The sequence below is a fragment of the Spermophilus citellus genome, assembly GCF_964194105.1.
Source record: "Spermophilus citellus genome assembly, chromosome: 2".
NCBI lineage: Eukaryota > Metazoa > Chordata > Mammalia > Rodentia > Sciuridae > Spermophilus > Spermophilus citellus.
In genome coordinates this window covers 1,115,220-1,232,344 of record NC_138183.1, presented here as the reverse complement: position 1 = coordinate 1,232,344, position 117,125 = coordinate 1,115,220, and the positions used below count along the sequence as shown (strand labels likewise).

Here is a 117,125-nt window from a genome sequence, read left to right as displayed (position 1 = left end):
GAGTGCTGGGCAAAGGGAGGGGAAGCAACTCTGCTAAGGACAGCTTGCAAAGGAGTGGCCACTGTTCCACAGTCTCAGTCTAACCTCAAAGAAACACCAGGCAAACTCAGATGGAGGGACCTTCTGCAGGATAACTAGCCTGTGAGCTTCAAGGACATTGAGGTCATGGAACATTAAGAAAGACAATGGTGCTGGGGATGCAGCTCAGTGGTAGAGTGTGTGCTTAGTATGAATCAGGATTTGACACCTGGCACCACAGATAAACAGACTTAGATTCAGGAGACACTGTTAAATAAAAATTACAGGAGGCCATTGTTTTGGACTGGGGTCTTGCACTGGGCTGCAACAGGCCAGAGGTCCACACATGCCACCAGATGGAAACTAAGCTGTTTATATGACCTTCCAGGAAATCAAATTTTTTACACAATTTTCCCAAATAGGCCATTTTTCTTCTGCATGATAACGAAGTTCCCTGTTTTTATCCTTAATCCCCCCCCAAAAAAGTGACCTGAAATAACCCTAAATTAACTAACCGGTTATTTTTCTATTGTTCTATTCCCTGTCCCCACCTATAAGGAAAGCAGCTTTGAAACAAGCAACCCACACTGTCTGTGTTTCTGCTTTCTTCAGCCTTTCTCTGTCTATAAAACCAACTCACCAAACACTTGTTCAGTTGTCTGGTCCTATATTGCAAACGAAGCCAGCTAGGACGGACTTTCAGCTAAATTTGTTGTAATGTGCCTTTTTAAAATACATTTATTTTGTTTATTTATTTTTATATGGTGCTGAGGGTTGAACCCAGGACCTTGCACATGCTAGGTGAGTGTCTACCGCTGAGCCACAACCCCAGTCCCAGTAATGCGCCTCTTGACGATGCTTTGCAAAGCGGAGCTAGGGTGGGAACCTCAGCATTCAGGAGCAAGCACAAATGGCGACCACCGGCCTCACTGCGGGGCACGCCCACCAGCACACCTAGGAAGGAAAGACTTCTGTACTGGGGACAGACGGAACCGGGCCTCAGACACGTTAGTAAGCACTCCACCTCGGAGCTACACCCCCGATCCTTTTCAAATTTCATTTTGCACAGGATCTGGCTAAATTATTGCCCAAGCTGGCCTGGCACTCGCCATCCTCCCGTCTAAAGCCTCCCTGTAGCTGGCTAAAAATTTAAACCTACAATACCAAGTGCGGGTGAGGACGCGGGGCAGCGGAGGGGCTGCAGGACGTTGCAGCCTGGGGGAGGATTTCGGGCAGCTACCTGTGAAGTCGAACAAACCTTCATGATCCAGCCAGCAAAGTCCTCCCGGGTCAGCCATCGGAAATGAAAACGTGTTAAGTTCACTGCACCCCCGTCCTAACTACTCCTAACGCTAATCGATCCAAACACCCTCCAAAAAGTGAGATGTGCGTGTCTTGGGCCACGCACCAGTACTCAGAAAGGACTGACTCATGTGCACGTCGCCGAGACCCCGAGGCTGAGCGCTGCCATTCCACAACGCGGGGTCCAGAGACTGCAGTGCTGCCAGGGGCTGGGCGGGCGACTGCGGTAGGAGATGCTCAGTACCAGGAAGCGGCGGGGGCCGCACAGCCGCGTCTGCAAACAGCTTGCGCGTAAAAACGGAGACTTTGACCGAATGTGGAGCAATTCTTTAACACCAGGGGAAACGCGCAAGCGCTGCCCACCGCCTGGGCGGGTCCTCTGCGCGGCACCTGTCCACCACACCCCACCCTGTGCTCTCTCGCCGGTGGTCGGGCCGGCCAGACCGCGGACCAGCCGGCAGGGCGGCCGGGGAGCCAGAGGCCGGAGGCAGGGCGTGTGCCGCCCCCGCCCCCGCCCCCCTTCGCGCGCCCCTCCGTCCCCTCCCCCGCGCTTCCCGCCCCTCCCCACCTCCTTCCCCAGCGCGCCCTCTCCACGCGCGCCCCTTCCCCGGCCCGGCCCCCGCGCGCCCCCTCCGCGCGCGCTCCGCCCCTGCCTCCTCCCGCCCGCGTCCCGCCCCCGCCCAGCCTCCCTCTGGCGCGCGCCGCGGTCGGCCGTCAGGAAGGCGCGCACCCTCGCCTTTAACGCGGGCCGGGGGCGCGCGGCCCGAATGGCGAGCGAGCGGCGGCCGTGGCGGGCCGGGCCGGGCCGGGGCTGAGGCCGAGCCGAGCCGCGGGGCTGCGCAGCCCCGGCCGGCGCCCATCATGAGGCGGCTGCGGCGCCTGACGCACCTGGTGCTCCTCTGCCCCTTCTCCAAGGGCCTGCAGGTAAGCGGCCGGCCTGGCCGCGGGAGCGCGGCGTCCAGCCTCGTGGGCCGCGCGCGGGGACGGCGGGGACCGGGCTGGGGGAGGGGCTTGGCGAGGACGGGCAGAGGAGGGGCGCGGGGAGAGGGGCAGGGGCGCCGCGGGTGCTCCCCAGGCCTAGGGCCGCGAGTCCTTCCCTTTTTTCACCACTTAAAAAATACGATTTGTTTTTCTCTGTAGCAGACTTGGATACATAGGGACGCCCCAGAAAGGACGTCCCTATTCCCGCTAGGCCAGGGCCCGGGTCCTGACCCCCTGTGACCTTGGACAAGTCACCATTCCCTCCAGAGCCCGGCTCCTGTGTTCAGGAGAGGCCCAGGCTGCTGGGCATTCCGCTGCTGGGACCCTCTCCCCTTCTGCTTTGGGAAGATCTGGGTCAGGTCCTGTCCATCTCAAATCATCTGGGCCCCGCTTCTGGCCACCAGCCCCCATCCCACCTCTAGTTCCCCAGCGCCTGGGTCAGGAATCGTCCCTGGTGAGACCTTACATATCTTCTGCTTCCAGGGCAGCTCTGGGTCAGGGCTGGGGGGCCTTGCCAGGTTTTGCCCTTGGCCCTATTGCCTTAGGAGTGTGGTGGGGGCTGAGCAGTCTAAGGACTGTCTGCTAAGCCAGGAGGTGGGGTGTGCACTGCCCCATCCTGAGGGACCGGGTCGGCTCCCAGGGTCAAGAGAGGGCTTTGGTCAAAGCTGGGTTGGTCTGGCTCAAGGGGAGAACCCTGATCTGACCCCATCCTGCCATTCCATAGTTGGACATGCACAGAGCCTCAGTTTCCCCTCCTGTGGAACACCCCTCTGGGTTGGTGGTGAGGAGCCGCTGGCACATGATTTAGACTTGCCAGGCTGGGGTCATTGTGCTGTTACTGTCCCTGCAGTGACCCTTTCTACTCTCCAAGTGGCCCCACAAGGAGCTGGACCTTCCTGCCCCTGCAAAGCTCTGGCCCAGTTCTGCAGGGTGGGGGTGTCCTTCATACTCAAGCTTGCCCCTCCCCAACCCCAGGAGCCTGGGTGGGCTGGGGAGCAGCTGCTTGGGGTTCATGGAGGAGTGAGACCTTCTCTGCACCTGGGATTTGCAGGAGGTTCAGGATGACCCTGGGAAGGAGCCCACATAGGAACTAGCTAGGTGAGGATGGCCCCTGGAGGGACCCTCTGAGCAAAGGCCTGGAGCCCTGGTGGAGTTGGGCTAGGGTGGGGTGGGCTTGGTGGGCAGGCTGTTGGTACTCTGTCAGTTTGTCCAACTTGGGTCTGCCCTTGCGTTTTGCACTGGCCAGGGCCTATCCCCCTCTGACTGTTCCCCTAGGGCCCAGCCCATTTAGAGACCGCTGTATTCAGCCCTGCTGGGACTGATTACCCAGCCGGAAGTCCTCCGACCTTGTCCAGCGTCAGCAGCACACACACATACACACACCGTTTCTCTGCTTTCCTGTTTTCTGTTATGGACAGACCTGACGGAAACAGACACAGGGCCTGAGTAGAACAGGCTGCCGAGGCCCAACCTGGTTAAGGACCAGCTGAGTGGCATCTGCTCTGCCCAGGCCCCAGGCCCTGCTGCTTTCCACTGACTACTGAGGCTCTGCATGCTCAGCGGCCCCAGGGTCTGTCTGCTGCAGGTCCTTCAGTGTGTGGATGCCAGGGAAGGAGGGGCGCCCACCTCCCCTGGAAGAACCATAGAAACCATCCAGCTGCCCTGCTGGGCCCTGTTCTCAGAGGATCTGGTGGCCCTGGATCATGGGCCAGCCTGGAGCTAACCAGAGGGCCTTGGCGGCCAGGGGAGGTGCTCTGTGCCAGCAGGGGCCTCCTTAGAGGTGGCTGATCTCTAAGCCTGGCCCTCCTGCCCTCCTTGCCTGGGCCAGGCTCTATGGCTGATCCCTTGCATGGGACAAGCTGCCTGGTAATCCAGCATCCCCCACAAGGGCTATGATTTGCCAGGTTGGCAGGGGTTGGGGGCAAGGGAGGTGACATCCAGCTGTCCCAGGTTGTCACCCTTGGAAATCTTGCTTGAGCCTGGTGGGAGCCAGTGCCCAAGAACCCTGACGAGGAGCTCTGGGCCCCCCATACCCTGTGCTCGGACCTGTCAGTTGGGGAATCATAGTTCCCAGGCCCACCCTGAGGGATCAGGGCTGCCTCCCTGCTTTTTAAAATCTGTGGTAAATACCCATGGCATGAAGTGTGCCACCTCGACCGTTTCCAAGAGAGCACTGTTCACCTTGCAGCAGGCCTCAGACCTCCCTGCTTGAGGCCGAGGGGTCCCATGTGACAGGCCACTCATTGCTTGTCCATCGTCCTTTCTGGACACGTGGGCTGTTGTGCTGAGTCTGTGACCTCCCAGGTGCGGCTGGGTCATGTCCTGGGGTCCCGTCCTCCAGTCCCAGTTCTCCCGCTGGCCCTGACTTTCCCCAGTGTGCCCTGAGGTGGGTGAACAACCCCTGCCCGGCAGGGGCAGTCACCAGACCACCGTGTGGAGGTGAAAATGTCATGAGATGAGAGAAGACAGGAGGGGGTTTCTAAGAGGTCTCTTTATTCAGCAAAAACTGATTTACTGCCCACAAGGGGCCCCAGCTGAAGACCCTGGTGTGCCCAACATGGGGGTTGCTGAGGGAGCAGCTGGGAACACCTGGTGGGGGCGCTGATCGGTGGTTCCTGAAGCTGCAGGGTGGGTATGGGCCTGGGTGATGGGTCTGGAGGCCAGGAAAGGGCTGAAAGGGTCCAGACTTTCCAGTTTGGGCCCCTGCAGGGCCTGGGTGGGGCACTTCCTCACTCTGCCTCCCTGCAGGGCCGGCTGCCAGGCCTCAGGGTCAAGTATGTCTTGCTGGTCTGGCTGGGCATCTTCGCGGGCAGCTGGATGGTGTACCTGCACTACTCGTCCTACTCCGAGCTCTGCCGCGGCCACGTCTGCCAGGTGGTGATCGTAAGTGTCAGCCAGGCGGGGACCTCACTGTTGGCCAGGGCGTGGGCCACTTGGAGACCTGGCAGGAGGCTGTTATCTGAGGCAGGCTCTGCTGGGGGCCAGAGGAGGGAGTGGGGAGATGTCATTAGGCTGCCACAGGTAGGTCTGGTGACCAGAGCAGTCAGCCAGGATGGACTGAGGGGTGGGCATCTTAGCAGGGAGCGGGCTGCAGGTGAGCTACATGCACAGGAGCGTGAGCAGGATGAGCCAGCATGTCTGCACACCTCTGGTGCATGGTTGGCAAGGGGAGATGTCCCCAAGGCGGAGCCTTGCTTCTCTGAAGCCTGTCCCAATGTGGCCACCTTGCCACACCTTCCAGGGAGGCTGTCTCCCTCCATGACGCCTCCAACCCAGGTGAAGTACAGGGGAGGTACCTGAGACCTGAGAGCCCCAACCCAACCTGGTGCTAGGTTGCCAGCAGGCTCTTCCCTGACCCTAATCTAACCCGGTTGTTGTGTGCTGAGGGCAGAGCGGCCTCTGGGTCTGTAGCTCTGTGGGGTTCTGGACTTGCACTAGTGCTGATGGGGGCCGTCAGGCCAGACCCCTGGGAAGGGCCTGCCCACGGGGTGGTGGAATGGGGGCGTCTGGCATCCCCGTTCCCTCTCCCCCGCTGGTTAGGAGCTGTCACTTCATGCTGCCACAGGGGCAGGCTCACAGGACTGAACCCGCTGCTCTGGGTCGGCCCAGCTCTTCTCCTCCACCCTTGGACTGCTGCCTTCAGCCCCTCCCTCCTGCCCTCCCTCCAGCCTGGCTCCAGCAAGCCCCGGGCTCCATGGCAACCAGTGATGTACATCCAGGAATTCACCCCACACTGCAACAGCCAGCACCCGCCCTGGGCTTTGAGGAGCTGCTAGGTCTGTCCAGCCTGGGGGTGGGGCCTCCCTGGGCCACTGGCTACCGCAGGGCCTGGCAAGGGCCCAGGCCAGCAGGAAAGACAGGGTGGGGAGTCATGGTGGGGCTCCAGGGTGCTGTTTTCTGGGCTGATAGTGGCCTGTGGCTCTGAGGATGACCATCAGTTGGAGCAGAGAGGGGCTGAGCGTGTCCCCCCCAGACAGGGTTGCCATGGAGTAGCATGAGCCTTGCTCTGTGCTGCACCTGGGGCAGGACAGTGAAGCCAGGTCCTCACGCATCAGCCCACAGGGAGGGCTCCTAGGATGGAAAGAGACCTGGACCAGGAGGAAATGGACAGCTGCTTCTGATGCTGGGAGCCTCACCTGGTTCTTCCAGGAATGGGTTGATAACGGTTTGAAGTGTCAGGGCCAGGCAAAGTGGTCACACCTGTCATCCCAGCAATTGAGGAGGCTGGGGCAGGAGGATTGCAAGTTTGAGGCCAGCCTCAGCAACTTAGCAAGAGCCTGTCTCAAAATAACTAACAGAAAATTAAAAAGGGCTGGGGTGAGGGCTGGGGTTGTGGCTTGGTGGTAGAGCGCTCACTTAGCATGTGTGGGGCCCTGGGTTCGATCCTCAGCACCACATAAAAATGAATAAAGGTATAAAAATATTTTTAAAGCGGGATGGGGTGTAGCTCAGTGGTATTCCCCAGCATGAATAGTTACCTAGTTTTTTTTTCTTTTTTTTTTTTAAAGAGAGAGAGAATTTTAATATTTATTTTTTAGTTTTTGGCAGACACAACATCTTTGTTTGTATGTGGTGCTGAGGATCGAACCCGGGCCGCACGCACGCCAGGCGAGCGCGCTACCGCTTGAGCCACATCCCCAGCCCCAATAGTTACCTAGTTTTAAGGAGTTAAAGGAAGCAGCAGCAAAGTCTGAGGTGAGGGAGGATGTCGGGCTGTCTGGCATCTTGGAGTGGGCTGCTGGGCCTGAAGATCTAGATGTCCAGTGTCTAGCAGCAGCGTCACTATTTCCCTGTCACGGGAATCAGGACAGTGGGGACTAGACAGGTCAGAGGGTGACTGCTCGCAGCAGAAGGCCCACTGCAGCAGCCTGCGCGTGCCCTGGGACTTGTGCTGCCTCTGGGAGGAACTGGCAGGTTTCAAACTGCAGTGTGTGCAAGGCCCTGTCAGCCGGCGGGTGCCAGCCCACCATGTGGCCAGGGACCCGTGCAGGCCAGTAGGCGAGCAGAGCCTGGGCTCAGAGTGGGCAGGGGAGCAGGTGGTGGAGGACCTACTCTGAGAACAGCACTTTGGCTTAAGAGGGGACACAGGAATCCTGGGGCAGACTGGCAGTTGTGATGAGGTCCCTCCCTGCCGTGGACCCCTGCAGGAGTGGGCATGGCTGGGCCTTGGGCCCATGGGGAGTCAGTGAGGGTGGGGGCTACCACCCTCCCTGCACCCCAGGCCACACCTGGCACCTTCCTCCTCAGTGTGACCAGTACCACAAGGGCATCATCTCGGGCTCCATCTGCCGGGACCTGTGTGAGCTGCACAAGGTGGAGTGGAGGACCTGTCTGTCCTCGGCCCCAGGCCAGCAGGTGCTCCTATGGGAAGGCTGGGTGGGCTGAGCCACCCCCGTGGCAGTGGGAGGGGCCTCTGCATGGAAGTTGCTGTGGCCTCATCCAGGTGTACAGCGGACTCTGGCAGGACAAGGAGGTGACCATCAAGTGTGGCATTGAGGAGGCCCTCAACTCCAATGCCAGGTCTGAGGCGGCCCCCCGGCGGGAGCTGGTGCTGTTTGACAAGCCCACCCGGGGCACCTCCATCAAGGAGTTCCGAGAGATGACCCTCAGCTTCCTCAAGGTCAGTGGGCTCTCCTGGTGGCCACTGGGCCGCATGCTGTGGCATCCACACCTGCCATGTCTGCAAAGCCTGGAGAGGCCTAAGTGGACCCTGTGGCAGACCCCATTCCCCACCCCTGGGCAGGAGGCAGGCTGGAGAAGGGGCCTTTCCAGTGCAAGTGGTAAGGGCTCAGGAAGTGGAGGACAGCGTGTCCTGTGTGGCAGGAGCAGGTCAGGTGTGAAGTGACTCCATTCAGCACAGCGCCCACTGCTACAAGGGGCAGCCCTGAGGGACCTCCCCCCACAGACTCATATGGGCAGCCCGCCTGTCAGGTGCCACTGCATCCCCCGGTCAGAGGACCAGCCAGAGCCTGCGTTCTGCCAGCCTGCATGAGTCCTGCATGAGGCTGTGGTCCCAACCCCAGCTCTGGGTGATGTGGTCTCCCTTCCTTTTGGTCCCCAATGCCAGGCGAACCTGGGAGACCTGCCGTCCCTGCCAGCCCTAGTGGGCCAGGTCCTCCTCATGGCTGATTTCAACAAAGACAGCAGGGTGTCCCTGGCGGAGGCCAAATCCGTGTGGGCCCTGCTGCAGCGCAACGAGTTCCTGCTGCTGCTGTCCCTGCAGGAGAAGGAGCACGCCTCGCGCCTGCTGGGCTGCTGTGGGGACCTCTACCTCACTGAGGGTGCCCCCCGCGGCTCCTGGCCGGCTGCACTGCCGCCCCTATTGCGCCCACTGCTGCCCCCTGCGCTACACAGGGCCCTGCAGCAGTGGTTCGGGCCTGCGTGGCCCTGGCGTGCCAAGATCGCCATCGGCCTGCTCGAGTTTGTGGAAGACCTCTTCCACGGCTCCTACGGGACCTTCTACATGTGTGAGACCACGCTGGCCAACGTTGGCCACACTGCCACCTACGACTTCAAGATGGCCGACCTGCAGCAAGTGGCGCCTGAGGCCGCTGTTCGCCGCTTCCTGCAGGGCCGCCACTGCGAGCAGAGTGCCGACTGCACCTACGGGCGCGACTGCAGGGCCCCCTGCGACCGGCTCATGAGGCAGTGCAAGGGCGACCTCATCCAGCCCAACCTGGCCAAGGTGTGCGAGCTGCTGCGGGACTACCTGCTGCCTGGCGCGCCAGCTGACCTCCGGGAGGAGCTGGGCAAGCAGCTACGCACCTGCACCACACTGAGCGGGCTGGCCAGTCAGGTGGAGGCCCACCACTCACTGGTGCTCAGCCACCTCAAGACCCTGCTCTGGAAGAAGATCTCCAACACCAAGTACTCCTGACGCTGAGGCCTGGCCACTGCCCCCGGCCCTCCGCAGCACCTTGCACCCAGGCCACAGCTCCTGGAGCTGGCAGCACTTAGCTCTCCAGGGGTCCCAGCAGGAAGCACTCCTGGATGCCCCACTGCAAAACTGTCCCCCCCTCCCCCAGGGTTCTGGGCTCTCTGGGTCCCAGAAACCCAGACAGAACATCTCTGCTCCAGCAGTAAAGGCCAGAGCTGAGGAGCACAGGAGGGCCTTGGCCTGAGGTCCAGGAGGCTTTCTGCTCTGAATAAACGGCTCTTATGTGATGCCTGGCTGTGTGGAGTCAGGCTCCCACCAGTGCTACTCAGGGGAGGACTGGGGAGCCAGTTCCCCAGGCTGACCCCCACTCCCCAGTGGTGGTGGGAGCAGCCCTTGAATCAAAGTGTCTGTTCTAGAGCTCTTGCTGAACCTGCCTCAACACTCCTAGGGCATGGCCACAGGCCTATAAGCAAACCCAGGGTTTGCCTGCTAGGCAATACCACCAGCCCCAGGTCACCTTTGGTTCTAGCACTAGTTGGCAGCCTGAGAAGGGTGTTCAGTGAGGAAGGAGGTAGGGGAAGTAGGCACTAGGCAGGGGCAATGTTGACAAGAACCTTAATTCCCACCCCTGGCAGCCACAGTAGTCCAGGAATTTAAAAACTTCAGAATGACAGAGGTTGTTGTCTATGCCTTGAACCAGGTCCCCATTACCAGGTGTGCTCAGCAACTGTCACAGGGATCTGCACAGGAAGGGTCCTAGCAGGGACCCATACCCTTTCCCCAAGGGGTCCCTGCTCAGACAAAGACTCCTCAAGCAAAGCACATGAAGCAAATCTTTTAATGCACTTTAACACTTTTGGCTTAAAACTTCAGTTATTGTTCCAGGTGAAATTCTGAAACTTCAGCCATAAGTCCTTATGTTCTTGGTGTTAACACTTGAACCTCGCTCTGTGAGCAGAAGTTAACTAGTCCCAGCAAGTCCCCAGGAAAGAGGAGATGGGCGATGGCACTACACAGGCCAAGCCAGGCCACGTCCTTCTTGGCCTCTCTGGATCTGAAAAATGAAATGGTGGGGGTCAGACCAGGTTTGCCAGGGAATCCAGTCTTGAGTCTGTCTGAAATTTATATACTCTACCACTGTGCCACACCCCAGCCCTCTTTATTATTTTGGGACAGGGTCTCACTAAGTTGCCAGAGTAGCCTGGAACTGTGATCTTCTAGCCTCAACATGGATTGAGGACACAGCAGTTCCCACTAGTTCTGTGGTTCTTGGTCCTTTCCAAGGAAGGAAGCCAGGAAGATCCTTCCCTTCCTCATCCCACTGTGCCAGAAGTCAGATTCCCTAATCCTCATACCCTGCCCCACTTTACAAGTGAAGAAACTAAAAACCAAAATCCAGGGGCTGGGGGTGTAGCTCAGTGGTAGAGTGCTGGTCTAGCACACAAGGCTTGGCGTCGTTCCTCAGCACTGCAAAAACCACCAAGTTTAGCATCCTGTTCAGGGTTCTCGGCAACAACCAGACCAGTGTGCAGTGGCTGCTGCCAGGGCCTATGATGCCACCCTTTGGGGCAAACCAGGTACCCAGCGCCACCTAACTGCAGTTCTAAGAAATGTCAGGCTATAAACCATTCTTAGTGCTCACTGGTTTCTGAACACTGAGCGTAGAAATAGCCACTTGCTCTTTGCCCTGATGTCATAGGTACAGCAGAATGGCCCCACCTGTGGTGCTGGCAGGTCCAGGACAGCACCTTCAGGGCAGCTTCTCACACCTCCAGAGGGGCCAGCCTGTCCTTCCTCTTACCTCAAAGGGGCTGCAGAAACTGGCTGGTTGTCCTGGCCAGTGATCACACCAACGAGTAGGTTCAGTCACCTTCCTTCCTGCATTGAGTAACAAAACGTAAGAGGACAGCACTCCCCCAGCCGAGGGGATGGCTGCAGTTGGTACTGAACCCTGTGTGGATTGTCCCTGAACACTTGGCTGGGAGACTCACCTCTGCACATTATCATCTACTTGGGAGCCATTAAGTACAACTTAAGGGCCACTTCAACACTACACTGCCACAGTGACAGTTCAGACATTCCATCAAGCTACTATGACTGACAGATGTAGATGGCATACAGACTAGAGGTGCTGGGCAAGGACAAGTCATGCCTAGGGCAGGTGACTAGGCTTTAGCCTGTTCCTCAGTGGAAAGCAGTTTAAACTTGAAGAATCGGTTACTCCTGGGGACTTGGTATTCAAGCTGTGGTTGACCAGAGGTAATGGGAAACTCTTGCATAAAGCTGGCTACTTCACTTATCACTGTTGACCAAGCCAAACGTCAGGAGCCCTCCCTGTCCCTGACAAGATGGTTAGTGAGGACTGGCTATCTACCAAGTGCTGCACTTAATTCTTCCTATAACTAGCCTACCCCCCACAGCCAAAGATCACTCGCACCCAACTTGACTCTCTTCAGAGCTGCAGGAACCTGGAGACTTCTGCACCTACACACCACCCTCTCCCAGGGCCCTCAGATCCCAAGTGCACAAAACAGGAGCAGGGGAGAGGGTAGCCCAGCCCGGCTCTGGGATTCAAAGCTGCTCCCTCACGTGTGTGACAGATTGCTGGCCCATGAAGCCATCTGCCAGGTTTCAACCTGCACCTGTTTCCACAGGAGTCTCTGTACAAGCCAGTGAATCAAGGAGATGGCAGAGGTGGTCCCAAGTACCAACACTCTGGTGGCCCTAAAACCATCCCAAGCACCTCAGACTGTTAGGTGTTGTTATTCCACCACTCTAGAAATTTTGTGGTAGGCAGCACTCATTTCCAAGGACCTTGAGAAGGTCGCCACATTTTACGGCTTTCAAGAACTGATCTAATGGACAGCCCCTGGCAGGATGGGCCAGCTCTACCTCCTGCTGTGGAGGGCTGGCCTCACACTCAGGCTGCAAGAGGCCGTGTCCAGTGTCAGGCTATTAATCATTCAAACGTTCACGGGTGAGAACACTGAGCGTAGACATAGCCTCTCTTCTCTCCGCCACCTACTGACGCAAGTGCGACACAGCAGCCACACTGCAACGCCTCTAGGGGCGGTGCTCCCAGCGTCCCCTCCCTTAGGAGGGCCACATCTAACAGACGACGCTTGCAGGGAACCTAAGTCAACTTACCCAAGGTCCTGCATCTCCTTGCGGGCGCTCAGCTTCGGGCGGGCAAACTCCCTAAGTCAAAAAAGGCCGCGCGTTAAACGGGTCTTGGCGAGGCCAGGACGGGCTGCGCAGGGGCTCGCGGCCGCACCCGGTCCCCAAACAGAAAGGAGAGCGGTAGGGTAAGGCTCCGGGCCACCAGGGCGTCCTGCGGACCCGTCCTCCCGCTTCCCCGGAGTAGGAGCTGAGCTCTAGCACATCGGCGCCGCAGGGGCCGGGCAGCACTGGCCGCCACCCGCCAGCCTCGCCGCGCGGGATCGCGCGGAACCCCGCCCCGCCCCGACGGCCTTGGCTCGCTGCAGGCTGGTTACGCCGAGAACCTGGGTTTGGGCAGTGTCCTTGCCTTCGGAGCTTGGCGGGGCCTACGCGGGCGCACAGCAGCGGCCCTCTGGTGTCCCTTCGCCTAGAGAGGAGACAGGGGTCCCATACCTGGCACCGAGACGGCCGCGCCTGGGAGGCCCCGCTGGCGCTCGGCACGGTGTGCCACCGCGCCCGCGTCGGGAACGCCCAGGCATCCCGGCCACGCCACAGCCATCTGGCCGCCCCACCGCCCGCCGCAGAGAGGACGAGTGGGCCCGCACCGCGTCCTTTATACCGGGACCTACGGCGGCCCGCGAGGGACATCCCCAGCCGGCGCCGCAGCGCCCTCTAGCGTCGCGCCGCGCCTCGCTCCCGGTAGTACCGCTCCCGCCTCCCGCCTCCCGCCTCCCGCCTCCCAGCCCTGGGCAAGGCCTGGCGCTGGTGTTCCCGGATCCCAGGCCGTGCGGAGGCTTCCTACGGAAAACTCTGCTCGTGTCCACTTGTGACGGGGGTCCACTCGACTGCAGTGGCCTTTTTTTTTTCGTACTAGGGATTCAACCCAGGGGCACTTTACCCTGGAGCCACATCCAGGGCCTCTCTGAGTTGCTTCAGGCCTCCCAAAGTGGCCGAGGCTGGTCCTGAACGGGCCATCCTTCTGCTCAGCCTTCTGAGCTGCTGGGATTACAGGCGTCCGTCGCGCGCCCAGCCTGCAGGGCTTATTTTAAAACCGACATTTTTTCCTCTTTTGTTTTCTTGTCCCCCTCCAGCGCTCCCTCACAGCCTGGGAAATAAGACTGACATGCTCCACGCCCCAGGCCACTCTCTGTCCTTCACTGACCACAAGAATAAAGAAACGCCAGCCTGGGAACCGGGCAGGGCTCTCTCAGGACCCCTGATGGACAGTAATTCATTTCTCCTGATAAAATGTGGATCCCAGCCCTAGCCTTCCTCTCTTTAAAGCTCCACCCTTCCCTTGCAGGGACAATCACAGCCATTGGGACAGGGGTCCCACCGGTGAGTCCTCTGCTGGTAAATCAATAAAACCCTTTCCTTGAAACCTTATCCTCGTGGCTGGATTGGCAGGGGGACGGGGCCTGAGCTTTCGGGTCAGGCTGGGATCACACTGGGATTCTCCGGTGCTCTCTGACTGGCCAGCCTGCCAGGGACACGGTGTTGGCAGTTGGCTTTCTGCTTCTCGTGGAGGCTGCTGAGGCAGTGGGGAAGGCCCCACTGTGAGTTCATCAGTCTCTGAGCGCTGGGGCCAGGTACCAGGCTCTTTGTGCCTCTGGCAGGTGTGCTGGCCTGCCACCAGCCCCTGCTGCTCTAGGGGCAGAGCCAGGAGCCAAGCGGTACATTCAGATCCACTCCACTAGGGGCTCATCCTTCTGTGTCGGACACTCGTATGCATCCGCTGCCTAATGAGTGCTGAGGCTGGTGAGACCTGAGTGCACCTTGGTGAGCACCCCTGTGCCCTGGTGGGGCAGGCCTGCCAAGCTTTCTGTCTGTTCCAAATCATGAATCTTCACAGTCATGGGGGGAAGGAGGTGCCCCATGTCCACTGCTCAGAGGGGAATGGAGGCCCCAGGGTTAAGAAGGGTGCCCTGGTCACGTGGTTGGCAGTGTTGAAGCTGAGATGGGGATGAGGGCTCTGGAGCAGGGACCATCAGGTGAGGACACCAAGAACAAAGGTGCCAAGCTGGGCCACTCACTCCATCCATCATCATGAACTGGCCCGCCACCAGGCTGAAGGGAGTGCCAGAGTGAGGCTTCCCACTCGGCCCAGGGCGGAGAAGACCATCGGGGCTCTGATGCCAGAGGTGGCATGGGAGCGGAAAGGCACTACAGCCAGTCAAAGTCACAGGTGGCAAAACTCTTACAACAGGACCCACCTGTGCATGCACCTCTTCAAAGACAGCTGGTGCTCAGGGTGTGCCTCGCAGGAGAGCCCAAGAGGTAGGGACAGGCCTCACTGGTGCTCCAGCCAATGACAAGCCTTGAGGTGCTGCAGCCTGTCCCCAGCTGCCTCTGCAGAACCCTAAAGGAGGGTTCTTGTCTCTACAGGTTTGCAGTGTGGCTTTTGACAAACAGAGAGGGCCTAGAGAAGAGTCACAGGAGACCCACAGTTTTTAAGGAAATTGTATTGGCAGATATATCACCAGCTGGGACCAGGAGCACAGAGCCATGGAGGACATCCCTTGAGGCTGAATAAGAGCTGCTCATGCCGTTCACTGGATCTTGGAACGCACCAGCGGCTCCCTTGGGGCCCCCAGCATCCCTCCTTTCCACAGGGCACCCACAGTGACTGGCCCAGGCCTGCCCCACGTTGGAGGTTGGGTACATGCTGTGGATGGAGGTGTTATAGCCTGGATCGTGGCTTCCAAAAGCACATGCTCAGCCCTCACACCAGCACCTCAGAATGTGACTGAAGACAGGGACTTTACAGAGTTCATGAAGGTAAAAAGGAGGTCCTCAGGGTGGGCTCTGATCCAGTGTGACAGGTCCCTATAAGAGGAGATCAAGCCAGGCACCGTGGCCACGCCTGTCATCCCAGTGACTTGGGAGGCTGAGGCAGGAGGACCACAAGTTTGAGGCCACCTTCAGCAACTTAGCCAGACCTTATCTCAAAAAAGCAAGGGTGTTCTAGGGTGCTGAAACAGGGCACTGACCCTCTGTCACCAGGAAGCCTGAATAACCCCCTGGCTTCACTTACTCTCAGTGAACTTAGAGGTCACTGACTTGGAGGCCACTGGCTGGGCAGTGCTTTATTAGGCCCCACTGGCTTTGCTGTGCAGGTTAGGATGATGGCAGTGGCCTAGGGGACTCTTCAGTCAGTGAAAACACTGACTCTTCACTTGGGCCCACAAGTGGCATCCCTGACTCCAAATTGTGTCTGTCCCCATTGGCTTAACCTTGGGGCAAAGTCCACTCAGATCTACACGTAGGCAGGTTGGTTATCTGAGAAGTGTCTGTCCAAGACCATAACATGGCGTGGGTCTCTCCCCTTAAGGCCAAAGACTCCAGCCCATGAGAGTGGGAAGAGGAGATGCCCCTGGGGGTCTGCACCTGTTTCCAGGAGAGATATGACCGTCCCTCCCCTCTCCCAGCCCGTCACGCGTGAGCTCAGCCACTCATGGACCAAGTGTCTGTGTCTTTCCATGGAGGCAGAACTTCCTGAGTAACAGTGAGTTCACGTGCTACCCCACTTCCATCCGCGGCAGTTCTCTGAGTGCTCATGAGCCCGGCAGTTGCGGGTTCTTTTACTCTAACCATAACCGCTCATCTCTGTAATACTCAAGTCACACTTACACATGGCGGGATTTCTAAGTTGCAGAAAGGCTGAGCAAGGATAAGGTGGCCACAGGGTTTCTGGAGGTGGCACTGAGTGAGGGCAGAGGGCAGGTGCAGAGTAGGCTGAAGAGCTTGTTCAGGGTGCAGAGCTGCCGGAGCACAGGACTGACTCTAGGCCAGGGTCCTGAAGGCAGATGCTTTCAAAGCCAGGGAGATGGAGCTGAGCTGGGGGACAGGGACAGGGAGCTGGAGATTTTCCAGTTAATGTCGTGGCGTATTCAGACTGGCTGGCTGATGATGGGTTGGTGCGTGCCACCCTACCCAGTCTCAGGGTGCACCTCGTTCAGTGGGTCTTGGGCGAGGGGGTTGCTGTGTTTGGTCTGGTGTGTTTGATGAGCGCAGGGGCCTGGTTTTTCTTTAGCGTGGTGGTGGGCAGACGGTGGCTGTTGACTTGAAAAAAGGTGGAGTCATTCTACCTCCACACTTAACTCAAAATGGAGCTGCTCTTGGAAAACTAGTGCTGTATAAAGTGGAGTCCTGGGAGGCCAGGCGCAGCTGTGCTGTGGAGCGCGAGTCCCTGGGAGCAGGGTGCAGCCTGCCCTCCATACTTCATTCCTGTCCTGCGCCCATCCCTCTCCCTCATGGCCCCTGCCCATGTCTGTAGCCCCTCCAGCCCCTGGAGTTGAAAACTGATTTGGGAGCAGAGCTCCCTCTTCTCCACGCTCTGTCCACTGGATAAAGCCCTTCTTCCTTCCCCACACTCACCTTTCAGACAGTTTCTTCCCGTGGGATGAGCCCCAGACTCCTCAGTGGCACGCCACCCAAATCTAATAAGCTCACGCAGAGGGGTGTGTTTCTACAGACGTGTGGGTGTGACTCTCCACCCCAAAGTAAGTTGGGACCCAACGCCCACGCTGTTTCCTAAGTGGGAAGCGCACTGAGGCAGCTCCCTCTCCACGCAAGGCGGGTGGGAACACACGCCGCTCCCAGCTCAGCCCCCATCTCCCACTCAGTGCACATGGGCCAGCCCCCACCCTGTGCCCTTTGGGGCCAGAACAAGGCCCTTACAAGGCCTCGAGGGGCTGCAGGTTCTGGCCGTCAATGCCAGCTCCCTGTGGCCACTGTCCCCCCTGCATCTGTGCCCCCGCTGCCCTCCACTGACCTCCTGGAGAGGCCATCCCCCCACTCAGGTCAGTGGTGCTCCCTGGCCCGCCCTCCACCCACCGTCCCCTGGCCCAGCAAGTGTCCCTTCCCCGCCCCACCCTCCCTGAGGGCTATTGCTCACACTTGCCGCTCCTGGAGTGATTCTCAGGGTGTGCAGCGGCACGCTCAGGTGATGGCGGGACTGACAGCTGCCTCTCTGGACAGGCCATCAGCTCTACAGCTGTTGTGCTCCCAGCCCTGTGCCTGGGCCTAGTCCAGTGCCTGGCCCGAGGCCCAGGAGGGGCTTGGGACACTGCTGGATCGCCAGCGGCTTCCTGAGAGGATGTCAGCAGTCAAGGAACCCAGCCATGGCACAGAGAAGGCAGGCGACGAGGCTTCCCAGGACCAGTCTGCGCTCTATTGCACAGCAGACGGGCACCAGCACCATGCCCAGGACACAGGCACAGGCCCCACTTGTCACCTCCCTCCCAGGTGGCATGTGACCCCCTCTCCTGCAGTCACTCTGCAGTCAGAGCTGGGTTCCACACTGCTGCAGTCTGGGGTCACCTATCAACAAACCACTGAACCTGAAGAACTCTCATTTCATCCGGAACAACATGCCCAGGGCCTGGGAGAACCACAGTCGAAGGCAACAAGCAGGGTGGCCGGCTCTCAGGGCAGGAGGGTGTGTGCGCAGGACGCTGTGGGGGAGGGAAGAGGCTGAGAGAGGGCTGCTGGGGGACATTCCTGCCCCGGTCAGCTCATGGGCCCAGTGGACCAGTGTCCCCTGGGGTGGCAGGGCCGAGAGCGGAGCCCAGAGGACCTCACCATCTTTGGGGAGGATGGTGGCCTCCTCGGTGAGCTTCAGGACGGCACAGGTGTCCAGGAATTCCCTCAGACTCAGGAAGCTGGAGATGTTCTGTCTTCCTGTGGCCAGGGGGAGTCACAGAGCAGGGGCCGTCGCTGTCCTATGTCTGCACCTGGACCCTGCCCCACCCCGTCAGTCTGCCCTGTCCCCTGTTTTCAAGGCAGGAGAGCTGGGGCTGGGGTCACCACTGGAGGTGGGCTCTTGGGGAGTCCCTTCTGCCTCGGGATCCTGACACGCCCACCTGAATGTGGCCACCGAGACAGGACCCCTCCCCCGTCTCCAACGCCGCCTGCTCAGTGCCCACGCTGTGTCTGGTAGTGGGTTCAGGCCTATTACCCCAGCTTCAGCCACCTCCACACCCCCACCCAGTACAGACCCTGCCTCACCCCCGCCCCATCACACCCAGTCACCCCACCCTGCCCCTCTCTCCCCAGGCCTTGTAACCTGCACCCACCCCAAATCCCAGCACCGTCCTGGGAGGCCTCTGCTTCCCTGTGAGGGTCTCCCACTCACCCCCACTGCAGCCACTTCCAGGCCCTGCACACCATGGTCTCCTTCACTGCCCGGGCTCCTACCACCCACCCTGACCAAACGCCCTCCTTGCCAGCTGCTCACCTGCCAGCCTCCCCTCCCAAGTCTTGCCTCCTGTCAGCTGGCACCGCCAGCCATGAGCAGCCCTCGCCCTCCACTACCCTCTGCTCTGACTCCCGGGTGCAGCCCACGGCCCTAGGGGCTCCAGCAGGGCCCCACGTACCAAAGAGCATCACGTTCTTGTAGTTGCGCTCGGCACGCCCCAGGCGGAGGTACACCAGGCCGTAGCTGTAGTCAGTGGACAGCACGTGGAAGCCCTTCACCCCCTTCACTGCGAGAGAAGCCCAAGGCCCACTGATACGGTCCATACCGCCCACAGCTGGACATCTGGCCTGCCGTCTGGCCCGGGACCCTGCCTCCCAGGCCAGGCTGCCCAGAGGAATGCAGTGAGCTCTGGACCCAAGCCCTCTGACTGCCCCGTCTCCCAGGTATCCTACCGAAGCCTCTGACAGCCCTGTCCTGGGGTCCTGCCTGCCCTGCCCACCATACACTCTGGGCACAGGGCCGCTGCCGGGACCTGGCCCAGTTTCCCGCGCCCCTGTGTCCTACGAACAGGTATTCCTGAACACCGGCTTCTTCTTGTCTTTCCTCAGGATCAGCTCCTGGGACTGGCAGCCCTGGGACCTGAGGTCAAGAAGGTGCAGGCTCAGGGCCAGGGCCCTTCCTGCCTCTGGTTGCCACGCCCCCCAAGGTCATCTGGTCTGGTCCCACCACCCTGCCCACTCACCTGCTGAAGGCGACGACCACCCTCAGGTGGCCTCCTCGGTGCACCTTCACCACAGACGCCCCCAGCTTCCTCTTGTCTGGGGCCGGCACGAAGCCCTGGGCATTAGTGGCCACCGCAAGAATGTACCAGAACCCTGAGAACTGGGGGGGCCAGTATTGGAGCTGCCACCTGGCACTGCCCCCACCCCAGGCTCCCAGCCAGAGAACTGACTGGACAAACCACCCTTTCCGAGAGCTTCACAGGGCCTGCTCCTCTCAGCAGGCACAGCTCCGGGCTGGCCAGTCAGGGTCAGGTGGCACAGGGCCAGGCTGCGGGCACTGGCAGCTCAGAGCTTCCCCTGCCCACCTCAGAGGTGGGCTTCTTCCTGCCGTGGTGTCCTGGGGCCCTGGGCCACTCAGCCCCTCCCCTGCATCCTGGCCAGAGGTCTCCCTGTTACAGATCCCTGTGGCCCACCCGCTGCCCCGGGGTCCAACCAGGGATGCTGTAGCTCCCACCAGAGCCTCCCACCCAGCTGGTCTCCTCTCTCCAGCACATGCCCTCCAGCACCCCCCAGGGTCTCCCTGCTGCCTTGCCCTCAGGCCCCTTGGCCAAGATCCTCTTGGGACCCTGGGGCGGAGGGCTGCAGTGGGAGAGGTCAGGTGGGCCTGGCAGGAGCCTGTGCCCTGCTCTGCTGCTGCCCCTGCCCACTGTGTCCTGGCATGGGCACCAGTAGACAGTGACTCACCTTGCCCCAGTTGAGGGCGTTGGACTCCTTAGGGAAATTTTTCTGGGGCTGGGACCCCACATCCAGGGTCAGCGCCACCAGCAGCACTAGCACCAGCCCAGGCCTCATCCTCACTTGCCCTCAGCCCGAGAGCCTGGTCACTGCATGTAAATGTCCCTGACTGCCACGCCCCACCATGGGCATCTGACCACCCCAGCACCTTGAGCCAGGCGGGCAGGACAAGGGTGGGAGGTGGGCAGCTGTGGCTTTGGGCTCTGCCCCTCCTCCTGTCACAGGGCCTGCCCAGCACTGGGCCCTCACATAGCCAAGTCGACTGCTATGGACACCGCTGTTCTGGGAGGTCCCCAGAGAAGATGCCATCACGTTCCCACAGGCTACACCAAGGTCCCTTATGCCTTCACCATATGGCCTGGGGCTGCCACAGGTTCCCTGGGTACCTCTACAGCCCTGGACCATCTGGCCTGGCATGGGGCACCCTGGTCCTCTCATCCTGGACCCCCAGGTGTGAAGCAAAGGGCCAGGGCCTCATGGACTGTGCCTGGGACAGGTGTGCACTCTGGATGTGACACGGTGGCCTCTAGGAACACGATTTGGAAGCCACGTTTTTGAGGTCACAGTGCTTGAGCAGGTACTGTCGGGCAGGCTGGGAGGGACACACACACCCATGAGTGCATGTGCTGGAAGCAGGTGCACACATGTAGGCAGGTACACGTGTGTGTGCACACACATGTGCATGTCCAGCCTTAAGAGTTGAGGTCCCCCGTGTGCACTCACCTCATCTCAGTGTGAGTGATGTTCAGCCTCACCTGTTCAGCCCAGCTGTCCCCACACCCTGAACCCAGGAGGCCCTCAGGCTCAGGCCCTCCTGGTCACTGGCCCCTGACCCAGCAGCAGCCAGAGCACAGGAAGCCAAGCTCAGAGCCCCTCAGTTCCTCCTGCCCTGCTGCAGTCCTGGGGACGTCAGCACCCACCTCCAAGTCACACCCTGCCTGCTTTGCGTCCGGCAGACCAACCCAGAAGCTGTGTCCCAGGGAACTCTGCTGAGCAACACTGCAGCATCAAGTCCTCTTGACCAGAGCCAAGTGTGGCCTCTCGTGGTGCCCCACCTTCCTGGGTTGATCTGTCCAATTCCTCCACCTGCCAGGCGTGGACGCTGTCTGGCCCAGTCAGACGCACTAGGGGAGTTTGCTTGTGGAATCCTTTATTTGCTGGGGCGAGAGCCTTGGGCAGCAGCCAGCCCACACTACCACCTGGCTGCCGAGAGGACAGAGGTGCGTGCTCCACAGGAACACGTGGGCACTGCCACTTACTGGAAACAGGATGAGCACTGGGCCCAGCTGGCCAGCGGTGGGCCACCCTCAGCCTCCTCCCTGCAGCAGAGTCATGGCCAGCAGGCTTGGGTGACAGTTCTCCCAGCCCCAGGAGGCTACAGCCCCCCCAGCTGGTGGCTCACCTGGAGGATCCTGCGTGCACAGGTGACTGGAAGGTAAGGCGGGGCCAGCTGTGAGGAGACCCCCAGTGCCTGGCCCTGTCCCCAACCATCCCGCAGGCCTGACTGGGTGGGAACTCCAGGAAGTCCCCGACGGGCAGAAAGCAGGACGTGGCCCCCAGTGTGATCTGTGGGCATCGGGCCTGCCTGACCTCCCCTGGCCACTTGAGGACACTCACAGTCCTTCTGCAGCTGGGCCTGCTGCTGGGATAGGAAGCCCAGGCTCCTGCTCCATTTGGTGAAGAGCCGCAGGGCCTCCTGGCTGGCCATCTCCATCCGGCCTGGGGGACAGGGACAGCCCCTGGGCCTCGGGGAGGGCCAGCTGTAGGATGCCCCAGCACAGAGGCCTCGGGCAGAGGGGTTGACTCCTGTGCCCCCCACTCAGGCGCCACTCACTGTACAGCTCCAGCGTGTTGAAGGCCTCCTCCTCGACCTCCATCTGGGTCAGGACAATGGCGTAGTCTCTGAAGTTGGTGCCCAGCACCCGGTACTGCAGCACACCCAGGGCTAGGAGGCAAATGGGCCCCCAGGTGGGCACAGGCCCCTGTGCCAACAGGGCAGCCATGGGGACAGAGGGCAGATTGAGGGCAAGACCCAGCAGACCACAGGAGAAGTCCACAGGCTGGTGCCAGCAGGAAGTGGCCAAAATGACGTACTGATGCACAGCTGGGCAGCTGAGGGTCTTGCCCAGTGCATCCTCAGGAGCCTGAGGAGAACCTGGGCCGCCCCATCTGGCCTGTTTCGAGGGAGGTGGCCAGCCACTGTGCAGGCACCCGGCTCTCTGCACCCAGGGAGGAGCCCCAGGGTCCTGGGCTGAGATGCCCCACAGGTGTCGGGCATGAGGGGCAGGGAATGTGAGGGCCACATGCTTTGTCTTGGGGTGAGAGTCTTCTCACCCCGAGGACTGGCACCAAGTTCCCAACCAAGGCAGGTCCTTCAGCTGCCCGTGAAGAGCTGTACCAAGACCTCTGGAGCCATCCTGCCAGCCCCGGCCCTGCCCACTGGCCTGCTGTCCTCCAGCGGGCTCCAGGCAAGCACTGCCCGATGAGGGCCCTGCAGCATCCTACTCACCGGGATTCTCAAACACCCATCGGGAGCTCTGCCTGAACAGCTCCATTGCATTCTGGGTGCACCCCTCCAGCCTAGAAAGGAAAGACCCGTGGGAAGAGACAGGCTCTCCTTGTTCCTGCTTGGTCAGCCGGCCGGGAGGCCGAAGAGACGGGTCTCCCTGATGCCCCAGTTGCCAGGAAACCCTGCTGTGAGGAGACAGGCTATCAGGTAAGTGCCAGCCACTCCCTGTCACCTGCCCCGAGACCCAGGTCCACATGGAGCAAGCAAGGGCACCCGCCGGGTCGGTCTGTGGTAGGGGCAGAGACTTGACGTGGAACAGTGCCAGTCCCCAGAGGAGCAGACCACGCAGGGCCGCAAGCCACTGCTCAGGTCCACTGGGAACAAAAAGAAAACCCCAGAGGGAAGACACAGCAAGTTCTAGACCTTGAGATAATGAGGCAACCAAAGCTGAATGACTAAAACATCAGGGTTTGGGCCACTCAATAGATGAAAGGAACAGGATAGGAAGTTCAGAAATAAAGCAAGACACACAGGGGCGGATGCCTGTGACCAGCGTCGCGCCTCCTGTGAGACCAGAGAGTGGGAAGGGGCTCCCCAGGAGGACATGGCCCCCAGGGCCCTCGGGGGGAGATAAAACCTTCCTCAACAGCGTGGACATGAGCCACTGGGGAGCGGTATGCAGCTGATGTTTACCACGCTCCCTCATATTTAAGGATCCCTACAAACAGTAAGAAACACCCGAGAGGAGCATGTGCAAGGCATCTGAACAAATGGATCCCTGGAAGCAGGAGGAGCTTGCTGACGAGGGCTGGCGAGCCCACGGCTCCCACGTCAGGAAAAGGCACACTGAAGCCAACACAAGGCCCGTTTTGGCCCACAGATGGCAAAGAACTCTGAGAAAGTAAAAGGCTGAGTCGGGTATCCGTGCAGGGAGCCTGCTGTCCCCAGCATCGCCACTCAGGGACACAGAGCAACTCCATGTCCAGAGGAAGCGGCCTGTGGGAGCTGTGGGTGGAGGCTCGTGTGCGGAGGGCCTGCAGGGGCCTGCGTGGGGCCGGTGCAGTGCGCTGCCCACTTACCCATGCCGGGTGGACAGCACCTTCAGGTTGTTTTCTGGGGTGAGAGTCACCATGACGCCTTCTACGTACTTTGTGTTCTTCTCCACCATGAAGCCCTTCTCGTGGGAGGCCACAGCAAGGAGGTACCAGGGCCCAAGAAGCTGCATGAGGGGCAGTCAGCTGAGAGGCCCTGGTTCTCCTTCCCCAGGGGTGTCCAGCCCTGCCTAGCCCCACCACTCATGCCTGCCTAGGCTGGCTCTGGGGACCCAGAAGCTGTGTGACCTCAGAGGAGGGTCCTGGGCCCTAGGACAGACCTGCTGTTGGAGAGGGCTGGTACCTGCTTGGGGTTCAGTCTTCCCAGCCACACCAGCTGGGTGCTGGGCATGAAGACCAACACCAGCAGAGCGCCCAGCTGCAGCACCCTCATCCTCTCCAGGCCCAAGCACACCACTCACCATGGGAGGATGTGCTGCCCTCCTGCTGGGAAGCTCTTATATGGCTCTGAGTGCCAGGATGTGGGTGGCCACTGACCACGGGGCACCATCCTGGCCACTATTCTTGCAAAGTAGCAACATTACCCAAAGGGTGGCAGGGTGGCCTGTGTGCCCACCCTGGACCTGCAGCATGGCCGAGAGGGCGCAGGGGTGTGTGCAGGGCCTGCTCTAGGCCACTGCAGAGCCTGCTCTCCTGCCTCCTTCTCCACAGAGGTTTCCAGGATGAGCCTCCTAAACCTTCCCAGGATCTGCACTCTCCTGGGGTGAGTCTGGGCAGACTCAGATGCTGCTCTGCAGGGCCAGACCTGATGGGGCTGAGGTCAAGTTCAAGGGCAGTGCAGACTGGTCAAGAACAAGTAGTTCTTCTAGAAACCACAGGTTTGGATATCTTCTGTTTCCATCATAAAAAATACAAGAATTCCTAAAAGTCTTTTTAAAAGTGCTCCTACCTGCTTCTGACCGTGGGCCCTCTGCTCAGCCAGCCGTGGCCTCCCCCAACCCAGCCCTCTGGACCCCCGCCAGCCCTACCTGTTCCCTTCACCCCACCACCTGGGCCTGTTCTCTACAGCCAGCTCCCACCCTGCCACCTCTCCTCCCAAGACCCTGTCTGCATGTCCCCAAGGTCCTCAAGAGCTGCCTGCCACCTGGGCTTCCCACCGCTGCATCACTGTGCCATCAGAGCCTCCTGTCCTGCAGCTGTGGGCAGAAGCACTTGCAGAGTCTGAATGCACAGCCCAGGGCAGGTGGCTGGGAGCCCTTCAGCCACCCAAGGCCTTAACCTTGCTCACCCTGGGATCGTCATCCATTCACTCATCAGGGAGAGTTACTGAGCCTTCTGAACAGCAGCAAGACCATGGGTGCCGAGGGCCCATCCCAGAGCAAACCGAAGCTCTGGTCCACCTTCCTATGAGATGGCAAAACCAGACCCAGATGTAGAATGAGCCCAACCGATGCCTGGGGAAGGGTCAGCTCTCCTCCCCTCCTTCAGGAAATCCAATTAACCAAGCTCCCTGCGTTTGGGATTGCAAACAACATCTCCAGGAGTCTCACAGCTTCCCTTGTGTGTGTGTGTGTGTGTGTGTGTGTGCTGCTAGGGATTGAACCAGGGCCACCAGAGTGTATGCAAGGCCGGCACTCTACCAACTGAGCTGTGTCCCCAGCCCTCTGCTTCCCTTTTGAAATGTAAACACCCCTGTGCAGGCTTTCAAGGCTAGAGATTGAACAATGTCTGTGAAAAGAGACTTTCTTTTTAATATTTACTTTTTAGTTGTAGTTGGACTCTATACCTGTATTTTATTTATTTATTTTCATGTGGTACTGAGGGTCGAACCTAGTGCCTTGCACGTGCTAGGTGAGCGCTCTACCATTGAGCCACAACCCCAGCTCCTGAAAAGAGCCTTTCTTTGCATCTGTTTCTGTAAGCATGCTTGATGTTGTATATAACACTCTTCTATAAGCATGGCTTGAAGGTCTGCACTTTGCCTTCTGCCATGTAGATTAGGAATAAAAAAAAAAAAAATACCAAAGATAGGACAGGTCTAAGATGACGCCAAATGATCTATAAATGTGAGAAACTGTGGATCAGGGCTCAGTATTTGGAGTTTGTTCTCTGAGCCCTCTTGAGTGAAGCTTGCCGCCTCTCCGCAAGGAGAGGTCTGTTTCCTGCAACGCCTGCTCATTCTGGCCCTGAGCCAGGCTCCGGAAGCTGGCTTCCCGCAGATGCCACGCGACTGGAGTCCAGAAGGAAGTCAGAGCTACTGTGGGCGATCTGTGAGGGCCTGGGGGCAGTGGGACCCTCCAGCCAGAGCAGTGCTGGAGGCCACAGCCAGGGGCTGCACTGCAAAGCAGAGGGTGGTCTTGGCCTCTGAAGATATCCGTGTGGGGAGGGGTGCGGCATATGGCCAGCAGATGGCCACCAGGCCAGGCTCGTAGGCAGAGAGGTGTGGGAGGCTGGTTCTCAGAAAGCCACCAGACAGTGCCCCTGGGCGCACTGCAGTGGAAGACCCGAGGGAGAAGCCAGACTAGGGACTCAGCTTGTCCACCAGGGGGTTGGCCACTCCCTGCCTTTGGCATGACGCCCAGGCTGAGTCCCAGGCTAGAGGGCTGGAAAGCCTCAGGTGGGAGGGGACAGGGCTACCTGCTCCCCAGGGGCTGCTGCCTATTGAACCTCCACACACAGAAAAGACCACCAACTCCAATTTTAAACCGAATCACAGCAAGCTTGCATTGTGCACACAGAGAGCTGGCCAGCGACTCCCCCACCCTGACCTGGGCCAGAGGTCAGCGCCCCTCAGGGAGGAAAGGTTTCTAGAGCACAAAAAGCCACAAAAGGGGGTGTCTTGAGAGCCTACAGCTAACGGGGTTCTGGCAGACGTAATGCAAGGGCAGATGGCACATTAATGGTTTGCATGGCTTGATATTTCAAGGCAGGGAGTCAATTCAGATCCCAACATCAGAATTCCTGAGGAGCCGCTGAGGTGTCAGAGAGGGTTGTTATCTGGTCGGGGGAGCCAGGCAGGGGTGAGTTCAGAGCAGGAATCTCAGGAATTTACAGTAAAGCAGAAATGAGCTTTTCATGACCTTGTGACAAGGTGGCTCCCAGTCTTTTTTTTTTTTAATTTTTTAATATTTATTTTATTTTATTTTTATTTTTTTAGTTTTCGGCAGACACAACATCTTTGTTGGTATGTGGTGCTGAGGATCGAACCCGGGCCGCACGCCTGCCAGGCGAGCATGCTTCCGCTTGAGCCATATCCCCAGCCCCGGCTCCCAGTCTTAAGATGGGATTAGGCTGGGCTCCTCACTCCCCAGGGGCTGGAGGTGGGTTCCTAGGGCCAGGCACCCGTGGGCTTGGCAGGGCCATGTTTGGCTGTCTCCAAGAGGTCCACAGTCGGAGGCAGGGACAAGAGGTAGGGAGCTGCAGTTAGCAGTCAAGGCCTGGCCAGGGTGGGCCCACTGGCCTGTGGGCTACTGATGGTCTCCTGGACTGTCACAGAAGCACCTCCTTGGCTAGTGACTTGGGTGACAGTCACCCAAGGTGGTCTCCTGGCCTGTCTGTCAAGCCTGTGGTCGGACCATGGCCCAGTTGTGCTAGGGCAGTGGGGACCAGTTGTTGAGAGACACAAAAAGATACCTAGAGACAGTGTGCAAGGCATACAGTTTATAAAACGTGTTTTGGGGAGGTCCAGGAGCCAAGAGCTGGACAAACAGCACCTCCCCTCCATCCCTTATGGAGCCTTGTCCAGGGTCAGACCAGGGCACAGGGCACAAGTGCTCTCACCTCTGCACCATGCCCCTGGCTCCGCACAGCTAGTGCAAGGAGGGACACAGGTCAGCCACAGGGCAGTGGTATCATGAGCTGGCTTAGTTCCTGTGACCAGAATCCCAAGGAACAGCTGTGCCAGGTGCACACAAGAAAGCACTTACCAGGGTGACACCAGGCTGCCGAGGTGCACCAGACGAGGGACAGAGAGCCAGTGTCCTTCACGGTGGGATTTATCTGGACAGAATGTCCAGGCCATTCCAACTTGGCTAGGTCCTTGGGAACAGAAAGGGTCTTTCAGGGACACAGTGTTACACTGTCCTTTCAGGACAGGATGCCATGCCCTGTGGCCACAGCCCTGTGAGCAGCCTCTGCCACCCTCTGGCTCTCACAAGTCCAACCTGCTCTTCCCCCACACTGTGCCCTCCTCAGAGGGTCCTGCCCAGCAGCGCCTCTTTCCCTGAGGTCTGGGGTCTGTAAGGCTCTGGGCTTCGTAATCCCAACCCTTCCTCTGCCCTCCCAGATGGGGGTGGGGGCCGCTGGCCTGTTTCTTCCTTCCACCTTGGTTTCCTGTTTCCAGGGTGCCTTGCAGGGTGCCCCTTCAGGTCCTCTTCAGAGGCACGGGGGAGCAGCCGGGGCAGGTGGAGAGCTGATGCCCAGGTGACCTTTTTGTCCTGGGGGCTCCTCATACACCAATTTTCTAACAAGATGCTAAGTTCAATTTCTCTTTTCTGAACACACCTAAGTGGTCTCCGCCTCCGACAGAAGACCAAGGGGCACAGACTCAGTCGTGATCTCTGCATCCTGACATTAGACCAATCAGCAGAGACTGGGACTCGGGGAAGGGCCAGCTCACCCCACTGCGGGAATGCACCAAGGTTGCTAGGACTGGGATGGTGCTAGGCTTCCCGCCACCTGGCCCATCCTCACTGTCGTGGCCAGCACGTTGTCCTGCGTGCTACAAAATCACTGTGCCTAGAGGACGCTATGAGAGGGGGTGGAGAAGGCTGTCCAGGCCCACCGAGAGAGAGGGAGAGCCACTGCTGTCTGTCCGGTGGTGGACACTGCCAGGTGGAGTATGGGAAGACAGGCGTCCAGACCCAGAGCTGCTCGTCAGGCCCTGGAGGACCCAGGTACTGGAGGACACATTATAGAGACGGTCCCTAGACAAAATGCTGCAGGTGCCACAGGCACCAGGAAGATGGGAGATCCTCCCTTGCTCTCCACAGCCCATTCGTCCTCCCAAAGACGGCACCGGCTGGTCCAATGGGCCCCGACAGGAGCTGCTGCCAGACCTTCCTCAGCCGGGGTAGCAGCCTGCCGTTCTCCCTGGGATGCGCAGTTGCCTCACCGCACCTCTGGCAGGCAGGCTCCCGCAGTGGGAGGCCGAGAAGAGCCGGGCCAGCAGGAGCAGGGACACCACTTCTGCCTGTTGCCTCACACCTGCAGGTGGCTCCTGGAGGTGGACCTCAGACTGCTGCCCAGGCAGCTGCTGTCGGCTTGCAGTTCTGACCCACGATGGAAAAGCCTTGGGAGGCGGGGAAGCAGGCGCATCTGTGTTCACCGGCTTCCACGGGAGGACATTGATGCGTCCCCATGACCCCGCAGGTGAAGTGAATAGGATTCCAGCCCTGCATGGACCTGCCACTGTGCTGCCACCACCTCTAGGACCAGAAGCATCTCAGACTCTGAGCCGGGGTTAGGGTGGCTCCTGACCTGTCACCCCCAGGTGCCTCATGGAAGAGAAAGATGTAGAGGGCGGAGAGATCATCTTTGGAAGTCCATCTCTGTTGAGAGCCACAACCAAGTCAAGATGGCGCCTGGCATTTTGCCAGAAGGAGTGGTTGAGGGGTAGCGCCAGCGAGCCATTAAGATGATGATAATTAAGTTAAGCTGTGTATAATTATTAAGATAATGACTGATTGCTGTAACTGGATGATGCTAAATTGAAACAAGCTGTGTATTCAGTTGTGTATATAAACCTCTGCTGTCCGGCAATAAGGCAGCTCCTGCTACCTTATTGCTACCTTAAGTGCCCGCTACTTTTGAGTTCTCACAAAGTTCCCATTGAGTTCCCGTTTAGTTCGCGTGGGTTCTGGAATAAAGTTCGTTCCTGCTTGAATCTACAAGTGGCTTGTGACCTCCCGGTTATTTGTGCCCAGCCCAGACTGCAGCACATCTCTCCAAATCACCATCCTCTTCTTCAAATTAACCCTTTGAGTTGTCCCTTTAAAATACACATTCCATCTGAAACATCCCAGGAACGGCCCTTGGCCTAGAGAGGAGAGCTACACAGGAGCAGCTGGACACGGGGAGCAGCACAGATCAGCAAGAGGCCACCAGGCCAGATGGTCACTGAAGCTGGGTCTCTCCACAATCACCTAAAACTCAAGTCACCCTAAAGGAAGGACAAGGCAACTACGTGAATCAGGGAATACCCTAGAAACTTCACATTACCTGTAGAAAAAGGACGAGCAGAGGCGGCTCTAGGCACTCTGTCAGATTCCGTGGAGCACGGGGGAGGGGGGACACCAAAGCCCACGGGAAGAGAGAACAGTCAAGGAACGCAAGACTCATCTAAGGTGACCACAGGAAGAGGAATCCCACTCCGCAGGAAAGTCCTGCCCGAGAGCCTGGGACCAAAGGCAGGAGCCCCAGAAAAGCCCTGTGCACTGCAGATTGGAAGCATGAGGAGGCACAGGTCCCGCAAGGCCAGGAGGACTGGACTCCAGGGCCCCACGTGGCCACCATGTTGCGGATGGGAGACCGAATCCCCAGAATTCAGGTGTGGAGTCCCGGGGGATGGTGTGAGCGGGGGTTAGGGTTAGACAAGGTCACGCTGAGGAGCCCTGTGGGATTGGAATGCTGGTGAGAAGAGGGTTGGGGCAGGAAGGCAGCCCCCATGGGAGACAAGCTGGCCAGGACTTTGATCACGGACCCCCCAGCATCCGGGACTGAGAGAATGAAATCTCTGTGGTTCAAACTGCCCACAATGGCAGCCCACGCAGATGGGACAGTCACTCGGCTGTCCATTAGAGGAAGCAGACCTCGGCATTGTACTGGGTGCATTGGGGCAGCACTCAGACCTCCAGACGTCTGCCCCACTGTGAAGCCAACAGACAAGGTGGCTGCGCTCGCACTGAGCTACTCTAGGAAGTGACAAAATAAAGCGGAAAACACATTGGCCAATGTCCACACACACACAAAGAAGAAAGTTGTAACAGCACCTCAAATTGAACCAAAGGTGCCAAGACAAACACTAAGGGTGGTAAAAGGACATCTTAAGTGAGGAAATTTTTAAAACTAGGGGAAGAAACGAACAAGAAATAGAAAGAGAAACTGAGATGACTTCACTCACTTTATTTTAGTTGAATATGAACACATTACCCTTGTTTGACTAATTTATTTATTTTAAGTGGTGCTGAGGATGGAACCCAGTGCCTCACACATGCTAGGTGAGTGCTCTACCACTGAGCCCCAGCCCCAGCCCTTTCAACCATTCTTTAACCTGCTTCTTTTGTATCTGGTAACTCTCGGGTGGGACCTGGTTGACAGTACGTTGTTGTAGAGGCCCTGCTTTCTGTAACCGTCTGCATGGTGTGGACTCTTGTTTTACACTGAGCTGTGTTCTCCCCAAAATGCACGAGTTGAAGTCCTAGCCCTCTGTGTCACTGTATTTGAGAGAGGGCCTTAGGAGACACTAGGGGTTGGGTGACATCAAGGGAGGGGCTAATTGAATAGGGCTGGTGTCCCTGTAGGAGGAACAGGGAGACTGCGGAAGGGCTCCCACACACGTGCAGGTGAAGACACGGTGACAAGCTACTGTCTACGTGCCAAGAAGAGCTCTCGCAGCACCTTGAGCTTGGACACCCCGCCTCCAGAGCTGCAAGACAATGAACCTCTGTGGTGGGAGCCCGCAGTCTGCAGTACCCTTTAGGCAGCCGGAGCAGAGAGTACCGTGTTCCAGCAGAGAGCCCAAGTACAGGCTAAGCTCCTTGAACCTGTCCTTTGGGGGACAGATCCCAGGAAACTCACTTGCATCAAAATGCCCCTCATGTGTCCAAATGTGAGCCCTAAATGTCTCCTCTGGGTCATCTGGGACCTGGTTTGGGATTTAAGGCCATCTACAATGTGGGCCTGTGGTGTCTAGCCAGAACCTAGCCCACTAAACCTAACTTCCTATGAGATTTTGAGCTGGGGCTGTAGCTCAGCGGTAGAGCACTTGCAGTATGTGTGAGGCCCTGGGTTCAATCCTCAGCACCACATAAAAATAAATAAAATAAAGGTATTGTGTCCAACTACAACTAAAAAATATTTTTTTTAAAAAATCCTATAAGATTTTAAATTCTGAAAATTGCTTTGAAAGTTAGGCTAAAGCCAGATTCATCGAGGTTTCTCTACTGTGATGGGGCTGCCCATCCCCAACCCCAGCCCAGCACCTCTTGACTGCAGCTTCCACCCTCCTGCCTGCCCCACCCGAGGCAGCTGCTCTCTGGAAAGCTTGGGTTGTCTTGCCCCACATATGAGGGGCCAACTAGCCCCTAAAGGCCTGTCTCAGAACCACCCATCTTCCCTGCCTGTTCTGCTCTCCAGCCCCAGCACCCGCATGTGGGCAGGCAGCGATTGGCCAGTGGTGGGGTGAGAAAGGCTGTGCAGGTGAAGTCAGGGTGGTGGGAAGACCAGGCAGAGGGCGGAGGAGGAGCCACATCCAGGGGGGCCTTGGACACAACCACTGTGGGGTTTGAGTTCTGGACAATAGGGAGCCATGGACAAACACACAGAGGAGTGTGGACAGGTCTCATTTTATTTGTGAGTCCTGCTGAGATTACACCAGGACCCCTGTTCACCGGGCCCCAGCCTGGGGCTGCATCCAGCTCTCCAGGCAGGACAGACTCTTCCAGGGGGAGGAGGATGCTTTGGGCCCACTGCCCTCGTAGCCTGAAAATGGCAGGGCTGGGCGGGTCCCTTGGGGGCAAGAGCCCAGGGCTGCTGTTCCCACGTGAGGCACACACTTGGCAGAGCAGGTGGGTCTCCAGCTGCTCCACCTGTCACACCCAGCCCCAGTCCCAGGAAAGACACTGGGCCGTGGGTTTGCCAGTGGGTTTATTTTGAAAGCTGGTGCAGGTGGCCCCTGGGATGGGGCTCAGCCGCAGGACCGGGGCAGGAGCTCCTCTAAATCAGCTCCTGCACACAGAAGGGGGTGCTCAGGGCTCTGGGCCACTTCCAGGGTCCCGAGGAGGGGTGGGCCAGGGCTGGGGATCCGGTCCCCCAATTGCCTGGCTTTGGCAAAAATCCAGTCCCTGAGCCTCAGTGCCTCTAGCCACAGGTGGGGTAGTAGTGCTGACCACTGGGGACTGGGCTGAGACAAGGTGGGACGCACAGGTGGTGGGTCAGTGCAGAGCCAGAGACAGGGCGCCACAAGTGGGTGCTTACAGTGCCCATGCCCCACCCACACCCGGGCAGGGCCTGAAGGGGCAGAGCCACTGGCAGTCCTGCACAGCTATGATGGACAAACAGAGGAGATGGGACCACCCTCCTCTCTTCCCCCATCTCTCTCTCTGCCCCAAACCCCTAGGGCCCCACTTGGCAGCTTGGGGTCACCACCATGTAGGTGGCAGCTCTCTCCAAACCATAAAATGGACACATCTCTGGAGGCCCCATCAGTGCTGGGTGTCCTGCTCAGAGGGTGAACGGCCCTCTCCTGCCCCCGGAACTAGCACCAGGCGGCTCCCATCGGGGCTCCGCTGAGTCGGGGCTAGGGTCTTCAGTGCAGACCGAGGGCTGTGAGCTCACCTCCTTCAGGAGCTTGGCACACCTCCCTGTGAGACAGGGCAGTGTGAGGTGCAGGCAGGAGGCTGGTGGGCCGCCCCCAGGGGCTCAGCCCAGCGTCAGCCCCGAGGGACCTGGACTCACTGTGCCGCGACACCAGGTAAAGGCCCGTGTCTGCTGTCAGCTCCCGGAACCTCCAGAACCCAGGCTCATCCTCCCTGTCGAGGCTGCGAGCTGTGGGGCCAGGGGATCTGGGCAGGCAGTCCCGGGGAGGGGGGGGCAGACCCCCCACCTGGGCAGGGCTTACTGAGGTACTTGAACACGTGGAACTCCTTGCCCTGCCACTGCAGGGACACTCTCAGGATGGCGTAGTGCTCGTAGTCTGTGTCCAGCACGTGGATCTCCCTGTGACCTGCAGGGCTCAGCAGGGTTGGGCAGCCTGAGGGGGTGACCTGGGAAGCCAGGCCTGCAGGGCCTAACTTCATCCTGTTCCTGACCAGCACTGGGACCCTCCCGCGATGCCCTGGGAGGCGGAAGCAGGCCCTGCAGGGTGACCCAGGGTGCTTAAGGGGAAGGAGGGCCTGCGCCCAAGGAGCCTGGGAACAGGCCCACGGAGCAGCAAGGCCAGGAGTTGCTGGGCGTGGGCAGGACGCTGCGACCCCGGGGCAGGGCAGGACGCTGCTTACCAGGGAAGGCAAACTTCCCCACGTCTCTTCCTGAGCCCACCACTTTCTCTGTCGCGCAGCTTCCCGAGCTGGAAGGCAGCAGGCACCCCTCAGCCCCAGCCGCCTGCGCAGCCTCCCCTCACCCCAGCGCTCCTGGCCCCCAGCGGGATGTGCTGCAGGAAGGGCTCCCGCAGAGTCCCCGGTCCTGAGCCCTCCAGCCGCGCCCACCTCTAAGCCCACTTTCTTTTCTTATCACCTGGTGGGGCTTCATCAAACCCCATACTTATATTTGGGGAAAATGCCAATCTGGGAGTCTGGGGGTCAGCTTTCTCCGGAGCTAGAGTCCCGGCAGGGGCACAGGGAGGGAGGGCAGGAACACCCTGTGAGGGTCCTGCAGCCACCAGCCACCAGCCACACGCCCCATGCCGTCCCCTCAGCAGGGTGCCCTGGCCACGTCTGCGCAGGGTCCCAGCCTCTCACTTGTTATACGCAGCCTTCACCGTCATGTTCCGGCCACTCAAGGTGATGAACAAGCCCTCTACCTTCATCCCAGCATCCAGGGCCATATTGAACTCCGAGGCCAAACCAACTTCCCGCCAGAACCCTGAAATCTGGAGAGAAGAGCTGCAGCCGCCCTGGCTCTCAGAGGCCCAGCTGAGACTCCATCCCTGGACTCCAGGGTGCATTTCAGAGGCCGCAGGCACAGAGCTGGTGGCCAGAGACTCAGAGGCAAGACAGCAAGATGTCTCAGACCTGCTAGAGTCATCTAGACCACTAGAGTCATCCTTCTCAGAGGTCCCTTCAGACCATCAGGCGGTGATGCCCCTCCCACCTGGCCTTCTGGAGCAGCCGCAGGGCCAGCTTGAGGTGCCCCAAGAGAGCTGGCCTCTGCTGCCTCCAGGCCTGGTGTGTAGGGAGATGAGCAGGCCCTGGCTGCCCGCAAGGACTGGAGAGCAGAGGAGCATGTAGGACGCAGGCCCAAGTGGCTGGGCCTCTCACCAGGCTGGCCCAGCAGAAGAGACCCAGCCCTGCCGCCTCGCTGCGAGAGGGCCTTCCTGCCACCAACACGCACCCAGAGCCCGAGGTGCCATCTGAAACTCGGAAAACGGCTGATGTTACAGCAGTAAAGGACTTGTCTCCCTGACGTCTGTCCTTCTGAATATCCCCATGTGTCTGGCCTGCAGGAGGAGGACCAGGACAGAAGCCCACAAGCTGCCCACCCAGGAGAGGGCCTCCTCTGGCCCCACCGTCACAGTGCAGAGGGCAGGGGCAGAGAGGGAACTCTGTCAACCTGGGGGGCAGTCGGGGGCCACCTGGGACCCCAACCCTGAAAAACCTTGAGGACCAGCCAGCCTGGCTGAGGATGGCAGGCACCTGCTGTCACAGGGGGCCCTCCGGAGGCCTCTGGAGAGGAAAGGCTGCAGAGCTCAGAGCCCCCACCAGGGCCCTTAGCTGTCTGCCCTCCTGGGACACTGACCAGGGCGGGTCCTGGGGGCCCTCAGGTAGCTGTGCCAGCACCAACCAGGCGTGAGGGGCCTGCGGTGGCTGAACACTCTCTGGCCCCTCTCTGCCCAGCTCCCCACTATCCCCCGCTGTCTGTCTGCAAGCCAGGAAGGAAAAGGCACCTTCTGCAGGTCTAGGTCCACCAAGGTGGACGCCACCCGCATCCACACCAGGAGCACGCTCAGGGTGGTGCCTGGCCGCCTGGCCGCCATCGCAGGCTCTGTCTCAGTACCTCTCTCTCACAGGGCCTGGGCTTATATTTGGAGAGTGGGCCAGAGTGAGCAGCCACCTGGAGGATGTCATGGGCAAGTGTGGCTGCCAGCTGCCCCAGACTCCTGGCGGTCAGCACAGTGCCATCTGGTCCCGCTGACGCCCACACCAGGGAGGGGTTGGCCAGCAGCCAGTCTTGCCTGCCACCTTCCTGCCAGGACGTTGGTGGGTGTGGGGGGCTCTGAGGGCCTGACAGGAGGAGCAGGCCCCACCCACACCCAGGGGGCTCAGCCCACCCACCTCTGGGGACGCTGGGGTTTGTGGGTCTGGGGATAACAGAAGAAGCATGAAGGCCTAGGCCCTGGCTCAGCCCAGCCTGTGGCCTTCTGCAGCCAGTGGGTGAAACGCGAGGGTCCAGCCAGCCCAGCCCCAGGCATCAGCTCTTCCCCAGCATGCCCGCGCCCCACATCCCCACACCCACCAGTAACATACCTGTGCCAGACCAGGATGAGCAGACAGAAATGCAGGGCACCACACCGTGCCCCTTTAACCTGGGCAGGGGCAATGGACTCTCAGGGGGAGGACTGGTGCCTCTGGACACCGACCCCTGGTCCCTGCCTCCTGCATCGGTTCGCCTCCGTTTCCCGCCGTCAGGGACCACAGGAGAGGTGGCGCTCTCCTCCAGTGACGCCCTGCACCCCTGCACCCCCACCCTGGCCCTCTGCCTCCTCCTGACTGTGTCCAGCAAACCACCATCTAAGTCCTGGCACTTACCAGGAAAGAGTCTCTCAGGCCAGAGATTTTTTTAAGGCAACTTTTATCTTCAAAACAGCTTTATTTGTGACACATGTTTATAAAGAAAACCCCCTCACCCTCTGGAAAGAAATTAAAAAATAACAAAAGCCTCCTTCTACCTTTTGGTTCCCGCCTCTCCTGCTCCCTCCCAATGAAAGGGGAGGCGAGACCAAGGTGGCCAAGGAGCACCCTGGCCATGCAGCCCTTCCCCTACTGAGCCTGGGGAGGTGACAGACTCCGGGGCCAGGGCTCCAGCTCCCAGAGCCCCTCTCAGCAGAGGGCAGAGGGGCCTGAAAAGCTCAGCTCAAGAGGAGTCCTGGCCACTGAGACACACTCAGCAGGGGACCTGGCTGCTGTGGATACTGGCAGGTGCAGGGGAACAAGTTAGGACAGGGTGAGCAGAGCTGGCTAGCTCACTGGAGCCCAAGAGGGACACCCAAAGAGCGGGGACTGCAGCGGGGAGGCTGAAGATGGCTGACCCAGCCACAGGCTGGCTAGCCAGGGTTCCCAGGGTGGCTGCAGAGGGGCTGGGCAGGGGTGCCCCATTCTCCCTGTGAGTGCTGCCTTAGCCAGGAAGAACAGGAAGGGCGGCCGAGGTGGAGCCCCTGGCCCTCTGGGTGAGCAGGAGCAGGATGGGGCTGATGGCCCCGGGGCTGATTGCTTCCGTTCCCGCTATTTGAGCGCCATTGGCAATGGTGAGCATCGGACCAGAACCTTCAGCTCCTTCCTGCTCCCCACGCTCAGGCCTTCAAGTGTGAGAGCTGGGGCCTCAGGAGAACCAGGCAGGGGTGCGGCAAGGACAGTGGCAGTGATGGACCCTGGGAAGGGCATCCCCGGACCCCACCTCTCGTCACAGGCAATGCAGAGGGCATGTCCTGCAGCTCCGCCCCATGGGTTTGAACCTAACCTGGCCACTTGTCAGCTGTGTGACCTTGGATACCTTGCCCGGCCTCTCTGGGTGTGCCTGGATGTCTTGATCTGAGAAACAAGGATGGAATGGGGTGGGTACATGTGTCCAGGGGCCCTGTTATGGAGCAAGCAGGCCAGCTAGCCAGCTGAGATCCGGGAGTGTGCTGTTGTGCTGCTCATGGCACTGACCCATTTCTGGGGCTCTCAGAGGTTTGGGCCAGGTGCTCCCGATCACGACGGTCAGCAGTGAAACCCAAACAAGCCCAACTTCACGGTCTGCCGCCACGCCCACCCAGCTCCTGCTGCTGCCTGTGCCGTGCCGCAGCACAGCCCACGGCCAGGGCCTGTGGTCACAGGGTGCCTCATCATCCCGTAGGCCCATGAACCGCAGGGCCGGGCAGAGGTGCCCCATTCTCCCTGTGAGTGCTGCCTTCCCACCTCCTCCCCGCCTTGGGCCGCCAGCAGAGCAGGGCTGGAGATGGCCTCCTGTGCCCTCCCCAGGATTCTCCAAAGAGTGAGGAGCCAAGAGGCTGCAGGATCTGTTTATTGGGTGGGAAGAGGCCCCGGATCAGGGGAGGCAGGGAGGGAGGATGAGGGACAGCTCTGGGTGGCCCGAGGGCAGTGGGCTCACTCCACGTCCACGCCTGGGGAGGTGAGGTTTGCTGCAGTGGACTCGCCCTGTGAGGAAAGGCACAGCTGATCCTTCTCCCCCACACAAGGGGGCACTGCCCCCCAGGCCAACACCCACAGGGCAAGGCACAGCTGATCCTGCCCCAAGCCTTCTGCCAACACAGAAGCGCACATCCCATCACCCCTCACTATCCTGGAGGCCGCAGGCTAGAGGTCCCCCGGGCACCACCGCTGCCTCTCAGTGCCTGGGGCCTGGCCCTGGACGAAGGGGCCAAGGAGACATGTGTTCCCAAAGCCACCAGACAGTGACAGGCGACTCTGTGTTCAAGATGTCCAGCCCCAACGTCCCCAGCCCCAGGAGAGAAGCCACGAGCCCACCTGGAGCTCACCAGAGAAGAGTCAAGACACAGGAAATGGTGACAGCAGATGAGGACAAAATCAGGCTGTGGAGCTGGAAAACGCCCTCCGTGGATCCCCCACTCCAAGCCCCCCAGGTCCCCACCTGCTGCCCTAGGCTATCACATCCCACCCACTACTTATGGCTTTAGGTGGGTGCCCAGTCCTTCAGGAGCTTGAGCCAGGTGTGGCCATTTTCTGGCACCTGGTCTGAGGAGGCCTCCCCAACACCCCTCCTGCATCAGAGCCCCAGGTTCCCGGGACCCAGCCCTGCAGTGGGCAGGGAACGAGAGGTGTCAGGTCTGCCCTCAGAGAGAGGACAAAGACTCAGGCCATCCCAGGGGGGGATGCAGGGAGCCCAGGGACTGTGGTGGGTAAGCAGTGTCCCCCAAAACTCCACCGCCTCCTGGAACCTCCACAAGGGGTCTTATCTGGGAACAGGTCTTTGAAGATAGCATTAGTTAAGGATCTGGAGATCATCCTGAAGATAGGGTGGGCCCTAAATCCAACAATGTCCTCATAAGAAGGGGGCAGCCAGGTGCAGTGGCTCAAGCCTGTAATCCCAGCAGCTCAGGAGGCTGAGGCAAGAGGATCACAAATTCAAGGCCAGCCTCAGCAACTTAGCAAGGTCCTATGCAACTTAAAAATATCCTGTCTCGGGGGTGGGGATGTGGCTTAAGCAGTAGCGCACTCTCCTGGCATGCATGCGGCCCGGGGTTCGATCCTCAGCACCAATACAAACAAAGATGTTGTGTCCACCGAGAACTAAAAAATAAATATTAAAATTCTCTCTCTCTCTTTAAAATACAAAGTAATATTTCAAAAAAAAAAAATCCTGCCTCAAAATAAAAAGGGCTAGGGAGTGATTCAGGGATTAAGTGCCCCTGGATTCAAATCCCAGTGTTGGAGGGGGAAAAAAAAAAGGAGGAGGAGAAGCAAGTGGAAGAGGAATAAGAGGAGGAAGAAGAAGGAAGAGGAGAAGGAAATCTCAACCAGCGATGCCCAGAATTACAGGAGCCGCAGGAAGGGGCAGCAGGTGGGCAGGCTCCCCTCAAGCCTCCAGAGGGCCCACCCCACAGACACCTTGACTCTGGCCTCCAGGACTGGAGCTCGTCCTGTTTAAGCCGCCACGTGGGTGCTGTCTCGGCAGCCCCCGCAGTCAGGACAGGCTCCCTGAGGGGACCCTGAGGCCTGAGGCCCAGGACTCCCCAGGCAGAAGTGGGTGAGGATCTACACAGCAGGTCTCAGGGGTGAGAGGAAGTGAGGACCAGGGGCAGCCCGTGGAGGGCCTGGAGAACTCACCCTGTCCCCTGCCTGGGCAGGGCTGGGGTGGGACTCCGGGGTCGCCAACGTGCTCCCCTGAGGTGGGGAGCAAGCATCTGCAGGAGCAAGCAGTCCAAGAGGTAGAGACAGGAAGGCTGCCCTCCCTCCACATCCTACCTGGCCCCCAGCCCCCCGACAGGGGGCCAGAAGACCCTCCCTACCTCTCCTTGCTCCTGCTGGGGGAGGAAGGGGCTATGGGGCAGGAGGGGCTGGAAGGGCTGCCACACAGCGTAGCAGAGAAGACCACCTGCTGCCCACCCCAGGGCTCAGGGCTGGGCACTGGGGTGAGGCTTGGCCAGGTACCTGACTTGGGCAGCATGACCATCATGTCATCCTGGAGCCCCACTGTGGGGTAGAAGTCCTGGAAGGCCTTCAGAGCCTGGGGGCTGGCATCCTGAGCCCGACCTGGGGCACGGAGGGGTAGCTGTGAGCCCAGCAGCTCCCAGGGCCGTGGCAGGCGAGACCTGACTCACTCCACTTCTTTGAGAGCGGACAGCAAGGCTGCCACCCTAGGTGGGGCCGGGAGGCTGACCAGGGAAGGTGGGTCCTCACCCTGGAGAGGGGCACATGTTGTGTCTGCCCTCGGGGACCTCTCCAGCCAGCCCCCTCCCCATCCTAAGTGCTGTTGGTCCCCCCGCCCCCTGGTCCTTGCCGGGTCCAGGCTGTGATTAGTGGGGGGCTGAAGCAGAAGGGGTGGGCCTGGGTCAGGGTGGGTGGGGCTGGCCCTGGGCTGGCCTGAAAGGGCAGGTGGGAGGGGGCTCACTGTAGAGCTGCACCATGGTGCTGAGAGCCCCCTCCAGCTCCTTGTAGATGTAGACCACCGCAAAGGAGCCATAGTCCGTGTCCGCCACACGCACATCCAGGTAGCCCAAGGCTGTGGAGAAGGTGCACATGGCCTTAGAAGCAGGGCAGGGCTGGGCAACAACTCCCCCTGACCAGCCCACCCTGCTGCCCTAAGACCCAGCGGGTATCCTGGCCAAGCCCCACCCCAGCCGTCCTGAAGGGGGCGTGGCAGGGGGCCTCAGTGCAAAGACAATCTGCGTCACCCCTGGGGAGCAATCCCAGTGCCCCCAGGACATACCTGGAACTCTGAAGTGGCCCTCGGAGCCCATCTTCAGGAACGTGGCATCCACCTGGGCACAGCCGTCAGCCCTGGGTGCATAGATGGTCACTACCTCCCAGGCACCCTTGGTCCTCCCTAGCCTAGCCCACCCCAGGCAGCTCACCGTGGGAATTCCATGTGGACGTTGAGACAGCCCCCCTTGGTGGCATTGATGTCCCTGGTGGACATCAGCAGATGATCCTTCTTGCCCAAGAACACCTTGCAGTCAGACACCATGGAGACAACATACCAGAGGCCCGAGAACTGCAGGACAGCTCAGTGACCAGCAGGCCTGACAGCAGCAGCCGTACTGCCTTGCCCAGGGAGCAGGGAGACAAATGAAAAGCCAGAGAAGCAGGGACCTGCCTGAAGGTGGACAAGAGCTCTTGCTGCCCCCTTATGAGATGGGCCTGCAAAGGCCCTCAGCCCAGGGTTGTTTCTGGATTAGAGGGAAAGTAGGTCTGAAGCATGCCCTAGGCAGACCCACAACTGGCCCCGCCACGGCAGCTTCTATTCTCTCTGGTGATGTTTCCAGGGGGATCAGCCCCCACCCCACCCAGGCACACCCAGAGGAGACCCAATACCCTTTTGGCATCAAAGTCAGGTTGAACCAGGACCTCGGCCAGAGTTGCGGACACCCAGAGCAGCAGAACCCAGCTCAGCAGGACCAGCCTCATCCTCAGGCCTGACCTCCAGCCCTGGCCCCCAGTCTCCAAGCCCCAGAAACCCTGGCTTTATACCCTAGCCCAGCCCTGGGCTCAGGAAGGGGCAGATGGGGAGTGAGCGGAAGGCTCTATGAAATGCCAGCCCCCTTTGTCCATTGTTGGGCACAATCACTTGGCTGTCCCCTCGGCCCCAGGGTCACTTCCTGCAGGGCTCCAGACATCCAGGCTCTCGCCTGACGCACCAGCTGAGGATTTGTCTCCAAGCCTGCCAGGCACGTCACTATCCCATGGCCCACCATAGCTGGCCACCCAGCCATGGCAGAGCTATCATGGCTTCCAGCCTCACACCCAAGCACCTCTGTCCACCCCCAGCCTGACTGGGAGTTTGGGGGGCTGCTGGGAAGCATGAGGCCTGGGTCTGCTGGGGCCAGCAGGCCCCCATCCAGGGTTCCGGGCACCCAGCAGACCTTTCTCCCTCTCATCCCCAACTCAGTGCTTAGTCACCACTGGCCAGGCCTCTAGAGACCTCATCCAGGGGTAGCCTTTGCCAGCACAGTGGTGAGAGACATCTGGGCGCCCCCTTGCACCCCACAGCTGGGCTTCCTGAAAGCATGCCTGAGATAGGAGGAGGGATTAGGGTGGATTACGTATCCACAGCTGCCTTATCAGCAGTTTCATAAGTGTCCAGGTGGAAGGACGCCTGGGAGGTGCTAGGGCTGGTGGAGGTGGAGCTGAGGAAGGCCTCTCCAGCTGACCTCTGTGTCGACACAGAGCACCAGGGACCCCAGGCCAGGAGCAGCGCATGGCCTTGGTACACCCCACTTGGATTCTCAAGTCAAAGACCACTCTGGAGGCCGGGTCAGAGAAAGACCCTCAGGCAGGTGCAGCATGACTGCTGTTCTGCACACCATGGAGTCACTCAGGGCAGGCGCAGCCTGAGAGCTTCTGTCCTGTCCACCATGGAGTCACTCAGGGCAGGCACAGCCTGAGAGCTGCTGTTCTGCGCACCATGGAGTCACTCAGGGCAGGCGCAGCCTGAGAGCTTCTGTCCTGTCCAACATGGAGTCACTAGGGCAGGCACAGCCTGAGAACTGCTGTTCTGCACACCATGGAGTCACTCAGGGCAGGCACAGCCTGAGAGCTGCTGTTCTGCACACCATGGAGTCACTCAGGGCAGGCGCAGCCTGAGAGCTTCTGTCCTGTCCACCATGGAGTCACTCAGGGCAGGCACAGCCTGAGAGCTTCTGTCCTGTCCAACATGGAGTCACTAGGGCAGGCGCAGCATGAGAACTGCTGTTCTGCACACCATGGAGTCACTCAGGGCAGGCGCAGCCTGAGAGCTTCTGTCCTGTCCACCATGGAGTCACTCAGGGCAGGCACAGCCTGAGAGCTGCTGTTCTGCGCACCATGGAGTCACTCAGGGCAGGCGCAGCCTGAGAGCTTCTGTCCTGTCCAACATGGAGTCACTCAGGGCAAGCACAGCCTGAGAGCTGCTGTTCTACACACCATGGAGTCACCAGGGCAGGCGCAGCCTGAGGACTGCTGCTCTGTACACCATGGAGTCACTCAGGGCAGGTGTAGCCTGAGAGCTGCTGTATGCACACCATGGAGTCACTCAGGGCAGGCACAGCCTGAGAGCTGCTGTTCTGCACACCATGGAGTCACCCAGGGCAGGCGCAGCCTGAGAGCTTCTGTCCTGTCCACCATGGAGTCACTCAGGGCAGGCACAGCCTGAGAGCTGCTGTTCTGCGCACCATGGAGTCACTCAGGGCAGGTGTAGCCTGAGAGCTGCTGTTCTACACACCATGGAGTCACCAGGGCAGGCGCAGCCTGAGGACTGCTGCTCTGTACACCATGGAGTCACTCAGGGCAGGTGTAGCCTGAGAGCTGCTGTTCTGCACACCATGGAGTCACCAGGGCAGGCGCAGCCTGAGGACTGCTGCTCTGTACACCATGGAGTCACTCAGGGCAGGTGTAGCCTGAGAGCTGCTGTTCTGCACACCATGGAGTCACCAGGGCAGGCGCAGCCTGAGGACTGCTGCTCTGTACACCATGGAGTCACTCAGGGCAGGTGTAGCCTGAGAGCTGCTGTATGCACACCATGGAGTCACTTAGGGCAGGTGCAGCCTGAGGACCGCCGTCCTACATACCATGGAGTCATTAGGGCAGGCACAGCCTGAGAGCTGCTGTTCTGCACACCATGGAGTCACCCAGGGCAGGCGCAGCCTGAGGACAGCTGTTCTGTACACCATGGAGTCACTCAGGGCAGGCGCAGCCTGAGGATAGCTGTTGTACATACCATGGAGTCACTCAGGGCAGGTGCAGCCTGAGGACAGCTGTTGTACACTCCATGGAGTCACTCAGGGCAGGCACTGAGAGCTGCTGTCCTGTCCACCATGGAGTCACTCAGGGCAGGGAACAGCCTGAGGACTGCTGTCCTGCCCACCATGGAGTCACTCAGGGCAGGCTGACCCTGAGACAACTTCCAGAGCCCATGTGGGAGGGAGGTATGGCCCCTGGAGCATGTAGACTGAGAGGGACCTGGCATAGGGGACCTTCCACACCCAGCCCCCCCAGTCCCAGCACAGCCACACCCCCAAAGGCCCCCTCCTGGGCCAAGTCTGAGGGCTTGATTGTGAAAGGCAAGGAGGGGGCACCCATATAGGGGTCCAGGGAAGTCCAGGGGCTCAGCCATGGACAGCCTCCACTGACCAGCTGTCCCAGAGGAGAGAACCTCAGGAAAAGGGCAGAGAGGAGGGGTGGGGGACAGGTGCAGGGTGAGGACAGGCTCCGCAGAGAGGAGGGAGATGAATGCAGGGGCAGAAGGAGCAGTGCTGTGCCCAGGAGCCCAGGAGCCCTGCTCCCAGCTGCCTGGGAATGGCAGGGCTGGGCGCACCAAGGTGGAGCCCCAGGCTGACCTACAGCCAGAGGGGTGGGCCCCTTCAGGCATCCCTAAAGGGATCCACCTCAGAAGCCACGAGATCCCTCACCCCCAAATCCCTCTCCCCATTCCACCTCTTCTGAAGAAGTCTGGGAGGGCTTCTCCTGACTTCACCTGTAAAAGGGAAAGTGGCAGTAGCCACCCTCGCCACCCACCCTCCCTCACCGTGGGCCTGCTGGGGTGGGCCTCACCCTGCAGAGAGGCCAGCCCCTCCCACGCAGTGTCCCATGTCTGCTTCCACTTTTTGGCTGGACACAGGGTTCACTGGACCAAGGTATGTCAGGGAGGCCTTGGGGTCAGGCAGGGATGGGGCCCAGAACCAACCCCTCGTGCTTCAGGGTGCCCAGTTAGGGAGATGGGGCTGCAGGAAAATGGAGAGACCGGGGCTCTGTTCCACCCAGTTCTGGGCCCAGCGATATAACCTGCCTTCAAGGAGCCAGTATGTAAGAACTGCCCCTTCCTACAGGAGAGCCAGGAGCCAAGCCCCCACTGGCAGCCAGAGGTGAGCTGGTGATCAAGGCCATCCTAGAAGGTAGTTGGTGGGGCAGCTCAAGGTGGAGAGGGAGCCTTGAGCCCAGACAAGGGAGGGAAAGCCCTGGAGCCCCCTCTGATCCGGGTTGGGTTCCTCAGATGCGACCCTGGGAAGCCTGCAGCTTCCTGGCCAACCATGCCCAGTCCTCAGAGCGATGGAGGACTCAGCCCAGAAAGGGAAGGGCAGGGCCTCTGGCTCTGGTGGCCAGGCTGCCATCCTCTCTCTCTAGTGGGAAAGGTCCCAAGGAGGGTGCAGCCTCACTGGGGAGTCTCCCTGACCTGAGACTCCCACAAAGCCTTGAGCTTGGTTATCCTGCATTTGTGGGCTGTGGGGAGCCCTGTACAGGTGAACCCACAAAAAGAACAGCAGAAAGAACCAGAGCCCAAGGAAACCCTGAAGGGGGAACTCACCCGCACCCATCAGCCCAATCTAGGGACTCTGAGCTGTCCTGGGGAGGCCCAAAGCCCTCCTGATCAGCAACTTGACGTGTCCTGACTCTGATAGAAGCTGTCAGGTTGTGCTGGGGTCTGCAGCAGAGGGGCTGGCATCAGCCATGCCAGGGGGACTGCGGGGTGTCAGGGAGGGTAAGCATCTGTGGAAGGGGTGCTGAAGAGGAGAAAAACACCCATGTCTCCTCCAGTGGGAGAAGCTGGGGTCACGCTCTGCCAGAGATGGGAAAGGCCTCCAGCCCCCACCTCCTGGCCCCACCTGATGACCAGCTGGGGGGTGGGGCCAGGTCCACATGGACCACTCCCTGGACTAGACTTCAAGGTACCTGGCCCCCCTACTTGACTCCTGTCCCTGGAGCATACCCTGGGTACAGGCAACTCCGGCTGTCTGCCCTGCAGCACCAGGGCTCCCTTGGCTGCAAGGAAGTGGTGGCTCAGTCTGCCTCCCATGGCCGCTGACTACAGTCTGCAACGTGGATTGGCTGTGAGTAGGGAGCCCAGACATGTGGGTCCCCAGAGGTCCACTCACGGCAGCAGCCCTCAGGATGGCCGAAGGTGGGAAAACTGTGAGATGGTGGTCTGGCCAGCACCTCCCCACAGAAGAACCCTGAGTGTCACACTCCTCACAACTGAAACCCTCAGGGTCACTCCAGGGAAACTGGGCTGCACGAAATACCACACACGAGACAGAGACACCTTTTTTCTTTGGTGTCCTGTGATGGTTCTTCTGACCTTAAGGGTCTGCAGAAGGAGAGAGAGAAAGAGAGACCAAGAGAGAGGAGTGCATGCTGAGTCTTTTTATTGGGGAGAAGCCATTCAACTGAGGCAAGGGGTCAGGTGTCAGGGGGCTCAGTCTAGCTCTGGGATGTCTGCTGTCAGCAGGTTGACTGACAAGTAGGAGGCCACGCCCAAAGGCAGAGCAAGAGAAGGGGACACACAAAGGGTGTTTCCATGGAACATTCCATTCCAAACAGGACAAAGGGGTAGTATCAGAAAGAAACAGGTGGGTGTAGCTCAATCCATGAGGTGACACACCTACGTCTGAAGACCCGTCCTCAACCTGCGGGACGGGGGCAATGCCCAGGTCACTACAAGATGTAGTGATGGTCAGAGCCTTTCCACTCTGGGACGGAGAATGAGAATCATTCAGACTGGCTGCCCACACCTGAGCATTCCTGGAGCAGAACCTTGACCTCTGTCTGGGGAGGGGGCGGGTGGTAGAACCCTTGGGGTCATGATCTATGCATCAAAACCTCGTCACACTGGGGTCACTGGAGCCTGTGGAGCGTCTCTGCACTCCCCTGCACCACCGGCCTCCTCCTCTCCCCAGCCCCTTCTAGTTAGGGAGAAAGGAGCAGGGCCTGGACTTCTGCCCTTGAGTCCTTGCTCCCAGGGCCCCAGACTCATACCCACAAGCTGTCCTGCCACCCCACAGGTTTTCCATCAAGGAGTGAAGGCTCTGTAGATTTCTTCCAGAACTGGGAATCCTACAAAGAGGCTTTGGCAACCAGGCACCAAGTTCTGGGGGTGCTCATGACAGGGGGTAAGACAGTGGCCCTGGGCCAGAACCAGGCTTCCCCCCAGATGGGGCCACCCACCAGGCCCTGCCTGCACCAGGCCTGGGCCTCGGCACTTCCCTTCCCTCTGTCCACCCATGCTGCCAGGAACTAAGAGCTCCAAATCGACCTGTGGGATTTCCAGGTGGAGCCTCCCAAGCCGAGTATAGCTGATTCCAGTGTCCAGAGAACTGAAGTCCAAGCTGATCTGTGGACGGATCCCAGAGAAAACTGGAGGACACCCACCCCAGCTGGCCCTGGAGAGCTGACAGTTATGGGTCTTTCCAGGAGACTCCCTGTTGAGTCACAAGGACATTCCCTTCACAAGCCCCAACCAGGACAAGGACATGAACAGTCTGAAGAATTGTGTCTCTGTGTCCAAGGGGGCCTGATGGTACCACAGTGGCCACCATGCAACCTGAACAGGTGCAGCCTGCCTGGCTGCCCAGGGAGCTTTATACTAAGGGCATTGACTGGTTGACTGGCCCAGGACATGGTTGCTCCTACCAGGCTGCTGAGAGGAAGATCTGGGCAGCCTAGGCTGCAGGAGAATGGGTGGCTGGCCCAGCACTACCACCCCTGCAGCCATGCCCAGCCAGGGGGCGGTGACGAAAGGGGTCACGTCACACATGGAGGGAGAACACACTGAGGGAAGAAGAAGCCCCGTGCTCCGCTGGCACGCTGTCTGTGCTGTACCCCCTCCCGTCCCTTCACTCCCTCCTGAGCACTGTCCAGCACATGACCGAGTATGCAGGGACCACTCCATCCATGACCTTAACAAGGGTCAGACAACCAAAGCATGGGACCTGAACACCCCCAGAGGCCCTGCCAGGGCTTGGGCCAAGGAGGCATGTGGCAGGCAGAGGGAAGGCCCCAGGCATCCCTGCTGGCCTCAAAGCCTAGGCCCAGAGAGCCACCAAGACTACCTGACCTCTGGGCCACTTCCCAGAGCACCAGGAGGAGAGAGGGAGCAGGCAGCTGGAGCTTCCAGGACCCACTTCCAGGAGCAGACCCATGGCTGGGGGTGGGCCAAGATCAGCCCTCACTACAGCCCTGCACACACCCTGGCCAAGAGGCACAGCAAGGTCTCCGAGGTAGAGCTCCCCTCCAACAGCCTCTTTACCACGGCCGCTCTTCCACCACCCTGGTCCCTGAGGCCGCAGAGCAGAGGGGCCACCACTGGCCTCAGAATGCCAAGGGGGCAGGCAGGCAGATGGGAACCCTGCAAGGATGAGGGGCCAGACAGTGGCCCTGCTGACAGGCAGCAGAGCAGATGGCCACAGCAGGCATCAGGGCCTCACCCAGAAGGAGAACAGAGGCCTTGGGCAGACCCTCCCCCATTAAATCTGGGGAAACCCAGGCTCAGGGGTCTGAGGCTTGGGGAGATCCATACCCCCCTCACTCTCAGGAGACCAGCCCACCCAGAAGCTTTCCCAGCCCCAGAAAGGTGCATGGGGCGGGGACTGAGGTGCAGCCCTGAGCTCTGGGGCAGGAGGTTACAGCCCCTTGGCCTAGGCCAGTAACTGGGAGCAGCTTAGAACATTGGAAGTCACTTCTCTTCTGGCTGGGGACGGACATCTGCCCTGGAGCTGTGTGGTTCTCAGCAGCAGCGGGAGCTAGGGAGTGAGAGAAGACTGCAGACCTGGGGTGTGTAAGTGGCACTGAGGCCAGAAAGAGATAGAGGGAGTCTAGGTGGACTCTGGATGTGGTCCATGCTCTTCTAGGACAATGGGGCATTGCCCAGCCCCCACCCCCAAGCCCTGGGAAGGAGCAGGTGCAAGAACCACGGGCCATATTGCTGTGCACCCTGCAGCTCCTGTGCCCCAAGGTCTGAGCCCTCGCCAGCACTGCTGGGTTTGCAGGTGTGTTTCACGTTTAGGATCAACTGCATTGCTCTTGGTGTCACATGGAACATGCATCACTTTCACTAAGAAGCGACCATCAGTCTTTTAAATTTATCATTATTTTTTATTATTATTTGGTACTGGGGATTAAACCCAGGGGCACTCTAACACTGAGCTACACCCCCAGCCCTTTTAATTATTTGAGAGAGGATCTTGCTAAGTTGCTGAGGTTCTCACTAAATTGCTGAGGCTGGCCCTGAACTTATGACCTCCTGCCTCAGGCTCCCAGGTCACTGGGATTACAAGTGTGGGCTACCTTGCTGGGCTCAAAAGAAAGCATCTTTAACTACAAGGAATTTTTTTAATATATATATTTTTAGTTGTAGGGCTGCACTTATGGCTCAATTGGTAGATTGCTTGCCTTGCGTGCACAAAGCCCTGGGTTCAATCCCCAGCACCACACACAAAATACATTTATGTATATTTTTTTAGTTGTAGATGGACACGATAGCTTTATTTAATTTACTTGTTTTTATGTGGTGCTGAGGATCAAACCTAGGGCTTCACAAATGTGAGGCAAGCACTCTATCACTAAGCCACAACCCCAGCCTTACAAGAAATTTTAAAAGGGAGAAATAGTCTATCAAAGTGAGGCACTAAGCTCAGATCCCACCTCCAATCCTTAGAAATAACTAGGTCCTGCAAGAAATCAAACACGTGCTCAAAAGTGGCCAAGGCAATGAAAACCTTTACCTCTGCCAGAAAGGAGTACTCCTGGGACCTGGTTAGCAAGCCCACTTGCACCAGTCTGCGGATTTAAATCCCTAACGCAGCTCTACCTTTCGCCCTGATTGGAGAACTCAGGGGTACAATCTACATGATTGGCTAATTTTTAAATTGGGGTGGGAAAGACTCCAATTAAAATGGCTACAATTTGATCCAAATAAGGCTGAATACTATATTTTGAAAATGGAGCACCAGACCTTCTATTTCTCATAAATCAAAGCTATTGGTTTTTGTTTTGTTTTGTTTTGAACCCAGGGGCTGTGTACCACTGAGCTACATCCTGAGCCCCTTTTATTTTATTTTTTATTTTTTTATTGAGAAAGGGACCTGCTGTCTGGTAGATCATTTTCTCTGGTGTGTTCTGGGAAGCTCTGGGAAGGGTAGCATCGCTCGAGTGGGCTATTCAATCCCCATCCTAGATGGGCCAGCTACATGCGTTCCCTGCAAGCTTGAGCCCGAGTTTGCCCCTGAATGTTCTGGGCTCTGATAAGCTGCTTAGGTTATCGCCCCAAGCCCTGAAAGATCAAACATGCTGCTAAGCCATAGAAACTAGCCCCAATCCTGAGGCACATTCTTTAAACCCTCATATACAGAGCAGATGGGCACAAAGGGAAGATTGTATGAGGACTGAGGAGAAGGCACCATCTACAAGCCAAGGAGAGAGGCCTCAGAAGACCAGAACTGAAAGCACCACATCTCTGTGGCTGTGCCATGGATGCCAAGCAGGATCTGTGCCCAGGTTTTCTGTGGCCTTCAGCATGTGTGCTCCTCCCACCCCATCCTACCCAGGGCCCAGTTCTTCTATGGCTGCTTCTAAACCTTCCTCCTCCTTCTGCAGAGTCCTGAGGACACATCCACTCCCCAAGCCAACCCTCTTGCTTTTGGCATCTCCACTCCCCACTGTTTGGACTTTAGCAACTGGCTCATGCTCCCACCAACCCTCAGGACCAACAGTGGCTGGTGCATGCCTACCTTCTCAGCCTGTAGGTCATACCTCTCCTCTGCTCAGGTCCAGCCTCCTGCCCTGGCCACCTCACCTCACCTCATCTCACCTGCTGGCTTTCAAATCACTGCTTTTCTGTCCTCACTCCAGCAACATGCTATCCTACGGGGTGCCTCCAAGCTCCTGACCCTTGACTATATGCCCCCTTGTCTTCCCTCCTCCCTTTAGCTTGTTGGAAGGCACCAGAACCAACTTACTAAGCTTCAAACCCAGGCATACTCTCCTAGCAAATTCTAGACAGCTCCACCCAAACCCATCCAGTCCACACTGTCTGAGCCCAACAGGAGAAAACCACCTGGCTGCACCACCCAACTGGACTTCACAGCAAGCCAGACCAACCTGTCACCGAAGAAGAGAGATCTCCAGGATAGGATCCCGAAGAGTTCTTGGGAGAAAGGGGCACTCAACTCAGGGCCAGCTGAGACCTTGGCAGACATGATAGAGAAGAGCTGCAGCACATCAGTACAGGACAGTCTTCCTGAGGAAAGCAGGAGCTCACACTCAGGGAGGACGTGGCCATCTCCAGTGAGAGACGTGATCGGGAGGTTCCTCGCTCTTCTTCAGAGGAAACTCGGTGAGAGGTGGGTATGGGAAGGTGTGTGGAGATGATCTCAGTCTTGTCCCCTACAGATTTCTTAAAATGTCATAGCTCTCTTTACTTAAATCTATTTATTGGTGGGCTAATTGACAATATACACAGTAAATTTTATAAGTGGGTGAGTTCACAGTAACTTTTCCAGAAATTTTGGGGGTGAAGGTCTGGGAGAGACACTGGCTTGGAGAGGGACAGGTCTGGAAGTCTGCAATTGCATTTCCCTATCCCTCCTTCTACATCTCTTCTACCTGTTTTAAACTTTTCTCCTGTCCTTCCTCCAGCGTATTTGCCCTGAAACTCATCATCCACCCTCCTCCGCTCCATTTCCTGTCTCCGCATTCTGCATCCCCTCCAGCCTCCCGGACAAGGCCTGTGGGTCCTCCCTCTTCTCACACTATCTATTGCTCCCCCACTGCTGGGTGACACTTTTGGGGACTCTGAGAGCCTCCTGAGGGGTGCCCGAAGCCTGGGCCTTCCAACGCTCCTGGGTCGGAGGCCAGTAAGGGTCAGCCAGACTCTGAGGGCAGGGGCTCCAAGTCCCCCAGTGGGACCCCAGGTTCAGAACAGAATTGGCACCAAGAATGGGCTTAAGCAGTATTGTAGAAAGTACTTTGCTAAATAATTATTCCAAATTATAATTTGGAATTATAATCATATAATTATATGATTATAATTCCAAATCATACTCGTGGTTGCTTTTAAGAACTCCAACCCTTGAGTGGAGCTCTGAAGCACGACCCCAGCTTGATTAACAGGAACCACGACCTTCACTCCCGCCCCTGAAGCAAGTGGCTGCGCCTGCGCAGGCGGCGCTTTGGGGCCCCACCCGCCCCACCCGCCCCTGTTCCCGCCCCTGTTCCCGCCCCCATCCCCGCCTCTCTTCGCCGTCTTCTGCAGGCGGGCGCTTCCTACCAGGCCACCATGGTGACCCTTGGCCTGTCCCGCGTCGACGACGCCGTGGCCGCCAAACACCCGGTGAGAAGACCGGCCTACAACGCGGCCCCGGGCCTCAGCAGCTGACCTAAGCGGGACGGGGGGCTGGCTGGGAGCCCCGGCAGGAAGGAGGGGCGAAGGGGCACGCTCCTGCCTGGGCCTGGGGCGTCCCTGGTGGGCTTAAGGGGAGGTGGGACGTGTTCAGTCCCCAGCGTCTTACCCCTCCACGACCAGGGCCTGCCCAGAGGAGGGACTGGAGGGACGGTGAGAGAAGAGGGAGGGAGGACTGAGCCTCGAACTCCCTTCCGTCTCCCAGGGACTCGGGGAATATGCTGCGTGCCAGTCAAACGCCTTCATGAAGGGCGTGTTCACCTTTGTCACAGGTAGGCTGGGTCCAGGTGTCCTGTGGTGTCAAAAAAACGCACTCTCTTGTCCCACCCTGACTCTCCAGCAGGTGGCGCCAAGCCGCCTGCAGCAGGTGCACTGGGGCACCCAGCCTACTGGCTGATTGGTGGACCCTGGCTCTTGGCAGGAACCGGCATGACCTTCGGCCTGCAGATGTTCATTCAGAGAAAGTTCCCGTACCCGATGCAGTGGAGCGTGCTGATGGCTGTGGGTGGGTATCCCAGAGTATGTACCTGAAATGCCCCTGAATAGCACAGGTGACTATGTCTTAAGCAAGGATGGGTTTCTGCTGAGAATATGGTTCCAGCACCCCTGCCTCTGGCTGGGCCTCCAGTTTGCATAGAAGCCCTGTCCAAATTCACCCACCATGTCTGTCCAGACATACCCCGTGCTCACCTTCCCTTCTGAAAATGCAAAGGCTAAGGCCCCGCAGCCCACCACCCTCCTGCTTCCTGCTCCCCAGTTGCAGGCTCTGTGGCAAGCTATGGGGTGACAAGAGTGGAGTCTCAGAAATGCAGCAACCTCTGGCTCTTCCTGGAGACAGGACAACTTCCCAGAGACAGAGGCACAGGTGAGAGGGCCTGGGGGGTAGCAAGAAGCAGCTGAAGTTCTAGGACCCCAGAGTTTTAAGGAGGCAAGACCAGGGGCCCATGTGATAGGTTGGGAAGGGGTTTCCCTTCAGTCCCTGCTTCCTTGGCCTGCCATTCTCGAGGGGCTGGTCCTGGATTGGGTAAAGCAGAGTTGAGTGCTACATTCACAGGAGGAAGACAGAGAATTGTGTGGCCTTGAGACAGAAGGGTGCAGAGTGAGGCGAGTGGGCAGGTCCCAGCGGCTGTGTGGGTACCCAAGAAGAGCAGCTAGACTGGGAGACCCTGATCCCATATCAAGCTGATGAACCCCAGGCTTGCCATCCTGGTTACAGGACTCAGTTTTTGCTATGGTGAAATGGGACAAGGGTCCTGCGTGACCGTGCATGTGGTTCCAGTCATCTCCCTTTACCTCTTACAGATCCACACAGCTAAGAGAGCATCACCCAGTTCACAACTGTACCTCCAGCCCCAACCTGGCCCTCCCTGTCTCACACAGGCTTCCCCACCTAGGTGTATCCTGTGTCCTCTGCACACATGCCTGTCCAAGCCTGACAGACCTGTGCATTCTGCTGTTGCTGCCCCCAAACCAGGACCTGCCCAAGTGGTCATCTGTTCAGACGGGCTCTGGGGATGGGCATTCTCCTGTGGGGCAGCAAGAAACAGGGTAAACACTGTGAGCCAGAAATGGTTGTGTCCTGTTGCACACACACAAGTGGAGAAGGTAGCCTGCATGGTGGAAGGGACTTGTGCATCCTGGGTACTTTGGTGTCCCCTTTCCAGCCCCTACATCCACAACAAGTCTGGGGAGACCACTGGTGCTGGCTGTGTGAGGCTAATAAATGGCATGTCCTTTTTCCCTCCAGAGCTCTAAAGCAACTGAGAATAAAGGGGGCAAGGAAATGAGAACAGACAGGCACGGTGGTCTATGCCGGTAATCCCAGCTACTTGGGAGACTCAGGCAGGAGGATGGCAAGTTCAAGGCCAACCTCAGCAACTTTGTGAGGTTCTGTTTTAAAAAAACAAAAAAGGGCAAGAGGTATAGTTCAGTGGTAGAGCAAAGATGAGATCACTTGGGAAACTGAAGCAGAATCCACAAGTTCAAGGCCTATCTGGGCAACTTAGTGAGACTCTGTCAAAAGAAAAAAAAAAGTCTCAGTGGGTAAGCACTCCTGGGTTCAATTCCTAGTACTACTAAAGGGAAAAAAATACAGATCAGGTGTCATCTTTCTTTTAAAAATTCTTTTTAGATGTTGATGAACCTTTATTTTATTCATTTATTTATATGTGGTGCTGAGAATCTAACCCAGTGCCCTAGGCCACTGAGCCACCACCCCAGCCCAAGATCAGATGTCATCTTTATGACAATACAGCTACTGCCGAGGATGTGGGAAGGAAGTTCCTAATGCAGAACCCCAGAATTCGGATTCCTCCTGGCTCTGAGGCTTCTTTATGTGGGGTCCCTGTCATTCCAAACTCACCCATTGGTGAGGCCTCCTCTCCATGGAAAAGGAAAGCTGAAGGCCAGATGGCCTTCATCACAGTCCACAAAGACAGAGGCAGAGATGGTCCAGACTTCCAGTCCCCGTACTAGAAGGCCCACTGCTGGGTCAGCCAGCTCTGCCCTGGCATCTTGGAGCCACTCATTCAGAATGTCTGTTGAGGATGTCTCAGAAGGAAGGCAGAATGGCCGCAGGCCCAAGATAACAATGGCCTAGGCAAACTAGAACTAGAACTTTATTTTCTTTCCTGTAAAAGTCCAGGTGGGTGCCTTAATCTGTTTCCTGTTGCCCATAATATACCATACATATAAAGAAAAGGGATTTATTTTGGCCCAAGTCTGGTCAAAGCTTGAGAGGCTATATCTGGTGATGGTCATTTTGCTGACAAGGTCCAGAGGAGGCCCAGCGCATCCCTGGTGAGCAACAGCATATGGGTCTCCTGTTCTTTCTCTCTTCCTGCAAGGCCACCAGACTTCTATCAGGAGGACTCCACCCTACTGATCTTATCTAATTTTTAACCCCTTCCCAGAGACCCCCACCTCTGAACACCACAGTCCAAGTTTCCAGCTTTTTAATACCTAACAAGGAGTATTAAACTCTGGCATGAGTTTCGGAGGACAAACTGCTCAGACCACAGTAGTGGGCCAGGGTGGTCAGTCAAGAACAAGGCTCCTTTCACCTGCTCCCTCCATGACCACTCATCATGGTGCCAGGTGGTCACACGGGCTCCAGCATTGTCTCTTTATCACATTATGCAGGAGGAAGAAAGGGGACAAGGAAAGCAGGTCACCTACCATTTCTGCTTACACACCACTGGCCAGAATTGAGCATCTATGGTAGGGACACCCAGGAAGGCAGTCCCACTAAAGTTCAGGAAGGCACATGTCCCACTAAAGTTCAGGAAGTCAGTATCCAAGGGAGAATGGAGAGCTAGCAAGCTTGTTTCCGCCAGATACCAAGTTGTGTATGTTGTGGTCTGATTGTGTCCCCTAGTACTTTGGGATGTGACTAAGACAGAGTCTTTAACAAGGTACATAAAGGTTAAATGAGGTCATGGGGAGCCTAATCCAATGTGATGGGTGTGTGCTCTTACAGGAGGAGATCAGGACACAAACATGCACAGAGAGACAACTCCCTGAGGGCCCAGGGAAAAGACAGTGTCTGTAAGCCAAGGAATCAGGCCTCAGGGAAACCAGCCTTTGGCACCTGGATCCTAGACTTCAGCCTCCGGGACTGAGAATAAACTTGTGTAAGCCACTAGTCTGTGGTGCTTTGTTATAAAAGACCCATGCCAACAAGGCTGGCGAAGAGGTACCTATATCTCGTGTGGCCCCCAGCATCCCAGGCTGTTCATTTCTCCATGCACACTACTCTAGGGGAAAGGGAGGAGTCAGGGGCAGGGAGCTGGCCCTGTAACTTCTGAACAAAGGCCCAGGGGTTCTGAGGGAGGTGGGGGCCGACTGGCTGGGCTCCAGGGAGCACAGCAAAGATCAGGAGAAGGTGGAAGAAGTGGGGAAGTGAGTGGTAAGCCAGGTCACCCAGGGTATGGACTTTGAAGTTGGAACATGGGTGGGGGGATAGAGTTCCTGCAAGGTAAAGACATCAGAATAGGTTTGGGAGACACAGTCCAGAGACTATAGAAGCAGCCTAGGGGCATGGGAAGGAACATGGAAGGTGCAGAGGTGCAGGCAAGGGGTGCTATGCCAGACAGTTACAAATTATCCACCACCACCACCAAGGAAACAGGTTCCTGGACACAGCAGAGCTCCTAAGCAGTGAGCAGCCACCACAAGACTCTTCCATTAGGGCAATTGTCCACAGGTGATTCTGAGGCTGGCTGGAGGAGGGGATTCCATATTCTCTGGGCATTGAGAACCCTGACCCCCCTCACAATGGGCTGAAATTCCAGGGACAATCTGAGCATTGGCTCTGTTGAACAGACGACACACAGGGAGAGTGGGCAGCGCACAAGGATCCCGAAGGACCCTGAGAGCCATCATGAAAGTGCATGAGGCAGATGTGGAGAGTCAGGAGCTAAGGACCATCACTCGGCTCCAAGGTGAGCCCTGCGCTGGCTGAAACTTGGCCTGCAGGGACCAAGGGTTCTTGGTTCCTAGTTCTTGGACCAGTACCTTCAGTTTTAACACCAGGACATGGAGGAGCAATTGGTCATCCAATTATACCCCCACCGCCATCCCCAAGGCCCAGGCTGGGAGAAGGGAATCTAAGGGGTCTGCCATGGGAGGGGGCTGTATGAAGGAGGGAACCTAAAGGAGATTTGTGAGCTTAAGAGCAACCGCAACCAAAGAGACGGGAAGAGCCTGCCTCTTCTGTGGGTAGCATATTTGGAAGAGAGTAAGGATGCCCCATTCCTGGTTTGGGCCTCTCCAACACTCTTTCACTGACAGCCCTGCAGATCACCCCTGCAGAGGAGTGGAGCCTGTTCCTCCCAGAGAAGAGTGGGAGGAGGGAGCATGGCTGGGGAAGCAGTGTTCTCCCATACCCTTCTCTTGCCTCCCCGCCCACACCCTGGCCACCCTGTCCCCTCCTTCACCACAGAGCAATGTCGGGCGCTCCAAATCCAGGGGGTGAAGGACAAGATCGCACAGAACAAAGCAACCCAGGCCCTTCTGCGCAGCAACATCCGTCGTGGGGCCCAGGACTGGGCTTTGGCCAAGAAGGTGCCCAAGCCCTGCCCCCTCCTCGCAGGTGGGGGATGGGGACGGGCTCGAGCTGAAGAAACACACACCCCCTCTTCTCATCCCCCACCCTTTCCTCTCTTGAGGCAAGGGGCTGTGGAGAGAGATTCACTATGACCCTTACCCAGGGCAGGTTCCCCACCACCCACTCGAAGGGCTCGGCATCTGAAACGCACGTCCCAGTCCCGCTGCAGGGGCCTCTGGCGTCCCTCTCCAAACCCCCCGCCCCTGGCGCCCAAGCCAGACCCTCCTGCGTGGCCAGTCGGGTGGCGCCGCGGCCCCAGGAGCAGAGGTCTTGGTGCTGGGCTAGCATTTGGTAAAAGAGGCCTCAGGGAGATGCCTGCAGGGGCTGGCGGCTGGAGGACGCCTGGGGCTTTATGCCTGGCTCAGCCGCCGCCCCTCCGCAGAACGACCAGTGGACCATCTCCAAAGCTTGCGGGAAGGACGTGCACATGAGGATGGCGCAAGGCCGCAGCACCGTGGAGGTACCGAGGCTGACAAGCCAGGGGCGGATCCCTCGCCCTGCCCTATGACCCACCCCTAACTGTACAGCGCTCCGGAACCTGCGGAAAGAAGAGCAAGTTCCCATCCCAGGGCTCCTGTAGGGCAGCCACGCGTCCCTCCTGGGTGCCCCGCGGTGCCCCATCGCGCACGCACGCACGCACGGTCGCCCTCCCCGACCCAGGTGGCACGGGCGAATCTGCGCAAGTACGTCTTCGATCGTGTGAACGCGCACAACGTGCTGATCCATCTGGTGCGGCGGCGCGGGGAGAGGCTGGAAAACATGCAACTGGAGCTGGCCAGCCTGCGGAACAAGTCAGAAGCCTCCAAGGAGGAGAAGTGGATGCTGCAGGTGCCTCGGGCGCGGAGCTCTGCGAGCTCGCCTGGCCCGAGCCTCCGAATGGACGGGGCTACGGGGGCGGGGCTCTGTTGGCTGGCGGACCCTGCAGTGTAGGGCTCCTTGGCCTGGAGGGGACTCAGCGGCAGGGCAGGTCCCCTAGAGGAGCGGAGCTCCAATGGAGAAGGCGCAGCCATGCGCGAGGGGCTGCACTAGGGGAGGGACCCCTTGGGAGAAAGCCGAGCCCTGGGCAGGGTCTCTGCCACTGGCTGGCCTGTCCCCAGGCGCCCTCAATGAACCCTGTGCCTGACCCAGGTCATCCGCCAGCTGGAGAACAACATCGAAAAGACGACGATCAAGATCACCACTTGCCAGAACATCCACCTGCTGTACCTGGGCCTGCTGGACTACCTGAAGAAAGTGAGCCCCTCTCCCCGCCCTGGCCTGGGGGTCGGGTCTCGGTGGGACAGGGCTGTCTCCAGACCTCCGCTCTCCTCCAGGCTGCCAACAAAACAGGGCTCTAAAGTACTTGGAAACATCTAAGAGCTTCATTTTTCAAGAATGCAATTGTGGAGTGTAGCAGAGCCATTTGGACTTACTCAGACATAGGAAATGGCTTAGTGTGAGCCTGTGAGGGTCAGAGAACCAGCCTGGCCCTCAGTTCCCCAATATGGTACAGAGTTGACACCTCTGTACCTTGGAGGTCTGCTGGGCCTACAGCTTGCTGCTTGCCTTCCCATCCAGCTGCCCCACTCTAGCAGACAACAGATCCTGGCCCCTGATGGCTACAAATCCCACTGTGAGGCAAGATCCCTTTTAGGGAGATTGGTCACTGCCCCGCTGCCTCCCACATTTCAGAGCAGAGATGTGGGGGAAGATTCACAGGCAGCCAGGTGCTGAGAACAGCATGATGGGCCTGCCTGAGAGCCCAGGGCCTAGAAAGGTGGGCAGGGGAAGCCCTAAGACTGGGCTCAGGTGGATAGGCTGGAAAGGGCAGCTCTTCCTTGGGGGTCTAGTTCCCAACCCCAGGCCCCATACCCATCTCTCAACGCCATCCTCCCGTCCTCCGGTCTTGCCTCCAGCCCTGGTGTTGGACGCTCACCTAGAAGCCCTGCCCACCTTTCTTTCCTGGCCCCCTCCCCATATTTTCCCTTGGGCATGCCTTATGTTTCTCCTCTGTAGTACCTGCTTCTTTTCAGAACATATACACTTTTTTAAAATTCCCATAGCAATCTACACTTTTTTAAAAATTTGGCAAAGATCGGGACTTTGTGGTTATTAACAACAGACTACTAATAGCTAAACTCTTTTTGACCCTTTGCACCTGGCCCTGTGCTATACACTCCATCTTACATCGTCCATTGATACTGACAGCAACTTTTTGAAAGAACCAGTATAACCTTTCTACAGACAGAGACACTCAGAGAAGTTAAGTAACTTTCCCAAGGTTATATGGCTGGCTGATAGGAGTGGCCTTGCCTTCGAGCTTGGATTCTGTGACCATAAACCCAGGTTTCAAGCCCCTCTGCTCCACTTGCAGAGGGAGTTGTCCCCAAGCAAACCCTCCTGGGCTCCAGAGTCAGTCTTTCTTGGTGTAGAACATTATTTCCTTACCATGTTCAGGCCTGGGCAGTGGGAGTCTCCAGGCTGCCTGCTTCTCCCAGAACATTTCTCTCATTGTCCCTGTGCCCTGCTTTAGGCTAGGGCCACAGATCAGACCCCATCACTATTCTCAGAGCTCATACAGTAAGGATGGAGGGTGGGTGAGATCCATTCTGTGTAGGGGCCACAAGGGAATCAGGGAGGCATGAGGGAAGCCAGCATGTAGTGTGGGCAGCACTGAAGTTGCCTATGGCCTCCATGCCCACCTGCCTGTGCCCACTCCATGCAGGTACTTGTAGGATACCCCACAGAGCTGGACAAGCTGCAGAACCTGGTGATCAACTACTATTCAGAACTGTCGGACATGTCAGTCCTGTCCCAAGAAGCCATGATGATTACTGATGAGGTCAAAGTGAGTTTAGGCCCCAGGGTTTGGGGCCTCTATAGGTAGCTCTCTCAAACCTGTGTGGCTGGCCCAGACCTGTCAGGACACCCCCATGCCCACATCACAGCAATCTCTGAAAGGCTCCAGCAGACTGCCCCACCAGGTGCTCTGCCCACCCACTGCATGGGGGGAGAGGGCTCCCATTGGCAGTCATGAGGTATATGTGCCCAGGGCAGTGGCCCCCATGGACCCAGTCTGTGCCAAGACCTCTAAAAGGCCCTGGGGAGACACGCCCACCCTTCTGAAGTGGGTAGGGCCGGTCCATTAGTCCCTGAAGAAATACTACACAATATCTGGGCCAGAGTGGCAGAAATGTGTAGGGTATCACAGAGTCCATCTGAGTTGCTGGCTACTAGGAGAGGTCCAGGCTGGCTTTCCAAGGACACAGTGCTTCAGTGGGTTCTGAAAAAAAGATCCAGCAACTCAGGGGCAGCCAGAGCGCAGGAGGAGAAGGGACAGAAAAGTGAAGGATCTTGATACATAGGTACGTGTGGCCGGAGGAAGAGAACTGCAGGTACAGTATGTGAGTCAGTGGAGACAGCAGGGTCCCCTAACCTGGGGCCTGGGAGGAGATGGAGACATGGTCATATTTGTGCTTCAAAATGGTTCACACTGGTTGCCAGGGCTGGAAGGCTCCAGGGCAGAAATGCTGGCCACCTAGCCAAGCCTACAGTGGAGGCCAGTAGCCAGAAACAGAGAAGGCTTTAAGAGGTCCCCGCTGTGGGCTTTGACACTGGGGATGGCGACGAAGAAAGCAGTGTCAGCAAGCCCAAGCAGGGGAGCTGGTCAGGCTCCAGCCCCTGCAGCAGGCTGTGCTAGAAGAGGCCAGGCCTTGGGGGAAGATGATGAATTTGGTTTTAGACATATTGTGTCCACTTTGATGGAATCTGGTTGAGTGGGCTGGGAGGCATATGGACATGCACAGGTCTCGAGTGCTGTGGAAAGCCTGGGCTGCAAGAGAGGGCAAGCATGTGCCAGCCTGGAGTCCCTGTGCTGAGACGCAAAGGGGTGTCTACCCCACGAGGATGGTGGGGGCCAGTGGGCGTGAGCTTCCATGGAGAAGGACATGGCCAAAAGCCTCAGTCAGTACTCCACAACCTGGTGAGACAAGGACTGAAATGGACCACTGGGTCTAGGGCCAGTGATGGCTGTGGTGAGATAGCACCCCCATGGTGTACCTGTGTTCCCAGAGGAACATGAAGAAAAAGGAGGCGTCCTTCATTGAGGAGCGCAGGGCAAGGGAGAACCGGCTCAACCAGCAGAAGAAGCTCATTGACAAGATCCACAGCAAGGAGACCAGCGAGAAGTACCGCCGGGTACGTCCTGGGCTGGGCCTGGCAGGCATCCCCACCCATCAAGACTCACACCACAGGAGGGCCAGAAGGACCCTCCACTCAGGGCTGCCTGAAGGGTCACTCCCTCCAGAGGGCCAAGTTCACTCTCACCTGCTTTCTCCCATCAGGGCCAGACAGACCTGGACTTCCCCTCCAATGTGATGATTTCGGATACTCTGAAGGGTTAGTCTGAGCTTCCTGCCTGCTCAGTCAGGGTCTCCAAGGCCAGCTCTGGCTGGGACCATAAAGTCAGGTCACCACAAGGCCCAGTAGAACCTGAGCCACCCGAGTGAAGGAGACAGCACCTGCAGAGGCTGTGAGCCCTTGGCCTGTGTGGCCAAGGGATCCCTTTCCCAGCACCTAGGAGCTGTTACCCAGTGACTTCTCAGAGCTGCCTCTGAAAGTACCATGAAGCCCCACAGTGCCATGCTGCCCCCTGCCCTCCTCTGCACTGGGGCTTCCCTGGAGTGTCCCAGAAGGACCCACAAGAAGGGAGTAGTCACAGGTACAGGTGACTTGGAGTACCTGGTTCCTCAGCTGACCTCCCCAATGGCTGGATAGGTACAGAGACATCCTGTGGCCATCCCTGCATGCTAACACCTCTTCCCCTCTCCTCTTCCCAGTGAAGAAGAAAGAAACTTCCGTAGCAGAACTTGAATACCAGACGGAGGTGACTGCTTGGGTGGAGAAGGTCAAGTCTGCAGTGCGATGCTCTCACCTCTGGGTAAGACTCCCTCACACTCCCAGGGCACGGCAGGAGGGCAGCTGAGCTGGGCCAAGCCCTCTGGAAAGGACACAGAAAGCTGAACCCCCCAGATATGCTTTCAGGTGTGGAAGGAGCTGGGTCTGCAAGGCACAGCCCCTGGAGAGTACTCCCAGGACAAAGCAACCCATTCCAAGCATATGGAGCCTGTTGGAACCTGAGCATCCAAAAACTAAGGAACAGCCTGTACCTCCAATTCCCACCCCTTCCCGACCTGACTGAGCCACAGCGAGCAGCTGCCTCCCACAGGCCCCATTTATTTTAATCCCACTTGGTTTGTTATTGGGCCTTGAGCTCCTATACATGTCCCTGATATGAGCTTGTCTATCGTCACACAGGAACTCAAGGTGATTCATGGTGTCCTTGGCTACAGGTGGGGTTGTTATCCTCTGCCCATTGTGAAGGTTCTCTTCCAGGACACACATGCCCTGTAGCTGCCCTCCTTCCCCCACTCCCAGTCCTCAGTGGCAGGCAGCAGGCAGCATCAGACTGAGCCTCTGGTACAGAAAACCTGCACTGGCCAAAGGGAGGGGCCCAGGCTGCATAAGCCCCGTTTGCTTTTCTGGGCCCATACCTGCTTCTCTGTATCCTGGATTGGTTAGGACATTGCTGGCCGCTTCCTGGCTCAAAAAAACACAGAGGAGAACCTGGAGCTGCAGATGGAGGACTGTGAGCAGCGGCGGGTACAGCTGGAGGCCCTGATGAAGAAGCTGGAGCTGGAGGAGGCACTACTCAAGTTCCGCCAGATGCCCAGCTCTGTCAGGTACTCAGCTTCCAGGACTGCTGGACCACCCCATGTGGCAACAGCTGGGAGCTCACAGATGATGAGTCTGTGGCTTTGTAGAAGCTGGGGGACACACTTACTGGTGTCTGAACACCTAAGCCTTTGGAGTTAGCGCAGCCCCCAGCTCAGACCTGGCTTCCTGGCCTTCCTTGGGCTCTGGGGACTGTGCCACTTTCCCTGCTGTGTTTCCCTTCATACTCCACAGCTTTAAGTCCATTGAGTCCAAGACAAAGAACATGCTGCAGGAGGAAGAAGCCAGGCTCCAGGAGGCTTACAACCACATGACCAGGAGCCAGCAGCTACTGCTGGTCCTCCAGACAGGCATTGACAACCTGTACATCCGGCTCATCGGCATCGCCTTGCCTGCTGCCCAGGTACCAGCAGAGTAGGGAGGAGCTGCTGTACCCAGGGCCTCTGGATGGGGCCAGAGAGGAGACGAGACCATCCTCTGGCCTACAGAAAGAAGTGGCACCCTCCGATACCCTTGATTTGTTTAGTAAGCTGACATACTGCCAGGGGAAGCTCATGTACCTGGTTGACCGCCTGCAAATGCTGCCCAGGACTGAGGAGGTAGTTCTGGGCCAGGGGGCACCCAAATGGCCCAGGTCCTCTCCAGGCTGACAGGGGCACTGACCTACAGGTCAGCACAAAGGTGAGGGACACCCTGGAGTCCTCAACTCTGAAGGAGAAGCACAACACTAGGATCACCTTTGAAGATGCAGAGGAGGACATGATAGGTGAGGCTGCTCAGGAGGACCTGACCACTGGGAGGGGCCACAGTGGCAATCAGAAGTGGGTCAGAGCTGCAAAGGTAGGGGAAGATATCCCCTCCATCTGACCAGGACATCCTGGAGGGACAGGGGTGCCAAGAGGGACTACATTAATGGAGGAGCCTCAGTGGTGACCAGGAAAGTCTATAGCCATTGAAGAAGTATGACAATTTTCCCGAGAGGAGGGGCACACCAAGCCGGGAGCCACAAGGAGAGACCCAGGCCAGAGCATTGGGTAGGGTTTCTGTGGCCAAAAGCAAGGCAGGTGGGCAGCTTAGGACTGGCTCATTCCAACAGGCCCTGGTGGCCTGGTACCTGGCCCTGGGTGACTGAAGTTAGAGGGTTTGGGTGAGTCACAGGAAGGAGGTGGTTCCGGGTAGTTCGTCCATCCCTGGGTGGAACTCCTGAGCCCATGCCTCTCTAAGGATGGGCCACGCCAGGGGTCAGCCTTTCCCCAACCGCCAGGCAACACAGGTCACAGAACCCCGGTACCGGAAGTAGGAAGCGGCTGCGAACTCAATCCCGGGGTGGCGGGCGCGGGGTCGGGCTACCAGCGGCCCGCTCCCGCCCGTGCAGAAAGCTTCCAGTTTGGCGACGTGGACCACAGCTACGTCCCGTCGCGGGCCGAGATCAAGAAGCAGGCCCAGGGACTGATCGAGGAATGGCTCAAGGCGGCCAAGAAGAGGAGGAAGTAGTACCACCCGGGATTGTTGCACGAATAAACATTTTTCCAGGAGTGCCCTAGCACCCGCAGGGACGCGAGCGGCGGGGCGGGGCGGGGCGCGTGAGGGCGGGACGGGCGCGTGGGGGCGGGCGCGTGGGGGCGCGACGGGGCGGGCGTGTGGGGGCGGGCCCGGCGCGCCGCTCTTGCGCTGCCCACGTGTCCCTCGCAGCGCCCCGTAACCGCGCCGGCACCAAGATGGCGGCGCTGACGGGCGGACAGCGGCCGCGCCGGGGGCCGCGGGGGCCGCAGCGGAGCTGCCGCGGCTGAGGCCCCCGAGCGCAGCTCAAGGCCGCGCCCGCCGCCGGAACCCCGCCTGTGGCCGCACCGGCTCCGGCCTCGGGGGAGCCGGGACATGGTGCGAGGCGCGCCGCGCCGTTGCCGCCGCTGAACTCGCGGGCCGCGCCCGGCTCGGAAGTCCAGCGGGAAGATGTTCTCCGCGCTGAAGAAGCTGGTGGGATCGGAGCAGGCCCCGGGCCGGGACAAGAACATCCCCGCCGGACTGCAGTCCATGAACCAGGCGCTGCAGAGGCGCTTCGCCAAGGGCGTGCAGTACAACAGTGAGTGCGCGGGACCGGGCGGGCGCAGGGGCCGGGCCTGGCGGGGGCGGCCCCTGGCCGCGGGTCAGTCCCGGGGCGTCTCGTCCGACGGCTGCGGGCCGAGCAGTGCAGCGTCGAGAGCTGCCCGCTACCGCGGGCGTCCGCCTTGGGGCCGTTACGTAACGCGCGGGCGGGAGCGCGGAGGCCGGCTCCCGGGGCGCTCGACGGGGGCGCGAGAGGCCCGGTCGGCTCTGGGTCGAGCCCTGGGCTCTTCTTTGTTGACTTGGTGCCCAGCTGGAAGCAGAACATCATATCTGCTACGCCACGCATTTTCTCTTCTTTTTTAAAGAGGCAATTGCAAGGGATATATTTAGAAAGGCTCCAGGAGGCACAGTCTCTTCTTGTGGTTGTTGGAGACCTCCCTGTCCCTGCCGGAAGGAGGGGTTGTGCAGACGCCCCATGCGCTCAGGACGGATCTGTGTTCCTTTATAAATTATGTAAATTGTGCAGCTCCCAGATGCGGACTGCCCTCTTGACCTCTTTTGAGCTTTTCCATTTGTAGGCTCTATAGCAAAATCTAAAGGCTTTTATGTGGTTTCCTGCTCTGATACTCTTTCGCTTAATTTCTGGAGATTTTGGAACACACTCCACCCCACTTAACTCACTTTAAGGGGTCCCTTATGTTGCCCATTATATTTCGATGGTAATGTGGCATATTAAAAAAACTGATAAGGAAGACTTTGTGCAGGTTTGAAAGCAAACTCATTTTAGATGTGTGATTTTTGACATTTTGCGTTTATTTCTCGCACAGAGAATATTAAGTCAAAATATTCATTTACGCAAATCTTTGAGAATCTACATTTGAATTCTTTATTTAAAGTTATTGCTTGCAGTGATACTTTTAAACCTAATCGTAGTCCCTTGGAAATCAGACCTGAACTGCAAATTGATCACTTTTTCAGAAAGGGGTCCCTAAAGGCCTGCCCCCTTGTGGTCCCCGGTAGAAGGGACTAAAAAGAGCTGTGGAATTGTAATTCTTAAGATTTAAAAAACTATTCTCCAGTAGCTCAGTGAAAGGTGCCAAGTTGAGACAAATGTAGATTTGTACCAAAATTACGTTTTAGAAGGATATTGTTATTATTGTTAAATAATACACAGTTTTGAAAGTTTTCCATTTCCTGTGTTAGAATACAAAATTTCTAGTGCACATTTCCCAGACCAGCAATATCATAAACCAGCAATATCATAATTGTAGATTTAGTATTCTTATCAACTGTTTTATTTCCAAGCACTTATCTCTTATAGAACATTGTCCCCTGGGGCCAATTAGTCATTTTCTTTTAAATGATAGGATAATGAGAAGTAAGTCACATCACACATTCACAGAGTCCCAGCACACCCATCAAATCAGAATCAAACCCTGAATAAGACAGTGGATCTTATTCCCATTTTAGAAGTCATTTGCATTTAAACTAGAAAGAAGAATGTTTCCATGGTCAGTCCACCCTCTTCTCCTGCTGTTTGATGAGAAGTGTTAGTGTGGGGCAGCCTCCTGAAGGAGGAATCCCTTGCTGTGGAACTCTCAGCTGGCCTTGCTGAGGATCCTGGGACAGAGACCTGCAAGAGAAATTCAGTCGACAGACAGGTGAAGCAGCACAGTAACTCAGTGGAAAAGAGAATCAGTCCTGGAAAAGTGTGGCAGAGCAACTAAGCAGATTCCAGCACATGTCTGAACAGGTTTCAGAAGGAAAGCACAGCAAGAATGGAGACAAGGCAGCATTTGAAGAATTGAAGACTGAGGATTTTACAAAGTTCATGAAATATGTGAAACTCCAAGAAGTGCTGGTCCAGAAATTTAAAAAATATCCACAACTAGATACATTATTGAAAGTGTTCAGTACTTCAAAATGTAAAAAAAAAAAAAAAAAAAAAAAAATCTTTGATGTTTCTAGAGCAAAAAGACCACTTTCTGAGGACTGAACTAAGGACAGCTCTGGGGAGCTTAGGGCCTAAGTTAAGTCATGGTCAGCCTGGGGAGTCTGTGCCTGGCTCTACAGCTGTGGTGGAAGGAGTATGGTTAAAATTGCTTTCAGCCTCAGATTGATAGCCTTTTATACAGAGGTGGTTGCAGAAGCATACACTGAAGGATGTTCTTTAGACAGATGGAAATTGAACTCAAAAGAGGTGCAGGATTTAAAAAACAAAGGTAAGCAGAGGAATTGGTCGGTGTGAGTGAAATCTAAATACATTGGTTACCTTAATCATTAATGATAATGGTTTATATGTATGTTTCTGTTACAAAATACCAGAATAACAACAAGGAAAGGTTTATTTTAGCTCAAGGGTTCAGTCCATGGTCAGCCAGCTCCATTGCTTTTAGGTTTGTGGCAAGACAGAAAACATGTAGAAGGGCAGGTGGAGGAAAGTTGCTCACCTCAGGCAGTCAGGAAGGAGAGAGAGAGAACGAGCACGCACACAAGGAAAGGGCCAGGAAGCAAGACATGCTCTTCCAGGGCACGCCTCTAGTGGCCTACTTCTCCAGCTAGGCCTAACCTACAGTTTTCACTAATCCTAATAGTCCACTCAATTTTGAAGCCATCAGTGGATGAGCAAATCAGAGCCCTCGTGACCCAGTCACTTCCATATAAGCCTGTGTCTGGACATGGCTGCATTGGGAATGAAGCTCTCAACACATGAGCTTCATGGGGTGTGGGAGCATTTCAGATCCAGACTGTAACAATCGAGAATATAAAAGAAGGCGCCAAAAAAGCAGAAATCACAGAAACCAGGACGAGAACTGAAAAGAAAAGTGTATTAACATTAATCTACATTACAGTAAATGTGAATGTTAAAATTTTTAAGAGTCACTGTTCAAAGAAAAAATAGTTTGCAACTCTTCAAATAAATACCAGGTAAAAAGAAGGGGAAAAAATCTTGTCCAACCTATGAAAGACAGCAAAGGCTGCAAGAAAAACCAGGATAGTAACTTAAAATCATAAAATCAAGTAGTTAGAAATAACACCATTTCTGTCATCAGTCACACAGTGTCATCAAGCAAGACTCACCAGTTCAAAATAGGAATGGGAGGCCTGATTTTTTTTTTCCCTTTAAATTGCCCATATGGTCTCCAAGAGACACTCCAGAACTTAATGTCAAAAGCTGGGAATAAGGACTTGGGAAAAGATAATGGGCAAGCATGACCCATAAGAAGGCTGCCCCAGCTGTAGTAATGTCACACAGAACACACTTTGAGGTAAAAGAATGGATGGGAACAGGGAGGGAATTGCAGACAAAAAACAATTATTTGTATGTGATTCTTCAGTCCCTCTCGAGAAGGGTTAGCCAAGAAAAAGGACAATCTCAAAAAACACCTAAGATTCTATATCAGGGCAGGTGCGGTGGTGCATGCTTGTAATCCAGCAGTTCAGGTGGCTGAGGCAGGAGGATCACCAGTTCAGGGCCTGTCTCTAATAAAATACAAAAAAGGGCTAGGGACGGGGCTCAGTGGTTAAGGCCCCTGGGTTCAATCCTTAGTACCCCCCCCCCCCAAAAAAAAGAAGAATGTATGTGAGGACCGCATTCTGTGACGACAGTGCCACTGACAGGGTCTGGCTATGTGGTCTTTGCTGTTCTCATGGGCTCAAGTGGCACTCCTGCTTCAGGCTTCCAAGTAACTGGTATGTGCCACTGCTCCTAGCTCCCAGCTTTGTTCTGAAACTTGAAAACACTTCTGTGTCAGTCAGCACTCTGTAGCTCTAACAAACGCTTGAAATAGTCAACTTACAACAAGGAGAGGTTTATCTTGGCTCAGTCTTAGAGGTTTTGGTTGGGGGTTGATTGGCCCCAGGCTTTGGGCTTGTGCAGCACATCATGATGGGAGTCCATGGCAGAAAAGAGCCACTCACCTGTGTCCAGAGGCTTGAGGTGGGCATGGGTGAGAAGAGATCAGGGTCTCACTGTCCCCTTCAAGGGTACAACTCCAAGACCTCCTACAAGGCCCCACTCCTAAAGGTTTTACTGTCTTGCAGTAGCATCATGCTGGGAATGAAGCCTGTGATACACGGGCCTGAGGGCAGGGGGTTTAAGATTCATATTGTAGGGGCTGGGGTGGTGGCTCAATGGTAGAGTGTTAGCAATCTAGCACAACTAAATAAATACTGAGCAAGTAGAAGGAAGAAAATAATAGGCAAAAAGCGTAGACATGATAAAAAAGGACCAATTGAGACATTCAGCAAAACAAAGAGGGTGTGTTTTGTGTGTAATTACTATTAAAGTAGACAACTCTGGGAATATTAATAAGAAAGACAAAGCACAAATACCAGTCATGCAGAATACACATCTCTAAATATAAAATATAAAAATGTGGTAACTACTTTGCAGTACTGGGAATTGAATCCAGGGTGCTGTATGTGCTAGGCAAGCACTGTGCCACTGAGCCCAGTCTCCAGTCCTACATATTATGAGTAACTTTTACCAATAAATTGAAAACTCAGCGTAGATGGTGTCCTGGAAAGTGACTCCACAGGACCCTGCCATCCAGTGAGCAGTGGGTCCAGACTGTACATAAATGCAGAAGGTGGGAAAGCTGCTCAGTCCTTGACCCCAAACAGACCAGAAGAGCGCCACCTGTGAGCACAGATGGGAAAGCCTAACAACAGAACAGGAAGTGGAATCTAGAGAATTATAAAGTAATAGCACTAATGAATGTGTGTTGAGACAAGTAGGATTGCCTTGGGAATGCAAGGATCCTTCAAGGTATGATTTACCAGCAGGATAAAGGAGAAAACAGTGCAATCTTAAGAGGTAACAGGAAAGGGGCTGGGGATGTGGCTCAAGCGGTAGCGCGCTCGCCTGGCATGCGTGCGGCCCTGGTTCAGTCCTCAGCACCACATACCAACAAGGATGTTGTGTCCGCCGAGAACTAAAAAATAAATATTAAAAATTCTCTCTCTCGGGGCTGGGGATGTGGCTCAAGCGGTAGCGCGCTCGCCTGGCATGCGTGCGGCCCCGGTTCGATCCTCAGCACCACATACCAACAAGGATGTTGTGTCCGCCGAGAACTAAAAAATATTAAAAGAAAAATTCTCTCTGTCTCTCACTCTCACTCTTTCTTTAAAAAAAAAATTCTCTCTCTCCTCTCTCACTCTCTCTTAAAAAAATTCTCTCTTTCTCCCCCCCCCCTCACTCTCTCTTTAAAAAAAAAAAAAAGAGGTAACAGGAAAAAGCCTTAATGAATTCAACACTCATGATTTACAAAAACAATGAACCCCCAAAACACTTCTTACCAAACTAGGAATACAAAGGAGCTTTTACCTGTCAAAAGGCATCTACCCAAACCTGTGTGTAACAGTGAAACATAAGATGCTTTTCTCTTGAAGCCTGAGCCAAAACAAGGTCACCCATGTTAACTGAGTTCTTCACAAAATAAGAAAAGAAGATGGAGAGAGGTTATCTCTTCCCTCGGGGACAAAGCTTACAAAATAGAAATGCCAGTCCCTCCTCTCAGGGTGCACTCGCAGTAGACCCAGCCTCCACATGTGGCAGTGTGGTCCCAATCCTCTGGACAGCTCTGCCCTGGAGGATGGTATAAGAGAACACCTAAGAGAGCAGTGCATTCTGCAGGTCTTGAACTTGGGTGCACAGCTGCTTGGCTCCCTGTTCTCGGAAGTGGACACCAGGTCCGGAAGAAGTAGACTCTGCTGCCCTTCTCCCCATGCTGTTTACCAGACCCTGGAGAGGGTGGGCCTTTGTTAAGTCCCTCCAGAGAAGCTGCTGATAGAAGGGAATGGTGCCCTGGAATTGGTCATCACTGCTTGACCTCTGAGTGGGTGTGCCCACAGAATCATCATATCGTCCAGAAAAATTTCAAATGGAGATTTCTTTAAGGTGTTCATTGGGTGGTGATGGTCCAGGCAGCCAGGAGAAACACCACAGATTCTTGCAGATGGATTCAACCATAATCGAATGAGATGGGGAACTTTTAGTACTACATTATAGTACTGTTTAGTACTTCAATGTAGCAAATGTCATCACCCATTTGTCCAAACTCAGGATGTGCATCACCAAGAAGCAGGGAAGGGCAGTGTGCCAGTCACCACAGGTATACTGAGGGTAGAGATGGACTCTGGGAAGCGGGGCTGTGGGGTCAGGCAGGGCATGATCTGTGTGTATTTCCCACTCAGTTTTGCTGAGAACCTAAAACTTCTTTTTCTAAGAATTTTTGATTGAGCTAATTGTGGTGGCCTGTAATCCCAGTTATTCTGGAGGCTGAGGCAGGAGGGTCACAGGTTTGAGGCCGGCCTGAGAAATTTAGCAAGACCCTGTTTCAAAAGGAGGGCTGGGGATGTGGCTCATTGGAGAGCACCCCTGGGTTTAGTACCAAGTACCAGGAGGAAGGAGGGGGGCAAAAAATTAATGTAAGAAAACAATTCTAGAACTAAAGGATGTACATTTTTCACACTCTTATTTTTAGGCTGAAAGGGTTCATGGAACCTTGCGCCATGCACAGGAAAAACACCTGCCAAGGTTCATGTGACATCTTTGCAGTAGCAGAGGGGAGAGTAAGATAAGGGGGGGTTCACAAGGGCTGGAACAGTGCTCACTGAAGCAAGTAGGTCTAGTTATGTTAATGACAGGTACATAGGTGCTGAGGCAGAAGACACCAGGAGAGATTCAGGATCACTAAATGTGATTTTTAAATGTTCACAAAGCTGATAAATATATCGTACCCTATAATAGGTTCTGATGCACATTTAGGAAAGATAATGATCTATAAGAAGAAGTTGATCCTAGATTAAGATGGAGAATGTTCATCACTAGTAACATGCTCTATAAGAAATGATAAAAAGAGCCTTGCAGGTTGAAATGAAAGGATACTAATAGTAACTTGAATCCACACAAAGAAATAAAAAATACTTATGAAAGTAAAAAAAGAAGAAGAAATTGAAGGTAAAACAGCCCTCAATAAATGAGTACAGAAGACAATTTGACTAGTAAAGTTAAAAAAAAAGTTGATCTAATTTATGTGAGAAAAGTTGTTATCAATTAAAAAATGCTCATTCTTTTAACCCCACATGGAAAATTCAGAACTGACCATAAGATGTTTCAATACATTTCAAAGGATTTATACCACTTTCCCTAAACTCAGTGGCAAATAATAACCAGGAATTTAAAATCTTACACTTGGAAATCAAGTGACGCCTTTAATAGGAGTAGTCATGGAAATAAATCACTTAGAATTGAATAACAGGAATGCCACATACCACCCCTTGAGGGGGGCTCCACTAAGCATTGGTGGCATTGCTGGATGCTCGCACTGGTGACAAAGAAAAGCAAATCAAAGAGCAAGGAATTGAGGAAACCCAGGGGGAGCCAGTGGAGACGTATGGAAGGAAGGCCTTGTGGAGAGAGGACTCTGAAAGGGCCAGTGCGAGGTCAGCAGGAGACAGTGCCCACCGCTGAGCTTGTGTGCAGGTGCAGTGCTGGGCTGGAGCCCAGAGCCTCATGGCCAGGCAGGCACTCCACCACTGAGCAGCATACCCAGCCCTTTTTCTTCAGTTTTTACTTCTGAGACAGGGTCTCACTAAGTTCTTTAGGGCCTAACTAAATTGCTGAGACTGGTTTTGAACTTGTGATCATCCTGCCTCAGCCTCCTGAGCTGCTGGGATTGCAGGCATGCTCCACCATGTCTGGCTTAACCCTTTTTGTTTTTATTTTTTTATTTTTTATTTTTTAATATTTTTTTTAGTTGTCAATGGACTTTTATTTATTTTTATGTGGTACTGAGAATCAAACCCAGTGCCTCACACATGCCAGGCAAGCGCACTTCCACTGAGCCTCAGCCCCAACCCCTTTGTTTTCATTGTGACACAAGGTCATGCTGCACTACCCAAGCTGTCCTGAAACTGTTGGGCTCAGTGATCCTGCCTCAGCTTCTCAAAAGCTGCATTACAGGCATGTGCCACCACACACAGCTTGTTTGTGTTTGTTTTTGTTTTGACTAGTGCATTACAGTTATATACAATATTGGGGTCCATTTTGACATGATTATTCAAGCGTGGAAAACTTAGTTTTAAATGGACATGATTTTTGCTCAGAAATGAAAAAGATACAGCATTTTAAATGCAGTAAGCAACAAATCTAGACAGATTAGATGCTGTGTGTAAATACTAAGAAAATTTGCCACAACTGGTCCAAGAACCTGAAGTCCCATGAAAGCAACACCCTGGCTCCTGCCTCATGGCCCTGCCTGGCAGGAAGAGTGACTCTTGCTGCCCACAGCTATAGAGGGCTAGCATACTCTCCCTGTTACCTCCCTGTTCTGAAAAGAAAAGGACTTTTTACACTCCTGGACAGTAGGTAGTCAGCCTCCCCAGTCCTGGCTGTTGGCCTCTCGGGAGCGATCGGAGCCTGCTGCCTGAGAACAGACTGAAGACTGCCTCTCTGTCTGCCTCACTCCTGTGGAAGGAGAGAAGGGCAAGGGCCCCTTGTGTCTCTAGTCGAGGCCTCCGGTGGGTGGTGCCCCTCCAAGCCAGCAGAGGGTGTCCCTGCCACACACTCCCTACATTGCAGCTCAGGTCCGAGTCACAAACTCCAGGAGCTCCTGCAGTGTGTAGCACAAATGTGTATCTGGCTGACACGGGGTGAGCATGAAGCTCTTGTGCTCTCTGGGAACATAAGAAGGTAGAAGAGGGTGAGTCCCTGAGATCTGAGAACAAAAAGTTGTAGTAAAGTTGGGGCTTGGGAGGAATGTGGAGGTACGGAAATCAACTTAACGCAGCTTTCAGGAGAAGAGATGAATATCAGTGGGAACAGAGGGGCCTTGAAGTAGGAGCAGGGGAAAGAAGTTAGACCAAGAGATGGCCCAGGACAAGTCCGGTTGAACTTTGAGGCCAAGGTGGCCACTAGTTTTTGGTATCTGGGGTCCTGGGCACCACAGAATTTGAGAGAAGAGAGGAACTTGACACTGGAGCCCAATGAGACAACCTGGGAGAGGGACATGAACGGAGGAGCTCTTGAGTTTGCCCCTTGGCCTGGCTCTCCTGAGCTTCCCCTGCCTCCCTGACCCTTCCCTGACTCATTCCTGCAGTCCCTGCTATTCATGGTGTTCTTGGTGTCTTCATCCAGGCTGTCTACCATCCGCACAGCTTGCAAGACTGCCCAGGGAGTGCCAACCTGACCACTGTGCTCTGGGGTCCTCCCCAGCCATGGGTGCCTCAGCCCTCCCACAGAACTGCCCATCTCAGGAACAGGGCTACCAGAAAACCCAGAGACTGCTTCCCCTCATGTCCACCCCAGGCTCACTTGCTCCAGCAGTGCTCATCTTTGCTGACCCTGTCCTTCACCTGGAGCCAACAGACTCCAGGGCACGGGCCTGGCGCACACAGTAGAGTCAGAGATAAGTTGCAGCCCACTGTGGAACCTTGCCTTCAGAGTACCAGGGAGCTGGGAACAGTGGCCACACCTGTGACCCCGAGACTCAGAAGGCTGAACCAGGAGCAAAGCAAGTCCCAGGCGAGCCTGGGCAATGTAGCCAGATCCTCTCAAAATAAAAGGAGAGGGGTACAGCTCAGTGGTAGAGCACTTGCCCACATTTTTGAGGCCCTGGGTTCATTCCCAGCACCAACCAACAAGGGGCTATGGTGAAAGTAGGTCAGGAGCAAACTATGGAAGCGCCAGGGTGCCACCATGGGCACTTCAGCTACTACCCCTCTGTGATTCAGCGGTTTAGCCCTCACCCTGTGGGTCCTCTGCAGTCCCCCAGGGGAGATCCTGCTCTCCCAATTAGAAAACATGGCTCAGGGTGTGGCCTCTGTCAACCTAGGAGGAGACTCCTGCCCTTGCTGCTTCCAGTGGCACCGTGCTCGTTCACTGCTGGGCTTCCTTGTGCCTTGGGAGAAGCTGTCCATGTGCCTTGTCCAGTTCTTTCCCTACCCATTTACTCACCTGGGGCTTGATTCCTGCAAAACGGCCTTCTGATGGAGTAGACATGACCTTTGAAGTCATTTATTAAGTTGTGACTTTGATTCCTCTTCCTTTCTTTTTGCCTCTCCTCACCCCCAGTGAAGATAGTGATCCGAGGAGACAGGAATACGGGCAAGACTGCTCTGTGGCACCGGCTGCAGGGCAAGAAGTTCGTGGAGGAGTACATCCCCACGCAGGAGATCCAGGTCACCAGCATCCACTGGAACTACAAGAGTGAGTTTCCCCTCCTCCCAACGTCAGTGTCCCTGGCCCATCTGCTCCTGGAGATGTTTTCCCCAGACTGAGGAAACACGGGCCACACTGTGGAATCCCCAGCTAGACACACTTGGGCTGTTTTGGGGGCTCTTATTAAAGCTGCTTTTGAATCACCCCATCTGGATTTAAATCTGTGAAATTTCAACTCAAATTTGAGTCTTGGGCCAGGGTGGCCACAGGTTCAGGAGACGGTAAAGGAAGCACTTCCAGAGACTGAAGCTCCCCAAGAGGCCCAGGAGTAGCCCTTCCTGGAGCACAGGGACACTCCCGTAGGCCTGCACACTGGGTAGGATCAGCCCTGCGGGAGGGTGTGCTTCAGACCTAGTCCTCCCTCCCTCTGGGTCCTGGGCTCTTTTCATCCCAGCACACTTTGGAGTAGGGCATGGCTGCTGCAGAGGGTAGGGGGTCATGGGAACTTGGAAAATGGCCTCCTTCTCATGAGGCAGCTCAGAGTGGGCCCGAAGACCTAAAGAAGACCTGAGGAGGAGGCTGCAGGGTGGGTCACAAGGCCACCACTATCCTGGACCTGCTCCCCATGTCCAACAGCTCTGGCCTCCAGCACTGAGCAGGGTTCCCTCTTACCTCAGAGTAAATTGGAGGCCGTCAAGATGAAGAAGTCGGTTAAGGGGAATGTGATTCTGGTGGCCATACTGTGTTCAGTCTGTCCAGTGTATGGAATGACCTGAGGACTCAGCAGGCTAAGGGCCCAGTAAAGGGCTCCTGTCCAAGCCAACCCCCTTCCTTGCTCAGGCCTGCCCAGATCCTGGGTCTAAAAGGGCAAGTGGGCACGGAGCCTACACAGAGCTCACAGGGAAATAGAGCCCACAAAGAAGCTAGCAGCTATGTGCCTGGGGGCAGGAGGCACTGTGCCTTTGCTCTGCTGCCGGCCTGCGGGGGCCACCCTGCCTACCACCAGGGAGCTGCTTGTCAGGTAGTAGGTAGTGCACAGGTCCCGTGGGTACTGGCACCTTGGGGAGGGGCAGGCAGCCACATCAGAATCGTCCCTGATTCCCAGGGGTGATGCTGGGCACTAATCTGAGGATTTTCCTGTTTCAGCCACTGATGATGTGGTGAAAGTCGAAGTCTGGGATGTTGTTGACAAAGGTAAGGTGGTGCTTTACTTTCTGCTCATGCTCCATTTTCTCTGAACAGAGGACCTACACACACACCCACTGCATTTGCATGTTTTGTGCCCATAACCTCAGGTCTTGGCACCTACCCTGTGGTCCTGTGCCCTACTTAAGACCTCTTTTTCCCTGTCACACACTCCCAGCACCGTAGTGTTGTGGGAGATGTGAGTTTGCTGACAGCTGTTTACTGGTAGGCTCTGGGTGCCCTCGGCTCCCTCCTGAGCCTGGTCTAGGTTCCAGGTCCCCTCCACTCCCCTCTGTGTTTGGTGAGCAGGGTAGATGTGCACAGTGGACCTGTTGCCACCACAGGCTGGTCCGCTTTGGGCATGTTTGGTGCTGAGTGGCCAGTCATCTGCTGGGGTGGGCATGCTTCAAGCTCTGTGGCCCACCTGGGGCTCATTACAGCTGGTGTGGCTCCCCAGGCATCAGATACCCGTTACACTGGGACTCTGGTGTCTGAGTGGCTGGCAGCCCTGTCCTAAGGGAAAAGGGGGGTGCTGGCCATGGGGCACACAGGTGACTTTTGGGCAATACCTATTTCATCTGGCAGAAGGCCTGATGCCTAGTGGTCCCCCCATGACCCGATCCCTGTCCAGCTTTCGTCTGCCTGACCACAGCTGTGGCGCTGGGAAAACCTGGCCTGGCATAGCCCCTCGTTCAGATGGAAGGTGCAAATCCCACACACCACAGCAGGAAAGTGCAAAGGTTTTCACTCACAGATCCTGATGGGGAGAACACTGTGAGTCGGGAGGACAGTCTTCCATGCCTGGGTCATAGAACAGAAGCAAAGCGTTAGGCAGAGGAAGAAAGACTGGCCTCTGGCCAGTGCCTTTGTTAGATCAGGGTATTTTCCAAAGAGGAGTTTTAATGGGTGGTTTAAAGCAGGTGGTACAAGTTCTATGGTGTCATACTGTGTCTGAGGTCACTGAGGTGTGTCATGCAGTCCATGCAGCCTGTGTCCATGCAGCCTCTGTAGCTGCCCCTTCAGGAGATGATCAACTGACAAAAGTAGCTGGATGGACCACCTGAGAAACTGGAAGGAGGTGTAGACATTGCCAGTGGTGCTAGAGCCCTCCTTCTGGTCTCAGAGAGTTAACCGTGCTTGGGACAATGCCAGGACCCCTTGAGCAACAGGAACTCACTGCAGCACCCCACAGGTCAGGGCTCTGTGCCTATGGCTGAGGCTCTGCTCCTTCATTTCTGGGCAGACCCCAGCCCACATGCAGACCTTCCCCAACCAAACTTACAGAGCCAGCAATCCTCATGACAGTGTCTGATCTCATTCCTGTCTTCCTGTATCAGGTCACAGTTCCCCCTCTGTGATCCTTGGGGTGAGATCTCACAGCTTTCCCTGGTGCCAGCAGTGTGAGTGTGTGTGTGTGTGTGTGTGTGTGTGTGTGTGTGTGTGTGTGTTCAGCATGATGCTAATCAAGAGGTGACCTGCCATCCTCAGCTTCCCTGGCATGGCTGTGCCGGACCCTCCTTGGGAAGAGTGTCTTCCGTGGGCTTATGGTTTCCAGTGCAGGAAGTGCTGCTCCTCTTCTCTCCCCAGGCTCATTTGGGAATGGATTCAGGTCCAGTGGGATGTTGGAGGGTCAAGGGTATTTGAGGCCTCCTCTCAGTGGTTGCTCCAGGGGCAGGCCATCTGGAACCCATCCCAGTGGACCTGTGTCAACCTGTGCTTCCACATAACTCCTCTGCACGCTCGGTGCATGTGTCTCTGGCCTTGTCACATTTTCCCACCTCGAGGCAAGAGTTGTATCTGCCTGCAGGCACCAGGCAGCTCCAGCTGAGCTGTCCCCCACGACATGACCCTGTCCTGGCCACTTCAGAAGGAAACACTTCTGCCCCATGGAGGGGCTGTGGTCTTGAGCTTTGTGCTTCCCCAGCGCCTGCCTCAGCTTTGCTTGCACTTGCTGCAGTGGGATGCAGGTGTCCCATGGGCAGTCCTGGAAACCTCGTGGGCTGTAACCCAGTGTTGGATCAGCCTGGGGATCAGGCTGGGACCCCTTCCAGGGGGCATGCTGTGTTCTCAGCTGGCATGAGGGCCTGGGGAAGGAGGGTGATCCTCCTGTCCAGGAGCACTCTCCTGCCCTGCTAGCCCCAGCACCAGGTCTGGTGATGGCTGGTGGAGCTCGCTGGGTCCACACCTGCCTGGCAGAGCCTCACTCATCGGCTGCAGCCAGGCAGCACCAGCTTCCTTTTGGCCTCACATTGCTCCTTATGGGGGCACCCTTTCTGGTGAGGAGGAAAGCATCTCTGTTCCTCATCCCCATGGGACAAGGTCTGAGCACTGTTGACAGCAACAGAGTGGGAGCAGTGATGACTGAGGGCTGGAGGCCAGTGGCGAGTTTGTGAGGACAGGCAGGTTAGGCCCGTGGGCTGCAGGTGTCGACTGAAGGGTGGGGCAGAGCTCATGAACATGTGGAGGGCTTCTAGAAAGAAGGGAGACAGGGAACAGCTTTCCCAACTTTTCATTCCTCTGGCCTCCCTGTCCCACCAGCCAAGCACCTGGCTCCTGTTCAGCTCCAGCCCTCCTGCCCAGGAGCTAGTCCTGTGGCCACTCAGTAGCAACTCATTCCCAAGAGTGTGCTGGTTGAGGGCTGGGGATGTGGCTCAAGCGGTAACATGCTCACCTGGCATGTGCGGGGCGCTGGGTTCGATCCTCAGCACCACATAAAAATAAAATAAAGATGTTGTGTCCACCAAAAACTGAAAAATAAATATTAAAAAAAAAAAGTGTGGTGGTTGAGTAGGAGGCTTCTGCCATCAGGATGTGGACAGGAACAAGCTTATCAGCTGTCGGCATGCTTGTGCCTGTGTGGAGGGCTGAGGCTCAGTGTCCAGCCTAGGAGGGTCAATAAGGGTCAGGCCAGGAACTTGGGAGGGGCTGATTCCCCAGGCAGGTCAGAAGATGGTGAGAAGTTCAGAAATGGGCTCAGGAATGCAATAGAATGTGGCATTTTAGATAAATGAGCCTGGTTGTTCTTGGGCTCTTTGCCCTGGAGTTCCTGTGTCGTGAGCAGCACCCCTGCCCAGTTGAACATTCTAGAGATGGAGGGAAGGACAGAGTGTTGTCCCATCTTGTCGTCATACAGAACCCCACAGAGCCTGGTGTCAGCCCCAGGCAGGGCCCTGGCCATCCCCTTGTCAGGAAAGCCTTGATGACTCTGAAAGCCAACGACCTGTCTTGGCAGCCTTGGCCACAGTCACTGTCCTCCTCCTCCCCCCTAGCCAGGCTGCAGCTGGGGTTGAATTCTAGGCCTTCTTTACACTCTGGGCACTAGCATCTGAAATCTCAGGGAGTAACGTGAGAACTACTTTAGGAAATGCAGCTTTGCTCACCCAGGCTTTGCCCCCGTGGGGGACCCCTCCTGCCCTGGGCTTGGCCTTGGGGCTGTTAGAACTGAGCCAGCAGGAGGCCCCCTTCCCTCCGTGGCAGACTTGGCTGGCATAGGTCTATAAGCTGTCTAACCACCTGAGCCCTCCTGCAGCTGCTGGGCCCTTTGGGCCTTTGCCCAGCGTCTTTTAGCCCAGTCTCTTGCCAGCCTTCCTCCTCTGAATGGCCCTGTCCAGAATGGGGGCCCCATTTTTCCCTTTCTCCCAAGACTGAGCAAGGGGCGGTTGGAGATGTCAGGAGCACTCCCTTGGGTCAATAGCTGAGCGGAGCACAGTCTAGCGTAGCGCTGCAGGGCCAGAGTGGGACTAGGTAAAGGCACGTTCCCTTGAGGCATTCCCTGGACTTAGGGATCCCACCTCATAAGTTTTGTTTGTCATTTTATAAGGAAAATGCAAAAAGCGAGGTGACGGCTTGAAGACAGAGAATGATCCCCAGGAGGTAAGCTGCAGTGTCAGGACCCCAGACAGAGTTGTCTGTGGTCACTCGGGACCCCTGGCAGTCTCCAGCCCTTCAGGCTTTTCTGCCTGCCCATCTTGGGTTCCCCTGAGTGTCCCAGTTACTCTGTAGATGTGTAGGCTGCTGACCATTCCTGGTTGTTTCCGGACCCCATGCCATTGGAGGTTGGGTTTGGCCACCCCAAGGGAGTGACCCTGCCTGCCCTTCTTGGTTTCACTGACCCTGTGTGAGTTTAAGTGACCTGGGTAGTATGTGAGTGGCTACACTTTACTTGACTGCCAGAGCAGCCTCAGCCCTTAGAAATCGGGGCTGTGGCCCTGAAGTCTGCAGCCCAGTGCACCCCAGTCCTGTGGTCCCCACTTGTGCCCTTCTCCTAGTTGTTTCAGGGTGCTTGTACCCTGGCTTCTCCCTCTGGGCAGGGTGCCTCTTCCCTCTTCTTCCAGGCAGGACAATTAAGTGCCACACACACCCACCTGGCTCTAATTTATGTGCTCTAGAAAGTTGTGATGGCTCCAGAACTTGCTTCCCTATTTCTGAGTGTTGGCTCCCACCCGAGTTGGAGTTTGATGAGGGACCCACCACAGGTTAACCCTGGGTTCACCCCAGCCTTCTCTCTTCATGTTCTCTCCATGTTATCTCTTCAGGTTGAAAAAGTCCCATTCAGCCTTTTCCGGGTGGCTGAGGGTCCACGGGTGGGACCTGGCCTTGGACACAGTCTTACCCTGTCCACTCCTGTCTTCAGGCGGAGTCTGAAATGGCCCTGGATGCCGAATTCCTGGACGTGTACAAGAACTGTAACGGGGTGGTCATGATGTTTGACATCACCAAGCAGTGGTAAGCAGGCAGCGTCCCTTTGCTGGTTCACAGCCTCCTGCAGGGTCTGTGGGCAGTCAGTGTTCCTGCCTGGAGGACCACATCTATGCCTAGGACAGATTGGGCCCATGTCTGTGCCGTGTGGAAGAGAGTCAGATCCGGGGCAGGCCAGTAACAAAGGGCAGCTTTCACAGCCCTGAAGATACCCTCAAAAACCTGGCAGCCAAGTGGCAACTTATGTTAGGGGCGCCTCAAGACCCCTGCACTTGATGACTTGCCAGGAGGACAAAGGTAACAGTCACCACAGCAAAGAGTGAAGAAAAAGTGAGTAGCAGGCAGAGCCCCCTCAACCACCAAAGGAAAAAAAAAAAATCCAATTCTTAGGTGTGATGGCACAGACCTGGAATCCCACGACTCGGGAAGCTGGGGCAGGAGGGTCACAAAGTCCAAGCCAGAGCCAGCCTCAGCAGTTTAACGAGGGCCTGAGCAACTTAGCAGACCCTGTCTCAAAACTTTAAAAAGGACTGGGGATGTGGCTCAGTGGTTAGGACTCCTGGGTTCAATCCCTATACCCCCACTCCCCACAAAAAAACTGAAGAAGCCAGGCTTGATGGTTCACCCTGTAACCCCAGCTATTCAGGAGGAGGCAGGAGGATTGCAAATTCAAGGACAGCCCAGGCAACTTAGTGAGACCCTGTCTCAAAATAAAAAGGTCTGCAGGTGTGGCTCAGTGGCAAAATGCATGCCTCGCAGGCAAGACCCTGGGTTCAACCCCCAGTACCACAAAAAATAGAATACAAGTGTTGAAGGAAGGCCTGACAGCCATTTTAGAGATAGCTTGTGAAGTGCTCGTGAGGCCTCTCACTGCCTTAGGGTCTGCCGTCACTTACTTATTCATATGACTGTGTCATGACGGCTAGGCAAGAGCTCTACCACAAATCACATGCAGAGCCCCTGCATAATCCATGTTCATCACAGAAAACTGGAGAATGCAGGAGAAAACTGTCAAGAGAGCACCACCACTAGCTGCTGGCAGAGTCCAGCCTTTTTGAAGTTGTAGTTGGACACAGTACCTTTATTTATTTTTATGTGGTGCTGAGGATTGAACCCAGCACCTCTCACGTGCTAGGTAAGCACCCTACTGCTGAACCCCAGCCCCTCCCCCAGCCATTTTTTTCTTCGTAATGTGGGCACATATGTGCTGGAGTCCTACTATTGCTACCCAGGAAGCATGTTGCTTTTCTTTCAAGGACATGTTTCTACGTGGTGGGATACACAGGCTTCTGTGGGTTCCCATGCTAGGCTTTGGGAGCTAGAGCTTACACTTGGCACACTCCATTGACTTGAGTCTGAAGACCTGGGCCCTCAGGGTCTGGAGGCTTTGCACGCACATCCTCATTCCTTCCCTCACAGCCTGTAGGGACCACATGCTACAGCACCACCTGAGGAGGGCTGACCACCAGCTTCTGGGGCTGTCGGCAGCATTTTGGCAACAGAGCAGGCAGTCACTGTATCCTGGGCCATGAACTGTGACTCAGTGGAGTGCACCTCTTGCACACGTGCATACAAAGCGGCACTCCTCGCTCTGTTGCTGAGCTGGGAGGAGAGCTTTTCTCCTGCACAGGTTCTGGTGGCTCATTGGCCTGGGGAGGAGGAAGTGGCTTTGCCCATGTGAAATCGAGTTTGGATGTTGAGGGGCCACCTCAGCTCCACTGAAGTGTACTGTAGCCTTTGCAGACAGGCCACATGAGGCCCCTGTACCATCCAGGGGGCATAACTGGAAGGACAGGCAGTACCCTGAAAGCCAGTGAAGACCAGATAGCTGGGCTGAGCATGGGGCTGCAAGTGTGCCTGGGCTGCAGTGTGGAGAGTGTGCAGGAGGGCCAAACTGCCTCAGGGAGGAAGTGGTCAGGTGCTTGTCGGGGTCCTTAAGGCTGCAGCTGTTTCCCAGGGCTCACATAGGGGCACACATCAAACCAGTGCATGAACCTGGAGGCACCTCGTGGGCAGGGAGATTCAGGAGAGGCTGCTGCAATTATGGGCATGTGGTGTTTCCACTACTTCCTTTCCGTGAGGAAGCTTGGTGACACCACTAGTTGTACCCTTCCAAGCCACTTGGAAAACAGTTTGGGACAACCCGTGAAGCCAAGCAACAAGGAAGACCCATGTGAGGTCAGTTCTAGAGAGACCTGCCTGTTCACCCTGCAAACCTGGCAGCAGAGTTCTGAGGAGCGGGGCCCTGAAGACAACTCAGCCAGCAGCAGAAACATATCAGCAATGGCATCCAAGAGCCCAGTCAACAGGCAGATGTGGACAAGCTGCAGCCCTGGCCGTGGTGCATGCCAGAAGCTGAGATAAGCCACCTGTGATGTGTTCCTTCAGGGTGATGCTGGAAATGGGCGAAACTGGAGGCAGTTTTGTAGGAACATGCACAAGGAAAGGCAGAGGAATAGGGCACCTGGCCTTGGGGTGCAGAGGTGTGTGCTGTCTGTGAGAAGAGGTGGACAGGGCTGCAGACTGCACGGTTGCAGTGCTCACTGGTATTCTCCAGAGCCCTCCCACAATGATGCGGTCTTAGAGGTGAAGGGCAGCCCCAGTCCATACAGTCCTCTGGGGTGGTGCGACTGAGGCTGAGATACTCTCCCTCCCAAAGGACCTTCAACTACGTCCTCCGGGAGCTTCCCAAAGTGCCAACCCACGTACCGGTGTGTGTGCTGGGCAACTACCGAGACATGGGTGAGCACCGAGTCATCCTGCCGGATGATGTGCGAGACTTCATCGACCACCTGGACAGGTGAGTGCCCTGGGCCTGCTTCCACCTGGGGTAGTTTGTTGTACTCGGATAGCACTGGGGAAGGATGAACAAGCTCTCCCAACACTGTGCCAGAGATGGAGTGACAGCTCTGGCCCAACCTGGGGAGCCAGGAGGGAAAGCCTGGGGCACTGGGGTCTGGAACCCTGAGGCTCAGGTCTCCACAGTATGGCAGTGCCTTGGGACATGTCAGTGAGGGTGAGGTGCCAGGACCCCCAACAGGCTACCTGGCTCCTGTCCAATTCCTTAAGCCACCCTGGAGGGATCCAGAGCTCCACTACTGGTCCTGCTTGTCCAGTAGCTATAGTGGGTCCTCAGCCTGCTGCAGGAGGGAAGCCCACTGTGGTCTTGGACACAGGAGTGAGCCCAGCCCCACCAAGGGCCTTTCTCTTGACTTCCTTCTCCTCTGAAAACAGGCCTCCAGGCTCCTCCTATTTCCGCTATGCAGAGTCTTCCATGAAGAACAGCTTCGGACTCAAGTACCTACACAAGTTCTTCAACATCCCATTTCTACAGCTGCAGGTGAGTCCTCATCATGCGAGCAGGGCCACCAGCAAGGACCCAGCAGGCTGGAGCTGGGATAGCCAGCAGGGCTGACCCAGGCCACCAAGGGTAGGGTGCTGGCCATGTCCCCACATAGGAAGCCCCTCTGCCTCTGGCATAGCTGTGGTGCCCACCTTTCTTTAGATACATATCAGATGCAGAAGTCCCCGTCATACTGAGGTCCTGTCATCATGGGGTGCATTCCAGGGGATGTGTGGGGCCAGCACTCACTCTGGACTGTGGCCCTTGGACCATTTTGTAAGGACAGGCTTTAGTGTGCCCTGCCTAAGTCGTCCCCACCTCCTGGGTGCAGGTGAGGCGAGGAGGCCTGGCACTGTGCCTTTGTCTGGGATTCTTTCAGTTAGTAAAGCTGTGCAGCTGGTGAGGAGGCCCTAGGTCCTTCACCCAGTGTCTAGCATTCTGTCTTGTTTCCATGGTACTTTTATCAAAGGAACCAGCGTCGGTCTGTCATCCTCCTCTGTTCCTGTTCCCTCTAGGACCCCACTAGTGTGCGCCTCACCCTCCTGATTTGCTTTGGGGTTCATGACCTTGCTCTTCTGAGGTCTAGGCAGCTGTCTTGCAGACCTCCCCTCCTTTGGGTCCAGCTGAGGTTTTTCTTGTGGCTCCCTGGTGGCTTGGGTTGTGACAGAAGACTGCAAAAGTGAGACACCCTCCTTGGCTTTTCATTACATGTCCTGTGGGGCACATGTGTCTTGTCATGGGACAAGGGAGGCAGTGGACTCCTCGGGAGCCTCTGGAGCCCTTCCAGTTTCCACTGTGGGCATAGCCTTGTGGGCAGCTGAGTGCTGGGAGTCCCGGGACCGTCCCACTCTTAGTATCAGGTACTTCAGGCACACAGACCATGTGTGGTGACCTCCCAGCCCAGGGACAGCAGTGAACTGGACAAGAGTGGGAGGGTTCCATGGGTCCTGAGCATGGACCCAGAGGACTAGGGCCAGGACAGCTGCAGCTGGTGGACAGAAACGGAGTGGAACAGGCCTGGGCTGGCTGTCTGGACACCCACAGTCCTGCCACCATTCTCCAGACAGATGTCAGACTTCATTCCCTCTTGCCTTTTTTCCCTTTTGAGAGTCATGAGACCCCTGTAGCGTGGGGCTGTGCAGGGAGCCATCAGTTAGGAGGAAGGCCAGGTGTGCAGGGTCCTGTGGGGGCCTCACTCTGTTTCCCAGCACTGCGCACATGTGGCCTGCAGCACTCACAGCATGGATATCATGATCAAGGGTGCAACATCTGTATTTTACTAAATTTGAATCTAAATGTGAGAAGTACTGTGAGAGGCCAGGGCTGGTGTAACCCAGAGGAAAAGTCAGCTCAGCTTAGATCTTGGAGGGCTACAGTTTGCCCTAGGCCGTGGCTGGCTGAGCCTTGCCACCAAAGCTGTTCCTAGGCCTTCCAGGGCTCCTTATGTGCGTGGGGATCACCCTTGTCTTCTGCCCAAGTAGTTGGCAAGGCTGAGCTCTTGTCTGCATCAGAAAAGGCTGCACATGCATGGGGTGCCATGGAAATGGCAGGTGCACTTCTCTAGGTGAACTGCGGGGCTCCTGAACCTCCAGAGACATGTTATGGAAATGGAAGGGGGCTGCTTTCAAGTACAGATCCTATGTGGCCATCTTCTGAGTCACATGGGCCAGCTGTGCAGGTGGTCAGACCCCACACACCTCGCAGTCCTGCCCAGTGGGATGCTCAGGGTGGAGAGGTGTGCTGCTCAGCCTTGTCCACTGGTCTCTGCAGAGGGAGACGCTGCTGCGGCAGCTGGAGACGAACCAACTGGACATTGATGCCACGCTGGAGGAGCTGTCAGTGCAACAGGAGACCGAGGACCAGAATTATGGCATGTACGTGAGCCTGGGAGCTGGACCTATAGGCCAGCATCTCTGCGGGGGCGTGCTACCAGTGGGCCCCAGTGTCTAGATGTGGGTTGGGCCCAACCTTTGTTCTGCCCAGTGAGGTGGTGGAGGGAGCTGCACACCTGGGATTGCTGAGTCAGCTTGAGGGTACAGCATGAGTTGGGGGTGCCCCCATCCTGACTACCCGGCCCCCTTGGACAGGTGTCTCATGCTGCCACCTGCAGCCCTTCCCTTTCCTCTGCCAAGGTTTTGTATTATTAATGTGTGATAATATAATATTTAGTCAGGTCAGTGCATGTCTGGAACAACTGGAAATAAATCATAAAAGGAGCTACACTTACAGTGGAGTGGGCCCAGCCCCTCTAACAGGCTCCTGGGGACAGGGTGGATGGTGGCAGACCATGCATACTCAAGCTTCAGTGTCAGGCCTCCTTGCACAGATCCTGCAGACCCTCCCTCAGCCTGTGCAGCTGTGAAGTCACAGTCCACACAGGTGGGCCTGGATGGGCAGCTACTTCTGTGTCACTTACTGACTTGACTCCTTATATGGAATGAGCCACACCTGCTGACTACCAGGTGTGTGGTCCCAGGCCAGTGCAGACAGCCACATGGCCCATCCGAGCTCTGGCCAGACCAGCTGGCCCCTGATGGAGCTTGGTTGCCTCCTGCCCCTAGTGGGGTTCAATTTTCCAGATTGGTGCCAGCATGAATTGAGAACTTGGTTTTGGGAAGGATCCAGTGCTGGAGAGTGGCAGAAAACAGGACAGGTTATCCCAAATGGCCTGGCCACTGAGCAGCACATGTTCTGCTTGCAAGAAAGCCTGGGTCAGGTTCAGGTGTACTTCAGTGCTGTAGTGCCTGCCTAGCATGCACAAGGCCTGGTTCCATCCCCAGTACCTCCTCCACAGGGCAGAAGCTGGGCGGGGGGTGGCTGACAACTGGATAGGCCGCGTCCTCTGTCCTCCTGGGTATGATGCAAGCTGGACACTCCAGTACCCTTATGGCAGAAAGACTGCCCTCTGGAGCCTGGGAGGGAGAGCTAAGAGGCCTCACTCCAGCCCTCTGCCCTCCCTCCAGCTTCCTTGAGATGATGGAGGCTCGAAGCCGCGGTCACGCATCCCCTCTGGCAGCCAATGGGCAGAGCCCATCCTCAGGCTCCCAGTCGCCGATTGTGCCTCCAAGTGCTGTGTCCACAGGGAGCTCTAGCCCCAGCACACCCCAGCCCGCCCCCCAGCTGCCCCCCAGCACCTCCTCAGCCTGCCCCCCTGTGCCACCCATATCCTCTGCACCCTCCTCCGAAGCCCCGCCCCTTCCTGCACACCCCTCTATCCCTGCCCAACCCCCACCCCAGCGACGAAGCATCATCTCCCGGCTATTTGGTACCTCGGCAGCTGCAGATGTGGCCCCTTCACCTCCAGGTAGGCCCAGAAGCAGCCCTTTCACTAAGTGGACTCATGGAGTGACACCCTGTGCCTGTGGCCCCATGTGCCCTGTATACCAGGATATGGCCCCCATCCCTGGCAAGCTTCCCCCTTCCTCCTGGGCAAGTGGTCCCATGGCCAAGCTCTGGAGGCAGCTTTGGTCTTCAGCCCAGGCACACAAGCCACCACCCTAACCCCTTGCTGCCCTGGGGACAGGCCCACAGAGGGCTCAGGAGCCGGCATCTGTTGTCCACAGAACCTGCCCCAGCCTTAGAGGTCCCAGCAAGAGTCCAGAATGTTGAGGACTTTGTTCCTGAAGACAGGCTGGATCGAAGCTTCCTGGAAGACACAGTCCTGCCCAGGAGTGAGAATGGTGGTGCAGGCCCACAGCAGGACAGTGACAGGTGTGGATAGTTGGCAGACCTGAGCACAGATGTCTAAGACACCCCTGGGGGTGTCACACAGCATCCCTGGTGTTCTCTGGGAAGTAGTCAGCACTGAGGACAGAAGCAGAGCTAAGTGGAGAGCAGAGGGAAGTGCCTGGGCCCTGAGCAATCCCTAGGCTGGTCCACTTGGAGGTTGTAGGCAAGGCCACCTGGGTTTCAGATTTCCTGGTGGGCCAGAGCAGGCGCTTCAGAGAGGAGAGACCGAGCTAGGTGTACATACTGCCCACTGGCACATACCTGTAATCCCAGTGACTTGGGAAGCCAAGGCAGGAGAATTTTATGTTCAAGGCCAGCCTTGGCAGCTTGGCAAAACCTTGTCTCAAAATAAAAAGGGCTAGAGGCATAGCTAGGTAGTAGTGCAACCCTAGATTCCATCCCTAGTAACCCCCTCAAAAAAAAAAAGTAATACCTTGGTAGCTGCAGATGTGGCCCCTGCACCTGTGGCCCATGTGCCTTGCCTACCAGGATATGGTACCACAACCCAGAGCTGGGTTCTGAGCCATACCCTTCCCCCTGGGTCTGGCCTCTGGGGCCAGCCCCTCTTGCCACTCTGCCCTAAGTACCATCTCCAGCTGATCCCCAGATTCAAACCCAGGTTCCAGTCCCACTTGGCAGATCCCACTGTGGGTGGCCACTGGCATTCCCAATGTCACCACATCATGGTGAAAGTGGGCTTCTCTACCAGAAATGCATAGATGGATAAGCCCAGGTGCCCAAGCTGGGTCCCTTTTCCCACTGGCCACCCCACTGGCTAGCAGCAGGCACCACTGCCCACCTCCCCACCCATCTCTGCTCAGGTCTCCTCACTGGAGCACACACCCAGGGTGGGACAGCCCCACAGGCAACCGGGGTGAGGAGCCAGCAGCACATGGTTCCCTGTGGCCTCTGACTGCCCTGCCCCTCCTTTGCAGTGACGGGGAGGCCTTAGGAGGGAACCCAATGGTAGCAGGTTTCCAAGACGATGTGGATCTTGAAGACCAGCCCTGTGGCAAACCCCTGCTGCCCTCTGGCCCCATCCCCAGCACACACATCAGTCTTTCGAGTGAGGAGGAAGCGGAGGAGGTGGCAGGTCACTCCAGAAGTGCTGCCCTGCCTCCCCAGCAGTGCTCACAGCCAGAGCCAAAACGGTATGGGTGGGGCCCCCAGGGAATGCCCAGGAGCTGGGGGACAGGGCAGCCCAGGGTGGCCTCCAAGTTCCTGACCCTTCTTGCCATGAAGGTCATCCAAGGCTTCATGGCCACAGAAGACAGCAGTTCCCACACAAGCAACAGCGCCCTCCTGGCCAGGCGGGCTTCCCACTAGCTCTGGGCCTGAGAAGCTCAGCAGCACCAAGCCACCCAAACTCGCCACCAAGGGCTCCTCTCACAGACCTGGAGATGGTAAAGATGGGCAGGTGTCGTCCTCAGAGAGTGATCCCGAGGGGCCCATTGCTGCCCAGATGCTGTCTTTCGTCATGGACGACCCTGACTTTGAGAGCGAAGAGTCGGACACTCAGCGAAAATTGGTGAGGACAGGTTGCTTGCTGACTGTCCTCCTGAGAATGGAGGTCAGGAGGTGAGGGCCCAAGAAGATGGGTCAGTGCTGGCTTCCTGTCCTGCTGTGACACTGTGCCACCTGGGAACAGTAGATGGGGCCTGTGTAGGATGTCCCACATCCTACACAGGCCTTGCTGGTCCTGACTCTAGGGTGGGCTTGGGAGCATACACACCTGTCTCTGGAGTCCCCTGAGAACTCCCCACCTTGTTTCAGGGAACCATGGGGGTGGAAAGGGACAGTGGCCCTACCAGCTTCTCCTTGTCCAGGATGAGCTCCCTGTGAGAGAAGACCCCTCTGACGTGACTGACGAGGACACCAGCCCGGCCCAGACACTCCCACCACCCAGGCCTCCTGTGCCCTCCTTCAGAATGAAGAACGATGCCGATCTCTTTGGGCTGGGGCTGGATGAGACAGGACCCAAGGAGAGCAGTGAGGAAGGTGGGCATGTGTGGGATCCATTAGCCTCTTTGGAGCCTGGAGATACAGGCCATGATCCTTGTCCAAAGGCCAGTGTTAAAGAGTCAGCCCAGCCTGAGCTTTTTCCCTTGGGCTAGCTGTTGGCCAGTGGGGTCTTCCAGCTATGCTGTACCTCCTGGTGTGGCCCAGGACTGAGGCAGCCACATGCACAAGCCTAATACCAGCAGTGTGGGGCAGGGCCAAAGCCTGAGAGTTTGAGCTTCTAATCCCCAGATGTTCACTGTTCTGCCAACACCCCAGGATTATGACTGTTCTAGGGCTGTGACTTGGGACCAGACTGGAGGGGTGGACAGCTGGGGGTCCACATAGCAGGTACTTGGTGGCAGCACTCTGAGAGCTTGCATCTACTCCAAAGTTGGCCTCTAGTGTGGACAAAGCTGCTGTGATCTGCAGTTCTGAGCACACGTGGTTTTGCTGGTGGTTCCAGCCCCAGCAGGCTGGCCCTGGTCCTCCACTCTCAGACCCTGACCAGCAGCTTAACCCTGCACTGTAGCAGGAGTTTCCTCCCAGGCCTATTCATGGTGTGTCAGCCTGAGCACATGAGAGACTCCAAGGTCACCCGTGGCCAGGCCCGACCTGCAGTGGGCTGCTGCAGAAGCCTCTGCCCAGCACGCCAGCTGGGCAAGGTAGCCACACAGCTGAAGCATGTCTCCCACACAGACAAAGATGGCAGGCCGCTCACCAAGGAGAAGAAGAAGAAGAAGAAGAAGAGCAGAGAGGTATCAGCCACCCTCTACTGGCCTGGGCCTGTGCACTGGGGGGAGGTAGGCTATGGCCCCCTAGTGGCCCCAGGTGACTGACTGTCCCCCTGCCAGGAAGAAGAAAAGGCCGCAAAGAAGAAGAGCAAACATAAGAAGAGCAAGGACAAGGAGGAGGGCAAGGAGGAGCGGAGGAAGAGGAGGAAGCCCCCTCGAAGCACCACCGAGCTAGAGGCCTTCCTGGGGGGCGGGGCCCCAGGCCGGCACCCTGGGGGTGGAGACTATGAGGAGCTGTAGCCTGCACTGCTGTTCTGGGAAAGGACCACCCTACCGTGTGTCCCAGCCATCGCCTTCGCCCCCTGTGGCCTGGCCCAGCACACTCTGCACTTGCTTCCTTGCTGGAGGAGGCCCAGGGCCAGGCCTCTGGCCAGGCGCCACAGGTGCTGGGCCTCAGGCCAGCATGAGCCTGCTCTACAAGGAGGGAGGGGATAGCTGGGCTGCAGCTGGCTTGGTGGATTACCTGGTCCTCTCCAGGAAGAGCCACAGCCAGTCCCCAGCGTTTCTCAGGGAAGTGACTGAGGCAGAGGAGGGACCCGCAAGGGTCTGTTTTCAGAGGCAGGGCATGGGGCTGCTCTGCTTCTCAGATGTCCACCACCCAGCCCTGCTCCTGCTTGCCCTCCCAAATTCTCCAGGGCCACAGCATGCCAATGGGTTCTGCTTCCTGTCGCAAGCCTTGGGCTGTGGACTATCCCTTCCCATGGACCCTGAGCACAGGTGCACACTCATGGGAGAGTGGCAGCACCCACCTTGCAGGGTGAGGCCTGTCCTGGGAGAGGGTGGGCGCAGCTGCACCTCTGCACAGGTGAGCCAGGCTGGAGCTGGAGGCACCTTTCAGACACTCCACTCAGACTATAAAGCTCTGGTTTTACCACCGTGTCTGTTCTTTTCCTTTCTTTGGCTCTGTGAGCCATCTGTGGTAGGACCAGCCTACCACTCCTTCACCTAGGTTTCTTAACAGCCCCAAACGCCTTCTCCAGAAGCAGCTTCCCTCACCCAAGAGTGGTCTCTGACTTACCACTGGCTGCCTCAGCTCAGCCAGGGGCCCCACCTGGCGCTGGATGTGCTATGTGCTGTCCATGCTGAACTGCCAAGGCTCTCTTGGGTGTAGTGCACCTAGGCCAACACCAGGCAGCTGCTGCAGAATACCCAGGGCCCAACCCAGTGAGGCCAAATGTGCCCTGCCCCATACAGCCTCCCTTCCTTCTGGGCAGTTGCCTGCAGCCTTTAGAGCCCCACCCTCACCAGCAATCAGCAGCATCCAGCCCCTGCCCACCATAGGATGTTGCCATGGAATCCTCCAGGGGCCAGCAGGCAGAGCTGCGAGCTGGTGACGTTAGGGATGGGGCACAGTGCAGCATCTCCTGCCCATGCAGTAGGCCAGGCCAGCCTGTCTCAAATGCCCAAACTCTCCCCTTAGACCCTTGCCAGGGTGCAGTATGTCCTGGAGGCACAGTTCTCCGCTGAGCAGGTCTCTGCCAGGAATCAGCTGACCTTAGAGCCTGGCCTTGTGGCCCACAGCTTGTGAGGTCCTGACGTGGGACAGGTTCATGGCAAATGAATTTGCCCAGGACCACAAAGAGCAGCACTGTGGTGGCCCTAGTAGGACACTAGTGGGGGCCCTACCCAGCAGGACAGGACAGGGGAAGTACCTCCTCCTGTCAGACAGCAGAGGAATCCTTCCCCTCCCCACTCAGCTGGAATAGCCCAGGGCTTGGTACTTGGGTCACAGGGCTGGCAAGAGTTGGAGTGAGGACAGAGCCATGTGGCTGAAGAATGAGCCACATGCAGACCCTCCTGGTGGGCAGTGGGCAATCGCAGCCCACTGGCCTGGACACAAACAGCCAAGGGCCCACTCTGGCTCCAGGTACTTGCTGAGATTTTGGCACCTCAAGCTCCAAAATAGACAGTACCTGGGAAGACTGACAGGGCAGGGAGTTACCCATCTGCTCCTGCCTGGGCCCAACCGGAGACATGCAATCTGGGAGCCCCTGACCAGTCTGCAGTGAGGCCAGGGCTTGGGGCTCCTCCAGGTCCCTGACCTAAGGCCCTGCCAAGCTGCCTGCTGCTTATGCAGGTGCCCTGGAGGTGGTGCTGGTGAGACCATCAGGCTTCTTCCTGGACGTGGTTCAGGACCCTGAGACCTGTATTTTGGGAATGTTGAAAACCTTGTGCTCAGCAAAGCTCCAAAGCAGAGCAAGAGCAAACCAGTCCGGGCCTTAGACCTGCTGCGCAGCCCCCACCGGGTGCGGCCCCTTTAAGTGCTGCCCCCTTGGCTGCCATTGGGGGCAGTACTGAGCAGCCAGGCCAGGATCAGCGCTGCTGCCTGGAAGCTTCTGCCGGTGCCAGAGCGCAGCAGTGCGGGGGATACAGAGGACCCGGCTGGAGCTGGTGCAGCCCACCCAGGATTCGGGCAACGTCCAGGTAAGAGGCCAGGGTGAACTGCCTAGCATGCTATTGTCAAGCAGAAGCTATCTGAGAGGATGGGACATCCCCGCCCCCAAGCAGCACAGGCTAGTTCCTGCGATGGCTGCTCCAGGACAGGCCAGGGCAGGGCTGGGAGGTAAGGAAGGCTGCTTGGCCATCTGTGTGGGCTCCAGAAGACCCAGGGTCCTGGAGTTGCCCAACGCCACCCGATCCCTACAGGGAGGGGGTGTCAGAGTCCAGGTCCTGACAGCCGCAGCTGGCAACGCTGGCTGTCACCTCCCTGGGGTGGAGCCTCACACCCTGTCATCCAGCCTAGATTCCAGCCTGGCCTTGAGCTTAGGATGAAAGAGGGGTCTGACCGGTGTGGGTATTAGCCTGGGATGGGGACGTAGATTGGACTTAGTGGCCCTGACCCAAAAGCAGCCCTGTGAGCAGAAAGCTGATGCCCAGCTGGGACACAGTTGACCCTTCACAGCCTGTCCACCTACAGTCCTGCCAGGTGAGGGCATGGCTAGCCCCTCATTAATTCCCCCAGTTTATCCTGGGGCAGATGCCCCGCAAGTGGGTGCTGAGTAGGAGGAGGAGGGCTGTCACCTCTTTCTGAGCATCTCCCCAGCCAGCCTCTGGCCCTGGGGACCTGGAGGCTCTGGTGGCCCATATCTGAACCCGAGCCTGGACCCAGCCAAGCCTGCAGCTCAGGGGCTGAAGAACCACAGGTTTCCATGGAGCCTTCAGGAGTGGAAGGAGGAGGGGGTAGGGCCCTCTCCTGGGAGGCAGTGGGGGAGCTTTCCCCGCCCTCCACCCTGCCTCCCCCCCCCCCACCCCCCCGCAGCTGGCAGCCTCCTGGCCGAGTGAGCTAATTCTCAGCTGAGGAAGATGGACGCCATAAGTACATGGTTCCATGGCCTGGGCCTGACTTTGAGGCTGCCATGTATACACCGGGCGGTGTCCATGTGCACTTATGCAAAGCTGGTGGGGGCGATCTTCAGCCTTCCTTGCCTGCCCCATCAAGCTTGGTGGATTTCAGCCACCCCAAGACAGCTGGGGTCAAAGGAGGCCCAGGCATGCTCTCTGAGGACTTTTTTATGGCCTGGGCCACTCGGAGTTGAGGACATTTTTGCTTTGGATGCTTTGGATGCAGTCAAGTGTCCCCAGCCCTTGAAACCCTGAGGGAGGGGTACTGTGCTCAGCCTGGTCAGCAGGCTAGTGGGGATGTCTGAGACTTTCTGTAGGACTGGCGAAGGCTAGGGTCCTGGGACTTGCCCTCTCACTTTGCACAACTAAAAGGGTCACTCTGCATCGGGCATTGAACACGAATCTATACCTGTAAATCAATTCCAGTAAAGCTAAAATGAGCCCCATCATTCCAGCCGTGGACACCAGAGGGCAGCAGTCCTAGGACCATTTCCCCACCTTCCTCTCCTACCCGCCTGCCTGCTCTGCCAAGAAAGGGGGTTCTGTCTACCCAAACCTGCCCAGGGGTCACTAGCAAGGAGAGGAATTCTGCCTAGGGACAAGAAGGCGTGGACCACTGCAGGCTAAGCCCTTCAGGCTGACCTGGCCCACCCCCATCTGCAGGAATCTCTAAGGTCAGCATGGGTACCTCTAAGGCCGGCATGGAGCAAGCGCCTGCGGCCTTGGCAAAGGCCTGCAGCCAGGGTTGCTTCACTCCCTGCGCCCCAGGTAAGCCGGGCCAGGGTGGTGGGAGGGTAAGGGGCCTGGGCTGCAGAGGGGGCTGCCCTGACCCGCGTCTCCCCCCAGGGCAAAAGCCCCAAAAGGCCGCGTGAGCTGGAGCCGCCAGCCTGGGGACGTCTTTTAAGATGACCCGCACGGACCCACCGGACCTGCTGGTGTCGACCGTGTACCAGGACATCAAGGTGGCGGCCCCGGGGCCAGCGTCCAGGCGCCAGCCATGTGAGCAATCCGTGGCCCGGCCTGCTGCGCCCGCGCCTTTCAACAAGCGCCACTGCCGCAGCTTCGATTTCCTGGAGGCACTGGACGGGCCGGCCATGGAGGCCCACCCAGAGCCTCCACTCCTGGAGCCCGCTGCTCCGCGCGCGCGGCCCCGAGAAGGCGAACCTCGGCGCCGCGCCCGCTCCAAGAGCGCGCCCCGCGCGCCCCCGGGCCTGGCACCGGCGCCCACCTCGCCGCCGGTGCTGCAGCGCCGAGGCCGGGAGACTCAGCGTGCGATGCGGGTAGAGGGGTCGCCTCGCCGGGAGCCTGCGTACCCCGCGCTGAGCGCTCTCGCCAACGAACTGCACCCTATTAAGCTGCAGCCACAACGGAGCGGCCCTGGCCGCATCACGCCCCTGTGTGCCGCCCCTGGCCGCTGTGCGCCACCAGAGCCCCCCACGGGGCCCGCCCCCCATGTCCGATGCCGACTGGACATCAAGCCAGATGACGCTGTGCTGCAGCACGCCGCCCGGGGTTCGCGGCCCTGTGGGCCCGTAGACAACACGTCCTGGGCCCGTGCAGCCCCGCAGTTCCACGGCCTTACGGTGCCTGGTCCCCGCCACGTGGCGCTCTCGCGTACCCCCACCCCCAGTGACTTGTACTGTGCGGACCCCCGGGCGCTGTACTGCGACGGGCCCCTGCCTGGGCCTCGGGACTACTCTGAGCGCCGCAGTCAGCCCTTCAGCACACCTCCAGGCCCTACACAATTCTTCTACACCGAGGAGCCCGAGGGCTATGCAGGAGGGTTTCCGGCCAGCCCTGGTCCTCCCTTCGATGGCTACTGCCCTAGGCCCTACCCATCCGAAGAGACCCGGGGTCCCAGTCCGAGGCGTGGGGGCGGCTACTATGGAGGGGAAGTGCGCACTTTCCCGATCCAGGAACCGCCCTCCCGCTCCTACTACGGGGAGGTCCCCAGGGCCTATGGACTGCCCTTTGGTCCCCGCTACGTTCCTGAGGATCCTCGGGCCCACACCTTCTACACAGAGGACTTCGGGAGGTACCGCGAGCGTGACGCCCTAGCTCGGACTTACCCGCACTCACGCAACAGCTCAGCCTGGGCCGACTGGGGACCCCGGCCTTACCGCACCTTGCAGGTAGTGCCTCCCTCGGTCCCCGGCCCGCTGCTGGCCTCGTGGCATGGCGGCACCGGCACCAGCCCGCCCCGGTTGGCCACAGACAGCCGCCACTACTCACGCTCGTGGGACAACATCCTGGCGCCAGGGCCCCGCCGGGAGGACCCCCTAGGCCGGGGCCGCAGCTATGAGAACCTGCTAGGGCGGGAGGTGCGGGAGCCTCGGGGCGCATCCCCCGAAGGCCGGCGCGCGCCAGTAATAGTGAACTTGTCCACCTCACCCAGACGCTACGCGGCGCTCTCGCTGTCTGAGACCTCGCTGTCCGAAAAGGGCCGTGCGGGGGAGGGCCTGAGCCGTAACTGGTATGTCACTCCAGAGATTACCATCACAGACAACGACCTGCGCGCCGCCGAACGCCCGACTGTTAGGGGCTGGGAACTGCCGGGAGGCCGGCCGCGTCTGCCCGCGTCGGTGGCTCCCATGGGCCCCACCTCTGGCCGCCAGCGCAGCCTAGAGCAACTAGACGAGCTCATTACCGATCTGGTCATCGACTCCAGACCACCGGCCTGCCCAGCCCCAGAGCCGGCGGCAGAGGGGCTGGGCCGCCAGCTGCGCCGCAGCGCGCTGGACTCACGGCCCGCGGGCCCTGGAGCCGCGGCGCTGGCGCCTCCGCGTTCGCCCCCTGCCTCTGCTGGCAGCGTCGAGGAGCCTGCAGGCCCGGGCGAGGCAGCCAACGGGTCTCCAGAACCCAGTGCGGACGAGGACGATCTGATGACCTGCTCCAATGCGCGCTGCCGGCGCACGGAAACCATGTTCAACGCCTGCCTCTACTTCAAGTCCTGCCACAGCTGCTACACTTACTACTGTTCACGCCTGTGCCGCCGCGAGGACTGGGACGCACACAAGGCGCGCTGCCTGTACGGCCGCGTAGGCAGCGTGTGCCGCCACGTGCTTCAGTTCTGCCGTGACAGCGGCCCCGTGCATCGCGCTTTCTCGCGCATCGCTCGTGTCGGCTTCCTGTCCCGCGGCCGCGGCGTGCTCTTCCTGGGCTTCCCAAGTCCTGGCTCGGCCGACAACTTCCTGCGCTTCGGTCTCGAAGGGCTGCTGTTGTCGCCCACTTACCTGTCCCTGCGTGAGCTGGCTACACACGCAGCGCCTCTGGGCAGCTACGCGCGAGAGCTGGCGGCCGCAGGGCGGCTCTATGAGCCTGCCGAGTGCTTCCTACTCAGTGTGTCGGTGGCGGTAGGTCCGGGCACCGCGCCCTCCGGGGCGCCCGCTCGGCCGGCGCCCGCGCCTCGCAGCACTGGGCCCACTGTGCGCAAGTTCGCCAAGGTGGCACTGGCTGCGGGCAGTCCGGCGCGGCCGCCCCCCGTGCGGGGCCGTGAGCCTGACATGGAAACATTGATTTTGACCCCGCCACCAGGCACGGCGGGCCTGGACCAAGAGGGCGAGGCGGGCCGGCGGGCTAGAGAGGTGGCCTTCATCCACATCCAAAGGGAGCTGCGGCTGCGAGGTGTATTCCTGCGCCACGAGTTCCCGCGCGTTTATGAGCAGCTCTGTGAGTTCGTGGAGGCCAACCGACGCTTCACGCCCACCACCATCTACCCCACAGACCGGCGCACCGGCCGCCCCTTCATGTGCATGATCATGGCTGCTTCTGAGCCACGCGCGCTGGACTGGGTGGCCAGCGCCAATCTGCTGGACGATATCATGTGAGGCTTGAGGACACCAGACTCAGGCCCTGATCAGAATCCTTGCCTAGCCCACTCAGGCCCCGCACGGTCCACTCAGGGCCGCCCCCGAGCCCCGCCCACTCACTGAATCCATCCAGGCCCAGACCAGCCCCTCATGCTGCTTCTCTTGAGCCCTGCCCGGACAAATTCCCCCGCTCCCAGCTCCCCCCATTTTCCCACACCCCACTGTGCTCTCCCAACTCTTTCCTCCCCACAACAACTCACCGGGCTGCCCAGTTCCCACTTTCCAGAGTCAGCCCTCCCGGCCCACAGAGACCGGTCCTCGCCCTAGGTGCCCCCCGCTGGGAGGTGGGGTGGGCCTGAGGACCTCCAGGCTCTGCCTTTTTGCTGAGGGTCACTACTGCACAGACCCTACTCGTGCAAATGGATCCATATCTGCTCTGGGGCTCTGATGAAGCCTCTGCTCTCCCTCCCTGCTAGTCCAGGAGCCTGTGTTGACCAAAGTCTAGCATAGACACTTTAAGCTCACCTCCTGTCTCTGGGGTGTGACTTCCTCAGAGACCTTTCTTCCTGGAGAACACCTGATTAGCCTTCGTGCATCCATGCCCCAAGTGAGAAAGCTATGTGTGAGTGCTGAGCCAGACTCTGAGGTGTTGCTCATCCTGCAGCCTCTCACCTCTGACCACCTTGGTCTAAGTCTTGCAGGAGAGGTTGGATACTCAGAGGTCTTCAAGCCAAGGGCAAGCCCACCAGCCAGAGGGGATTTGGGGCAGGAAAAGCAGAGCATCCGGGTGTGGGCACATGCCAGGCAAGGGTCTGGGGTCTGCCCATACCCAACAAGATGGCCCTAGACAGGTGCCAGAGTAGAACCTGGTGGTGGGCATGCAAAGGCAGGCCCTAATTTGGCAGGAGGTCAGAAGCATGTACATAGGATGGACCAGCTGGGAGGACAGCACAGAGGCCTTCCAGGAAGCTGCATCTACCTGCTGCCAAAGGAAGGACCTGGAAGGTTCAGGGGGATCCTCAGATAGTTGCCGGGTAGAGAAAGAGGAGTGAGTTAGCAGCCAATGGAGTTTCAACTGAAGAGCTATGTGACAAGCCCGAGGTCAAGTCCCTCCACTGCACGATTGCACAGAGGTCCCAGTGCTCTCACTCTGCTACTCACCAGCTTGGTATGCCTTGGGGAGCGCACACCCAGACGGCCCTCCGCTGTGCACTCTCCCCACCACTCTTCCCTTGGGCATCCTGCTCCGCACAGGGGCTCCAAAGAGGACCGTGTAACTGAGAAAGGAGATAGGCCAGGCGCTGTGCAAGGGCCCTCGTGGATCCTCTAATCCCTTCGGAGCCAGAGGAGGGGGCATTAAGCGCGATAAATTGTGAGCCCTGCCTCCGCGCCCTGCTCTCACCCCTGACGGTGTCTCCACCCCGACACTCCTGAGCCCCCGCCCGGGCCTGCGATTTGCACCGGCCCGGTGCCCCGCTTGCTGCAATCGCTGCTGCGCCCCGCCACGGGACCTCCGCATTGGGCCCTGCGCCTGAGGGCCCACAGGAACGCCCCTGGATGGGAATCGTTTCTAGAGGGCGAGCGCTTTCAAACCAAGTAAAATAGAACTTGAATGTAGCTGCTGCTTGCTGTCTCTTCCTGGGTGTCTGGCGAGGGAGGTCACTGGTCGCGGGGGGGGGGGGCGCTCTGGGAGGGAGCTCCTCGGCCGGTGGGGTGCGACCCTCGGGGGGTTGGTGTGTGCTCGGAAGCGTGGCACTGGGGACTGGGGGGTTTCCTGGGCGCATCCCTGGGGCCTCCTGTCCTACGCCTGCTTCACGGGCCGCGTAACAGTCCCCCTCCAAAGTGCCTTCCCCCAACCCCAGTGAAAAGGAATTTTTCCGTGGGCTGCCCGTAATCACTTCTCGTTTCCCTAATCCACTTTCCCTTTAAATGCGGCAGCGTGGGCACAAGGCTGCAAGGAACTGCACCGCGATTGGTCAGTCCGTGCCCCAGGTCCGGGGCACGACTGGCTGAGGCTCCGGGCCTCAGGCAGCATGTACCCACGGGATTGGCCATAGCTGTCATAGAGCCCGCCTCCGACACTCGGCACAACCCGGGGTTGGGTGGGAGAAGGGACCGCGGCACCGGGGACAGGCACTCCGGAGAACATGGCGGCGGCGGATCTCGCCCAGATTCCTGAAGTGGACATCGATCCGGACGGCGTCTTCAAATACGTGCTGGTCCGAGTGCACTCAACGCAACCCTCCGGGGCTCCGGCCGGGGAGTGCAAGGAGATCGTGCGTGGCTACAAGTGGGCGGAGTACCACGGTGAGGGCGGGGCGCGCGTGTGGGCGGGGCCAGGAGGCGGTGGGCGGAGCCGGAGAGGCGGTGGGCCGGGCCGGAGAGGCGGTGGGTCCTGGTGGGCTTCGTCCTGCACCAGCACCTAGAGAAGTCTGGGTCCTGCGCAGGAAGGGGTGCCACGGCCCGACTCCTCCCTAGCCCCGGTGCTCGCCCTGGAGCATCCCATCGAAGCCTTCATCCCTGTGCCAGCCGGGAGGGGCTTCCTTTCCACTGGGGAAGGGGCTGCTCAGAGGTGGCCTCCAAGGGCACCCTGAGCACTTCTTGAAGCTGTTCTGCACATCCCAGCCGACATCTACGACAAAGTGTCTGGCGAACTGCAAAAGAAGGGCTATGACTGCGAGTGCCTGGGGGGTGGGCGCATCTCCCACCAGAGCCAGGACAAGAAGATTCACGTCTATGGCTACTCCATGGTGAGCCCTGTTTGAGGTCCCTGTCCTGGTTACAAAGCCCACCCTGGACCATTTGACCCCACACAGAACGGCCTGACTTGCCTCACAGGAGACCTGGATTCTCCCAGTGGGTTCAGAACCCTCTCTCTCTCAAGGGCCTAAGGCTTCCCCTACATTTTGCAAGTGGCACTAGGGGTGGGAGGCCAGTTGCCTTGGAACAGGAGGCTGGGTGGGTCTCTCCCTGACCTGGGGGGCTCTTGGGGGCAGTCATTGCTAGGGTGCAACTCAGAGCCCACAAGCTCACTTCTGGAGCCCTCTGTGCCCCCACCTGTGTGTGCCCAGGACTGTCTGGTGGTGGGTTTGGTACCCCTTCTAAGCCCACTCTTGGCCTGGCTGGACTCTCAGAGCCAAGGGCCAGGTGGAGCTAGTAACTGTCACCTTTCCAGGGCTATGGTCGTGCCCAGCACTCCGTCTCAACTGAGAAGATCAAGGCCAAGTATCCTGACTATGAGGTCACCTGGGCTGATGATGGCTACTGAGGCCCAGCCCCCACTGAGGACTCTGTCCTTGCTGGAATCCCTCCTGAGAGGCTGGCCCAGCCCTTTTCTTTTGCATTTCTTGGCAATGTGCCAGCCCTCTGGGCCTCAGAGGCCAGACCAGCCAGGCTTGTGGAAATTAAAAGCTTGGTATGCCTTGCGGTTCCTGTGTCTTGGCTTCCTGCCCCTTGGTCATAACTGGGGACCCCTCTACTCAGCCTCTGGAGGCCCCAGGGCGTGTCAGTGCACACTTAGCCCCTTGGGTCTGATAAGGGGCCCTAGGGTACTCCCATTTATGGTCTGATTGCTCCTTTGCAACTGCTATCCCCAAGGACACCCCGGAAGAGGCCCCACAAGGCCTTGCACAAGGAGTCAGTACCTGGTCCCCTGTGGCCAGGTGAGGCCTGAGATACACAGGTGCTCCTTCCCAGAGCTTAGCCCAAGGTTCCCGGCAGGGGAGCTCCAGTGGCCACTGTCCTGGCCAGCTAACATTGGCTATCACAGGCCCTTGGGACCACCTTGGAGACTTCTCGTGTGGCCAGAGCAACTGCCAGCCAAGGACACAGATGGTGTGACCCACAGCCTTTGCTTTCAGGGTTGAGTTCTGTGGCCACACATGGACCACTACTGGGTCCCATTCACTCTGACAAGGCCAGGGCTTCCAGCTTTTAGAGCCCCCTCTCCTGGACACTCTCACACCCTCAGGACCTTGGCCCCTGCCCTGGGGCCCCCAGGCACAGTAGGACATAGTATGCAGTGACAGTGGGTGCTGGGGGAAGCCAGGGCTAAAGCTGGCAGGTCCCACGGCTAGACCCTCCAGGCCACCTCTCCAGGCAGGCCCTTTGCAGACACTACAGACCAGCAACCTGAGGTCACACAGCAGGAGGTCAGGCAGAACCATGCTCCTCCACAGTCCTGGTGTCCCTCGTGCCCCAACTGTGAGTCTTTTCCTAGAGAACCAGAAGTTCCTGGGCTTCCAGGAGCCCTGTGCCTATTACAGACCACCCAGCCTATGGCTGCTCAGGACAGTCTGAAGGGTTTTGTTTTTTGTTTTATTTTGAGATAGGTCTCCTCCATATGTTACCCAGGCCAGCCTCCTGACTCAGCCTCCCAAGCAGCAGGGTTACAGGCATGCACCACTGCACCTGGCTCAGGGCAGTTTTGAAGGATGAGTAAATGAAGGGGTGGGAATCCATAGCCTGAGCTACATGTGGGGCAGGAGGGAGAACGTTACGCCCTCATACTGGGCTTGTACTGTCCCCAAGGTGGAGAACCCAAAGGTAGATTCTGGGGTACACATGCTGGAATCCTATATGCAGCTATTGGGGTGGGCTCCCTTGACCTTGACCTGTACCAAGGTGGGGCCAGAGGCCCTATGAGAGAAGCCACAGTGATTTCTGCCACCCCAGAAAGAGCCTCTGCTAGGGAAGGCTGAGCAGGTGCACAGGATGGCCTGACCTTTGGTCACAAAGAGCCAGGCAAGTGAAATCCAACCCTGGGTCAGGGGCCAGGGGCCCTCCTGAGGACACTTTTACAGCTAGATGCTTGGCCCATCACTGTTGAGTGGGGCCCTCCCAAGGGGCCAGAGGCACAAAAGGGACTAGGCCCCTTGGTTAGAGCCAAGTCAGCCTGTGGGGCTGCTGAAGACTGATAACGGACAGAGTCCTCACCAGGCGGCTCAGCCTCACTCCCTCCAGCCTGGCCATGCGACCTCCGGGCCCCCTCCTGCCTGCCCTGGTCCTGCTTGTGGGTGAGTCAGCTGGTCTTACTGAGCTTGCTGCCTGGGTGCTGGGGACAGGTGCTATGCCAGTGCTGACACCAGAGTCCCTAGAGAAGGACGGCAGCCTGCCAAGGAACAAACCTCTCTGCCCGAAGGAGAGGCCCTGGGGCAATCACGGTGCATCTTCCGAGCTCTCTCTCTGCCACCTTGGATGGCAAGGCTTGTGGGGGACACTGGGTTACCCAATGCTGTGTCTCCTTGGGGGACATCCTCCTGGGAGCCCTTTTAGTTCTCTCCCGAGTGATGTGGGCTCCTGTACCTTCCTCAAGGGTGTCCCTCTTTTTTTTTTTTTATTTATTTTAGTTGTCAATGGACCTTTATTTTACTCATTTATATGAGGTGCTAAGAACTGAACCCAGTGCCTCACACATGCCAGGCAAGTGCTCTGCCACTGAGCCACAACCTCAGCCCGGGGGTATCCCTCTTTGAAGGCCCCATTCCCTGTGTACACCCACCTCTGCTCTACAGCCTCTGCTTGGCCAGCAGGGCTTGGAACATGGGGAAGTGCTCTGTTTGCTCCTGACAGTTTTTTGTGGGTCCCAGGTTCTTTCCTGCCTGATCCTGTGAGTCTGAGCCCCGAATTTGGGTGCCCAGTGTCCTGCACTGCTCAGGTCCATGGAACTTCCAGAGCTAAAATCAGTCCTGGGCAAAGTGGGATGGCCAGTTACCCTGCCCAGACCCACATGGCTGTCATTCTGCCAGCAGCATGGTCCCCAGGCTGGGCCTGGCTACTTGACTACTGCAGGAGCCCCGGCAAGGCCACATGCAACTTTGTGTGCGATTGCAGGGACTGCTCAGACGAGGCCCAGTGCGGTGAGCTGGGGCCGGGAAGGTGGGCAGGCCAGTGCTGGGGCAGACATCTGACCACCCACTCTCCCAGGGCACCATGGGGCCTTGCCCATCCTGGGAACCCCCTTCACCTGCGGCTTTGAGCAGGATACCTGTGGCTGGCAGGATATCAGCACCTCAGGCTACAGCTGGCTCCGAGACCGAGCAGGGGCTATGCTGGAGGGTCCCGGGCCTCACTCCGACCACACACTTGGCACTGACCTGGGTGAGGCCCCCACAAGTCCATGTGCATTCCCACCCTCCCCTCTTGCCCTGCTGCCCATCTCCTGACCTCACCACCTGGACCAGGCTGGTACATGGCTGTGGGAACCCACCGTGGGAAGGAGGCATCCACTGCAGCCCTGCGCTCCCCTGTCCTGCAAGAGGCAGCCCCCACCTGTGAGCTGAGACTCTGGTACCATGCAGCATCTGGAGGTGTGTGCCCAAGACCCCCAGAGATCTAGGGTAGGGTGGCTCTGGAGAGGGGCTGGAAGGAGAAAGGAGGATACCCACCCCAGAGGAGGGTGGCCAGGGCATAGCTGGCATGCTCAGGGGAGGTAGTGTAGGGCTGCAACTGCTCCAGGGCCTCCCCAATTGCTGCAGATGTGGCTGAGCTGCGGCTGGAGCTGACCCATGGTACAGAGACGCTGACACTGTGGAAGAGTGCAGGACCCTGGGGCCCCAGCTGGCAGGAGCTGGTGGTGACCACTGGCCGTATCCAGGGTGACTTCCAAGTGAGCTGGAGTGCTCTGGCTGGCAGGGAGGAGTGGGGAAGGCCTGGACCCCAATGGCCCTAAGGACCTCTGCTCTCTTCAGGTGACCTTCTCTGCTACCCGAAATGCCACGCACAAGGGAGCTGTGGCTGTGGATGATGTGGAGTTCTGGGGCTGTGGGCTGCCTGGTGAGGCCACCCTGTCTCCACCCTGGGGCCCTCACCACCTGCTCCCCTGCTCAGGCCACCTTGTCCTTTCCCCAGCATGCCCACTTACTCCAAGGTCTTGGGGCCAGAGTAGAGGTTAACCTGCTCCCACTCAGCCCCCCAGGCCAGCTGCCCCCTGGGGCACCATCAGTGCCAGAACAAGGCCTGCATAGAGCCACACCAGCTGTGTGACAGGGAGGACAACTGTGGGGATGGCTCCGACGAAGACCTGCTTACCTGCAGTGAGGCCAGGGCTACCCAGGACTGGGCTGGGCTGGGCAGCAGGATGAGACTGGGAGGAGGGACCCTGACCTCCAGGGTCCTTGAAAGACACTGGGGGCTGGTCTGGGAGGAAATACCTTGGCATGGTCATTCTGGAGGTGGAATAGCCAGTGTCCACTCTGGGGCTGGCCTTGTGGCTGCAGGAGGCCATAACAGCCCTGCTTCCGCCCAAGGCCACCACATGGCTACTGACTTTGAGTCAGGCCTGGGTTCATGGAACCACTCAGAAGGCTGGACCCGGAACCACAGTGCTGGTGGCCCTGAGTACCTTGCCTGGCCAAACCGAGATCACAGCTGGAACAGTGCACAGGGTGAGGTCCATGAGAACCCTGGCCATGGGCTGGAGGTATAGCTGAATTGATAGAGTGCTTGCCTTGCGTGCACAAGGCCCTGGGTTCAATCTCCAGCACCACAAAAAGAAGAAGTAAAGAATCCTAGCCATGGCTCTGTCTGCCTTGCAACTGCCCAGCAATGCCAGTTCACACCTGCCCTCTCCCCTAGGCATGTTCCTAGTCTCCGTGGCCAAGTCTGGCACCCCTGCTGTCCTCTCCAGCCCTGAGTTCCAAGCCTCAGGCTCCCACAACTGCTCGGTGAGACTTGGGGAAAGGGAACACATGCAGGCTCCCCTGTCCTGTCTGCCTGAATGCTGCAGGCCCTGACCAGCCTGAGGTCACTTACAGCTCATCTTCTACTACTACTTGCATGGGTCCGAGGTCGGCTGCCTCCAGCTGCTCCTGCAGATGCAGGGGCCTAGTGCCCCCCAGGACCCTGTCCTCCTGCGGAGGCACTGTGGGGAGCTGGGAGCAGTGTGGGTACGAGACCGGGTTGACATCAGGAGTGCCCATCCCTTCCAGGTGAGACTGGCCAGGTGGTGGCTGGGGGTCAAAAGGAGTGGGGTCCAGCCATTTACAAAGCACAAGTAGCATGTGAATCTGGAGTGGGTGTCCGCGAGCAGACCCCAGGGAGCACTGAGGGGCCCAGTGTGTCCCTGAGCATCCCTGCCTTCAGATCCTCCTGGCTGGGGAAACGGGTCCAGGAGGCGTGGTGGGCCTGGACGACCTCATCCTGTCGGACCACTGCAGAACAGCTCCAGGTGACTTGCCCAAATCCCTCCCCTGGCCTGCCCAGGAGAAGCACAGTTGCCCCCAACCTCCACCTGACCCCAGCTCTACCCCACAGGGAGGTCCGACCTACAGTCACTGCCTACACGACCTTGGGTCCAGGCCCTCCAGCCCCAGCCGTCCAGCTTCCATCCCCAGGAGGTCTGTGAGCTGGGATCTCTCTCTTGTGGGGACCTGTGTGTGCCCCCAGAGCAGCTGTGTGACTTCCAGGAACAATGCCCAGAGGGCGAGGACGAGCAGGAGTGCGGTGAGGCCTCCTGCAGAACCCTGCCAGTGCAGGCGCCCAGAGGCAGCGGGAGGCTCGGTGGCCATGGCCCTCCCTTTAGTACTGCTGCTGTTGCAGGCACCACGGACTTTGAGGCTGCCACGGCCGGGGGCTGGGAGGATGCCAGCGTGGGGCAGCTGCAGTGGCAGCGGGCTGCAGCCCAGGAAAGCAGGGGGCCCGGCAGGGACGCTCGCGGGGCTGCTGCTGGTGAGGCCCACCCAGAGTCTCCAGGGGTCCTTTTGAATTGGGGGTCCTTGAGCAACAGAGTGGTGGCCTGGAAGGAACACGACTGTGAGTGCCTTGCTTCCCCGCCCAGGGCACTTCCTGTCTCTACAGAAGGCCTGGGGACAGCTGAGGCCTGAGGCCCGGGCCCTCACATCCCCCCTGGGCCCCTCAGGCCCCAACTGTGAACTCCACATGGCTTACTATTTCCACAGTCACCCCCAAGGTACAGCCCACCGAGGTCCTCTGCCCAGGCCCAAGACACCCCTACATGGAGGGAGGGGTCTGGGGAAGGCTCACCCACCGGGACCCCTCCCTCCAGGCTTCCTGGCACTGGTGGTGTTGCAGGGCAGCTCCCGGGAGCTGGTGTGGCAGGCCCCAAGCAGCAGCACAGGACACTGGACGGTGGACAAGGTCCTTCTTGGAGCACGCCACCGGCCATTCCGAGTAAGAAGGGCAGTCCAGAGTGTGGGATGGGCACAGGCCTGGCCCTGACCTAAGTCCCTTTCTTCTACCATGTTGAAGCTGGAGTTTGTCAGTCTAGTGGACTGGGACATCCCTGGCCAGCAGGGGGCCGGGGTGGACAACGTGACAATGAGGGACTGCAGCCCTACTGCAACCACTGAGAAAGACCAAGGTCTCTCCTGCCCACATCTCACCTCCACCAGGGGGCTGCCAACGCACCTCCAGGGACCCCTAGAGCCTTTACCACCCAGGGCTCAGGAGGGATGTGTGGGTGGATGGGGTGCTGACCCCACCTTGCCCCCAGAGGTTTCCTGTAACTTTGAGCGGAATACCTGCGGCTGGCACATGGGCCACTTCACAGATGCCCACTGGCGTCGGATACAGAGCCATGGCCCTGGGTATGACCACACCACTGGCCAAGGTAGGAGGGCCTTCAAGCCGGGGGGCCCTTAGCCCTGGGAGCGCATCTCTGAGCCCAGCCTGTGCCTCTCCTGCAGGTTTTTTCATGCTCCTGGACCCCACAAAGCCCCCTGCCCGTGGCCGTGGTGCCCACTTGCTCACAGGGCCCCAGACCCCAGCAACCCCCAAGGAGTGTCTCAGCTTCTGGTATCACCTGTATGGACCCCAAATTGGTGAGCCTTGGAGCTGGCAGGGCCTCCATGGATGCCCCAGGAATCCAAGAGGTGTTTGGTGCCTGTTGGGGCCTCAGGGGTCAGCAGTTGGGGCTGATCCCCACAAACCCCACCACCCTGCAGGGACCTTGCGCCTAATCATGAGGAGGGACGGGGAGGAGGACACGCTGCTATGGTCGCGGTCAGGCACCCATGGCAACCGCTGGCACCAGGCTTGGGCCACCCTCCATCACCAGCTAGAGCCTAGCACCAAGTACCAGGTAAGCCTAGTGCCAGGCAGAGGGGTGCAGGGGGCAGGCCCCAGCCAGCTGACGCCCTCTACCCCCAGCTGCTGTTTGAGGGCCTCCGGGATGGGTACCATGGCACCATGGGGCTGGACGACGTGGCTGTGCGGCCCGGGCCCTGCTGGGCCCCCAGGCACTGCTCCTTTGAGGACTCTGCCTGCGGCTTCTCAACTGGAGGACAGGGCCTGTGGAAGCGCCAAGCCAACGCCTCCTGGGGCCCCCAGACAGACCATACCACAGAGACAGCCCAAGGTACTGAGCCTGGCAAGGGGTGGGTGGAGGACATCAGCCAGGGGCAGGCAGACTGATGCTGGCCACTCCCCAGGGCACTACATGGTGGTGGACACAAGCCCACTCGCACTGCCTCAGGGCCACGTGGCCTCCCTGACCTCAGAGGAGCACCAGCCTCTGGCTCAGCCCACCTGCCTGAGTTTTTGGTACCACCTAAGCCTCCACAACCCAGGTGAGGAGCTGTGGGCAGGGCCTGGGGAGTCAGTGCTGGGCTGGTGTCCCACAGGCCCTGTGCAGGGCTGGGGCACTGTGTGGATGTCTTCCCCACTGGCCCTGGCCTGGCAGGCACTCTGCGAGTCCACGTGGAGGAGGGCAAGAGACGCCAGGTGTTCAGTGTTTATGGCCACGGTGGGCTTGCCTGGCGCCTGGGCAGCGTGGATGTGCAGGCTGGGCAGGCCTGGAGGGTGAGTGCCTGGGCCCTGGGGGGCAGGGATCCTGGTTCCCCCTGAGCGCTGTGTGGCCAGACTGCAGAGTGCCTGGCCTGACCTGCAGGTGGTGTTTGAGGCCCTGGCTGCTGGCATGGAACACTCCTACATCGCACTGGACGACCTTTCCCTTCAGGATGGGCCCTGTCCTCGGCCAGGTGGTGCCCTCCTGCCCCTCCCTGGCGGGGGCCAGTGCCCTGGGATGGGCAATGGGGACAGCTCTGCTCACCAGCTGGTTCTTGCAGGGTCCTGTGACTTTGAATCTGGCCTGTGTGGCTGGAGCCACCTGGCTTGGCCTGGCCTGGGCAGGTACAGCTGGGACTGGAGTGGTGGAGACACCCCCTCCCGCTACCCACTGCCCACTGTGGACCACACCCTAGGCACAGAAGCAGGTGTGTACTGGCCAGAGCAGGGGACCAAGCTGGGACAGTGACTACCCAGCCCCACAGCCACTCTGCCATGGCACCACATGGCATTGCCTGCTCTTGGTCCTTAGGCCAAGGACCACAGGTAGGGTCAAGGGGACAGCTTGGCACCCTGGCCTTTTATTTCCAGGCCACTTTGCCTTTTTCGAAACTAGTGTGCTGGGGCCAGGGGGTCAGGCGGCCTGGCTGCGCAGTGAGCCTCTGCCAGCCACCACGGCTTCCTGCCTCCGCTTCTGGTACCACATGGGATTTCCAGAGCACTTCTGTAAGTTGGGCTGGGCCTTTGGATGCCTGGGTGTGGGGAGAGGGGTCAGAGAGGTCTGGGGCTCCACTTCACACGAGGCCAGGCACCTGACACCCCAGCCCCCATGTCCAGACAAGGGAGAGCTGAGGGTGCTCCTGAGCAGTGCCCAGGGCCAGCTGGCTGTGTGGGGCAAAGGTGGACACCTGCGGCACCAGTGGCTAGAAGTCCAGGTTGAGGTGACCAGCACCGAGGAGTTCCAGGTGAGACACTGCACCTCATCTGAGCTGCCCTCCCTCTTCTCTCCCTCCAATTCCTCACCCCTTTCCTTCCCCATCAGATCGTGTTTGAAGCCACTCTGGGTGGTCAGCCAGCTTTGGGGCCCATTGCTCTAGACGATGTGGAGTACCTGGCCGGGCAGCATTGCCAGCAGCCTGCACTCAGTCAGGGTAAGCACTGGGTTGCAGGTTGGAGACAGTTCCAAGGAGGCACCCTGCACACTGCCCAGGAGAATCCCAGGCCAGCCCTGTGTCCTCCCCACCTACCCCACTAACCCTCAGGGCCCCTCCCCAGGCTTGCCTCTGGCTGTGCTCCCTGGGCCCAGTGCAGGGCCAGTCCTTGGCATAGTTGCAGACAGCTGAGGTCCACGACCCCCAGCCTGCTGCTGTAACCTGTGTAGACAGTACCAACACTTTCTCATTTGAAGAGGGTGAACCCAGAGCCAGCAGGACTAGGGGAACCAGATGGCCCCAGGATTAATCCTCACCCCCAGGCATGGTGGGTGATTGGTGTGAAGGGCTCTTGTGCCCTCTGGCCCACAGGAGGCATGACAGCATCCATGATGGTGCCAGCCCTGGTTGGAGGGGCCCTCCTCTTCCTCATACTCCTGGTGCTGCTGGGACTTGGGGGACGCCACTGGCTGCAGAAGGGAGGCTGCCCCTTCAGGAGTAACAAGGACGTGGCAGCACCTGGCTTTGACAACATCCTCTTCAATGCGGTAGGAGCCCCCAGGTGTGGGCAGGTGGGGCCTGCCTTTGGGCTTGCTGACTGCAGAGATTGGGCCTCAGTGGTGGGTCAGGACCCCAAGGGAGAGCCCCACCCATCCAAGCCCTGCAGCACCCTCTGCTGCCCTTGCCTCTCAGTGGTTGTCACCAGGCTCCTCCCTCCTTTCTAGGATGGAGTCACCCTCCCAGCACCTGCCACCAGCAGCTCATAGACCATCCCAGACAAGGACCTGGCCCCTAAATGCACCTCGGATCTGGCCCCAGGCTGGATCCATCTTCATCCCCAGATACCTGACCTCCCCTGAGGCTGGTTTTGGGGGCTCAGAGGACACAGAGCTTCCACAGCCCTCCCCTGTCCAGTCACTGCCCACTTGTATGGCACAGGGTGCTTGCTCCATGAATAAATGCTCAGTCCTGAGGACTGCCCAAGTTTTCAAGCTGAGATCAGTTATCCATGCATTTCTGGCCACTGGGCGAGTAGCCCTCCTCAGGATTCCAGACCAGACCAAAGAAAGACCCCAGGAAACATGTTTTGGGCCATACAGCTCAGGACCAAGGATGACTCACTCTCTCCCATGTGCCTCACATGAGGCAGGCAGGGCCACAGACACAGGGCAGCCTTCAGGACCTGGAGCCACTGTTCAGATCCAGCAGGTCCAAGGCCCCAAGGGTCTGCAAGGGTCCCACCTGCTCTGCTCTCCAGCCTCTGCCTTGTGGGGATGCGAGTCACCTGCAGCAGGGACACTGAGGGTGACAGCACACGGACATGGTGACATGCAGCTGGCTTGGTGGGCGCCTGGCAACCACAGCCCCCCACAGCTCCCCCAAGCCTACTATACAAGCCTCCACCCCAAGATAAAGGGCTGAGCAATCCCAGGTTGAGGGGTGAAGCTGAGGACACCAGGGTTCCTATGGTACTGGAGCAGGGCCCAGGCAAGCTGCCTTTGGCCTTTGGACTAGAGAAGGGGACCCTGCATGCAGGCGTGTGAACAGACTTGACTGTGCTCCTAAGGAAGCTACGTTGACACCTCTGCCCCAGGGTGGTTCTGGGAGCTCTGGTCTTCCACCTCAGCTTGGCCCTGCTGCAAGGACTTGGGGCCTTGCAGGGTGTCCTCAGACAGGGCAGTGACACCCACACTGTGCTGTCAGGTACTGCCTTCCTGCCACTTCAGACACCACATGCCCCAAGGAGCCAGATGGGCTCTTGCCTGTCCCAGGGCTCAGCGAACAGAGGCGCGAGCAGGGCACAGCCAGGCGTTGCCCTGTGTCTGCAGGTGCCATAAGGTTGATGGATGCCCAGTCAATGTCTGAGCAGATGGGTCCCTTGGGTCCCAATGGGGTGTCTGTCATGAAGCTCACCTGTGGGACACAATCCCGCCCACTGAAGCCCAGTTAGAAGAGCAGGCTGAAGGCCACAGGAAGGGCACATGCCCATGGACTCTTTAAAGCTAAAGCAGAGAAAGCAGCACAGAGGCTGTGCCCTGGCCCATCCTCCGGACTCCCCAGGGCTCCCCAAGGCTCCCCAGGGCTCCCCAGAGCTCCATGCTGCGGCTGCTCTGAGCACATGCCCACGGCAGGAAGGTGCTGCTCTGCATGGGGTCCGAGGGATGAGGGCAGGGAGGAAAGAGCCAGGAGGAGCCAGCACTCTGCAAGGTTTTGCTTTGTTTGACAGCAGGTATGGGTTGAGGGCCCACAGGCCTGACCCCATGTTCCGCTTGTCATGTGAGAAGACCCACGTCAGTGCTGGTGGTCAGGGGAACCAGCCAGAAGAGCAGCCGGAACGCACTGTTTCGAGGCTTTGTGCTCATTTCGCCCGCGGGCCCTTCTCGATAGGCTTCCCGATGTCCTTCCCCCGGAGCTTGAGGCCTGCAACAAGCCAGGACCCTGCTCACCACTCTGCAGCACCAGAGTGCCAGCCTGTCAATCCCAGGTTGGCAGCAGGCGTCCATTCTGCCCTGGGCCCCAGCTCCCTTCCCCATTTTCCTGGGCTTGCCTGGGGAGGGGCTACCTCATTCCTGGCAGGGCTTTGCACACAGGCATGACTAACTTTTGCATCTAACGTTTAAAAGCATGAACTGCTAATTTAGAAAGATGGGGACAAACATCTTATCCCAGAAGAGCCCCTTGTTCAGCTACGGCAGAGGGGCACTGTGGAGTAGACTGTGGTGTGTGGCTAACACCTTGGAGGGCAGATCCCAGAGGGCCATGGTCCCTCTGTACTCAGCTCAGGGAGAATGCTGGCTGGCAGCCAGAGGGAGATATAAGGCCAAGAACCTGTGACACTATTTCCTTAGGGCTTCAAACAGCACAGGCAGAATCCTAGTGGCCTGACCTCAGACAACAAGGCCCCAGGTGCTCCCATCCTACCACCTCCCAGGAGAGTGCTGCCCTGCCAGGACTAGGCCAGAGGACACTCACCAATGGCTCTCTCGATTTTCCCCAGAACCTGGTTATTTGGAATGGCTCGTCCACTCTCGTAATCTGCGATGACTTGCGGCTTTTCATTGATTTTCTGAAGAGAAGGTGTGCCTTAGATGCACCGACCCAGTGGGGTGTGCTGCAGAAGCCAAGTCAGCCCCCACAGGGCAGCCAGCTCCCGGAGGCTCAGGCCTTACCCTGAGCAGCCAAGTCTCGGGAGAGCGAGCCACAGCTGCTCTGACCTGGCTGCCCTGGAAGCTTTGGGTGCAAGCCCAGACTGAAGGCCTGAGAACCACCAGGTGGTGAGCCCACCCCACCCCAGCTGAGCATCAGTTCCGGGCCTCCCCAGGCCCACAGCTGCCAGAGCCTCACCGTGGCCAGGTCCTTCTGTGTCAGCCCCTTGCTCTGCCGGCCCCGCTGGATCACTTTGCCCACCTCCAGGGTCACCCTGTCATGGTGCAACTCCTCTGTCTCCCGGTCCAGCTTGGCTGTGTTCTTGGTGATCGAATGCTGCTTGTTCTGGCCAGCAGCCCCTGTGGTTCAGTATGAATAGAGCAGAGGAAAAAGTTGCAACTGACACAAGGAAAAAGCAATTTCAGAATGTTGATCAGACCAACAGGCTTCCCAGGCCCACGGTGACACTGGCCCCAAACTCACAGGCCTAAGAACACATACTACCAGAGCTGACTGACAGCTTAGGAAGTGGGTGGAAGGTAATGGTCTGGCTGACCTCACACCACCCCCAGCTCTCCAGTGCTCCTGACACAGGGCCTCAGCACTGCCTAGCCACTGCACAGCATGGCAGATGACCCTGGCAGCACGTTCACATTTTGCAAGTGGAGACACGGGTACCTACATTTCTTGGACGTCTCCACATCTTCTCCTCGTCTCTGAGCTGCTAAGATGGCCTAGAAAGTTAGAGAACGGTCTCTGATCAAAACCAGCTTCAGAAGTATCAGGCACACAGTGTCAGCTGCTGTGAGTCAACCCACACTCCACCAGCAGCTCTGAAGGGCTAACGTGATGCTGGGCCCCACAGGGCAAGCTGGCCACAATGGTCCCACAGCCACGGATTTGCAGCCTATGGTCTGGTTCTATTTTTTCTGTACTAGGGATTGAACTTGGGCACTCAACCACTGAGCCACATCCCCAGCCCTTTTTTATATTTTATTTAGAGACAGGGTCTCACTGAGTTGCTTCACTCTTCACCCTTGCTGAGGCTGGCTTTGAACTCATGATCCTCCTGTCTCAGCCTCTTGAGCCACTGGGATTACGGGTGTGTGCCACTGCGCCTGGTGCTTCCCATGTTTTATTTTTTATTATTTTTTTTTTTTTAAAGAGAGAGTGGAAGAGGAGAGAGAGAGGAGAGAAAGAGAGAGAGAGAGAGAATTTTTTAATATTTATTATTATTTTTTAGTTCTCGGCGGACACAACATCTTTGTTGGTATGTGGTGCTGAGGATCGAACCCGGGCTGCACGCATGCCAGGCGAGCGTGCTACCGCTTGAGCCACATCCCCAGCCCTTTTTTTTTTTTTTTAATTTTAATATTTTTTTTTTTTAGTTTGCTTCCCATGTTTTAATCACCCATGATCAACCTCAGTCCAAAATGTTACATGGAAATGCCAATAATAAACATAAGATTTAAACTGCATGTTCTGAATGTGTGATGAAATTTCATGTCCTCAGCACTCTGTCCTACTGAGACACAAATCCTTCAGCCTGGCACCCATTATTCACTCAGAGCCTTCCCAGTTATAAGATCAATTGCCAAGATATTGACACAGTGGCGCCTGTGTTCATGTAACCCGCACACAGTACCCTAATGCCCCTGCACAGGTCTCTGTGGTTCACTTCCTCTCCTCATGTAGGTACTGTATTGTCTCACTTCAGCACAGCAAGGAAAACACAGGAGAGACCATGTTCACATTCACGTAACTTTTACTACAGTACATGGACATCCCTATTGGTCTTACTGTGCCTAATTCTTACATTAAACTGCCATAAATATGTATGAATAGAAAACAGAGAGCACACAGGGTCCAGAATTCCCCAGAGTTTCAGACATCCACTAGGGCCTAAGGATGTGTCCCCTGAAGACAAAGGGGACCACTGTATACAAGCACTTTTCAATCAAATACATAGATAACTCCCAATAAACTGCTACTAAGAAACAGTTCACTTCTTTTGTATTAAAAAAAAAAAAGAGACTATTGGATTCTTTTTAGAAATTCATATTTGAAATAGAGTTACTTCTCTAACAACTCTGCAAAGCAGAAAGGAATGCCTGCTGGCCTGGTGTTGCCTCCTTCGAGTCTGACTCCTAATGAGACAGATGACGCATCCCACAGAAACCTGCAGTCTCCCTGGAAACATGACCAATAGCAGTGATTCTGTGGGGTCCACGGTCACTGAGCATTAACATAAGTCATCTCTTCATGCTTCAAAGAAGTAACTTGTGAGCCATTCTAAGTGTAATATGTTCAAAGATGCTTTTCAAACAGTTCATGTGACTCCAGCTTGTGGATATTAAGTTTCCTTGAAAAGAGAGTAAATTTGGTTTTGACTGTGCAACTGATAAGCCCAAGACTAGTGGAGAATGCCTGACTCCAGGACCCCAGCCCTTCCAGGCCTGGCTTGTACTGTGTATCTAAGACTCCAGCCAGAGCCTTTCCAGATGACATGGATGCACCAATGACCACTGGAGGGATGTACTACAGTAGTAACCTCCTGCCGCTCCTGCCTCCAACACCACTCAGGACACAGGATCTCCTCCCTCTGCAGGTCAGAAAGGCAGGGTCCACCTGCCAGCAGGGCCTCGGGCCGCCCCGACCCAGACAGCACCTCCCACGGCCCATGTTGCACTTTGCTGGGCTCTGTGGGCAGCAAACCACTGACACAACCTGTAGGCGCCAGGAGGGAGAAAACCCTCAGGGAGGAGCCTGCCCTGCCTGGGCCCAGTGGCCCTGCCCCTCAGTCCACCGCTGGTCCCCACACCCCCACCCCAGGTTCACTGCCCTGTTCTCGCACCTGTACCCGACGGGGCCCCAACTCCACAGTAGTCCCCTGCCGCAGCGCTGAGTTCTTATTCCGTTCTCCAACCCCTGACCCTTGTCCCCAGCCTTGCCCAAGTCTCCTTGCCCTCTGCCCCTAGTCCCTACCCCCACCCGACTCCTCTCCAGGGTCCCCAGGGCTCCCACCCCACGGTTCCTGTGGCGGATCCATCCCATCTCGTCGAAATTCCCACGCCTGCGGTCTTCAAGCGCCCCCCCCGTCCCCGCCCACTGCCCCATTCCCCGACCCAGCCCAGGACCACCCCGCCCGGCCCGGCCGCTCCCCGGCTGGCCAGGCACCTGCTTGGACTTGGCCTGCGCAGCCGTGGGGCCCTTCTTGCGCAGCACCGTCACGGTGTCCCAGTCGCTCTCGGCCATGGCGCGGCGGCGGGGGCGGCGGTCCGACGGGCGGCTCCGGCAGCTGCTCGAGACCCGGCGCGGCGACGCGACGTCCCCTCGGCGCCTCCCCGCTTCCGGCGCCTGCGCCGATACCCCGCCCCCGTATCCCATTGGCCCGAGGCCCGAGGGGCGGGCACTTTCCACAGATCAGGGCCAATCCGCGCTCGGCTCGTCTGGGTGGCGGGTGGCGGGGCCGCCTGCGGGCGACGTGGGGAGGCGACGTCAGGGCCCCGCGGCCGCAGAGTCCCGTGGCCGCTGGGGGGCGCCGGCGCGGGCGTCAGCGGGAGAAGAGGGGTTCGGGGAAGAGGGATGCGGGGCCCAGAGAGAAGAAGGGTGCGGGAGAAAGGAGATGAGGGAGCAGAGGGGCTCGGGGAAAGACCGATGCGGGCAAAGGAGGGGAGCAGGGGACCGAGAGAAGAGGGGGCACCGGGAGAGGGCTGCGGGGGAGGAGGGGCATCGATGGGGGAGTGAGCCCTGAGAGGGGTGTTGGGAACCGGGCGCACCTGTCGGGGGGCGGGGGCGGGAGAGGAGGTGTGCCTGTGGCGGTGCTGCGCCTGGCCTGTCGGAGGACCGGTCCCAGAGTCCCCAGCGCTCAGGCCCCGGCAGGGCCGGGCAGGTTTGCACAGCGTGCTCAACCTTGCAACCTGGACGGGCGCCTGCTGGGGCCCACACCTAGCTTCCTGGCCACATCTTTGGGGATGGCCAGGGCCTGGCCACGTGGACAAAGTGGTGCCCAGGCAGGACTTGGGAGATGCACTATCCTAGCTGTCTTTGTTAGGTCCGTTCATAC

General features: G+C 57.7%; 12 protein-coding genes across 38 annotated transcripts; 7 read left to right on the top strand and 5 right to left on the bottom strand.

Moving 5' to 3' along the window:
* The first annotated feature begins 1,948 nt into the window (after positions 1 to 1,948).
* On the top strand, positions 1,949 to 9,465 carry DIPK1B (divergent protein kinase domain 1B). 2 transcript variants are annotated; one of them, XM_081279122.1, is made up of 6 exons: positions 1,997 to 2,244; positions 5,050 to 5,184; positions 7,549 to 7,656; positions 7,745 to 7,805; positions 7,836 to 7,921; positions 8,369 to 9,465. In XM_081279122.1, the coding sequence occupies exons 1-6, from the start codon at positions 2,182 to 2,184 to the stop codon at positions 9,176 to 9,178; spliced, it is 1,263 nt and encodes a 420-aa protein (XP_081135248.1). In that variant the 5' UTR covers positions 1,997 to 2,181; the 3' UTR covers positions 9,179 to 9,465. The 2 variants fall into 2 exon arrangements, with proteins under 2 accessions (XP_081135247.1, XP_081135248.1); XM_081279121.1 differs by having other exon boundaries at positions 1,949 to 2,244; positions 7,745 to 7,921.
* A 533-nt stretch (positions 9,466 to 9,998) lies between these two features.
* LCN10 (lipocalin 10) lies at positions 9,999 to 21,009 on the bottom strand. Of its 11 annotated transcripts, none has more exons than XM_081280119.1 (12): positions 20,003 to 21,009; positions 19,279 to 19,418; positions 19,105 to 19,175; positions 18,715 to 18,822; positions 17,921 to 18,019; positions 17,672 to 17,793; positions 16,271 to 17,427; positions 15,968 to 16,174; positions 12,791 to 15,163; positions 12,326 to 12,376; positions 10,980 to 11,056; positions 9,999 to 10,232 (listed from the first exon to the last, which is right to left on the bottom strand). In XM_081280119.1, the coding sequence occupies exons 1-6, from the start codon at positions 20,108 to 20,110 to the stop codon at positions 17,765 to 17,767; spliced, it is 555 nt and encodes a 184-aa protein (XP_081136245.1). In that variant the 5' UTR covers positions 20,111 to 21,009; the 3' UTR covers positions 9,999 to 10,232; positions 10,980 to 11,056; positions 12,326 to 12,376; positions 12,791 to 15,163; positions 15,968 to 16,174; positions 16,271 to 17,427; positions 17,672 to 17,764. The 11 variants fall into 11 exon arrangements, with proteins under 11 accessions (XP_081136245.1, XP_081136244.1, XP_081136246.1 ...); XM_081280118.1 differs by having other exon boundaries at positions 16,271 to 16,399; positions 16,715 to 17,793; positions 20,003 to 21,006; XM_081280120.1 differs by having other exon boundaries at positions 12,705 to 15,163; positions 16,271 to 17,793; positions 20,003 to 21,006.
* Positions 21,010 to 21,198: 189 nt separating this feature from the next.
* Positions 21,199 to 24,269, bottom strand: LCN6 (lipocalin 6). Of its 3 annotated transcripts, XM_081280111.1 has the most exons (6): positions 23,935 to 24,269; positions 23,642 to 23,781; positions 22,563 to 22,633; positions 21,888 to 21,998; positions 21,671 to 21,772; positions 21,199 to 21,481 (listed from the first exon to the last, which is right to left on the bottom strand). In XM_081280111.1, the coding sequence occupies exons 1-6, from the start codon at positions 24,076 to 24,078 to the stop codon at positions 21,429 to 21,431; spliced, it is 621 nt and encodes a 206-aa protein (XP_081136237.1). In that variant the 5' UTR covers positions 24,079 to 24,269; the 3' UTR covers positions 21,199 to 21,428. The 3 variants fall into 3 exon arrangements, with proteins under 3 accessions (XP_081136237.1, XP_081136235.1, XP_081136236.1); XM_081280109.1 differs by having other exon boundaries at positions 21,199 to 21,772; XM_081280110.1 differs by having other exon boundaries at positions 21,199 to 21,772; positions 23,958 to 24,269.
* A 7,646-nt stretch (positions 24,270 to 31,915) lies between these two features.
* On the bottom strand, positions 31,916 to 36,143 carry LCN8 (lipocalin 8). 6 transcript variants are annotated; one of them, XM_081282699.1, is made up of 7 exons: positions 35,436 to 35,986; positions 34,291 to 34,421; positions 33,832 to 33,899; positions 33,453 to 33,584; positions 33,290 to 33,379; positions 33,170 to 33,195; positions 31,920 to 32,560 (listed from the first exon to the last, which is right to left on the bottom strand). In XM_081282699.1, the coding sequence occupies exons 1-7, from the start codon at positions 35,523 to 35,525 to the stop codon at positions 32,549 to 32,551; spliced, it is 549 nt and encodes a 182-aa protein (XP_081138825.1). In that variant the 5' UTR covers positions 35,526 to 35,986; the 3' UTR covers positions 31,920 to 32,548. The 6 variants fall into 6 exon arrangements, 5 of the variants coding, with proteins under 5 accessions (XP_081138826.1, XP_081138822.1, XP_081138825.1 ...); XM_081282700.1 differs by lacking the exon at positions 35,436 to 35,986 and adding an exon at positions 36,016 to 36,143 and having other exon boundaries at positions 31,916 to 32,560; positions 33,170 to 33,379; XM_081282696.1 differs by having other exon boundaries at positions 31,919 to 32,560; positions 33,170 to 33,379; positions 34,291 to 34,901.
* Positions 36,144 to 36,363: 220 nt separating this feature from the next.
* Positions 36,364 to 41,416, bottom strand: LCN15 (lipocalin 15). 4 transcript variants are annotated; one of them, XM_081279418.1, is made up of 7 exons: positions 41,263 to 41,390; positions 40,803 to 41,044; positions 40,658 to 40,728; positions 40,340 to 40,450; positions 39,880 to 39,981; positions 39,556 to 39,632; positions 36,364 to 37,905 (listed from the first exon to the last, which is right to left on the bottom strand). In XM_081279418.1, the coding sequence occupies exons 2-7, from the start codon at positions 40,913 to 40,915 to the stop codon at positions 37,855 to 37,857; spliced, it is 525 nt and encodes a 174-aa protein (XP_081135544.1). In that variant the 5' UTR covers positions 40,916 to 41,044; positions 41,263 to 41,390; the 3' UTR covers positions 36,364 to 37,854. The 4 variants fall into 4 exon arrangements, with proteins under 4 accessions (XP_081135544.1, XP_081135545.1, XP_081135546.1 ...); XM_081279419.1 differs by having other exon boundaries at positions 40,803 to 40,992; positions 41,263 to 41,387; XM_081279420.1 differs by having other exon boundaries at positions 40,803 to 40,988; positions 41,263 to 41,355.
* A 10,490-nt stretch (positions 41,417 to 51,906) lies between these two features.
* On the top strand, positions 51,907 to 55,736 carry TMEM141 (transmembrane protein 141). 2 transcript variants are annotated; one of them, XM_081281770.1, is made up of 5 exons: positions 51,907 to 52,024; positions 52,299 to 52,365; positions 52,515 to 52,598; positions 52,851 to 52,958; positions 55,572 to 55,736. In XM_081281770.1, the coding sequence occupies exons 1-5, from the start codon at positions 51,971 to 51,973 to the stop codon at positions 55,613 to 55,615; spliced, it is 357 nt and encodes a 118-aa protein (XP_081137896.1). In that variant the 5' UTR covers positions 51,907 to 51,970; the 3' UTR covers positions 55,616 to 55,736. The 2 variants fall into 2 exon arrangements, with proteins under 2 accessions (XP_081137896.1, XP_081137897.1); XM_081281771.1 differs by having other exon boundaries at positions 51,920 to 52,024; positions 52,217 to 52,365.
* A 239-nt stretch (positions 55,737 to 55,975) lies between these two features.
* On the top strand, positions 55,976 to 64,480 carry CCDC183 (coiled-coil domain containing 183). The gene is made up of 14 exons (XM_081279750.1): positions 55,976 to 56,535; positions 57,036 to 57,157; positions 57,583 to 57,660; positions 57,861 to 58,028; positions 58,329 to 58,433; positions 59,905 to 60,027; positions 61,251 to 61,376; positions 61,523 to 61,577; positions 62,018 to 62,118; positions 62,760 to 62,920; positions 63,147 to 63,315; positions 63,401 to 63,511; positions 63,582 to 63,678; positions 64,288 to 64,480. The coding sequence occupies exons 1-14, from the start codon at positions 56,475 to 56,477 to the stop codon at positions 64,404 to 64,406; spliced, it is 1,596 nt and encodes a 531-aa protein (XP_081135876.1). The 5' UTR covers positions 55,976 to 56,474; the 3' UTR covers positions 64,407 to 64,480.
* An 86-nt stretch (positions 64,481 to 64,566) lies between these two features.
* On the top strand, positions 64,567 to 91,744 carry RABL6 (RAB, member RAS oncogene family like 6). 2 transcript variants are annotated; one of them, XM_081279008.1, is made up of 15 exons: positions 64,567 to 64,992; positions 75,034 to 75,168; positions 76,267 to 76,314; positions 80,126 to 80,178; positions 80,939 to 81,030; positions 83,663 to 83,803; positions 84,238 to 84,343; positions 86,117 to 86,220; positions 87,310 to 87,650; positions 87,910 to 88,057; positions 89,011 to 89,226; positions 89,318 to 89,603; positions 89,902 to 90,073; positions 90,773 to 90,831; positions 90,928 to 91,744. In XM_081279008.1, the coding sequence occupies exons 1-15, from the start codon at positions 64,863 to 64,865 to the stop codon at positions 91,105 to 91,107; spliced, it is 2,211 nt and encodes a 736-aa protein (XP_081135134.1). In that variant the 5' UTR covers positions 64,567 to 64,862; the 3' UTR covers positions 91,108 to 91,744. The 2 variants fall into 2 exon arrangements, with proteins under 2 accessions (XP_081135134.1, XP_081135135.1); XM_081279009.1 differs by lacking the exons at positions 64,567 to 64,992; positions 75,034 to 75,168; positions 76,267 to 76,314 and adding an exon at positions 77,687 to 77,705.
* Positions 91,745 to 93,183: 1,439 nt separating this feature from the next.
* Positions 93,184 to 99,978, top strand: AJM1 (apical junction component 1 homolog). 2 transcript variants are annotated; one of them, XM_081280922.1, is made up of 2 exons: positions 93,184 to 93,291; positions 94,873 to 99,978. In XM_081280922.1, exon 2 carries the CDS (start codon positions 95,115 to 95,117, stop codon positions 98,034 to 98,036), a length of 2,922 nt encoding a protein of 973 aa, XP_081137048.1. In that variant the 5' UTR covers positions 93,184 to 93,291; positions 94,873 to 95,114; the 3' UTR covers positions 98,037 to 99,978. The 2 variants fall into 2 exon arrangements, with proteins under 2 accessions (XP_081137048.1, XP_081137049.1); XM_081280923.1 differs by lacking the exon at positions 93,184 to 93,291 and having other exon boundaries at positions 94,264 to 94,977; positions 95,056 to 99,978.
* A 129-nt stretch (positions 99,979 to 100,107) lies between these two features.
* Positions 100,108 to 101,445, top strand: PHPT1 (phosphohistidine phosphatase 1). Its single transcript, XM_081280924.1, has 3 exons — positions 100,108 to 100,325; positions 100,644 to 100,768; positions 101,194 to 101,445. The coding sequence occupies exons 1-3, from the start codon at positions 100,166 to 100,168 to the stop codon at positions 101,284 to 101,286; spliced, it is 378 nt and encodes a 125-aa protein (XP_081137050.1). The 5' UTR covers positions 100,108 to 100,165; the 3' UTR covers positions 101,287 to 101,445.
* Positions 101,446 to 102,689: 1,244 nt separating this feature from the next.
* On the top strand, positions 102,690 to 111,782 carry MAMDC4 (MAM domain containing 4). 3 transcript variants are annotated; one of them, XM_081280921.1, is made up of 28 exons: positions 102,690 to 103,876; positions 103,944 to 104,117; positions 104,201 to 104,326; positions 104,495 to 104,625; positions 104,708 to 104,792; positions 104,927 to 105,052; positions 105,266 to 105,403; positions 105,594 to 105,682; positions 105,773 to 105,946; positions 106,101 to 106,185; positions 106,272 to 106,460; positions 106,557 to 106,685; positions 106,795 to 106,926; positions 107,023 to 107,147; positions 107,226 to 107,337; positions 107,470 to 107,586; positions 107,663 to 107,797; positions 107,921 to 108,057; positions 108,126 to 108,333; positions 108,407 to 108,544; positions 108,658 to 108,776; positions 108,865 to 108,955; positions 109,043 to 109,189; positions 109,353 to 109,487; positions 109,599 to 109,726; positions 109,804 to 109,912; positions 110,285 to 110,460; positions 110,638 to 111,782. In XM_081280921.1, exons 1-28 carry the CDS (start codon positions 103,720 to 103,722, stop codon positions 110,677 to 110,679), a joined length of 3,654 nt encoding a protein of 1,217 aa, XP_081137047.1. In that variant the 5' UTR covers positions 102,690 to 103,719; the 3' UTR covers positions 110,680 to 111,782. The 3 variants fall into 3 exon arrangements, with proteins under 3 accessions (XP_081137047.1, XP_081137046.1, XP_081137045.1); XM_081280920.1 differs by having other exon boundaries at positions 108,865 to 109,189; positions 109,353 to 109,726; XM_081280919.1 differs by having other exon boundaries at positions 106,272 to 106,685; positions 108,865 to 109,189; positions 109,353 to 109,726.
* Positions 111,783 to 112,112: 330 nt separating this feature from the next.
* EDF1 (endothelial differentiation related factor 1) lies at positions 112,113 to 116,421 on the bottom strand. Its single transcript, XM_081280918.1, has 5 exons — positions 116,237 to 116,421; positions 113,742 to 113,793; positions 113,258 to 113,418; positions 112,886 to 112,979; positions 112,113 to 112,333 (listed from the first exon to the last, which is right to left on the bottom strand). The coding sequence occupies exons 1-5, from the start codon at positions 116,312 to 116,314 to the stop codon at positions 112,272 to 112,274; spliced, it is 447 nt and encodes a 148-aa protein (XP_081137044.1). The 5' UTR covers positions 116,315 to 116,421; the 3' UTR covers positions 112,113 to 112,271.
* Positions 116,422 to 117,125: the final 704 nt, after the last annotated feature.

What these genes read in the sequence shown, in the direction of transcription:
- DIPK1B (XM_081279121.1), top strand. Translation starts at nt 2,182, where the DNA reads ATGAGGCGGCTGCGGCGCCTGACGCACCTGGTGCTCCTCTGCCCCTTC. An exon ending in CCTTCTCCAAGGGCCTGCAG is followed by an intron (nt 2,245 to 5,049) that starts GTAAGCGGCCGG and finishes GCCTCCCTGCAG; the next exon opens with GGCCGGCTGCCAGGCCTCAG. An exon ending in TGACCCTCAGCTTCCTCAAG is followed by an intron (nt 7,922 to 8,368) that starts GTCAGTGGGCTC and finishes CCCCAATGCCAG; the next exon opens with GCGAACCTGGGAGACCTGCC.
- LCN10 (XM_081280119.1), bottom strand. Translation starts at nt 20,110, where the DNA reads ATGAGGCCTGGGCTGGTGCTAGTGCTGCTGGTGGCGCTGACCCTGGAT. An exon ending in ACGCCCTCAACTGGGGCAAG is followed by an intron (nt 19,419 to 20,002) that starts GTGAGTCACTGT and finishes TGGCCCCCCCAG; the next exon opens with TTCTCAGGGTTCTGGTACAT. An exon ending in CACCATCCTCCCCAAAGATG is followed by an intron (nt 17,794 to 17,920) that starts GTGAGGTCCTCT and finishes CCTCCCCCACAG; the next exon opens with CGTCCTGCGCACACACCCTC.
- LCN6 (XM_081280109.1), bottom strand. Translation starts at nt 24,078, where the DNA reads ATGGTGAGTGGTGTGCTTGGGCCTGGAGAGGATGAGGGTGCTGCAGCT. An exon ending in CCAGCCCTCTCCAACAGCAG is followed by an intron (nt 23,782 to 23,934) that starts GTCTGTCCTAGG and finishes CCCCTCATGCAG; the next exon opens with CTTCTTGGGCCCTGGTACCT. An exon ending in CAACACGCTGGAGCTGTACA is followed by an intron (nt 21,773 to 21,887) that starts GTGAGTGGCGCC and finishes CCTGTCCCCCAG; the next exon opens with GCCGGATGGAGATGGCCAGC.
- LCN8 (XM_081282696.1), bottom strand. Translation starts at nt 34,496, where the DNA reads ATGCACCCTGGAGTCCAGGGATGGAGTCTCAGCTGGGCCTCTGAGAGC. An exon ending in GTGAAGGCTGCGTATAACAA is followed by an intron (nt 33,900 to 34,290) that starts GTGAGAGGCTGG and finishes GCTGCCTTCCAG; the next exon opens with CTCGGGAAGCTGCGCGACAG. An exon ending in CCACGTGTTCAAGTACCTCA is followed by an intron (nt 33,380 to 33,452) that starts GTAAGCCCTGCC and finishes CTGGCCCCACAG; the next exon opens with CTCGCAGCCTCGACAGGGAG.
- LCN15 (XM_081279417.1), bottom strand. Translation starts at nt 41,355, where the DNA reads ATGAGGCTGGTCCTGCTGAGCTGGGTTCTGCTGCTCTGGGTGTCCGCA. An exon ending in GGGCCACTTCAGAGTTCCAG is followed by an intron (nt 40,451 to 40,657) that starts GTATGTCCTGGG and finishes CCTTCTCCACAG; the next exon opens with CCTTGGGCTACCTGGATGTG. An exon ending in GGTCATGCTGCCCAAGTCAG is followed by an intron (nt 39,633 to 39,879) that starts GTACCTGGCCAA and finishes TTGCTCCTGCAG; the next exon opens with ATGCTTGCTCCCCACCTCAG.
- TMEM141 (XM_081281770.1), top strand. Translation starts at nt 51,971, where the DNA reads ATGGTGACCCTTGGCCTGTCCCGCGTCGACGACGCCGTGGCCGCCAAA. An exon ending in GAGCGTGCTGATGGCTGTGG is followed by an intron (nt 52,599 to 52,850) that starts GTGGGTATCCCA and finishes CCTGCTCCCCAG; the next exon opens with TTGCAGGCTCTGTGGCAAGC. An exon ending in TCCCAGAGACAGAGGCACAG is followed by an intron (nt 52,959 to 55,571) that starts GTGAGAGGGCCT and finishes GTGCTCTTACAG; the next exon opens with GAGGAGATCAGGACACAAAC.
- CCDC183 (XM_081279750.1), top strand. Translation starts at nt 56,475, where the DNA reads ATGAAAGTGCATGAGGCAGATGTGGAGAGTCAGGAGCTAAGGACCATC. An exon ending in AAGGCCGCAGCACCGTGGAG is followed by an intron (nt 57,661 to 57,860) that starts GTACCGAGGCTG and finishes TCCCCGACCCAG; the next exon opens with GTGGCACGGGCGAATCTGCG. An exon ending in TGCTGCCCAGGACTGAGGAG is followed by an intron (nt 63,512 to 63,581) that starts GTAGTTCTGGGC and finishes ACTGACCTACAG; the next exon opens with GTCAGCACAAAGGTGAGGGA.
- RABL6 (XM_081279008.1), top strand. Translation starts at nt 64,863, where the DNA reads ATGTTCTCCGCGCTGAAGAAGCTGGTGGGATCGGAGCAGGCCCCGGGC. An exon ending in TGTGGCCCCTTCACCTCCAG is followed by an intron (nt 87,651 to 87,909) that starts GTAGGCCCAGAA and finishes TGTTGTCCACAG; the next exon opens with AACCTGCCCCAGCCTTAGAG. An exon ending in TCACAGCCAGAGCCAAAACG is followed by an intron (nt 89,227 to 89,317) that starts GTATGGGTGGGG and finishes CTTGCCATGAAG; the next exon opens with GTCATCCAAGGCTTCATGGC.
- AJM1 (XM_081280922.1), top strand. Translation starts at nt 95,115, where the DNA reads ATGACCCGCACGGACCCACCGGACCTGCTGGTGTCGACCGTGTACCAG.
- PHPT1 (XM_081280924.1), top strand. Translation starts at nt 100,166, where the DNA reads ATGGCGGCGGCGGATCTCGCCCAGATTCCTGAAGTGGACATCGATCCG. An exon ending in CAAGTGGGCGGAGTACCACG is followed by an intron (nt 100,326 to 100,643) that starts GTGAGGGCGGGG and finishes TGCACATCCCAG; the next exon opens with CCGACATCTACGACAAAGTG. An exon ending in ACGTCTATGGCTACTCCATG is followed by an intron (nt 100,769 to 101,193) that starts GTGAGCCCTGTT and finishes TCACCTTTCCAG; the next exon opens with GGCTATGGTCGTGCCCAGCA.
- MAMDC4 (XM_081280919.1), top strand. Translation starts at nt 103,720, where the DNA reads ATGGCCAGTTACCCTGCCCAGACCCACATGGCTGTCATTCTGCCAGCA. An exon ending in CTCAGACGAGGCCCAGTGCG is followed by an intron (nt 103,877 to 103,943) that starts GTGAGCTGGGGC and finishes CCACTCTCCCAG; the next exon opens with GGCACCATGGGGCCTTGCCC. An exon ending in CGAAGACCTGCTTACCTGCA is followed by an intron (nt 105,053 to 105,265) that starts GTGAGGCCAGGG and finishes CTTCCGCCCAAG; the next exon opens with GCCACCACATGGCTACTGAC.
- EDF1 (XM_081280918.1), bottom strand. Translation starts at nt 116,314, where the DNA reads ATGGCCGAGAGCGACTGGGACACCGTGACGGTGCTGCGCAAGAAGGGC. An exon ending in TGTGGAGACGTCCAAGAAAT is followed by an intron (nt 113,419 to 113,741) that starts GTAGGTACCCGT and finishes ACTGAACCACAG; the next exon opens with GGGCTGCTGGCCAGAACAAG. An exon ending in CACAGAAGGACCTGGCCACG is followed by an intron (nt 112,980 to 113,257) that starts GTGAGGCTCTGG and finishes CCTTCTCTTCAG; the next exon opens with AAAATCAATGAAAAGCCGCA.